Source organism: Pristiophorus japonicus, chromosome 1, assembly GCF_044704955.1.
Source record: "Pristiophorus japonicus isolate sPriJap1 chromosome 1, sPriJap1.hap1, whole genome shotgun sequence".
In the NCBI taxonomy this organism is placed as follows: Eukaryota; Metazoa; Chordata; class Chondrichthyes; family Pristiophoridae; genus Pristiophorus; species Pristiophorus japonicus.
The window spans coordinates 528,366,704-528,510,882 of record NC_091977.1 but is presented as its reverse complement, the minus strand read 5'-3'; the positions used below and the strand labels follow the sequence as shown (position 1 = coordinate 528,510,882).

Sequence of the window (144,179 nt, the reverse complement as noted above, 5' to 3'; positions counted from 1 at the left end):
TAGTGATCCCAAACATATATACATGACAATAACGCTCCTGTGAAGCACCTTGGGATGTTTCACTACGTTAAAGGTGCTATATAAATGCAAGTTGATGTTGTTGTTACAAACGCAAAATACTACGGGTGCTGGAAATCTGAAATAGAAAACAGAAAATGCTGGAAACACTCAGCAGGTCAGGCAGCATCTGTGGAGAGAGAAACAGAGTTAACATAAGAACATAAGAAATAGGAGCAGGAGTAGGCCATATGGCCCCTCGAGCCTGCTCCACCATTTAATACGATCATGGCTGATCTGATCATGGACTCAGCTCCACTTCCCCGCCCGCTCCCCATAACCCCTTATCCCCTTATCGTTTAAGAAACTGTCTATCTCTGTCTTAAATTTATTCAATGACCCAGCTTCCACAGCTCTCTGAGGCAGCGAATTCCACAGATTTACAACTCTCTGCGAGACCTTTCATCAGTTTTTGTTGTGACAGCTTGGCCTCAATATTATCCCCCCGACCCCCCCCGATGGGCGAGAGGGGGTTGGGGTCAGAGGTTAAAAACGGAGAAGGCATCCCCTCCCCGACCGCGGCCATTGCCGTTTTTATGATGGCAGATATCAGGGGCTCCGATTGCCTCCCCCCAGTGGTGAGGTGGAACACTTAATTAAAACATTTTAATCGGGCTCCCACAGTGCAATTGGAAGCCTGATTTAAAATTCACTGCTGCCGGACGAATGTCCCAGGGATTGACATACCTGGCAGTGACAAAAGGAGGCAGGATGTGCCGGCTTCTCCAGGTAAGTGCATCTTCCAGAACTCCTTGTGGGCCGGCAGGAGCAAGAGTCCTTCCTCCACCCCGCCTATCCCCCTTAAAGGAAGCTTTCGGCCTCCCTCCGCACCCTCTCCGCCTACCCTTAAGTATCGGGGTCTCTGTATCTTTTATATTTTAAACTGGCTCAGTGGGTAGCACTCGCGCCTCGGAATCAGAAGGTTGTGGATTCAGGTCCCATTCCAGGGACTTGAGCACAAAAATCTAAGCTGACACTCCCAGTGCAATGCTGAGGGAGTACTGCACTGTCGGAGGTGCCGTCTTTCGGGTGAGACGTTAAACCGAGGCCCCGTCTGCCCTCTCAGGTGGATATGAAAGATTCCATGGCACTATTTCGAAGAAGAGCAAGGGCGTCATTCCTGGTGTCCTGGCAAATGTTTATGATTCAATCAACAACATTAAAACAGATTATCTGGCCATTATCACATTGCTATTTGTGGGAGCTTACTATGCGCTAATGGCTCCCACTTTTCCTACATTGCAACAGGAACTACACTTCAAAAAAAGTACTTCATTGGCTGTAAAGCACTTTGGGACGTCCTGAGGTCATGAAAGGCACTATATAAATGCAAGTCACAAGAACATAAGAAATAGGAGCAGGAGTAGGCCATAAGATTCCTCGAGCCTGCTCCGCCATTTAATACGATCATGGCTGATCCGATCATGGACTCATGTCCACTTCCCCGCCCGCTCCCCATAACCCCTTATTCTCTTATCGGTTAAGAAACTGTCTATCTCTGTCTTAAATTTATTCAATGTCCCAGCTTCCACAGCTCTCTGAGGCAGCGAATTCCACAGATTTACAACCCTCTGAGGGAAGAAATTCCTCCTCATCTCAGTTTTAAATGGGCGGCCCCTTATTCTAAGATTATGCCCCCTAGTTCGAGTCTCCTCTATTAGTGGAAGACAAATCGCAAAAACTAGAAAGGCCATCGTGGTTCCATCTGCAGCTCGGGGAACCAGCACATATCTCAGGACAGCAAATTCCACCTGAATATCAGAACATTTTAAACTGTCCGAAGCCTATTCAGACAGATAGTGTTGCAGCATTTGGAGAAAGTTCATCAGTGCACTGATGGATACAGTGAATGTTGCCAGATCTCAAAAGCTGAAATGGAGAATGTTGTGTATGTATAACATAAGTATACTCCCTGTGTAATGTCCTTACTCAATGGCACAAAACCCACACGAGGCACATTCTATGGACAAGGTCACTCTATGACCTGAACCTTTATTCACAGGACCAAGAAGTGATGACCCTGCGTGGGACCTCCCTTTATATACCTGGATGACCAGGTAAGGACTGTCTCCCACAAGTTTACCCGCTGTGGTCAAGGTGTGCATTGCTTAAGTATATACAGTATTGCAGTGGTGTTACATAGAGGTTACATACATGACATCACCTCTCCCCCCACCCCCCAAAGTCTTATTGGGATCATAGGTTAAGTCTTTCAGGTGGTCTACGCTCCCTCGTGGAGCGGCGCAGTTGGGGCTCTGGTTATTGAGCCTTGGCGTGAGTGTCTGTCACCTGTGGTGATTCCGGCTTGTCCGGGCTGACCGCCGGGACTGTGTATGCTGCTGAATGTTCTTGTTGCTCGTTCACTGGCGGTGGTGTGAGCACCATCTCATGATCTTCCTTGGGTTCCTCAGTGTCCATTACTTGGTCCAAATGCTTACGGCATATCTGCCCATTGTTAAGTTTAACCACGATGACCCTGTTCCCCTCTTTGTCTATTACAGTACCCTCAAGTCATTTGGGCCCCACGGCGTGATTGAGGACAAATACGAGGTCATTTATTTCGATACATCTCCTCCTTGAATTTCGTTTTGGGACTGGCGCTTGCCCTCAACAATGTCGGTCAGAACTGGGTGAATGAGGGACAACCGAGTTTTGAGTGTACGTTTCATAAGTAGCTCAGCGGGCGGGACCCCCATGAGCGAGTGCGGTCGGGACCTATAGGCCAGCAGGAGGCGCGATAGGCGGCATTGAAGGGAGGATCCTTGAATCCTGAGCATGCCTTGTTTAATGATTTGGACCACGCATTCCGCCTGGCCATTGGAGGCCGGCTTGAACGGTGCTGTCCTGACATGGTTGATGCCATAGCCTGACATGAACTCCCGGAATTCATAGCTCATGAAACATGGGCCATTATCGCTAACAAGGATTCCGGCAAGCCATGGGTTGCAAAGACCACATGTAGACTCTCCACAGTGCACTCGATCCATTTCGAGTATGCATCTACCACAATGAGAAACAGTTTTCCCATGAACGGGCCTGCATAGCTGACGTGAATACGTGACCATGGCCTGGTGGGCCAGGGCCATGGGCTGAGCGGGGCCTCCCTGGGGGCATTAACCAGCTGGGCACACGTCATGCACCTGCGAACACAGTGTTCCAGGTCTGAATCAATTCCCGGCCATCAAACATGTGACCGGGCAGTGGCCTTCATCAGCACGAGGCCTGGATGCTCGCTGTGGAGTTCCCTGATGAATACCTCCCTGCCTCTCTGGGGCATGACTACCCGGTTGTCCCATAGTAGGCAGTCAGCTTGGATGGAGAGCTCATCCATCTGCCTGTGAAATGGTCTGACCTCCTCAGGGCATGCTCAGTGTGCGGGCGCCCAATCCCCAGTCAGGACACATTTCTTAATCAGAGATAGGAGGGGATCTCTGTTTGTCCAGATTTTGATCTGGCGGGCTGTGATGGGGGAGCCTGCGATGTCAAAGGCATCAACGGCCATGACCATCTCGGCGCTTTGCTCCGCTGCCCCCTCGGTGGTGGCCAGTGGAAGCCTGCTGAGCGCGTCAGCGCAATTTTCGGTACCGGGCCGGTGCGTGATGGAGTAGTCATAAGCAGCCAGCATGAGAGCCCATCGCTGTATGTGAGCTGACGCGTTGGCATTGACAGCCTTGCTGTCTGACAACAGGGATGTTAACGGCTTGTGGTCTGTTTCTAATTCAAACCTCGTGCCAAAAAGGTACTGATGCATTGCATTTTTTTTACAACCATAGACACATGCGAGTGCCTCCTTCTCAACCATCCCATATCCCCATTCTGCTTGAGAGAGCGACCTGGAAGCATAAGCCACAGGTTGTAGTTGGCCCTCAGCATTACTCTGCTGCAACACACAGCAAACCTCATAGGACGATGCATCACATGTGAGAACCAATTTCTTACAGGGGTCGTACAGGGTCAAGAACTTATTTGAACAAAGTAGGTTCCGCGCCCGATTGAAAGCCCGTTCTTGATAGTCCCCCCAAAACCAATCACAACCCTTACGCAGGAGCATGTGAAGCGGCTCCAACAACGTGCTTAAGTTCGGCAGAAAGTTCCCGAAATAGTGCAAGAGTCCCAGAAATGAACGCAGCTCCGATGTGTTGCCGGGCCTGGGCGCTCGTCGAATCGCCTCTGTTTTGGATTCGGTAAGCCGAATCCCATCTGCAGCAACCCTCCTGCCCAGGAACTCAACCTCAGGAGCCAAAAACACATTTAGACTTCTTGAGTCGCAGGCCTACCCGGTCCAGTCGGCGTAACACCTCCTCCAGGTTGTGGAGGTGTTCCTCGGTGTCCCGACCTGTGATGAGGATGTCGTCCTGAAATACAATTGTTCCAGGAATGGATTTCTTTGAAAAATCGCGGCCGCTGATCGAATGCCAAATGGGCACCTGTTGTAAACGAACAGTCCCTTGTGCATAGTGATGGTGGTCAGTAGTTTAGATTCATCGGCCAGTTCTTGGGTCATGTCGGCTGAAGTGAGATCCAACTTGGTAAACAGCTTGCCGCCTGCCAGCATGGCGAAAAGATCTTCCACTCTTGGGAGCGGGTATTGGTTTTGTAGGGATACCCGATTGATGGTGGTCTTGTAGTCGCCACAGATCCTGACCGAGCCATCCACTTTTAGGACGGGAATGATGGGGCTCGCCCAGTCGCTGAATTCAACGGGCAAGATGATGCCCTCTCTCAGCAAACGGTCCACTTCGCTCTCAATTTTCTCCCACATCACATACGGCACCGTTCTGGCTTTGTGGTGCACTGGTCTGGTGTCCGGGGTGATGCGTATCACTACTTTGGTACCTTTGAACGTCCCGACGCCAGGTTGGAATAATTACTCAAATTGTTGTCGGACTTGTGAGCATGAACTTCGCTCCACAGATGACATTGCGTGCACATCCCCCCATTTTCAGTTCATCTCAGCTAACCAGCTCCTCTCCAACAGTGCGGGACCATTGCCCGGGACAATCCAGAGCAGCAGCCGGTTCACTGATCCATTGTGTGTGACCGCCAACATTGCACTGCCTAGTACTGGAATAATTTATTTCGTATACGTCCGTAGTTGTGTCTCAATGCTTTCTAGTTTGGGTCTACTGGCATTGAGTGGCCATAGCTTTTCGAATTGTTGAACGCTCATGAGTGACTGGCTGGCCCCTGTGTCCAGCTCCATGCATACAGGGATGCCGTTTAATAAAACCTTCATCACCATTGGTGGCGTTTTGGTATATGAGCTGTGAATGTTTGCCACATGAACCCACTGAACTTCAGTGTCCAGTGATTTGCCCAAGAGTCATCCTGCCTCACAGACCCCTCTTCTGGCCCATCCACCTCGTAAATTAGCCTGGTTACAGGCTTCCTGCATATTCGAGCTAAATGGCCACTGAGATTGCGTATTCTGCAGACAAGTTGTTGAAACCTGCAAGTCCTGGCAGAGTGTTTGCCCACACACCTCCAGCATGAGCTGAGATTTTCATTGTTGTGAACAAAGGAGCTATGACATGACATTCCTCGCTGATTGTCCCTTTGACTGCTCTTGAGTACCCTGTTATTGGGTGTCAATGGCCCCATCCCGGACCGCATTGTCCACTGTGATGGCGTAAATGTCAGTTCAGCCTGCCATTGTCTCTGTTGAAAACCTATGCTGGGGTCTATTGCTGCCTGGGGTGTGTCGAACTGCCCTTGCCTGCCTGTGGGGCTCTGAGTCGCGTTTATGATATTGACTCCCTGATCCCCCACCGCGTTGGAGGCAGAATTGCCCGCGTATATTATTTTGGTTTCCTCCTCCCCCATCAATGGCACCGCTTCCAAATTCAAGTCATTGGTCTCAATTGACTTTCAGAAAATCCCCGCATGACTGATGCCCTCAATAAAGAAGTCCCTTAACATCTCCCCGCTTCAGGCGTTTGTGAACTTACAGAGGCTGGCCAAACGCCGGAGGTCCGCAACGAAGTTCGGTATGCTCTGTCCTTCATGATGTCGGTGGGTATGGAATCTGCGTCGGGCCATGTGTATGTTGCTCACCGGTTTGAGGTGCTCACCGATTAGTTTGCTGAGCTCTTCAAAGGTTTTGTCCGCCGGCTTTACGGGTGCGAGTAGGTCCTTCATGAGCGCGTAAGTCTCAGGTCCGCAGCTAGCCAGCAGATGGGCCCTTCGCTTGTCGGCCGCTGCATCTCCCAGCCATTCTTTCGTGACAAAGCTTTGCTGGAGTCTCTCAATGAAATCGTTCCAGTGTTCACCAACACAGTACCGTTCCTCTATGCTACCGGTGGCCATTCTCGAGGATCGTTGATTCCCATTTCTCATCGCCAATAGGTAATGTCCTTACTCAATGGCACAAAACCCACTTGAGGCACATTCTATGGACAAGGTCACTCTATGACCTGAACCTTTATTCATAGGACCATGAAGTGATGACCCTGCATGGGACCTCCCTTTATATACCTGGATGACCAGGTAAGGAGTGTCTCCCACAAGTTCACCCCCTGTGGTCAAGCTGTGCGTTGCTTAAGTATATACAGTATTGCAGTGGTGTTACATAGAGGTTACATATATGACATCCTGTACACTCAATGTACAGTTACATAAGACTATTGGATGTACCTTCACACTGGATAAACTATGCTTGTACCACCACAGGGTGCAACTGGTGGAGACCTAGGGGTCACCTGTACACGACAGGTAACCAGGTATAAAAGGGAGCTCACCATGCTGTACCCTCACTCAGGAGCTGGAATAAATGGACTAAGGTCACCACAGTTCAAGAACAATATCTCACCTCGTGGAGTCATTACTAGAGTGCTTACAGATTAAACGGTGGCACAATTGAGGAACAGTGGAGGACTTTTAAGGAGCTCTTTCATAGTGCTCAACAAAAATATATTCCAGTGAAAAAGGGTGGTAAGAGAAAGGATAACCAGCCGTGGATAACCAAGGAAATAAAGGAGAGTATCAAATTAAAAACCAATGCATATAAGGTGGCCAAGGTTAGTGGGAAACTAGAAGATTGGGAAAATTTTAAACGACAGCAAAGAATGACTAAGAAAGCAATAAAGAAAGGAAAGATAGATTATGAAAGTAAACGTGCGCAAAACATAAAAACAGATAGTAAAAGCTTTTACCGATATATAAAACGGAAAAGAGTGACTAAAGTAAATGTTGGTCCCTTAGAAGATGAGAAGGGGGATTTAATAATGGGAAATGTGGAAATGGCTGAGGCCTTGAACAATTATTTTGCTTCGGTCTTCACAGTGGAAGATACAAAAACCATGCCAGAAATTGCTGATCACGGGAATGTGGGAAGGGAGGACCTTGAGACAATCACTATCACTAGGGAGGTAGTGCTGGACAGGCTAATGGGACTCAAGGTAGACAAGTCCCCTGGTCCTGATGAAATGCATCCCAGGGTATTAAAAGAGATGGCGGTCGTTATAGCAGATGCATTCATTATAATCTACCAAAATTCTCTGGACTCTGGGGAGGTACCAGCGGATTGGAAAGCAGCTAATGTAATGCCTCTGTTTAAAAAAGGGGGCAAACAAAAGGCAGGTAACTATAGGCCGGTTAGTTTAACATCTGTAGTGGGTTAAATGCTTGAAGCTATCATTAAGGAAGAAATAGCGGGACATCTAGATAGGAATAGTGCAATCAAGCAGACGCAACATGGATTCATGAAGGGGAAATCATGTTTAACTAACTTACTGGAATTCTTTGAGGATATAACGAGCATGGTGGATAGAGGTGTACCGATGGATGTGGTGTATTTGGATTTCCAAAAGGCATTCGATAAGGTGCCACACAAAAGGTTACTGCAGAAGATAAAGGTATGCGGAGTCAGAGGAAATGTATTAGCATGGATAGAGAATTGGCTAATGAACAGAAAGCAGAGAGTCGGGATAAATGGGTCCTTTTCAGGTTGGCAATCGGTGGTTAGTGGTGTGCCACAGGGATCGGTGCTGGGACCACAACTGTTTACAATATACATAGATGACCTGGAAGAGGGGACGGAGTGTAGTATAATAAAATTTGCAGATGACACAAAGATTAGTGGGAAAGCGGGTTGTGTAGAGGACACAGAGAGGCTGCAAAGAGATTTAGATAGGTTAAGCGAATGGGCTAAGCTTTGGCAGATGGAATACAATGTCAGAAAATGTGAGGTTATCCACCTTGGAAAAAAACAGTCAAAGGGAATATTATTTGAATGGAGAGAAATTACAACATGCTGCGGTGCAGAGGGACCTGGGGGTCCTTGTGCATGAATCCCAAAAAGTTAGTTTGCAGGTGCAGCAGGTAATCAGGAAGGCGAATGGAATGTTGGCCTTCAATGCGAGAGGGATGGAGTACAAAAGCAGGGAGGTCCTGCTGCAACTGTACAGGGTATTGGTGAGGCCGCACCTGGAGTACTGCGTGCAGTTTTGGTCACCTTACTAAAGGAAGGATATACCAGCTTTGGAGGGGGTACAGAGACGATTCACTAGGCTGATTCCGGAGATGAGGGGGTTACCTTATGAAGATAGATTGAGTAGACTGGGTCTTTACTCGCTGGAGTTCAGAAGGATGAGGGGTGATCTTATAGAAACATTTAAAATAATGAAAGGGATAGACAAGAAAGAGGCAGATAGGTTGTTTCCACTGGTCGGGGAGACTAGAACTAGGGGGCACAGCCTCAAAATACGGGGGAGCTCATTTAAAACCGAGTTGAGAAGGAATTTCTTCTCCCAGAGGGTTGTGAATCTGTGGAATTCTCTGCTCAGCGAAACAGTTGAGGCTAGCTCATTGAATGTATTCAAATCACAGATAGATAGATTTTTAAACAATAAGGGAATTAAGGGTTATGGGGAGCGGGCGGGTAAGTGGAGCTGAGTCCACGGCCAGATCTGCCATGATCTTGTTGAATGGCGGAGCAGACTCGAGGGGCTAGATGGCCTACTCCTGTTCCTAATTCTTATGTTCTTATGTTCTTACGAAGGCTCTGTTCCTCATTGCGAGGAGTATTTGGAATAAGGTGGACAAATTAACTCAGCAGATAGCAGTTAATGGATACGATGTGATTGGCATCACGGAGACATGACTCCAGGGTGATCAAGGCTGATAACTCAACATCCAAGGGTATTCAGCATTTAGGAAGGATAGACAGAAAGGAAAAGGAGGTGGGTGGCGTTGCTGGTTAAAGAGGAAATTAATGCAATTGTAAGGAAGGACATTAGCTTGGATGATGTGGAATCGGTATGGGTGGAGCTACGGAATACCAAAGGGCAGAAAACGCTAGTGGGAGTTGTGTACAGGCCACCAAATAGTCATCGTGAAGTTGGGGACAGCATCAAACAAGAAATAAGGGATGTGTGCAATAGAGGTACAGCAGTAATCATGGGCGACTTTAATCTACATATTGATTGGGCAATGCGGTGGAGGAGGATTTCCTAGAGTGTATTATGGATGGTTTTCTCGACCAATATGTTGAGGAACCAAGCAGAGAGCTGGCCATCCTAGACTGGGTGATGCGTAATGAGAAGGGACTAATTAGCAATCTTGTTGTGGGAGGCCCCTTGGGGAAGAGTGACCATAATATGGTAGAATTCTTTATTAAGATGGAGAGTGACAAAGTTAATTCAGAAACTAAGGTCCTGAACTTAAGGAAAGGTAACTTTGACGGTATGAGGCGCGAATTGGCTAGAATAGACTGGCAAATTATACTTCAAGGGTTGACGGTGGATAGGCAATGGCAAACCTTTAAAGATCATATGGACGAACTTCAACAATTGTACATCCCTGTTGGGAGTAAAAATTAAACGGGGAAGGTTGGCTCAACCGTGGCTAACAAGTGAAATTAAGGATAGTGTTAAATCCAAGGAAGAGGCATACAAATTGGCCAGAAAAAGCAGCAAACCAGAGGACTGGGAGAAATTTAGAATTCAGCAGAGGAAGATGAAGGTTTAATTAAGAGGGGGAAAATAGAGTACGAGAGGAAGCTTGCCAGAAACATAAAAACTGACTGCAAATACTTCTATAGATATGTGAAGAGAAAAAGATTAGTGAAGATAAACGTAGGTCCCTTGCAGTCGGATTAGGGTGAATTTATAATGGGGAACAAAGAAATGGCAGACCAATTGAACAAGTACTTTGGTTCTGTCTTCAGAAAGGAAGACACAAATAACCTTCCAGATGTACTAGGTGACCGAGGGTCTAGTGAGAAGGAGGAACTGAAGGATATTCTTATTAGGCGGGAAACTGTGTTAGGGAAATTGACGGGATTGAAGGCCGATAAATCCCCGGGGCCTGATAGTCGACATCCCAGAGTACTTAAAGAAGTGGCCCTAGAAATAGTGGATGCATTGGCGATCATTTTCCAACAGTCTATCAATTCTGGATCAGTTCCTATGGACTGGAGGGTTGCTAATGTAACACCATTGTTTAATAAAGGAGGGAGAGAGAAAAGGGGTAATTATAGACCGGTTAGCCTGACATCAGTAGTGGGGAAAATGTTAGAATCAATCATTAAGGATGAAATGGCAGCACATTTGGAAAGCAGTCAGCATGGATTTATGAAAGGGAAATCATGCTTGACAAATCTTCTGGAATTTTTTGAGGATGTAACTAGTAGAGTGGACAAGGGAGAACCAGTGGATATAGTGTTTTTGGACTTTCAAAAGGCTTTTGACAAGGTCCCACACAATCAAAGCACTTGGTATTGGGGGTAATGTACTGACGTGGATAGAAAACTGGCTGGCATACAGGAAATAGAGAGTCAGGATAAACGGGTCCTTTTCAGAATGGCAGGCAGTGACTAGTGGAGCCACAGGGCTCGGTGCTGGGACCTCAGATCTTTACAATATATAGTAATGATTTAGATGAAGGAATTGAGTGTAATATCTCCAAGTTTGCAGCTGACACTAAACTGGGTGGCGGTATGAGCTGTGAGGAGGACACTAAGAGGCTGCAGGGTGACTTGGACAGGTTAGGCGAATGGGCAAATACATGGTAGATGCAGTATAATGTGGATAAATGTGAGGTTATCCACTTTGGGGGCAAAAACACGAAGGCAGAATATTATCTGAATGGCGGCAGGTTAGGAAAAGGTGAGGTGCAGCGAGACCTGGGTGTCATGGTTCATCAGTCATTGAAAGTTGGCATGCAGGTACAGCAGGCAGTGAAGAAGGCAAATGGTATGTTGGCCTTCATAGCAAGGGGATTTGAGTATAGGAGCAGGGAAGTCTTACTGCAGTTGTACAGGGCCTTGGTGAGGCCTCACCTGGAATATTGTGTTCAGTTTTGGTCTCCTAATCTGAGGAAGGATGTTCTTGCTATTGAGAGAGTGCAGCAAAGGTTCAACAGACTGCTTCCAAGGATGGCTGGACTGACATATGAGGAGAGACTGGATCGACTGGCCTTTATACACTGGAGTTTAGAAGGATGAGAGGGGATCTCATAGAAACATATAAGATTCTGACGGGACTGGACAGGTTAGATGCGGGAAGAATGTTCCCGATGTTGGGGAAGTCCAGAACTAGGGGACATAGTCTTAGGATAAGGGGTCAGCCATTTAGGACTGAGATGAGGAGAAACTTCTTCATTCAGAGAGTTGTTAACCTGTGGAATTCCCTGCCGCAGAGAGTTGTTGATGCCAGTTCATTGGATATATTCAAGAGGGAGTGAGATATGGCCCTTACGGCTAAAGTGATCAAGGTGTATGGAGAGAAAGCAGGAAAGGGGTACTGAGGGAATGATCAGCCATGATCTTATTGAATGGTGGTGCAGGCTCGAAGGGCCAAATGGCCTACTCCTGCACCTATTTTCTATGTTTCTATGTTTCTATTAGATCGTCACTAATAAATCCATTAGGAGCATTCAGGAGAAACTTCTTCACCCAGAGAGTGGTGAGAATGTGGAAATCGCTATCACAGCGAGTGGTTGGGGGGAATAGTATTGATGCATTCAAGGGAAAGTTAGATAAACACATGAAGAAGAAAAGAATAGGGCGACATGTTGATGGGGTGAGATGAAGAGAGGTGGGAGGAGGCTCGTGTGGAGCATAAACACCGGCACGGACCAGTTGGGCCGAATGGCCTGTTTCCGTGTGCTGTAAATACTTTGTCATACTTGTCATCTGCACATCAATAACCTAATTAACAACAGTCAGCATGAATTCCTCACCTTCTTTAAGGAAGTGACAATGCAATTGTGTTGTAGGAAGCCCTACCACACGGTGCACCTCAACGATTAAAAAAGCTTTTGACAAAGTTCCATACAAAGGTTGAACTTAAAGCTGTGGAAATTCAGAGGAAATATCCTAGCAATGGATACAAAACTGGTTGAAGATCAGGAAAGAACAGGCTGCAGGTTAGAGGAGCTTTGTCAGAGTGCGCCTTTCACGACCACCGGACATCCACGCCGTAGATCTTGATGACTTGGGGGGCAGTGCTGTGCGGCGAGGACAGGCTGGTGGAGGACCTTTGTATTACGGATGGTAAGCGTAAGGCCCATGCTTTCGTATGCCTCGGTGAATACATTGACTATATCCTGGAGTTCAGCCTCAGAATGTGCGCAGACGCAGGCGTCGTCCGCTTATTACAGCTCGACGACAGAGGTTGAGGTGATCTTGGACCTGGCCTGGAGGCGGCGTGGGTTAAGCAGCTTCCCACTGGTTCTGTAGTTTAGTTCCATTCCAGCAGAGAGCTTGTTGACTGTGAGATGGAGCATGGCAGCGAGGAAGATTGAGAAGAGGTTTGGAGCGATGATGCAGCCCTGTTTGTCCCCGGTCCGGATGTGGATTGGGGCTGTAATGGATCCGTTGGTAAGGATCAAGATCCAAGGCATGGCCCTCGATAATGTGGACCACTTCCCAGACCTCAGGAGCCTTTTATCAACAAAGGCAGACATTGATGTGGAGATTCAACATCGCTTCCAGTGTGCCAGTGCAGCCTTTGGCCATCTGAGGAAAAGAGTGTTCGAAGACCAGGCCCTCAAATCTACCACCAAGCTCATGGTCTACAGGGCTGTAGTAATACCCGCCCTCCTGTATGGATCAGAGGCACAGACGATGTACAGAAGACACCTCAAATCGCTGGAGATATATCACCAACGATGTCTCCGCAAGATCCTGCAAATCTCCTTGGAGGACAGGCGCACTAACATCAGTGTCCTCGACCAGGCTAACATCCCCAGTATTGAAGCACTGACCACACTCGATCAGCTTCGCTGGGCAGGCCACATAGTTCGCATACCAGATACGAGACTCCCTAAGCAATTGCTCTATGCGGTGCTCCTTCATGGTAAACGAGCCAAAGGTGGGCAGCGGAAATGTTACAAGGACACCCTCAAAGCCTCCCTGGTAAAGTGCGCCATCACCACTGACACCTGGGAGATCCTGTCGAAGACTGCCCGAGGTGGAGAAAGTGCATCCGGGAGGGCGTTGAGCTCTTCGAATCTCAATGCTGCCAGCGTGAAGAGGTCAGGCACAAGCAGCGGAAGGAACATGTGACAAACCAGTCCTACCCACTCCCTTCCCCCGACGAATGTCTGTCCCACCTGTGACAGGGTCTGTGGCTCTCATATCGGACTGTTCAGCCACCAAAGGACTCACTTTAGGAGTGGAAGCAAGTCTTCCTCAATTCCGATGATGATGACATCCCAAAGTGCTTTACAGCCAATGAGTACTTTTGAAGTGTCACAATGTAGGCACTGCGGCAGCCAATTTGCGCACTGCAAGCACCCACAAACAGCAATATAAAAAATGAAAAGAAAGAATCACATTGATATAGCGCCTTTCTCGACCTCAGATTGCTCACACAAACAACAATGTGATAATGACCAGATAATCTGTTTTTTAGTGATGTTGATTGAGGGAGAAATACTGGCTGAGACACCAGGGATAATCCCCTGCTCTTCTTTGAAATAGTGCCATGGGATCTTTTACATCCACCTGGGAGGGCAGACGGGGCCTCGGTTTAACATCTGATCCGAAGGACATCGCAGCACATCCCTCAGCATTGCACTGGAGTGTCAGCCTAGATTTATGTGCTCAAGTCTCTGGAGTGGGACTTGGACAGGCAGGGGTGACTCACGGGCAGGAGTGTGACCAACTGAACCACAGCTGAATAAGTACGGCATGAACAGCTTCTAAACGCCAAACCCGTCACGCAGACAATGGAGTGGGATGAAAACATTTACTTCAAATGGTGATGTCAATTAGGTTCATTCTGAATCATGCATTAATGGGCATAATGAATGATCCAGCAGACACCACACTGGGATGGAAGACCTGCAACCAATGCAAGCAGTCATTCGAGTTCTCTCTTGTGCCCTTTTCCAACCAAACGGCTGAATCATTCAGTACAGACTTATTAGCATGCCCTCCCTCCCACCCCCCCAAAAAAACATACTATCCTCATCTACAGCTGAACACATGCAATGAATAATTGAACATCTTTTCCCCCCATGGTTACTTATACTCATGGCAACAATTACCAATTTTCTCAGAGTAAACCGACAGAAAAAAATGTCCATGGATGGCAAAACTGTCATCATCATCACAGGCAGTCCCTCGAAATTGAGGAAGACTTGCTTCCACTCTAAAAGTGAGTTCTCAGGTGACTGTACAGTTCAATACAGGAATTAAAGTCTCTGTCACAGGTGGGACAGACAGTGGTTGGAGGAAAGGGTGGGTGGGGAGTCTGGTTTGCCGCACACTCCTTCCGCTGCCTGCGCTTGTTTTCTGCATGCTCTCGGCGATGAGACTCGAGGTGCTCAGCGCCCTCCCGGATGCACTTCCTCAACTTTGGATGGTCTTTGGGCCAGGGACTCCCAGGTGTCGGTGGGAATGTTGCACTTTATCAGGGAGGCTTTGAGGGTGTCCTTGAAACATTTCCTCTGCCCACCTGCGGCTCACTTGCCGTGTAGGAGTTCCGAGTAGAGCGCTTGCTTAGGGAGACTCGTGTCGGACACGCAGACGATGTGGCCCGCCCAACGGAGCTGGTCGCGTGTGGTAGTGCTTCAATGCTGGGGATGTTGGCCTGATCGAGAACACTGACGTTGGTGCATCTGTCCTCCCAGGGGATTTGCAGGATCTTGCGGAGGCAGTGTTGGTGATACTTCTCCAACGATTTGAAATGTCTCCTGTAGGGCTCTCTGAGCAACAAAACCTCCAATTCTGTTCACGGTGTCAAGTGTTTAAGGCTACGACCACTGTGGGTACAATCAAAAAGATCTGAGAAGTCTAACCGAGGCCCCGTCTGCCCTCTCAAGAGAACGTAAAATATCCCATGACACTGTTTCGAAGAAGAGCAGGGGAGTTATTCCCCCTGTCCTGGCCAATATAGCTCCCTCAATCAACATCACTAAAAAAACAGATTATCTGGTCATTATCACATTGCTGTTTGTGGGAGTTTGCTGTGTGCAAATTGGATGCCACGTTTCCCACATTACAACAGTGACTACACTCCAAAAGGACTTCATTGGCTATAAGGCGCCTTGGGATGCCCGGTGGTCGTGAATGGCGCTCTATAAATGCAAGTCTTTCTTTCTTTCCTTTCCCTTATTTTTAATGAAACTATTTTGTGCAGAAAAAATGAATGGAACTTGTTTATTCTACTGTTCAAAACAAAAACACAGCGCTAAGCTTCTTTAATTTCTGGCACCTTACAGTCATTGGGCTGATAATTCCGACCTCGCTGGGTGTGATGTGCATGAAGAAAGACTGGATCGACTAGGCTTATATTCACTGGAATTTAGAAGAATGAGAGGGATCTCATAGAAACATATCAAATTTTGATGGGGCTGGACAGGTGAGATGCAGGAAGAATGTTCCCGATGTTGGGGAAGTCCAGAACCAGGGATCACAGTCTAAGGGTAAGGGGTAAGCATGACTCCAGCATTTCTGTAAGTACGGGGAAGCCATCTCGCTGTACGCTGCGCATCGAATGAAGGCCTCCAACCAGAATCGAAGACGCCTCTGGGACTACCAAGTATTTACGTAAAAAAATTTCGGATCAGAGGCGTTTATCCGAAGGAAGCCTCCGAACGCAATTATCCCCCAATATTTCCTCTTATTTTTCTTTGGGTGCGTGGTTCCTTTAAGAGTCCATTCAGATTTCTGCGCATGCGTGGCCTCTCCCCTATTAAAGCCGATGAGCGGACTGGGCAGGACCTCCAGAATGCTGTCTGGCCACGCAGCTTAACTAGAACATTGCTTACAGTTGTCCGCCTCGACGTTAAAATTTGACATTAAAATTCTCATCCTTGTTTTCAAATCCCTCCATGGCCTCACCCCTCCCTATCTCTGTAATCTTCTCCAGCCTCACAACCCCCTGAGATGTCTGCGCTCCTCTAATTCTGGCCTCTTGCGCAGCCCACGATTTTAATCGCTCCACCACTGGCGGCCTGGTTTTCAGCCGCCTGGGCCCCAGGTTCTGGAATTCCATTCACAAACCTCTCTGCCTCTCTCTCCACCTTTAAGGTGCTCCTTAAAGCCCAAGTGTGAAAATTTTGATGAACCTGTATAAAACACTGGTTCGGCCCCAACTGGAGTACTGCGTCCAATTCTGGGCACCGCACTTTAGGAAGGATGTGAAGGCCTTAGAGAAGGTGCTGAAAAGATTTACGAGAATGGTTCCAGGGATGATGGACTTCAGTTACGTGGATGAACTGGAGAAGCTGAGGTTGTTCGCCTTGGAACAGAGAAGATTGAGAGGAGATTTGATAGAGGTGTTCAAAATCATGAGGGGTCTGGACTGCCTAGACAGAGAGAAACTGTTCCCATTGGCGTAATGGTCGAGAATCAGAGGACACAGAGGTAAGGTGATTGGCAAAAGAACCAGAGCGGAGATGAGGAGATATTTTTTACGCAGCGAGTTGTTACAATCTGGAACGTGCTGCCTGAAAGGGTGGTGGAAGCAGATTCAATAGTAACTTTCAAAGGGGAGTTGGATCAGTATTTAAAGAAAAAGAACATTTCAGGGCTACGGGGAAAGGGCAGGGGGAGTGGGACTAGCTGAGAATCGGCACAGGCTCGATGGGCCGAATGGCCTTCATGTGTGCTGTAACCATCAAGGCAAGGGTTCTACTCGAAACTTCTACATTGCAAGCGAGCCCCAGGTGGGCAGAGGAAACGTTTCAAGGTCACCTTCAAAGCCTCCTTGTTAAAGTGCAACATCCCCCCTGACATGTGGGAGTCCCTGGGCCAAAGACAGCCCTAAGTGAAGAAAGTGCATCCGGGAGGGCGCTGAGCACCTCGAGTCTCGTTGTCGAGAGTGTTATGTATGTAAACATTACCAATGTGTAAGACTTGCCAACAGGAGGAGCGCCTATGGGAGACCCAAGGGTCACCTGCACACCCTGGGCAAGCAGATATAAAAGGCAGCCTACCATGCTGCCTTTGAGCTTAAGATGTACATTCTTGTGGAGTTATTCTAACAATTGGAGACGAGTAACAGATCACGAACTTTCATGCAGTTATGGCTGCCGTTGCTATTCTTGAGAGATTTGTTGAGGGTGATGACTGGGAAGCCTTCATTGAGTGTCTTAACCAGTACTTCATGGCCAACGAGCTGGAAAAGGAAGAAACCGCTGATTCTCCTCACTGTTTGCTAGTCCACGATATATGGCCTCATCAAAAATCGGCTAGCACTGATAAAACCAACGGAGGAGACATATGCAGAGTTGTGCACGCTGGTTCGGGAACACCTCAAGTCGAAGGAGAGCATCTTGATGGCCAGATATCGCTTTTATACGCACCATCGCTCCGAGGGCCAGAACGTGGTGAGCTATGTCGCCAAAGACGCTTTGCGGGACCGTGTGTATTTGCTAGATTTTTGGGGGAAATGTTGCGGGACTTTTTCGTGCTTGGAATCGGCCACGAGGTCAGTCTTCACAAACTGCTGTCTGCCGAATCCCTAGATCTGAGCAAGGCCATCACGATAGCCCAGGCTTTTACGTCCATGAACGATAACAATAAATAGATATCATTGCAGCATCGGAACTCACCGGCAAGTACTATGCATAAAATAACGCCTTCAGCAGGCAGAACTGTGCATGGCGGGGCCTACACGCCCGCAGAGTCTAGACCAAGGATGACTCAAAGCCTGCCGGGGGGTGTGAATGCGAATCCATTAGCACCATGTTGGCACTGTTGGGGTAATCATCGAGCCCATCAATGTCAATTCAAGCAGTACATGTGCAAGGGCTGTGGAGCAATGGGGCACCTCCAGCAAATGTGCAAACGTGCTGCGACTCATCACGTGGCAGAGTCGGCAGAAGATGACCGAACCGGCGCGGATCATGCTGAACGAGTAAGAGAGGCAACTCAACCCGAGGCTGAAGAGGAAGTGTATGGGGTTCACACCTTCACCAGAAAAAGCCCTCTGATAATGTTAAAAGTCAAATAAATGACATTCCAGTTTCCATGGAATTGGACATGGGGGCGAGTCAGTCAATTATGAGCCAGAAGGCTTTTGAGAACCTGTGGGGCAACAAGGCACAAAGTCCAAAACTGTTATGTATGAAGAAAGAGTCAGACTGAACACTGAGCTCAAAGTAAAGTGTGACCTTAGTCTTTTATTGCAGATCTCCAGAGTGTCTCTCCAACCTGTGAGACCTCCTTAAATACCTGTGCTCCCAAGGGATTATGGGATCCCTTGGGACTCCAGGGGGTGAGCCCTCTGGTGGCTGTACAGCGTATATACAAGTTTACATATATAACAAAAACTAAGCCCGATCCACACCAAGCTGCGCATTTACACCAAAGAGCTCATACCAGTCATTGGCAGTGCAGCAGTGAAGGTATCGTACGATAGAGCTGTGCATGATTTACCACTATGGATTGTACCAGACGATGGCCCAATGCTGTTCGGCAGAAGCTAGCTAGGAAAGATCCGATGGAACTTGGACGACATCAAAGTGCTGTCTTCGGAGGACGACGCCTCGTGCGCCCAAATGCTAAACAAATTCCCGTCATTATTCGAGCCAGGCAATGGCAACTTCACAGGTGCCAAGGTGCAGATCCATCTAGTCCCTGATGCACAACCCGTTCATCAGAAGGCCCGAGCGGTTCCATTCATGATGTGAAAGTCGAGATCGAGCTGGATAGACTTCAACGAGAGGGGATCATATCACCAGTCGAGTTCAACGAGTGAGCCAGTCCAATCGTGCCAGTATTGAAGAGCGATGGGATGGTCAGAATCTGCGGGGACTACAAGGTCACGATCAACCGAGTCTCAATACAGGACCAATACCCACTACTCAAAGCAGATGACCTGTTTGCAACACAAGCAGGGGGGAAGTCGTTGACCATGTCATGTATGTAACCTTCAGGTAACTGTAACCTTCATGTAACAACACTGCATACTGTATACACTGAAGAAATGCACACCTTGACCACAGGGGTGAATTGTGGGAGACACTCCTCACCTGGTCATCCAGGTATATAAAGGGAGGTCCCATGCAGGGTCATCACTTCTTGGTCCTGTGAATAAAGGTTCAGGTCGCAGAGTGACCTTGTCTGCAGAATGTGCCTCGTGTGAATTTATAGTAGTGTGTAAGGACATTACATTTGGCGACGAGAAACGGATGGCCGGGAATTGACTCAGACCTGGAACACTGTGTTCGCAGGTGCACGACGTGTGCCCAGCTGGGCAATGCCCCCAGGGAGACCCAACTCAGCCCGTGGCCCTGGCCCACCAGGCCATGGTCACGTATTCATGTAGACTACATGGGCCCATTCATGGGAAAAATGTTGCTCATTGTTGTTGATGCGTACTCGAAATGGATCAAGTGCATCATAATGAATTCGTGCATGACATCCACTACAGTGGAGAGTCTGTGTGCGGTCTTTGCGACCCATGGCTTGCCGGACATCCTGGTTAGCGACAACGGCCCATGTTTCACTAGCTATGAATTCCGGGAGTTCATGTCGGGTAATGGCATCAAACATGTCAGGACAGCACCGTTCAAGCCGGCTTCCAATGGCTAGGCGGAACGTGTGGTCCAAATCATAAAACAGGACATGCTCCGGATTCAAGGACCCTCCCTTCAATGCCGCCTATCGCGCCTCCTGCTGGCCTATAGATCCCGACCGCATTCGCTCACGGGAGTCCCGCCTGTGAAACTACTCATGAAACGTACACTTAAAACTTGGTTGTCCCTCATTCATCCAGTCCTGTCAGACATTGTTGAGGGCAAGCGCCAGTCCCAAAATGAGTGCCATGACCATAACTCAAAGGGGAAATGTATGGAAATCGATGACCCTCTATTCGTTCTTAATCACGCTTTGGGGCCCAAGTGGCTTGAGGGTACTGTAATTGGCAAAGAAGGGAATAGGTTCATAATGGTCAGACTTAACAATGGACAGATATGACGCAAGCATCTGGACCAAGTAAAAAAAAGGTTCAGCGTGGACACTGAAGAACCTGAGGAAGATCATGAGATGTTGCCCACACCACCACCAGTGAACGAGCAACAAGAACTTTCAGCAGCATGCACAGTTCCTGTGGCCAGCCCGGACAAGCCGGAATCACCACAGGTGACAGAGACGCATGCCAGAGCCCCAACTGCGGTGCTCCACGAGAGAGCGTCGACCGCCTGAAAGACTTAATCTTTGACCCCATAAGACGTTGGTGGGGGGAGGTGATGTCATGTATGTAACCTTCATGTAACTGTAACCTTCATGTAACAACACCGAAGAAATGCACACCTTGACCACAGGGGGTGAACTTGTGGGAGACACTCCTCACCTGGTCATCCAGGTATATAAAGGGAGGTCCCACGCAGGGTCATCACTTCTTGGTCCTGTGAATAAAGATTCAGGTCACAGAGTGACCTTGTCTGCAGAATGTGCCTTGTGTGAATTTATAGTAGTGTGTAAGGACATTACAGACCAAGCTGGATCTAACCTCTGCTTACATGACACAGGAGCTGGCTGAACTTCAAAAAAGAATTGGCATGTATCAACATGCACAGAGGATTGTTCATATACCACAGATGCCTCTTTGGGATTCGCTCGTGGCGGCCATCTTCCAGAGGAACATGGAGAGTCTGCTAAAATTGGTCCCGTGCATCGTGGTGTTCCAAGATGACATCTTTATTATTGGCTGCAACACCACCGAACACTTGCACAACCTGGAAAAGGTTCTCAAGCGATTGGACAAAGTGGGACTCAGGCTGAAATGCTCCAAGTGTGTTTTGCTGGCACCAGAGGTCGAATTTCTGGGGAGAAAGATTGTGGCAGGCGGCATCAGATCCACGGACTCCAAGACGGAGGCCATCAAGAATGTACCCAGACCGCAGAATGTGACGGAGCTGCATTCGTTCCTGGGACTCAACTATTTTGCTAACTTTCTACCGGAGTTGAGCACTTTGCTGGAACCATTGCATTTATTACTACACAAGGGTGATGACCGGGTTTAGGGTAAAGCTCAAGAGACAGCCTTTAACAAGGCCATAAACCTGCTCTGTTCCAACAAGTTACTTGTATTGTATGACCCATGTAAATGTTTAGTACTAGCTTGTGATGCATCTTCGTACGGGGTCGGTTGTGTGTTACAGCAAGCCGATGGGTCAGGCAAACTGCAACCGGTTGCATATACGTCCAGAAGCTTATCTAAAGCTGAAACAGCCTACAGTATAGTTGAGAAAGAAGCATTAGCATGCGTATACAGGGTTAAGAAAATGCACCAATACCTATTTGGGCTCCGGTTCGAGCTCAAAACTGACCACATGCCATTCATTTTGCTGTTCTCAGAAAGCAAAGATATTAACACCAATGCTTCGTCCCGCATCCAAAGATGGGCACTAACGTTATCTGCATATGATTATGTAATCTGCCACATACCAGGCACTGAGAACTGCGCAGATGCCCTCAGTCTGCTACCGTTGCCCACCACCGGGGTGGAAATGGCGCAACCCGCAGACTTGCTCCTTGTAATGGATGTTTTTGAGAGTGAGGGGTCACCCGTCATGGCTCGCCAGATCAGGACCTGGACTAGCCAGAACCCTGTGCTATCACTAATAAAAAGCTGCGTCCTCAATGTGAGCTGGTCGGCGGTCCCAGGGGAAATGCTAGACGAAATTAAGTCGTTACACCGATGTAAGGACAAAATATCCATCCAGTCGGACTGCCTCCGATGGGGGAATCGTGTAATTTTGCCCAAAAAAGGCAGGGAAACATTTATATGCGACCTTCACAGTACCCACCCAGGCATAATCATGATGAAGACTATCGCCAGGTCGCACGTTTGGTGGCCCGGTATTGACTCGGAATTGGAGTCATGTGTACACCAATGTAACACTTGCTCACAGTTGAGCAATGCACCAAGGGAGGCCCCACTGAGTCTGTGGTCATGGCTCTCCAAACCGTGGTCCAGGGTCCACATAGATTTCGCTGGCCCCTTTCGAGGAAAGATGTTCCTAGTAGCAGTGGACTCTTACTCTAATTGGATTGAATGTATAATAATGTCGTCATGTATGTCCACTGCCACCATTGAAAGCCTCCGGGCCATGTTCGCCACCCATGGTTTACCCGACGTCCTTGTTAGTGACAATGGACCATGTTTCACCAGCTCAGAATTCAATGAGCTCATGATCCGCAATGGCATCAAGCATGTCAGGTCTATGCTGTTTAAGCCCGCATCCAATGGTCAAGTGGAACGGGCAGTCCAAACCATCAAGCAGATGGTTATCTCGGGTTCTGCTCAGCTACCGCATGCGACCCCACTCGCTTACTGGTGTTCTGCCTGCAGAATTGCTATTGAAGGAAGCACTCAAAACCAGGCTCTCCTTAGTCCACCCGGATCTCAATGATCATGTAGAAACCCGGCTTCGCCAGAATAACATGTACCACGATCGCACGGCTGCATCATGCGACATTGAGGTTAATGACCCTGTGTTTGTTCTTAATTATGGTCATGGTCCCAAATGGATTGCTGGCACCGTTAGCCAAGGAGGGGAATAGAGTTTTGTCAAACTTTTGAATGGACAAATGTGCAGAAAGCATTTGGATCAGACCAAACTGCAGTTCACTGACAACCAAGAACAGTTTGAAGAGGACATTATCATCATTGATCCACCCACACACACCCAACCAACAATCGACCTCGCGGTCAACCATGAGGATGAACCCACCATGCCCGACAGTCCGATCAGACCAGCCACACTGCAGTGCAGCAATAATCCGATCGACTCACCCATGCCAGGACTTCAACTCAGGTGATCAACCCGGGAACGTAGAGCCCCAGATCTCCTCAACTTGTAAATAACTTGTATCTAAGACTTTGGGGGAAATTATGTTATGTATGTAAACATTACCAATGTGTAAGACTTGCCACCAGGGGGCGCACCTATGGGAGAACCAAGGGGCACCTGCAAATCCTGGGCAAGCAGGTATAAAAGGCAGTCTACCATGCTGCTTCCTCACTCTGGAGTTACATTAAAGAGACCAAGGTCACAACAGTTTGTGTCCTGTATTTCACCATCTTGCAATGACTATAAGTATGTAACTGTAACTCATGCATACTGTACCTGTACCCTTGTAATACACACCCTGACCACAGGGAGTGAGCTCCTCACCTGGGCTTCCAGATATGAAAGGGGAGGTCCCACCCAGGATCAACACTCTTCAGTCCTGGAAATAAAGTGAAGGTCACAGAGTGACCGCGTCTGATATATCCATGCCTCGTGTGAGTTTGTAACAAGGTGCAGAGACACTACATCTGGCGATGAGAAATGGGAATTACCGAACCACGAGGATGGCCACTGGCAGCACAGAGGAACGCTACTGTGTGCGTGAGGACTGGGACAACTTTGTGGAAAAACTCCAGCAGAGCTTTGTCACAAAGGACTGACTGGAAGAGGCAGCGGCTGACAAGCGGAGGGCGCATCTACTGACCAGCTGTGGTCCACAGAGGTATGCGCTAATGAAAGACCTGCTCGCACCCCAAAAGCCAGCGGACAAGTCCTTCGAAGAGCTCAGCCAGCTGATCAGTGAGCATCTCAAGCCGGCAAGTAGCATACACATGGCCTGGCACCGGTTCTACTCTCACCGGCGTTGGGAGGGTCAAAACATCTCGGACTTCATGGCAGAACTGCGGCGTTTGGCCAGTCTCTGTAAATTCTCCGATGCCTGCAGGGGGGAGATGTTAAGGGACTTTTTCATCGAGGGCATTATTCATGCCGGCATTTTCAGGAAGCTCATAAAGAGTAAGGATTTGACTTTAGAAGGGGCGGCGTTGATAGCTCAGACCTTTATGGCAGGGAAAGAGACGACCAAGCTAATCTACGCACACAGCCCTGGTTTTAAAGTTGCGTTGAACCAGGGAATCAATGTTATAAAAATGACACAGAACTCCACAGGCAGGCAAGGGCAATTCGACACCGTCCAGGCAGGCAGGCAAGGGCAATTCAACACCACCCAGGTAGCAACAAGCTCCTGGCAACAGGGACAATGGAAAGGGGATCGGCAATTCACGTGAGCCATCACGAGGAACAATGCATCCTGTGATGGGACAATTAACACCCTCCATCAGAAGAATTAGAAACAACCAAATGGGCCATCAGAGAGGAATGTCTGGCAATAGCCCTTTTGTTAACAGCAATCTCAGCTCATGTTGGAGATGTGGGAGCAGACACACTGCAAAAATCTGCAGGTTCCAACTTTACACCTGTAGGATTTGTAATGTCAAGGGACACCTGGCCAGGATGTGCAAAAAGGCAGTAACGAGGCTAGTCTGTGAGACAGACGAACCAGACGAGGGGTCTGAAATGCAGAATGAGGCCTGGGGAACAACAATGGATGCTGAAGTTCAGAGAGTTCATGTGCCTGACGTCCACAGCTCATACACCAAAACGCCACCCATGATGATGAAAGTCTTACTGAATGGCATTCTGGTGCACATGGAGCTGGATACCGGAGCTAGCCAGTCACTCATGAGCGCACAACAATTTGAGAGATTATGGCCACACAGAGCTAGCAGACCCAAACTGGAACGCATTGCGATGCAGCTACGTACGCACACCAAAGAGATCATCCCAGTGCTGGGCAGTGCAAACTTGGTGGTAGCTCATTATGGATCACAGAACCGGCTGCCACTCTGGATTGTTCCGAGAAATGGCCCCGCGCTCTTGGGGAGGAGTTGGCTAGCTGAGATGAATTGGAAATGGGGGGATGTGCATGCCATTTCATCTGTGGAGCGAAGTTCATGCTCGCAGGTATTGCAAAAATTCGAATCACTCTTTCAACCCGGTATCGGAACGTTCAAAGGCACCAAAGTAGTGATACACATCACTCCGGACGCCAGACCAGTGCACCACAAAGCCAGAGCGGTGTCGTACGTGATGCATGAGAAAATTGAAAGTGAACTGGACAGGCTGCTCAGAGAGGGCATAATTTAGCACGTTGAATTCAGTGACTGGGCAAGTCCCATTGTTCCCGTCCTCAACGCAGATGGCTCGGTTAGAATTTGTGGCGACTACAAAGCCACCATCAACTGAGTGTCGCTGCAAGACCAATACCCACTCCCGAGAGGACCTTTTTGCCACGCTGGCAGGTGGTAAGCTGTTCACGAAGCTGGATCTCACTTCGGCCTACATGACTCAGGACCTGGCTGAAGAATCCAAGTTTCTGACCACTATCACGACACACAAAGGATTAATTGTTTACAATTGGTGCCCGTTTGGCATTCGTTCGGCAGCAGCTATCTTTCAGCGAAACATGGAAAGCTTGCTCAAGTCCATGCCTGGAATGTTCCAAGACGACATCCTTATAACGGGTCGAGACACTGAGGAACACCTCCGCAACCTGGAGGAGGTGTTACGCCGATTGGAACGGGTAGGCCTGCGGCTGAAAAAGGCCAAGTGCGTGTTTTTGGCCCCAGAGGTCGAGTTCCTGGGCAGGAAGGTTGCCGCAGATGGGATCCGGCCCACTAAATCAAAAACTGAGGCGATTCGCCAGGCGCCCAGGCCTGGCAACACGTCGACGTTGCGATCATTCCTGGGACTCTTGAACTATTTTGGGAACGTCCTGCCGAACTTAAGCACATTACACATGCTCCTCCGTAAAGGTTGTGGATGGTGTTGGGGGGATTGTCAAGAAAGGGCTTTCAATAAGGTGAGGAACCTGCTGTGTTCCAACAAACTGTTGACTTTGTATGACCCCTGTAAAAAACTGGTTTTAACATGTGATGCGTCATCCTACGGGGTTGGGTGTGTTTTGCAAGGGTAACGATGACGGCTGACTCTAAATGGTGGCTTATGCCTCCAGGTCGCTCTCCCAGGCAGAGCGTGGATAAGGCATGGTCGAGAAAGAGGCACTCGCGTGTGTGTACGGTGTGAAAAAGATGCACCAGTACCTGTCATGTATCTCACACTACTGTACATAACTGTATCATACCATGCTATAAATTACTGTAACTAGAGATGACCTGTAACCACAAGCTTACCTTACCACCAGAGGTGCACTTGCAGGAGACACTGGATACCTGTCCCAGACAGGTATATAAGGACAGGTGTCAGTCAAGTGTGGCACTCGAGAGCTGTGTAATAAAGGTGCATGTCCTGAGTGACCTTGACTTCAGTATGTGCCTCATGTGAATCTGTACTGCAGGGACTGGACTTTACAGTGGCGATGAGTTACGGGATTACAGAATCCACAGAATGGCGACCAACGGCTCAAATGAAAAATACAATGCTGGAGATAATTGGGAGGACTTTATAGAAAGGCTCCAGCAAAGCTTTGTAACCAAAGACTGGCTAGGCGACGATAAGGCAGACAAGAGAAGAACCCATCTCTTGACCAGCTGTGGCTCGAAAACAATCGCCTTAATGAAGGACCTGCTGGCACCCGAGAAACCAGCAAGCAAGTCGTTTGAAGAGTTGAGCACACTGGTAAGAGACCACCTGAAGCCAGCGAGCAGCCTACACATGGCCAGACACAGGTTCTACAACTACAGACGCTGTGTGGGCCAGAGAATACCCGACTTTGTGGCGGAACTTCGGAGGTTGGCTAGTTTATGTGAGTTCTCCGATGAACTAAGGAGAGAAGTACTGAGAGACTTTTTTATTGACGGATTAGGCCACGCAGGCATATTCCGAAAGCTCATAGAGACCAAGAATCTGACGCTAGAGGCAGCAGCACTGGTTGCACAGACATTCCTGGCAGGAGAAGAAGAGACGAGGTTGATCTACACTCCGGGTACGACAACTAACGAAACACCGGAACAAGGGGTTCACAGCATGAAACAAGCCGCTACCTCCACACACAGACAAAGGCAGGAGAGCAGGCCCTCAACAGCAGGCAGTGGCGCCAGAAGCCATCAAGGGCCACATGAAAGGCCATTCACACCTCATCAACCCACAGTGCGAGCAATCAACGACAAACAGAGAGAAGCTCAAGAGAGATCAGCCAGACGCAGTTCATCCTTTGGAAACAATGGAAGTGGTCTATGCTGGTGATGTGGGGGAAGGCACTCATCAAGTGGGTGTCGATTTCAGCATGCTGTTTGCAGAAACTGCGACTATACAGGGCAACTGGCCCGCATGTGCAGAAAACCGCAGATCGGCTGGTATACGATCGGAAGGGTCGGAAAGCGGACCAGAAGATGGTGGGGACAGTACCCAGGACACCGATGTACAGCGGGTCAACACAATCAATGTCCACTGTTCTTACAACAAGATGCTCCAATAATGATGAGGGTCCTACTCAACGGGATACCCATCAACATGGAGCTGGACACGGGAGCGAATCAATCTCTCATAAGCGCTCAACAATTTGAACAGCTGTAGCCGCACAAAAGAGACAGATTAAAACTCACAAGGGTCGATACCAAACTAAGGACCTATACCAAAGAAATTGTCCCAGTCCTCGGCAGCACCATGCTCTCAGTCACACACAAAGGGACAGTGAACCAACTTCCCCTGTGGATTGTCCCCGGAGATCTCCCAGCACTGCTGCGGAGAAGCTGGCTAGCAAAATTAAACTGGAAATGGGACAATGTTCACGCCATGTTGTCAGAGGAACGGACCTCCTGCTCAACAGTTCTAAGTCGATTTGAACATCTCTTTCAGCCAGGTGTGGGCACCTTCAAAAGGGCTAAAGTCAAAATCTACATCACACAGGATGCTAGACTGGCCCATCACAAGACTAGAGCTGTGCCCTATGTGATGAGGGAAAAGATTGACCATGAACTGTACAGGCTTCTGCGGGAAGGCATTATCTCACCCGTGGAATTTAGCGACTGGGCATGTCCCATCGTTCCAGTCATGAAGCCTGATGGATCCGTACGAATCTGTGGTGACTACAAATCTACCATAAACAGAGTCTCCCTACAGGACCAATACCCACTGCCCAGAGTGGAGGACTTATTTGCCACATTGGCTGGAGGAAAACTTTTCTCAAAACTAGATCTCACATCTGCGTATATGACGCAAGAATTGACCGACGAGTCCAAGCTACTCACCATCATCAACACACATCGATGCCTTTTTATGTACAATCGATGCCCATTCGGCATCAGGTCGGCAGCTGCTATATTCCAGCGCAACATGGAGAATCTGCTCAAGTCCATCCCGGGGACGCTTGTATTTCAAGACGACATACTTATCATGGGCAGGGACACCGACTCCCATCTCTGCAATTTGGATGAAGCACTAAAGCGGTTGGATCGGGTAGGCCTAAGAGTTAAGAATTCCAAGTGCCTGTTTCTCGCGCCCGAGGTTGAATTTTTGGGCAGAAGGATTGCCACTGATGGAATCCGCCCAACAGAGTCCAAGACAGAAGCAATTCGCCTGGCACCCAGGCCGCGGAATGTTTCAGAAATGTGCGCCTTTCTCGGGCTACTCAATTACTTTGGGAACTTTATGCAGAACTTAAGCATGCTGCTGGAGCCTCTCCACGTGCTACTCAGAAAGGGGTGCAATTGGTTTTGGGGGGGCCGCCCAGAAATGCGACTTCAATAAGGCACACAACCTTCTGTGTTCCAACAGTGTTTTGGCTTTCTTTGATCCAGGTAAAAAGCTAGTTCTTACATGTGATGCATCAGCGTACGGGGTCGGGTGCGTTTTACAATATGTCAATAGTGCGGGTAAATTACAACCCATAGCTTATGCCTCCAGGTCACTTTCGCGGGCGGAGCGCGGGTATGGAATGGTGGAGAAGGAGGCGCTTGCGTGCGTGTATGGTGTCAAAAAGATGCACCAATACTTTTTCGGGGCCAAGTTTGCGTTAGAAACCGACCCCAAGCCCCTCACGTCCCTACTATCCGAGAGCAAGGCAATAAACGCCAACGCCTCGGCGCGCATTCAACGGTGGCACTCATGCTGGCATATTACGATTACACCATAAGGCACAGACCAGGCACAGACAACTGTGCCGACGTGCTTAGCAGGCTACCCCTGGGGACCACGGAAGGGTCTGTCGAACAGGACTGTGAGATAGTCATGGCAATCAATGCCTTTGAGACCACAGGTTCGCCCATGACGGCTCACCAATTCAGAGCCTGGACGACCAGCGACCACACGTTATCCCTAGTAAAAAGATGTGTCTTAACTGGTGACTGGGCAGAGGCTCGCGATGCCTGCCCCGAGGAGATCAAACCTTTCCATAGGCGCATGCATGAGCTGTCACTACAAGCAGACTGCCTGATGTGGGGCAGCCAAGTAGTTATGCCTCTGCGAGGCAGAGAGGCATTTGTCCGGGAACTCCACCGCGAGCACCCGGGGTTCGTTCTCATGAAGGCCATAGAAAGATCCCACGTCCGGTGGCCTGGCATTGACGCAGACTTGGAGCTCTGTGTCCGACGGTGCACCATTTGTGCCCAACTCAGTAATGCCCCCAGGGAGACCCTGCTGAGCCCCTGGCCCTGGCCCACCAAACCGTGGTCGCGGGTGCACGTAGACTATGCGGGCCCATTCATGGGTAAAATGTTCCTCGTAGATGCAATTTCTAAGTGGATCGAATGCACTATTTTAAACTCGAGCACCACCTCCACCACTGTGGAGAGCTTTGGAACCATGTTCGCAACGCACGGCATTCCTGACATATTGGTCAGTGATAATGGTCTGTGCTTCACCAGCGCAGAATTCCAAGATTTTATAAGTGACCACGGCATAAATCACATGAAGACAGCACCGTTCAAGCCGGCCTCCAATGGCCGGGTGGAGCGAGCAGTGCAGATCATTAAACAAGGCATGCTCAAAATCCAAGGTCCCACGCTGCAGAGCCGCCTGTCGCGACTGCTGCTGGCATACAGATCTCGTCCGCATTCATTGACTGGTGTTCCCCCCGCGCAACTATTAATGAATTGGTGAAACGGACCTTAAAGACAAGGCTCTCATTAATCCTCCCAGACATGCATGAAATCATTGAGGCAAAGCGCCGTAAGCTAACCGAGTACCATGACCGAAATTCGAGGGGGAGGTGGAATGAGATAGGGGACAAAGTGTTTGTGCTAAACTCTGGCAGAGGTCCCAAATGGCTTGCAGGGACAGTAACAGGCAAGGAAGGAAACAGGCTACTGGTGGTACAAATGGACAATGGCCAAACCTGCCGGAGGCATGTAGACCAAGTCAAAAGTAGATTTTCCAACACTGCTGAACCAGAGGCAGACTACAATGTGGAACTCACACCACACCTGGTGGACAGACAGAGGGAACAACCTGAGGAAAGGGCAATCCCAACAGACAGCCCAGGCGACACACCAACAATCATACTGAACGAAACAGACAGCCCAGGCGAGATACCAGCAATCACACTGAAAGAAAAACAGGCACCGAGGCAAACAACTGAACCACAACTAAGACGCACCACGCAAGAGCTTAGACCACCTGAGAGACTGAACCTAGAAAGACAATAAGTCCTTGGGGGAGGGTGATGTCATGTATCTCACACTATTGTACATAACTGTATCTTACCATGCTATACATGACTGTAACTAGAGATGACCTATAACCACAATCTTACCTTACCACCAGGGGTGCACTGCAGGAGACACTGGATACCTGTCCCAGACAGGTATATAAGGACAGGTCTCAGGCAAGTGTGGCATTCGAGAGCTGTGTAATAAAGGTGCAGGTCCTGAGTGACCTTGACTTCAGTATGTGCCTCGTGTGAATCTGTGCTGCAGGGACAGGACTTTACAGTACCTGTTCGGTCGACGGTTCGAGCTAGAGATGGACCACAAGCCGTTAACATCTCTGTTGTCCGACAGCAAGGCTGTCAACGCTAATGCGTCAGCTCGCATACAGCGATGGGCCCTCATGCTGGCTGCGTATGACTACACCATACGGCACCGGCCAGGCACCGAGAATTGCGCTGACGCGCTCGGCAGGCTCTCACTGGCCACCACCAAGGGGGCGTCGGAGCAGAGTGCTGAGATGGTCATGGCCGTTGAGGCTTTTGACACTGCGGGCTCCCCCATCCCAGCCCGCCAGATCAAAATCTGGACCAACAGGGACCCCCTCCTATCCATGATAAAGAAATGTGTCCTGACTGGGGACTTGGCGCCCGCACACAGGGCGTGCCCCGAGGAAGTCAGGCCGTTTCAGAGACAGATGGGTGAACTCTCCGTCCAAGCTGACTGCCTGTTATGGGGCAACCAGGTCGTCATGCCCCAGAAAGGAAGGGAAGCGTTCATCAGGGAACTCCACAGCGAGCACCCTGGCATCGTGTTCATGAAGGCCATTGCCCGGTCACATGTGTGGCGGCCGGGGATTGACTCAGACCTGGAACACTGGGTTCGCAGGTGCACGACGTGTACCCAGCTGGGCAATGCCCCCAGGGAGGCCCCACTCAGCCCGTGGCCCTGGCCCACCAGGCCATGGTCACGTATTCACGTGGACTATGTGGGCCCGTTCATAGGAAAAATGTTCCTGATCGTTATTGATGCATACTCAAAGTGGATCGAGTGCATCATATTGAACTCGTGCATGATATCCATCACTGTGGAGAGTCTGCGTACGGTTTTCGCGACCCACGGCTTGCCGGACATCCTGGTCAGCGATAATGGCCCGTGTTTTACCAGCCATGAATTCCAGGAGTTTATGTCAGGCAATGGGATCAAGCACGTCCGGACAGCGGCGTTCAAGCCGGCCTCCAATGGCCAGGCGGAACGGGCGGTCCAAGTCATAAAGCAGGGCATGCTACGCATCCAAGGACCCTCCCTTCAGTACCGCCTATCGCGCCTCCTGCTGGCCTACAGGTCCCGGCCGCACTCGCTCACGGGAGTCCCGCCAGTGGAACTCCTCATGAAACGCACGCTCAAGACGCGGCTGTCCCTCATTCACCCATCCCTGGCAGACATTGTTGAGGGCAAGCGACAGTCCCAAACCGAGCTCCATGATCGAGGCTCAAGGGGGAGGTGTATAGAAATAGATGACCCGTATTTGTTCTTAACCATGCTTTGGGACCCAAATGGCTTGAGGGCACCGTAATTGGCAAAGAAGGAAACAGGATCATGGTGGTCAGACTAAACAATGACTAAGATATGCCGCAAACACTTGGACCAAGTAAAGACAAGGTTCAGTGCAGACACGGAGGAACCGGAAGAAGAGCATGATGAGATAGCACCCACACCACTGCCAGCGCACAAGCAACAAAGACAGCCCTCAGCATGCACAGTCCCTGCGGCCAGCACGGATAAGCCGGAATCACCTCAAATGATGTCATGTATTTCACCATCTTGCAATGACTATAAGTATGTAACTGTAACTCATGCATGCTGTACCTGTAACCTTGTAATACACACCCTGACCACAGGAAGTGAGCTCCTCACCTGGGCTTCCAGGTATAAAAGGGGAGGTCCCACCCAGGATCAACACTCTTCAGTCCTGGAAATAAAGTGAAGGTCACAGAGTGACCGTGTCTGATATAGCCATGCCTCATGTGAGTTTGTAACAAGATGCAGAGGCACTACAGTTTGAGCTGAAGATGTACAGTCTTGTGGAGTTATTCTAAACGTAACAGAGAGCATGCAGAAATCAAGAGCAGGCAGCGGAAGGAGCATGTGGCAAACCAGACTCCCCACCCACCCTTTCCTTCAACGACTGTCTGTCCCATCTGTGACAGAGACTGTAATTCCTTTATTGGACCGTTCAGTCACCTAAGAACTCACTTTTAGAGTGGAAGCAACTCTTCCTCGATTTCGGGGGTCTGCCTATGATGATGATTCTAAGCTTTTGGCCACATGTCCCAATATCTCCTTATAGAAACATAGAAAATAGGTGCAGGAGTAGGCCATTCGGCCCTTCGAGCCTGCATCACCATTCAATATGATCATGGCTGATCATGCAACTTCAGTACCCCATTCCTGCTTTCTCGCCATACCCCTTGATCCCTTTGTAAGGGCCACATCGAACTCCCTTTGTGACTGGGTGTCATTTTTTTTCTGATCACGTTCTTATGACGTGCCTTGGAACGTTTTACGAGGTGCAAGGCGCTTTATAAATGCAAGTGGTTGGACACAGATAGCGCTGTCGTGAGAGCAGCAGAGCGGTTTCAATGTTTAGTAAGAGCTGTCGGGATGAGATAGAGGCGATTGCATTGCAGCAGAGAGACGGGCAGTGGGTTTTGTGCGGATTGCAGTGTGAAAGGGACACTCCAGATTTTATTATTGTTCGGTTTGCAGGTTGAGACATTGGCAGCGCCCTCTTCTGCCTTCTCCTCACTGATCCCTCTCCAATCCAACCATATAAGTTAAAAAGAAACAAGTTAAATGTTTGGAATCATTCGGATTTTCTGAAGTCACACTATCGCAGAGGATTTTTTTTAAACAAATACAGGATCAGAGCAAAAAAAAGCATTTTTTTTTTGGAAAATAAAAGTCTGAAGGTTTCAAGCAATCTACAGAAAGTAGCTGAAGTTTGTAACATGTGTGTGACAGGACTCTTGTCTTGGCGGAAGAGTGAACAATCCGAGAGAGGGAGAGAGAGACAGGGGGAGAGATGTTGGTGGATCACACGCAGACAGTGAAGGGCTGGGTCTGGGTCTGACCGGGCCAGAAGTTCCAGGCTGCCGGGAATCCTTCTACAGATTTCTAAAAAGAAGTTTGGCAACTTCACGGAAGCAAGTTGCAAAGGTTGAGCCCCTGAAACGCGGCTTCCCCCGCTGGCTTTCGGAGACTTAGTTTGTTGGGGGAGGGAGGCGGCTCCCGGGAGGAGATAAAACCCGGCTATCACTGAACCTGAGAGACATCCCAGCACGGGCAGAGATTGCTGTCCGCACAGAAAGACCCTGCTCCCAGCAGAGACTCCAATCCAAGCACACACAGAGACCCTGCTCCCAGCACACACACAACCTAATCCCAGCACACACACAGCCCCTGCTCCAAGCACACAGACCCTGCTCCCAGCACACACATACATCCTGCTCCCAGCACATACTCAGACCCTGCTCCCAGCACACACACACACCCTAGTCCCAGCACACAAACAGCCCCTAATCCCAGCACACACACAACCCCTGCTCCCAGCACAGAGACCCTAATCCCAGCACACACACAGCCCCTGCTCCCAGCACAGAGACCCTAATCTCAGCACACACACAGACGCTGTCCCCAGCACGCACACACACACCCTGCTCCCAGCACACACACAGACCCTGCTCCCAGCACACACACACACCCTGCTCCCAGCACCCACACAGCCCCTAATCCCAGCACACACACAGCCCCTGCTCCCAGCACAGAGACCCTAATCCCAGCACACACACAGACCCTGTCCCCAGCACACACACAGACCCTGCTCCCAGCACACACACAGCCCCTGCTCCCAGTACACACACAGACCCTGCCCCAGCACACACGCACCCTGCCCCCAGCACACACACACATCCTAATCTCAGTACACACACAGTCCCTGCTCCCAGCACACATACAGCCCCTGCTCCCAGCACAAACACACAGACCATAATCCCTGCACAGACATCCAGCACACAGACTATTCCCACTTGTGGAAGGAGAGACGGGAGAAAAAAACAACTAACCCGACCGATTTGTTGGGCAGGAACTAAAGCTGGTCATCCAGAAAGGAGAGAGAAGTGGGGGAGAGAGAGTGAAGGCAGGAGAAAAAGGCTGAAGAGAGAGAACGTGAGTGAAAGGAGAGACAGCGAGAAAAGGAGATAGAAGGGAGAGAAGGCAAGAGAGAGAGACGGAGAGAGACAGAGAAGGTGAAAGAGCGAGAGGAGGAGGAGGGTTGGATCGGACTGGGAGGAGAGAGAGAGGGGAAGAGGAGGAGAGACAGAGACAGAGAGAAGGAAGGAGAGAGAGAGAGACAGAGACAGAGAGAAAGAGAATGGAGGAAAGAGAGAGAGAGAGAGAGGAGGAGAGAGGGAGAGGAGAGAGAGAGAGTGGAGAGAGGGAGAGAGCCAGCCTGAGAGTGGGAGGAGGAGAGAGCCAGCTTGAGAGTGGGAGGAGGAGAGAGAGAGAGAGAGTGGAGAGAGGGAGAGAGCCAGCCTGAGAGTGGGAGGAGGAGGAGAGAGAGAGAGAGAGTGGAGAGAGGGAGAGAGCCAGCCTGAGAGTGGGAGGAGGAGAGAGAGAGGGAGAGAGACAGAGAGAGAGTGGAGAGAGCCAGCCTGAGAGTGGGAGGAGGAGGAGAGAGAGGGAGAGAGACAGAGAGAGGGGAGAGGGAGAGAGACAGCCAGAGGGTGGGAGGAGGAGAGAGAGAGGGAGAGAGACAGAGAGAAAGAGAGAGAGAGTGGAGAGAGGGAGAGAGCCAGCTAGAGGGAGAGAGGGAGAGAGACAGAGAGAGAGAGAGAGAGTGGAGAGAGGGAGAGAGACAGCCTGAGAGTGGGAGGAGGAGAGAGAGAGAGAGAGAGAGGGAGAGAGACAGCCAGAGGGTGGGAGGAGACGCCGGGCGATGGGGAGCAGCCCTGGGGACCTGGCTGTAAAGTTTGGGACGGGGCTCCGGGCAGATGCAGCGTTGCTGTGTTGTGGAGGAGTTGGTGATCCGGGAGCCGCAGGAGCCGCCAGTCAGCTGTGTGTCTGATGTCCCCCTTCCCTTCCCTCTCCCTCCCCTCCCTCTCCATCGCTCGGATCTCCAGTGCGGGGGCCACCCCCAGCCAGCACAGGCACAGCGGCAGCGGGCTGACCCGAGTGGAGATGTGACATGGCGTTAATCGTGAGCCCCTTGCTGCTCTTGGCTTGTGTCTGGCCGGGGCTGGGCGACAAGGACGTCTACTGGGACCGCAGCGGCTTGTCGGACGAGCAACGGGGCGAGCTTCACCGTTCTCCTCACCCTCTCCTCTACTTCGACCCCCGGGACATCAAGACCCTGCGCCAGAGGTCCCATACCAGCCACACGCCCATCACCCGGGCCATCAGGAACGCGGTGAGGACCATGCTGGCCAAAACCACCTTCTACCTGCCCCCTGCAGACCACCTGACCTTCTCGGCCAAGTGGAACGAGGTCTATGGCAACAACCTGGGGGTGCTGGCCCTCTACTGCCTCCTCTTCCCCGAGGACCATGCCGCCCTGGACTTTGCCCTGGACTACCTGGACAGGATGTCCGCCTACCCCCACTGGCAGGTGCGGGTGGCGCCCAACGACGAGGTGCCGCTGGCCCACTCCCTGACGGGCTTCGCCACCGCCTTCGACTTCCTCTACCCCTTCCTCGACACCCCCAGGAGGAAGGCCTACCTGGGCAAGATCCAGAGCGTGACCGAAGAGCTCTTTGAGTTCTCCAAGTACCGAGCCTGGGGCAAGCACTTCCTGCACAACCACCAGGCCACCAACTTCCTGGCCCTGCTGACGGGGGCCCTGGTGCTAACCCCTCACCAGCCCCAGAGCGCCCTGCTCTGCAAGCAGATCGCTATCGACGTGATGGAGAAGACCCTCTTCCTGCTTGACCACGTCGTGGATGGCTCCCTGGACGAAGGGGTGGCTTACGGCAGCTACACGTCCAAGTCCATCACCCAGTACGTTTTCCTGGCCCTGCGGCACTTCCAGCTGAACCACACCGGCAGCCCCTGGTTGAAGCAGCACTTCTGGTTTTACTATGCCACCCTGTTGCCCGGTTTCCAGAGGAGTGTGGGCATCGCCGACTCCAACTACAACTGGTTCTATGGGCCAGAGAGCCAGCTAGTTTTCTTGGACAGGTTTGTAATAACTTTCCCACCTGCCTCCGAAATTATTTCTTCTTGATGTAAAATGATGCAACTTTAACATATTGGGGTGTTCAGAAAAGTGTTGAGGCTGGGGGGTCATTTGCAAATGTCAGAGAATGTATGAGATTGCTTCCAGGGATGAGGGACTTCGGTTACGTGGATAGACTGGAGAAGCTGGGGTTGTTCTCTTCAGAGCAGAGAAGGTTGAGAGGAGATTTGATCGAGGTGTTCAAAATCATGAGGGGTCTGGACAGAGCAGATAGAGAGAGACTGTCCCCATTGGCGGAAGGGTCGAGAACCCGAGGACACGGATTTAAGGTGATTGGCAGAAGGATATAAGACGTGGGGAAAAACTTTTTTAGGCAGCGAGTGGTTAGGATCTGGAATGCACGGCCTGAAAGCGTGGTGGGGGCAGACTCAATCGTGGCTTTCAAAAGGGAGTTGGATAAGAAAACCATTTACAGGGCTATGGGGAAAGGGCGGGGGAGTGGGACTAGCTGAAGTGCTCATGGAGAGAGCCGGCACGGGCTCGACGGGCCAAATGGCCTCCTTCTGTGCTGTAACCGTTCTATGATTCGAACTGAGATTGATAGATTTCTGTTTGGCAAGGGTATTAAGGGTTACAGAAACAAGGTGGTAGATGGAGTTAAGATACAGATCATTCTAATTGAATGGTGGAACTGGCTCGAGGGGCTGAATAGCCTACTCCTGTTCCTATTCCTTTTAACTTTATCCTTGTTTATTTATGGTCCATTTATTAATACTAGCGATCACCGTGTTTCCAATTGGCCCGGGAAGACCAATATTACTATTGCTGAAATACAAAACCAAAAGTATTCGAAACAAAAATTAGTGAGGTTACAGTTACTGCATCGATATGCAAGGGGAGGTCTGGTCTCTTCTGATTAACTTACACCTTTTTATAGTGTTTGCTGGGAATACATCATTGTAAAAATCACAGTCATTAAGTGATTGGCTGTATCAAGATCATCAAACTTCAAGCTTCAAACAAAACAGCAGGTTGTGTTTGCAGCACATTGGAAAATGTGTTGTCATAGGTCGTAAGATGTGTTGAGGCAGTAAGATGGGTTGGGGTATAGGATAGGTTGGGGTGTAGGATAGGTTGGGGTGTAGGATAGGTTGGGGTGTAGAATGGGTTGGGGTGTAGGATGGGTTGGAGTATAGGATGGGTTAGGGTGTAGGATGGGTTAGGGTGTAGGATGGGTTGGGGTGTAGGAGGGGGTGTAAGTTGAATGGCGGAGCAGGCTCAAGGGGCTAGATGGCCTACTCCTGTTCCTAATTCTTATGTTCTTATGTTCTTATGGTTTGGGATGTAGGATGGGCTGGAGTATAGGATGGGTTAAGGTGTAGGATGGATTGGGGTGTAGGATGGATTGGGGTGTAGGATAGGTTGGGGTGTAGGATGGGTTAAGGTGTAGGATGGGTGGGGGTTTAAGATGGGTTAGGGTGTAGAATGGGTTGGGATGTAAGATGGGTTAGGGTGTAGAATGGGTTGGGGTGTAGGATGTGTTGGGGTGTAGGATGTGTTGGGGTGTAGGATAGATTGGGGTATAGGATGGGCTGGGGTATAGGATGGTATCAAGTGTTTGGTAGCAGGACTGGAATGAGGGAGTGTGCACTCAAGTTCCAAAGTTTAATTCAACGAGGATCAGCAGGTTCATTCGGGCTCAAAATATCAGCAAATTCAAGAGAGAATTGGCTAAGTACCTGAATCAAACATTGGTAGTGAGGCATTGCGTGATATGACATGTGGAATGAGCACTGGGATTGGCCAGAGGAACTACAATATTCTTTCCTAATGCCGTTTATTCCTGTATCATTCTGTCTCTATCCTCTTTGCCATCTCTCGCTCCACATCTTTTTCTAGCTCCCACTTAAGCCCCACATTTGACTGAACGTGCCCGGCCAGAATGAGGCGTGTTCGGGTTGGACGCCCGATTTACACCCCTCTGGATCTTTGGTTCCACTGAAGTGGAAAATTGGGCGGTCTTTAAAACAGGCAACTGAGACCCATTCTCACCGGTTGCATAGGTTACAATCATGGGCGTCTCTGCCTTGCTCTCTAGTCCATCTCACTTTCTGTGCTGTATGTTGACCACGAGCACAAGGAGCACGTTTCTAATGCAGTTTTCAAAGTATAACGTGAGTGATTCCCAAATCACTTTCAGGAGGAGGGATTGTTAGGCACCTGGAGGAGGCAGTTTGACACCACTTAGAAAGCAACTATACTGCCGGACAGACTGGATTTTTGATGTGCTTCAGGGGCTGTACAAGAGCTTCTGGATACTTTCCAAAGATACCAAAATAATAAGTGAAATGTTTTTTGAATGTGAATCCTCTCCTTCTGAAAACCTTTAAAATGTAACTGTCACAGGCAGGGTTGTGCTTTCTTCACAGCTAATAAAATAACTTTGAAATATTACTGTTGTGTTGTGGGAAATGCGGCAGCCAATTTGTGCACAGCAAGGCTCCACAAGCAGCAATGCGATAATGACCAGATAATCTGTTTAAGCGATGTTGATTAAGGGATAAATATTGGCCATATTGGATAGCTCCCCTGCTCTTCTTTGCTATGGTGGCCACAGGATGTTTTACATCCGCCTGAGAGAGCAGACGGGGCCTCGGTTTTAACGTCATATCTAAAAGGGCGGCGCCTCTGACAGTGCAGCACTCCCTCAGTACTGGCACTGGAGTGTCAGCCTGGATTATGTGCTTCATATTTCTGGTGTGGGACTTGAACCCATGAGGCTCTGGCTCAGAGGCGAGAGTGCTACCCACAAAAATAATAGAGAAGCAAATTATAATTTTAAATGGAGAAAAATTGCAAAGTGCATGAAACACAAAAAGTTAGTATGCAGGTACAGCAAGTAATCAGGAAGGCAAATGGAATGTTGCCCTTTATTGCAAAGGGGATAGAGTATAAAAGCAGAGCAGTCCTGCTACAACTGTTCAGGGCATTGGTAAGGCCACACCTCGAATACTGCGTACAGTTTTGGTCTTCGTATTTAAGGAAGGATATTCTTGCATTGGAAGCTGTTCCGAGAAGGTTCACTAGGTTAATTCCGGAGATGAGGGGGTCGACTTATGAGGATCATCATCATCATAGGCAGTCCCTCGTATCGAGGATGACTTGCTACCACGCCAAAAAGGGATGTGTTCACAGGTGTTTCAATGAAGGACCTAACATTCCAGATCCCGAACTACACCGTGAAGGGGGGAAGATGCCTGTGCGTGGATTTTTTTAACGTGTGGTGGCCATTGCACACCAGCCACCGCACGGGCTTGACAGAGCTGGGCCTTGGTCCAGTGGTCTAGGTTGAGTAGGTTGGGCCTATCCACATTGGAGTTCAGGTGATCTTATTGAAACTTATAAGATAATGTGGAGGCTTGACAAGGTGGACGCAGAGAGGATATTTCCACTCATCGGGGAAACTAAAACTATGGGCTACAGTCTCAGAATAAGGGGCCGTTCATTTAAAACTGAGATGAGAAATTTCTTCTCTCAGAGGTTTGTAAATCTATGGAATTCACTGCCCCAGAGAGCTGTGGAGGCTGGGTCATTGAATATATTTAAGGCAGAGATAGACAAATTTTTGAGCGATAAGGGAGTAAAGGGTTATGGGGAGCGGGCAGGGAAGTGGAACTGAGTCCATGATCAGATCAGCCATGATCATATTAAATGGTGGAGCAGGCTCGAGGGGCCGAATGGCATACTCCTGCTCCTATTTCTTATGTTCTTATATTGCTGCCTGCACATAGACACTATAGTCACCAATCTGCGATTTGTTTTGCCAGCAAAACTGCACCCAAAAATACCTGTTATTGGGTTTAATAAGCAGTGAACGCCGTTTCGTTGAATGGAGTTGAGGAAAGTACGAGATGGGTTACAAAGATAGTCTCTGTCTAGCAGTGGAAAATCAGCAGAAAGATTATTTTTTTAAAAAGCAGTTCCAAAATAGAAAGGAATGAGGCAGAAGTCGAATGGAAGAAATTGGCAGGAAAATGGGACGATAACAAATGCCTGAAGTTGCCAAAGTTGAGATGAAAACCAGGATGCCGGGGAGAATGAGCTCAATTATCATAGAACAGTAGAAATTTATGGCACAGAAGGAGCCCATTCGGCCCATCGCATCTGTGCCGATTCATAAGACCATAAGAGCATAAGAAATAGGAGCAGGAGTAGGCCATAAGGCCCCTCGAGCTTGCTCCGCCATTTAATACGATCATGGCTGATCTGATCATGGACTCAGGTCCACTTCCCCGCCCGCTCCCCATAACCACTTATTCCTTTATTGGCTAAGAAACTGTCTATTTCTGTGTTAAATTTATTCAATGTCCCAGCTTCCACAGCTCTCTGAGGCAGCGAATTTCACAGATTTACAATCCTCTGAGAAGAAATTTCTTCTCATCTCAGTTTTAAATGGGTGGCCCCTTATTCTAAGATCATGCCCTCTAGTTCTAGTCTCCCCCATCAGTGGAAACATCCTCTCTGCATCCACCTTGTCAAGCTCCCTCATAATCTTATACGTTTCGATAAGATCACCTCTCATTCTTCTGAATTCCAATGAGTAGAGGCCCAACCTTTCCTCATAGGTCAACCCCCTCATCTCCAGAATCAACCTCGTGAACCTTCTCTGAACAGCCTCCAATGCAAGTATATCCCTTCGTAAATATGGAAACCAATACTTAACGCAGTATTCCAGGTGTGACCTCACCAATACCTGGACAAACTACGAGGCTGGTGACAAAGGAGGGAGCAGAAGTGGGAGGAGTTCAAGCGGTGAGGCCCATGGAAGTTTTAAAAAATTTGTTTCAGGATGTGGGCGTCGCCGGCAAGGCCAGCATTTATTGCCCATCCCTAATTGCCCTTGAGAAGGTGGTGTTGAGCCACCTTCTTGAACAGCTGCAGTCCATGTGGTGAAGGTGCTCCCACAATGGTGTTAGGGAGGGAGTTCCAGGATTTGGACCCAGTGACGATTAAGGAACGGCCAATATATTTCCAAGTCAGGATGGTGCGTGTCTTGGAAGGGAACTTAGAGGTGGTGGTGCTCCCATGCGCTTGCTGCCCTTGTCGTTCTAGGTGGGTGAGGTCGCGTTTGGGAGGTGCTGCCGAAGAAGCCTTGTCAGGATCACATTTTCAGATGCTTGTGAGCCTGCTGTGTATATCCAGTGCCCTGTTTTCATTTCAAATGTCCGATCTGGGCAGTTTTTATCCCAAATTCAGACACTAGAATTAAAGGGGTGGGGGGTGATGGGGAGGGGGAGTGGTGGGGGTGGGATCCAGCACGCAAAAGACACTGTCACCCAAGGCTGTGTACTCAAACATAAAACCGTGCACAATTTAGGGATTAGTGGGATTTGGAATATTTTTGTCAAACTATGCCGTGAGTTTCAAATCTTCTGATACTCACCAGTAAATGATGACACTTGGCACATCTGACATCCATACTTGATGATAAGCAATAAAAGCATAATTTGCCTTGAATTAAAAAAAAACTAGGAAACAGCACAAAAAGGCGGCCATTCAGCCCATCATGCCTCTGCCGGCTCTTTAAACGAGCGATCCAATTAGTCCCACGCTTCCTGCCCTTTCCCCACAGCTCTTAATATTTAACTTAATATGACTCACAACTCGACTCAAAAATTCTAAATACTTAATACAGCTTGAACCTCCCTTATCCAGAACTCACTTATCCAGAACTCCCTTATCCAGAACCGCCCCTGGTCCAGAACCATTCCCGGCCACCGGGTGGCGCATGCGCAAAACTTCGACATGAACAAATTGAAGTCCTTCCTCGCTGCCGCCTCCCACAATCGCTGGCCTGACCCCGCGATCCACTGCCCTCCCTCTGCATGATCTCTCTGCCAAACTCCCAGCCCAAAGCCAGCCCTGATATCCCCTTGGATGGTACAGTACCTGTACCATCCAATTTAACGTGACCACCTCTCGTCCGGAAAAATCCCTTATCCAGAACAGGCCAGGTCCCGAGGTTTCTGGATAACATGTATGTGCGAAATGGATTATAAAATAACTGTCCTTACTCCTGTTTCTCAACTTTATTCTTCTCATTATTTTGCCACTTAATTTCTTTCCACGTCTATTCAGCCTCTTTGTGATCTATACACACACTCTGTCTATCTGAGTACTGAGGGAGTGCTGCCCTGTCACTGTCTTTCGGATGAGACGTTAAACCGAGGCCATGTCTGCCCACTTGGGTGGACGTAAAAGATCCCCATTTCAAAGAAGAGCAGGGAATTCTTCCTGATGTCCTCACCAATATTTATCCCTCAACCAACATCATTAAGAACAGATTATCTGGCCATGTTTGTGGGAGCTTGCTGTGCGTCTCATACCTTACAACAGTGACTGCATTTCAAAAGTACTTAATTGACTGTAAAGCACTTTGGGATGGCCTGAGTTCATGAAAGGCGCTATACAAATGCAAGTATGTCTGTTATTTTTCTTTTTTTCTTCTTCCTAAACTTCACAAAATGTTGACTCAGTTCATTGGGTCAATCTATTGACCCTATGATTTCAACCTTCCATTATCTGGACTTCACACTAGCTCAGAGAATCTTGAGCAAATCTTACGAAAATCCTGGCACACAAGAGACTCAATTCAAGATTCCAAAAGTGAAGCTTTAATTTTTTTTTAACCAGGTGTTTGAAATATTGGCACAGCTATTGGTACAACACAACCCTTCATCTGTGTACTGTGTTTCAAAAGCAATAAGAAGATTAAATTAAAAAATAGATAGTTAATAGACCATGAAAGGAAAAATGAGGAAAGGCAATTTAAATTAAATGGTGCATATTTTAAAGAGGGCTGCAGGGAAAGAGCGACCCGGGGTTGTACGTACACAAATCGATGAAGGTGGCAGAACACGTTGATGCGATTGTTAACAGAGCATACAGGATCCTTGGTTTTATAAATAGAGGCATTGAGTACAAATGCAAGGAAGTTATGGCAAACCTTCTACAAAGCGCTGGCTTCAGTTAAGCGATTGTGTCCAATTCTGGGCAACACACTTCAGAAAGAATGCCACAGCCTTGGAGAGGGTGCAGAGCAGATTTACTGCAATGGTTCCAGGGATGAGGGATTTCTGTTATGTGGAGAGACTGGAGAAGCTGGGGTTGATTTCCTTCGAGCAGAGATGATCAAGAGGAGATTTGATCGAGGTAACTTTCAAAAGGGAATTAGATATATACTTGAAAGGAATACATTTGCAAGGGCTATAGGGAAAGAGCAGGGAAGTGGGATTAATTGGATAGCTCTTTCAAAGAGCCGGGAACCGCACGGTGGGCCGAATCACCACCTTCTAAGCCGCATGAATCTCATTTTTACATATTTGATTGTGATAATTTTTGCTTTTTTCTCTGAGCATAATGTCAACCATATAGCGTCATCACTGCAACCAGCAGGACATCATTTTATTGTGTTGATCAATGAGTTCATTTTAAAGAATCAAAAACATTAATTGTTTTGGTCGGTCCGATTCTCTGGAATTCACTCCCGAACCCTCTCCCCCTCTCTACTTCTCTCTCCTCCTTTAAGATGCTCCTTAAAACATGCCTCTTTGACCTAGCTTTTGATCACCTGTCCTAATATCTCCTTATGTGGCTCATCTCAAATTCGGTTTGATACCGCTCCTTTGAAGCACCTTCTGATGTTTAACTACAGTAAAGGAAGAAAGACTTGCATTTATGTAGCGCCTTTCACGACCATTGGATGTCTCAAAGCACGTTACAGCCAAATTGAGTACTTTTGAAGTGTAGTCACTGTTGTAATGTTGAAACACAGCAGCCAATTTGTGCACAGCAAGCTCCCACAAACAGCATCATCATCATAGGCAGTCCCTCGGATTCGAGGAAGTCTTGCTTCCACTCTTAAAATGAGTTCGCAGGTGGCTGAACAGTCCAATACAAGAGCCACAGTCCCTGTCACAGGTGGGACAGATAGTCGTCGAGGGAAGGGGTGGGTGTTACAGGTTTGCTGCACGCTCTTTCCATTGCCTGCACTTGATTTCTGCATGCTCTCGGCGATGAGGCTCGAGGTGTTCAGCACCCTCCCGGATGCACTTCCTCCACTTCGGGCGGTCTTTGGCCAGGGACTGCCAGGTGTCAGTGGGGATGTTGCACTTTATCAAGCAGGTTTTGAGGGTGTCCTTGTAACGTTTCCTCTGCCCACTTTTGGCTCGTTTGCCGTGAAGGAGTTCCGAGTAGAGCGCTTGCTTTGGGAGTATCGTTCCGGCATGTGAACAATGTGGCCTGCGCAGCGGAGCTGATCAAGTGTGGTCAGTGCTTCAATGTTGGGGATGTTGGCCTGGTCGAGGACGCGAACGTTGGTGCGTCTGTCCTCCCAGGGGATTCGTAGGATCTTGCGGAGACATCGTTGATGGTATTTCTCCAGCGACTTGAGGTGTCTACTATACATGGTCCATGTCTCTGAACCATACAGGAGGATGGGTATTACTACAGCCCTGTCGACCATGAGTTTGGTGGCAGATTTGAGGGCCTGGTCTTCAAACACTCTTTTCCTCAGGTGGCCGAAGGCTGCACTGGCGCACTGGAGGCGGTGTTGAATCTCTTTGTTAATGTCTGCTCTTGTTGATTAGAGGCTCCCAAGGTATGGGAATTGGTCCACATTGTAATGTAGGAAACTCAGCAGCCAATTTGTGCACAGCAAGCTCCCACAAACAGCAATGTGATAATGACCAGATAATCTATTTTGTTTTGTTACGTTGATTGAGGGATAAATATTGGCCAGGACAGTGGGGATAACTCTCCTGCTCTTCTTTGAAATAGTGCCATGGGATCTTGCGAGACCAGACGGGGCCTCAGTTTAACGTCTTGTCCGAAAGACGGCACCTCCAACAATGTAGCTGTCCCTCAGCACTGCACTGGAAGTGTCAGCCTAGATTTATGTGCTCAAGTCCCGGGAGTGGGAGTTGAACCCACAACCCTCTGACTCAGAGGCGGGAGTGTGCGACCCACTCATCGGCGATCCCTCGAACGAGGATGACTTGCTTCCACATGAGGTCACAGATGTTTCAATGAAGGACCCGATGTTCCAGTCCTGAACTCCAACTGAAGGGTTGGAAGATGCCTGTACTTAGACTTTTTTTAACATGTGGTGACCGCTGCACATCAGCCACCACACGGGTTCAACAGAGCTAGGCCTTTGTCCAGTGGCAAGGGTTAACCAGGACGACTGGAGATCCACTCTGCTGCACGGACCTAGTGCGCACACATATTGCAGTGTGGGCTGGCCCGTGCTGCCCCTCGGCCCTCGCGACCCACGGAGCCACAGCTGAAGGCACTATGTAAATGCATGTTGGTGTTGTAAAGTGGTGTTCAATTGTGCCTTTAAGATGCTTGTATACGCTGAGCACTATGTAATAATTGCCCCCCATCATGCCACCGTTAAAGGTACAGATGGAAACTATGAAATGTAGGTGATAAAACACCAATAGTAACAAGTGTTCCAATGCAATAGTCAGTGGAAGGTATGTACCTGCTGCAGATTTTCAACCGATTTGCAGCAGATGTAATAGAGATGCTTTCACTGACTTTATTTCATAGTCGAAACGACCTACTGCCTGGATATTAATCAGACACCAATCTGAGTGGCTCTGCTACACGGAGCCGCATGCAAATGATCTGTCACCTCCCACCGCACAGAGAAAGCCATTTGTCACACAAGTAATTTTAGCCCTGTTGAATTGGGGCAGAGGAGAACCTGAATGCTGGAAGTAAGCCACATTCAGTTCCAAATAATCCAGCCTCGTTATGTCAGTGACGACAGACTCTCCATGGAACAGGTTACTTGGACAGGTTAGGTGAGTGGGCAAATGCATGGCAGGTGCAGTCTAATGTGGATAAATGTGAGGTTATCCACTTTGGTGACAAAAGCAGGAAGGCAGATTAGTAGGAGGGGAGGTGCAACGAGACCTAGGTGTCATGGTACATCAGTCATTAAAAGTAGGCATGCAGGCAGTTCAGAAAGCAAATGGCAATTTGGCCTTCATGGCGAGAGGATTTGAGCAAAGGAGCAGGGAGGTCTTGCTGCAGTTGTACAGGGCCTTGGTGGAATCACACCTTGGGTACTGTGTGCAGTTTTAGTCTCCTAATCTGAGGAAGGACATTCTTGCTATTGAGGGAGTGTAGCAAAGGTTCACCAGACTGATTCCCGGGATGGCAGGACTGACATATGAAGAAAGACTGGATCGACTAGGCTTATACTCACTGGAATTTAGAAGAATGAGAGGGGATCTCATAGAAGCATATAAAATTCTGACGGGATTAGACAGGTTAGATGCAAGAAGAATGTTCCCAATGTTTGGGAAATCCAGAACCAGGGGTCACAGGCTAAGGATAAGGGGTAAGCTATATGGGACCGAGATGAGGAGAAACTTTTCCACCCAGAGAATTGTGAACCTGTGGAATTCTCTACCACAGAAAGTTGTTGAGTCCAGTTCTTTGGATATATTCAAAAGGGAGTTAGATGTGGCCCTTACGGCTAAAGGGATCACGGGTATGGAGAGAAAGCAGGAGTGGGGTACTGAAGTTACATGATCAACCATGATCATATTGAATGGCGGTGCAGGCTCGAAGGGCCGAATGGCCTGCTCCTGCACCTATTTTCTATGTTTCAGAAAGAAATTCCTCCGTGCAGTCGCTTTGATGTCAACTCACTGATTTAGAGGAAAGGTTTCTCTCCATCGGTGCTCGGCAGGTTGGGTCTGTGCGGACCCGACACAGTTGCTGATGAACTTGCATCCACAACAAAAAGCTATCTGTCATTCAGGTAGCAACCAGCAGAAAGTGTCAGCTGTGGCTCGGTGGGTAGCACACTCTCGTCTTTGAGTCAGAAGGTTCCGGGTTCACGTCCCACTCCAGGGACTTGAGCACAAAAAAATCTAAGCTGACACTCCAGTGCAGTGGGAGTGCTGTACTGTCGGAGGTGCCGTCTTTTGGGTGAGACATTAAACTGAGGCTCCATCTGCTCCCTTAAGTGGACGTAAAAGATCCCATGGCACTATTTAGGAGAAGAACAGGGGTGTTATCCCCACTGTTCTGGCCAATATTTATCCCTCAATCAAAAAAACTAATTGTCTGGTCATTATCACATTGTTTTTGTGGGAGCTTGCTGTGCACAAATTGGCTGCCGCGTTTCCCACATTACAACATTGACGACACACCAAAAGTACTTAATAGGCTGACAAGCGCTTTGAGATGTCTGGAGATCGTGAAAGGCGCTAAATAAAGGATGTGTTTATTTGTACTAATAAAATGGCCACCGGGCCATTGATTGGCTGTGTCTCTGATTGGCTCTCCATTATCACATGACCTATTGCTGATTGGTTCTCTTGGAGGATAAGCTGCACCCTGAAGTTTCTCTGGAATGTGTAACTGGAACCGCCCAGCCCAAGTTCTGAGTGACTTTGCAAATTGTAATTTGATCCATTCTGACTTCAGAAGCCACAGAGGACAGATCTCAAACAATCCAGCAAAAGCCACCAAGTTCCAGCCAAAGTCCCTTACCCCAGTGCAAGTGCTGCCTCCCCAGCCGAAGTGCCTTACCCCAGCGCAAGTACATGACCTTACCCAGCCTCCTCCCATCATAGAAGTGGCATTGTGTGTGGGTCACGGACTGTTAGCAGGATTATTGGGTATGAAGTGAATAGTGACAGTATCGTGACTTCTGGCTTTCAGCCATTCCAACGATGTCCCTGACACACCGAACTTTCCGAGAAACGTGATCTGAGTTCCCTATCCCCCCTCTCTCTCCACCCCGCCCCCGCCCATGTCTCTCTTCCCCTCCCCCTCCCCCCACCACCGTATCTCTCTCTCCCTGCCGCCGGCCGCCTCTCTCTCACAACGTGGCCCCACTTCTACATCCAGTTTCGGGTGGGAGATGTCGGGGGCGGGGCCCAGAGGAGACAGGCACAGAAGGAAGAGAAAAGCGTGAGTACAAACAGTCACTGCGTTAAATAAATCCAAGTCTTTCTGTAGTCGACGTGTTTACAATCAAACAGTGTAGTCGTATCCAAACGCAAAATACTGCGGATGCTGGGAATCTGAAATAACAACAGAGAATGCTGGAAATCTCGGCGGGTCAGGCAGCATCTGTGGAGCGAGAAACTGAGTCGATGACCCTTCGTCAGAACTGGAGAGTGTTTGAAAAGAACAGATTGCCAAGAAGCACTGAACGGGGGAGGTGACTGTTCACGACGTTGGCATCCTATTTGGCCCCAAGATGTGCTGCTGACCACATATCCGCAGCATAACTAAGACCGCCAATTTCCACCTCCGTAACATTGCCCGTCTCTGCCCCTGCCTCAACTCATTTGCTGCTGATACACTCATCCGTGCCTTTGTTACCTCTGGACTTGACTATTCCAACGCTCCCCTGGCCGGCCTCTCACATTCTACCCTCTTAAACTTGAGGTAATCTTAAACTTGGCTGTCCATATCCTAACTCGCATCAAGTCCTGCTCACCCATCATTCCCGATTTTCTTCACTGTACCATTGGTAGCCTTCAGCTGCCAAGGCCCTAAACTCTGGAATTCCCAGTTCTGTCGAAGGGTCGTCGACCTGAAACGTTAACTCTGTTTTTCTCTCCACAGATGCTGCCTGACCCGCTGAGAGTTCCAGCATTTTGCTGTTTTTATTTTCGATTCCAGCATCCGCAGTATTTTGCTTTTGTATTTGTGAACAGTCTGGTTCAGCCTATCACAGTGGCAAAGGAGAGAGATGGAGTCGGTGGGTAGGGAACAGAATTCATGGCGGAGACCAAAGATAATGGTTTTGGTCTTCTGAATATTTAGTTGGAGGAAATTTCTGCTCATCCAGTACTATCTTATATATATGGCCTATAGTTTTGGTCTCCCCTAGAAGTGTTCTCTATGTCTACTCTATCAAACTCCATCATCATTTTAAAGACCTCTATCCTTTCCCTTGGGGGAGGTAGGACTAGTAAAAACTGGACGGTCTGCACCTGGGCAGGACCGGAACCAATGTCCTAGGGGGAGTGTTTGCTACTGCTGTTGGGGAAGGGTTAAACTAATATGGCAGGGGGATGGGAATCTATGCAGGGAGACAGAGGGAAGTGAAATGGTGGCAGAAGCAAAAGATAGAAAGAAGAAAAGTAAAAGTGAAGGGCAGAGCAATCCAAGGCAAAAATCAAAAAGGGCCACATTACAACAAAATTCTAAAGGGACAAAATGTGTTAAAAAGACAAGCCTGAAGGCTCTGTGTCTCACTGCAAGGAGTATTCGTAATAAGGTGGATGAATTAATTGCGCAGGCAACTATTAACGAATATGATATAATTGGGATTATGGAGATATGGCTCCAGGGTGACCAAGGCTGGGAACTCAACATCCAGGGGTATTCAACATTCAGGAAGGATAGACAGAAAGGAAAAGGATAGCGTTGCTGGTTAAAGAGGGAATTAATACAATAGTAAAGAAGGACATTAGCTTGGATGATGTGGAATCTGTATGGATAGAGCTGCGGAACACCAAAGGGCAGAAAACACTTGTGGGAGTTGTGTACAGACCACCAAACAGTAGTCGTGAGGTTGGTAATGGCATCAAACAAGAAATTAGGGATGCGTGCAATAAAGGTACAGCAGTTTTCATGCGCGACTTTAATCTACATATAGATTGGGCTAACCAAACTGGTAGCAATAGGGAAATTGATGGGATTGAAGGCTGATAAATCCCCAGGGCCTGATAGGCTGCATCCCAGAGTACTTAAGGAACTGGCCCTAGAAATAGTGGATGTATTGGTGATCATTTTCCAACATTCTGTTGACTCTGGATCAGTTCCTTTGGACTGGAGGGCAGCTAATGTAACACCACTTTTTAAAAAAGGAGGGAGAGGGGAAACAGGGAATTATAGCCTGACATCAGTGGTGGGGAAAATGTTGAAATCAATTAGTAAAAATGAAATAGAAGCACATTTAGAAAGCAGTGACAGGATTGGTCCAAGTCAGTATGGATTTATGAAAGGGAAATCATGCTTGACAAATCTTCTAGAATTTTTTGAGGATGTAACTAGTAGAGTGGACAAGGGAGAACCAGTGGATGTGGTGTTTTGGGGCTTTTGACAAGGTCCCACACAATGATTAGTGTGCAAAATTAAAGCACATGGTATTGGGGGTAATGTATTGAAGTGGATAGAGAACTGGTTGGCAGACAAGAAACAGAGTCAGAATAAATGGGTCCTTTTCAGAATGGCAGGCAGTGACTAGTGGGGTTTCTTTTGATCATCGGTCCCAATATCTCCTTATGTGGTTCAGTGTTATGTTTATTTTGATAGCGCTCCTGTGAAGCACCTTGGGACATTTTAGTGTGTTAAAGACGCTTTATAAATGAAAGTTGTTGTTGTTTTGAAATGCTGTTCATCAGTGTCAGCTGCAGCACACTCGCCTCTGAGTCAGAGAGTTGTGGGTTCAAGTCCCGCTCCAGGTACTTGAGCACATAAATCTTAGCTGGCATTCCAGTGTAGTGCTGAGGGAACGATGCACTGTTGGAGTTACCATCTTGAGGGGAGATTTAATTGAAATGTATAAAATTATGAGGGACTGAGATAGAGCGGATAGGAAGGACTTATTTCCCTTAGCAGAGGGGTCAACAACCAGGGGGCAACAGATTTATAATAATTGGTAGAAAGATTAGAGGGGAGTTGAAGAGAGCGTTTTTCACCCAGAGGGTGGTGGGGGTCTGGAACTCACTGACTGAAAGGGTGGTAGAGGCAGAAGCCCTCATCGCATTTAAGAAGTACTCGGATAACCTAAAGGGCTACAGACCAAGAGCTGGAATGTACGATTAGGCTGGATAGCTCTTTTCTGGCCGGTGCAGACACGATGGGCTGAATGGCCTCCTTCTGTGCCATAAATTTCAATCATTCTATGAGACGTTAAACCGAGGCCCCGTCTGCCCTCTCAGGTGGACGTAATAGATCACATGGCACTATTTCGAAGAAGAGCAGAGGAGTTATCCCCGGTGTCCTGGAGCCAATATTAATTCCTCGATCAACAGAACAAAAACAGATTATCTGGTCATTATCACATTGCTGTTTGTGGGAGCTTGCTGTGCGCAAATTGGCTGCCGCGTTTCCCAAATTACAACAGTGACTACACTCCAACGGTGTTCATTGGTTTTAAAGCGCTTTGAGATGTCTGGTGGGCGTGAAACTTGCTATAGAAATGTAAGGGCTGGAAATTCATCAGTTTTTGCCGTTTTTCCGCTGAAAAAATAATTTACCACTGAAATACCGTCAATCTAATAATTTACTGCGCAGACGGTAAATTCATCAGTGATTATCTGCTGACGGTAAAAAATACCGTGGGCCTAATTTTTCACCGTTTTTATGACGTCAATCGGTGTGCAGCGCTGAAATACCGCCGAAAATTACCGCCGGAGATAATTTCGTCAATACCACCATTTTTACCACTGGCCTAAAATACTGCCGTGAAACCTGTAGTCTTACCTGCTCGGAACCAGCGGTAACGATGTCATTTTGAAACACGGAGCCGAAGTTCATTGCATGAAAGGATTTTGAGAGAAGGCTGAGTTTTACACAATGAGCTTTATGAGAGCTTTATGTGAGTTCAGAGTTCAATTTTAAGGCTATTTGTGGCTATTTGAGACTATTTGAGGACATTTAAAAAGATGGGGCCTATAATAAATTGGGGCAGAAATTCCAATCAGGGCTTCCCACGGGTAAATCCAGAAAGAATAGAAATAAAATGCGCAGTTACCTGGAGCCGCTGCGCCCGCTGGAATTCCCGATCCACAGGCTTCCTTTCCCTGCGACACGCAGCGCGTGCATGTCGGGACGTGCGCAGGAGTCACGTGTGCCTGGACACCGAATCACAGGTAAGTATTTTCTCATTCATTGCAATAGGAGATTCGTAAGTTCCGAAACTCCTATTACAATGAATGAGAAAAACCTCAAAACGTACAAACACTACATAAAACATTTAAAAAACACCTCACACAATAAACTAATAGAAATTAAAAACGTTACACATATTTTTTAAAGAAAAAAACATTCCCGATTTAAAAAAACATTTAGGGTTAGGGTTTAAAATAACATTATCTGCATGGGCAAGCTTTTAACATAAACGTGTTTTTAAAATTTTTATTTTAATATGTTTTTTCTAAGTTTTTAAACTCGTACACCTGTAACAATAGGCTAGACGCCTGCTTTTTCAAGCGCAGTAGTTTTGAGGGCATTTGCCGTGCAAGATATGGGTAACTACTGCAATGGCCTACTCCTGCACCTATTTTTTATGTTTCTCTATGTTTCTTGCCCGTGCAAATATCCACGCTCCCGAGATGCGGATCATCTGTCAAGCTCCAGTGCATGCGCATTGTGCGCTGAAAACCGGTTTTTCCGATGCCTTCCTGGGTCCGTAGACACTCCGTATAGACCCGGGACGTCGGAAATTCTGGGCCAATATCTCTACCAATAATGCTGGCTACTTATTCTATGCAGAATAGAGCTGGAAGAAGGTCATAGGCAATCCCTCGAAATCGAGGAATACTTGCTTCCACTCTAAAAGTGAGTTCTCAGGTGACTGTACAGTCCAATACGGGAATTACAGTCTCTGTCACAGGTGAAACAGACAGTTGTTGGAGGAAAGGGTGGGTGGGGAGTCTGTTTTGCCGCACGTTCCTTCCGCTGCCTGCGCTTCTTTTCTGCATGCTCTCGGCGATGAGACTCGAGGTGCTCAGCATTATTCAAGAGCATTATGAGCCTAATCAAAGAGCTCGCAGACTTACCCACAACGAGTTTCCAGGTAGAAGCGCTCATACCTGCACCTGTCTGAGGCACAGTGCATTAGAAGGCTGCACTTCCGAAAAGAGGTGGTCATAGAGCTATGCCAGCTCATAAAGGCAGACCTGTAGCCCACCAGCACCAACAGGACTGCACTGTCCGTCGAGGTGAAGGTGACTGACTGTGGCACTTGCCTTCTATGCCTCCGACTCCTTTCAGGCATCAGCGGGGGTCATATGCTCCATCTCGCAGCATGCTACACATCGCTGCGTTCGCCAGGTGACCACTGCACTGTACGCACGCAGGATGGACTTTATAAAGTTCCCAATGACCAAGGAGGCTCAGAATGAGAGGGCTGTGGGTTTTGCATGAATTGCTGGCTTCCCCAAGGTTCAGGTGACCATTGACTGTACGCACATTGCCCTGCGAGCATCTTTAGAGGAGCCATGGGCTTACCGAAACCGAAAGGGATTCCACTCCCTGAACGTACAGATCGTCTGCGACGATACTCAGTGCATCATGGCAGTCAGTGCCCAATATCCAGGGAGCATCCATGATGCTATCATCTTGCGTGAGAGCACTGTCTCTGACCTTTTTAAGCATCAGCCACAAGGCCAGAGCTGAATGCTCGGGGACAAAGGTTACAGCCTCGACACCTGGCTCATGACCTCCTCCACTTCGGAACCCTCAGACCGAGGCCGAGCATCGCTATAATGAGAGCCATGCATCCACACGTAACATCGTCGAACAGACAATTGGAGTGCTCAAGCAGCACTTCCGATGCCTGGACCACTCTGGAGGCTGCCTGCAATACTACTCTCAGCAGGTCTCTGAGTTCATTGTGGTGTGCTGCATGCTACACAACTTAGCCATCATGAGGTGACAGGAACTGCCAATGGGGATTGCAGGACCACCTCAGGAGAGAGGGGAGGAGGAGGAGGAGGAGCCTGGCGATGAACCCATGCCAACCCACCACCACAGGGGAGGCCTCGTAGAGCTTTCGCCGCTGTAAAAGTCTTACATCAGCAGCTCGGAATTCAGCGCTTTGCTTGAACAGTGAGAGTTACGTTTCACCCTTGCCTGCCCACTCTATCCCACCATGTTAACTATTACCCCTCTTACTCTAAGTGAGACAGTGTACAAGAATGGTTAAGTGGAACAAAATAAAAAATGATACATTTTTGAAACATTGAAAACTGAAAAAAAAATGTTCTCTTCAAATAATTTGTCAATTTGTACATGTGTACATTGTTTGTGAAAGAACAATAATAAGAATAACGATATAACAGCACAACAGCAACAGCCACCACTCCCCTCCCCCTCCCCCGCACCTATTTTAACTGCGGCCACCTCTCCCACTGCCTCTCTCCCCCCCCCGCCCCCGACCTTAACCCCTCCCTTTCTTCCTCCTGCTCCCCCTGCCTGCGTTGGGACCAGGAAGTCGTGCAACAAAGCGTCCAGAGTGCTGCTGTTGTCGGGGGTGGGGGGCGGGCGGGGGGGATAGACGATGGCGACGCCACGTGTGGATCCCCTGGAGAAGCTCAGGGTGTGGAAGGCCCGGCTTCTGAGTGGGAAGGCTGCTGTTCTGCCTCCCCACCCTCGGGTGCTGTCGGCCTGGGTGATATGACACCGCGGGCTGCAGTGCCAAACGTCGAGGGCCATCAATTGCCGCAAGGCGTTGACAGCCTCGGTGTTCTCCCGCGCCGCCGCAAACATCTGCGACGTGTCCGCAGCTTGACTGGCAGATTGTGCGGCGATGTTGCCCGGAAATGCCACCCAGGGCCAGGAGGAGCTCGCAACCCAGTTCGATGCTCTCCCTCGACAGTTCCACCATGTCCAGGTGTGCGTCTGCCTGTCTGTCAGCAGACCGGCTTTGCCGACTCGCCCTCCGTAGAGGCGGCATGTGGGGTTGTACCCTGGGGGGCGCGTTGCTGCGCACCACTTGGTCCTCCTGCCTCGGAGGCGGGAATCCCTTGAAACGTGGATCCCTCCGAGGGAGTTGTGGCCGCAGCTAAAATAGGTGCTGACTCGTCCAAACCCACATCCCCCTCCACCCCCACGGAAACTAACGACGACCTCCCGGCCTCCTGCCCCCGCAATAGCTGTTTCCTCCATTGGGTCATCTGGGCACCCCTCATCCGCCTCTTCCTCTGCCTCCTCATCCTCCTCGAAGGTATGACCTGGAGGTGGAGGCTTCCATGGTGGGATCATCATCATAGGCAGTCCCTCGGAATCAAGGAAGACTTGCTTCCACTCTTAAAATGAGTCCTTAGGTGGCTGAATACGGGAATTACAATCCCTGTCACAGGTGGGACAGATAGTCGAGGGTAAGGGAGGGTGGGACAGGTTTGCCGCACCCTCTTTCCGCTGCCTGCGCTTGATTTCTGCATGCTGTCTGCATGGTGGGTTGCGGCACATGCGACTACTCATCTGGAAATAGAAAACAACAGACGAGTGGTTAGCAGCAGGGGAGGGGGCAGGGAGACGTGAGGAAGGTCACATCACACAGGCCCATTTGAAGGACCACCACTACTGCATTACATGTCGTCGAGAGACACTGCATGAAATCACCCAAACCTGAGTCCACAGATATTACATGACATTGCATTGCATGACCCCAACACAGCCCGGGGATTCTGCAGTACTTGCCCTCATAGGAAGTCATAGGATCAGCACCCGCACGGGTAGTCGATCGGTTGTGGGCACCCACCAGAGCTGCCACATGTTCCTCCATCCCTGATAAGGGCTGGATGTTGGGTGGATCACCCCCTGCGCGGCGCTGCTCACTTCGATTGTGAGCCAGTTTCTTCTGCAAAAATGACAATAGCAATGCTTAACCGAATTGCCCTTCTGCTCTTGTGGCACACGCAGATAGCCATCAAAGCATTTATAACATACTGTGTGCATTTAATACAGTACCATTGTTTAATAAGAACATAAGAAGTAAGAGCAGGATTAGGCCACCCAGCTCCTCGAGCCTGCTCCGCCATTCAATGGACTCAGCTCCACTTCCCTGCCCACTCCCCATAACCCTTTATTCCCTTATCGCTCAAAAATCTGTCTATCTCCGCTTTAAATATATTCAATGAACCAGCCTCCACAGCTCTCTGGGGCAGAGAATTCCACAGATTTACAACCCTCTGAGTGAAGAAATTTCTCCTCAACTCAGTTTTAAATGGGCGGCCCCTTATTCTAAGACTATGTCCCCTAGTTCTAGTCTCCCCCATCAGTGGAAACATCCTCTCTGTATCCACCTTGTCGAGTTCCCTCATTATCTTATAAGATCACCTCCCATTCTTCTGAACTCCAATGAGTATAGGCTCAACCTACTCAACCTATCTTCATAAGTCAAACGCCTCATCTCTGGAATCAACCTAGTGTCAATTAAGCTGCATGTAGTTCATGAGGAAGACACTGAATTATATAAAGATTATTCATGGAAAATAATCACTAAACACTAAGCCTACCTACGTCAGAATTACATCGTAGGTAATCAAGGGGTGCATGAATAAAAATACGACTTACTCTCGTGGATGGGCAGAGGTCATATCACCTTTTCCTGCACTACTGGGGGCCCTGGTGGATGTCATCTGTTGAGGACACCTCCTCGGCAATAGCAGTCCATATTCTTCTGCCTGCAGCTGAGATGGGTTTTGCTTGTCCACCCCGAAACAATTGTCCCCACCTGGCCTTCACCACTGCCAACATTGCCTCTTGGGCACCTAGGCTGAATTTTCATGTCGTCTGCCTCTCTACTTCTGTGTGCTGCATTTTTCTCCGATTATCTCTCTCTCCTGTTATCTTTCCTATTATCTCCTACCGACTATCTCTCTCTCTCCTTTCCGATTACCTCCTATTATCACTCTCTTGCTCTCCCTCCGAAATGGATGACTGCTGGGCGCATGCGCGGCGAACCCTGACACCTGACCAGAATCGCGGGGCAAAAAAAAAATCAGGGAAAAAAAGAATGCGCATGCGCAGAAGATCCATTTCGTTTCAGGCACCAAAAACCCGAGTCATGCAAGACTGGAAATACTGTTACCGTTACCACCGGTCAACTTTTGACCAAACTAGCGACATTCAGTCATAGCGGTATTTCGGCGGTTAAAAAAAAAAACCCGATCCGCAAATACCGCCGAGGAAACGGTGGTCATGATTTTTGATGAATTTCCAGCCCTAAGTCTTTCTTTTTTTCCTTTACTATCTTCCAGTTCTGATTAACAGATTACACCATAAATGTCAAAATAATCTGTTCCCTGCATGGATACCGCCTGACTTGCTGACTGTGTCCAGCATTTCCTTCAGGGGACTTTGAGTGAAGGCAGGTGGAATTGAGCATAGTTATGAAGTAGATCGGTACACACTTTTATCGAAGTGAGAAACAGGAACATAATGGATGGGTGCGTCTTAAAAGGGGAGAACAGGAAAGAAATTGTTTTTGTTGTTCGTTTAGTCATCCAACGTATGCAAGGGTCTGCTTTCACTGCTAATCAAGGCTCAGTATCCATCTGTAGGGCAGTTGGTTGTAAGTTGAAAAATATTTATTTATGGTATTTTTAACGTATTGGTAAAGTTGCATTTGGAATATCGTATGTAATTTCGCTCAGCGAGCTTTCAGACAAACGTTGGATTCTCCATAGTTTGAGAACGACCTGGGGGTACTTGTGCATGCAACGCCAAAGGACAGAATGCAGTTACAGCAAGTGATCGGGAAGGCCAATGGAATCTTGCCCTTTTTTGCAAAGGGAAAGGAGTATAAAAGCAGGAAAGTCTTGCTACAGTTATACAGGGTATTGGTGAGGCCACACCTGGAATACTGCGTGCAGTTTTGGTTTCCATATTTACGAAAGGATATATTTGCTTTGGCGGCAGTTCAGAGAAGGTTCACTAGGTTGATTCTGGAGATGAGGGGGTTGATTTATGAGGAAAGGTTGAGTAGGTTGGGCCTTTAATTTGAATTCAGAAGAATGAGAGGTTATCTTATCGAAACGTATAAGATTATGAGGGGGCTTGACAAGGTGGATGTAAAGAGGATGTTTCCGCTGATAGGGAAGACTAGAACTAGGAGGTATAATCTTAGAATAAGGGGCCGCCCATTTAAAACAGATGAGGAGAAATTTCTTCTTTCAGAGGGTTATGAATTTGTGGAATTCGCTGTCTCAGAGAGCTGCAAAAGCTGGGTCATTGAATAAATTTAAGACAGAGATCGACAGTTTCTTAACCGATAAGGGAATAAGGGGTTATGGGGAGTGGACAGGGAAGTGGAGCTGAGTCCATGATCGGATCAGCCATGACTGTATTAAATGGCGGAGCAGGCTCGAGGGGCCGTATGGCCTACTCCTGTTTCTATTTCTTATGTTCTTTCATATGTTCTAAGAGCTGTCCATTCTGATTTTTTTTAGAAAAGGAGTACGATTCTACAGATTGGCTATTGAAGGGTATGCTCTGGGGTTGGCACCAGCCTTAATCATAACTAATTAAATTATGTTGTGAAGTGACATCCTATAACAAATCCTATGGGATTAGCTTTTGGGTAACATGTCCCAAATAGAACAATAATTATTCATTTGAACTTCTCTTATAGACATGCTATTACAACAATATCCACAACTTTTATTATATAGCAACTTTAACGGAGTAAAATGTCCCAAGGCGCTTTACATGAGTGGCATAAGACAAAACAATGTTGACACCGAGCCATATAAGGAGAAATTAGGTCAAAGAGGTAGGTTTTAAGGAGCATCTTAAAGGAGGAAAGAGAGGTGGAAAAGTTTAGGGAGGGAGTTCCAGAGCTTGGGGCCCAGGCAGCTGAAGGCACGGGCACCAATAGTGGAGCGATTAAAATCAAGGATGCTCAAGAGGCCAGAATTAGAGGAGTGCAGATACCTCGGAGGGTTGTAGGGCTGGAGAATGGGGCGGGGAGAGACCACGGCGGGATTTGAGAGCAAGGATGAGAATTTTAAAATCGAGGCGTTGCTTAACCGGGAGCCAGTGTAGGTCAGCGAGCACAGCTATAAAATTGTATTGATTTTACTCGACCTGTAAAACAATCCATGTTTCAGATTCCACAGTCTATGCTGAGCTAGCTGATCTCCGCCAGGACAAGAGTTGACCATTACACTTGCTTTCTAATGTGTCTCTGGTCTTGATGATGGTCAAAATCCTGATCTTGTATGCCTGGCCGCCATCTAGTCACCCTTGTTCGAAAATATGGGTGTTCGAAAATGTTGATAGAGATGGAGGAGACAAAAATAAGAAGGTGGGGATATGGGGTTGGATATGCTTATGCGAAAGATGGTGTTTCTGGCTGTCTGTGTTATTTTCCTTCTTCCCCACATCCTCCCCCCCACCCCCGCCGTGCTCCCTAGTCTTAGTTAATATTAAAAAAAGAAAGACTTGCATTTCTATAGCGCCTTTCACTGCCTTACGACATCCCAAAGTGCTTTACAGCCAATGAAGCACTTTCAAAGTGTAGTCATTGTTGTAATGTAGGAAACGCGGCAGCCGATCTGTGCACAGTAAGCTCCCACAAATAGCAACGGGATAATGACCAGATAATGTGTTTCAGTGTACAGTATGATACAATAAATTGTCACGGGTCATTTCACTAATGGACAGTCTTTTTAAAAGAATGATGGACTATTACAAGTTTAAGGTCTGCATCAATATTCTCTGGGATAGAGTACTGCTGGACATTCTAAGCATCCTGCGTTTGAGGGTGTACCTGTACTGCCTAATATTTAACTTGACGACGGAGTAACAATCTGAACTGAATATTGCATCTATCACATGTACCCTTTTGTTCGTCTCAATGATGGCAGTCTTGCCTCTGAGTCAGAAGGTTGTGCATTCAAGACTAACTTCAGAGATTTGAGCCCATAATCTAAACTGATCCTCCAATGCGATACTGAGAAAGACCGAATTTGCGGTTAGGTGAGTGGGCAAATGCATGGCAGATGCAGTATAATGTAGATAAATGTGAGGTTATCCATTTTGGTGGCAAAAACAGGAAGGCAAAATATTATCTGAATGGTGACAGATTAGGAAAAGGGGAGGTGCAACGAGACCTGGGTGTCATGGTACATCAGTCATTGAAAGTTGGTATGCAGATATAGCAGGTGGTGAAGAAGGCAATTGGCATGTTGGCCTTCATAGTGAGAGGATTTGAGTATAGGAACAGGGAGGTCTTACTGCAGTTGTACAGGGCCTTGGTGAGGCCACACCTTGAATATTGTGTAGTTTTGGTCTCCGAATCTGAGGAAGGACATTTTTGCTATTGAGGGAGTGCAGCGAAGGTTCACCAGACTGACATATGAAGAAAGATTGGATCAACTAGGCTTATATTCACTGGAATGTAGAAGAATGAGAGGGTATCTCATAGAAACATATAAAATCCTGATGGGATTGGACAGGTTAAATGCAGGAAGAATGTTCTTCATGTTGGGGAAGTCCAGGACCAGGGGTCACAGTCTAAGGATAAGGGGTAAGCCATTTAGGACCGAGATGAGGAGAAACTTCTTCACTCAGAGAATTGTGAACATGTGGAATTCTCGACCATAGAAAGTTGTTGAGGCCAGTTCGTTAGGTATATTCAAAAGGAAATTAGATGCGACCCTTACGGCTAAAGGGATCAAGGGGTATGGAGAGAAAGCAGGAATGGGGTGCTGAAGTTGCATGATCAGCCATGATCATATTGAGTGGTGGTGCAGGCTCGAAGGGCCAAATGGCCTGCTCCTGCAACTATGTTTTCTATGTTTCTATGTTTCTATGTGACACCTTGCACTACATCGGGACTACACAAAGTGCTTAACTTTTTGGAGAACAATCAAACTATTTTTTGGTGATGTTGATTGAGGGATAAAAGTGGGCCAGGACACCGGGTGTAACTCCCCTGCTCTTCTTCAAAATAGTTCCAGAGATTTTTAAAGTCTACAGGAGAGAACGGACGCAACCTCATTTTTTTTCATCTGCTCTCTCAGCGGGACGTAAAAGATCCCATGGCACTATTTCGAAGAAGAGCAGGGGGAGTTATCCCCGATGTCTTGGCCAATATTCATCCCTCAACCAACATCACTAAAATATGTTAATTTATCTCATTGCTGTTTGTGGGAGCTTGCTGTGCGCAAATTGGCTGCCGCGTTTCCCACATTACAACAGTGACGGTTAAAAAGTATTTCATTGGCTGTAAAGCACTTTGGGACGTCCTGAGGTCATGAAAGGTGCTATAATGGGGCGGGAAAATTGCGGTTGGCGACTTCCTTCGGACGAATGCCTCCGACCCGGAAAAAATCTAGGAAATGACCTGCTGGTCCCGGAGGAACCTCAGATTGTAGTGGCAGGCCTCCATTCGCAGTCCAGCGTACAGGTACGTATTCTTACCCTGGAATCACATGGGCCTGGACCACCAATCACCGTGCAGTGTTTTCATTGATAATAATGGGAGCTCTATTTGTACGGACTCCCATTACTATCAATGAGAATAACCCTCGAATACACTGAAACACAGCACATTTAAAAAACACCTCACATACTTAAAATTAATTGAAATTGAATGTTTTAGAAAAACATTTTTTTTTAAATTTGTTTTAGAAATGTGTTTTAATAGGGTTAAAAATAAACGTACCTTAATGGACAGGGTTGTTAATATAAAAATGAGTGATTAAATTACATTTTTCTATGTTTTAAAACTCTTACGGGTCCTTTTCAGAATGGCAAGCAGTGACTAGTGGGGTGCCGCAGGGCTCAGCTATTTACAATATACATCAATGATTTAGATGAAGGAATTGAGTGTAATATCTCCAAGTTTGCAGATGACACTGAGCTGGGTGGCTGTGTGAGCTGTGAGGAGGATGCTAAGAGGCTGAAGGGTGACTTGGACAGGTTAGGTGAGTGGGCAAATGCATGGCAGATGCAGTATAATGTGGATAAATGTGAGATTATCCACTTTCGTGGCAAAAATACGAAGGCAGAATATTATCTGAATGGCAGCAGATTAGGAAAAGGGGAGGTGCAACGGGACCTGGGTGTCATGGTACATCAGTCATTGAAAGTTGGCATGCAGATACAGCAGGCGGTGAAGAAGGCAAATGGCATGTTGGCCTTCATAGCTAGGGGATTTGAATATAGGAGCAGGGATGTCTTACTGCAGTTGTACAGGGCATTGTTGAGGCCTCACCTGGAATATTGTGTGCAGTTTTGGTCTCCTAATCTGAGGAAGGACGTTCTTGCTATTGAGGGAGTGCAGCGAAGGTTCACCAGACTGATTCCCGGGATGGCAAGTCTGACATATGAGGAGAGACTGGATCGACTGGGCCTGTATTCACTGGAGTTTAGAAGAATGAGAGGGGATCTCATAGAAACATATAAAATACTGACGGGACTGGACAGGTTAGATGCAGGAAGAATGTTCCCGATGTTGGGGAAGCCCAGAACCAGGGGTCACAGTCTAAGGATAAGGGGTAAGCCATCTAGGATCGAGATGAGGAGATCTTCTTCACTCAGAGAGTTGTTAACCTGTGGAATTCTCTACCACAGAAAGTTGTTGATGCCAGTTCATTAGATATATTCAAAAGGGAGTTAGATGTGACCCTTACGGCTAAAGGGATCAAGGGGTATGGAGAGAAAGCAGGAATGGGGTACTGAGGTGAATGATCAGCCATGATCATATTGAATGGTGGTGCAGGCTCGAAGGGTCGAATGGCCTGCTCCTGCATCTATTTTCTATGTTTCTATATAAATAGCCCACATTCTCCCGTGCGGAAGGCCTTCCTAAGGGGATGCGGAGGATGTGTTTTTGAGACATTTTGTGAGATCTCGCCGGGTGCATGCGCACTTTGTATGGATCTGGTGAGGCCGGAATTTTCTGCCCATTGTGTCGGCCGTGGCTCAATGGGTAGCACTCTTGCCTCTGAGTCAGAAGATTGTGGATTCAAGTCCCACTCCAGGGACTTGAGCACAAAAATCTAGGCTGGCACTGTCGGATGAGATGTTAAAACCGAGGCCCCGTCTACCCTCTCAGGTGGATGTAAAATATCCCATGGCACTATTTCGAAGAAGAGTAGGGGAGTTATCCCCAGTGTCCTGTGGCCAATATTTATCCCTCAATCAGTGTAATTAAAACAGATTATCTGGTCATTTTTACATTGCTGTTTGTGGGAGCTTGCTGTGCGCAAATTGACTGCCGCATTTCACACATTACAACAGTGACTACCCTCCAAAAGTACGTCATTGGCTGTAAAGTGCTTTGAGATGTCCTGAGGTTGTGAAAAGCGCTATAGAAATGCAAGTCTTTCTTTCACTACAGACTTGCGACTCCTGCAGCCAACGGAAGCATCGATGTTGTGGGTCACGGTGACCTTGAGAAACATTGAAACATAGAAATTAGGTGCAGGAGCAAGCCATTCGGCCCTTCGAGCCTGCACCGCCATTCAATAAGATCATGGCTGATCATTCAACCTCAGTACCCCTTTCCTGCTTTCTCTCCATACCCCTTGATTCCTTTGGCCGTAAGGGCCACATCTGACTCCCTTTTGAATATATCTAACGAATTGGCCTCAACAACTTTCTGCGGTAGAAAACTATGCTGATCGCCCAGTTACTGACTCCTGCTCAAGCTGGGCCTCCGAATGCACTCCTTGCCCTGTCAGTCAGCCCCAGGTGGCTGGGTTGGTTCAGCCGATGGATAGTGTCACAGTGAGTCCAGTGCCACCTTCCATCTCTCTCAACCGTTTCCTCCTCCCCTGCTGATTGCCGCCAAGTCAAGTGTCAAAGAATCAACGATTGCCGTCCTCATTGTGATGGGCATACAAAGCAAGGTTGTGGGTGGAAACTCCGAAAAAGTCGCAGGTTCGATGCACCAGCCCCACACGAGAAAGTCCACCCGCCTTGCAGAGCCGGTGTTACACGGGCGGCAGGAACAGACCAGACTTGGAGTGCAGAAGCTTCGCTACTTGTGTGTGCTCACCCATCGCCCCTGTGCTCGCCGATCGACATCGGCTCCCGATTAAACAACGCCTCGATTTCAAAATTCTCATCCTTATTTTCAAATCCCTCCATGGGCCTCGCCCCTCCCTATCTCTGTAATCTCCTCCAACCCCACAATCCCCCGAGATGTCTGCGCTCCTCTAATTCTGCCCTCCTGAGCATCCCTGATTATAATCACTTAACCATCGGCGGCCGTGCCTTCAGCTGCCTGGGCCCCAAGCTCTGGAACTCCCTCCCTAAACCTCTCCGCCTCTCTACCTCTCTTTCCTCCTTTAAGAAGATCCTTAAAACCTACCTCTTTGACCAAGACCTGCCTTAATTTCTTCTTCATGGCTCGGTGTCATATGCATTTGTTGTGACTTGTGAAGCACCTTGGGACGTTTCACTACGTTAAAGGCGCTATATAAATGCAAGTTGTTGTTGTTGTTGAGCCCCAGTTGAACCCCAGATACGTCAGCACCAATCGCTTGACTACGCCCATACCCAGAAGCCTCCTTCATGGCCAACTGCGTGGAACAGGGCGTAGACTGACCGAAAACACGTTCACTGCTGATTGATCTGCCCCGCTGACCTGAAATTACAGTTGCCTTTAGGCTCTGTGCTGACACTAACTTCTGAATTATGGGTGCTTTTAACTCGAACTGAATCGTCGTAATGTACTTCATGCAACAGTGCCCCTGCCAATTCAGGTTAAAGGATTGATAGAATGGACCTTTCATCTTGTCCTTTTCTCGCTATTGATCCAATGCTTAATTTAAACAGGCTGCTTTCACATTCATTCAGGACAATTAGCACTGAGCCCAGGAAAGCACTCGGCAAATGAGCATCCATCATCATAGGCAATACCTTGAAATCGAGAAAGACATGCTTCCAAAAGTGAGTTCTCAGGTGACTAAACAGTCCAATACGGGAATTACAGTCTCTATTACAGGTGGGACAGACAGTGGTTGAGGGAAAGGGTGGGTGGGGAGTCTGGTTTGCCTCACGCTCCTTCCGCTGCCTGCGCTTGTTTTCTGCACGCTCTCGGCGACGAGACTCGAGGTGCTCAGCGCCCTCCCGGATGCTCTTCCACCACTTAGGGCGGTCTTTGGCCAGGGATTCCCAGGTGCTAGTGGGGATGTTGCACTTTATCAAGGAGGCTTTGAGGGTGTCCTTGAAATGTTTCCTCTGCCCACCTGGGGCTCGCTTGCCGTGTAGGAGTTCCGAGTAGAGCACTTGCTTTGGGAGTCTTGTGTCCGGCATGCGGACAATGTGGCCCGCCCAACACAGCTGGTTGAGTGTGATCAGTGCTTCGATACTGGGGATGTTGGCCTGATCGAGAATGCTAACGTTGGTGCGTCTGTCCTCCCAGGGGATTTGCAGGATATTGCGGAGATAGCGTTGGTGTTATTTCTCCAGAGATTTGAGCTGTCTACTGCACATGGTCCATGTCTCTGAGCCATATAGGAGGGTGGGTAGCCCTGTTGACCGAAAACATCCATCTTGCTTGTGAAACCACTTGAACTTAATCAATAATGCTTTGACCACTCTCTTGCCCTTTGATCTTATTGTATTGTAACTAACAGCCCGTCATTGGAATGTCACCTCTACCCAGGAGAAAATTGTGTCATCACAGAGGTTGCTGGCATGTGGCAATAATTCCTCCACCATCCTACCTTATCGTCTCTTTGCATGTTAGATGTTTCAGCCAATGTGATATTTCAATCGAATGTGCCTCTTCATTTCACGAGCATTTATCCAGCAGGCTTTCAATCAGTCTACTTTATACTGCATTAGTGCTGTGAATTCATGTCTGAAACCCACCACAGTCTTTTACTGGTGTTGACTGATTTGATTATCACCGAAATAAAATTCAAACAAACCTCTTCTCAAAAATATGGAATTAATTTGTTGCCTGAGAGTGAGTGCAACGAAGGTTCACCAGACTGATTCCTGGGATGTGGGGGAGGGGGGGGCGGGGGGCCGGTGGTTTTCCTATAAGGAGAGATTGAGTAGACTAGGCCTATATTCTCTAGCGTTTAGAAGAATGAGAGTGATCTCATTGAAACATATAAAATTCTTAAGGGGATTGACAGGGTGGATGCTGGGAGGATGTTTCCTCTGTCTGAAGAGTCTAGAACCAGAGGTCACAGTCTCAGAATAAGGGGTTGGCCATTTAGCGCGGTGCTAATCATTCTCTCCTCCGAACTACACGTGGAAGGGTGGAAGACGCCTGTGCGTGGATTTTTTTAATGTGGGGTGACCGTTGCACACCAGCCACCACACGGGCTTGACAGAGCTAGGTCTTGGTCCAGTGGCAAGGATTAACCAAGGTGACTGGAGACCTGCTCTGCTTCACAGACCTTGTGCATACACATATCGCAGTGTGGGCAGGCTCGTGCTGCCCCTGGGCCCACGTCTCTTCTGGCCCCGAACTTGCGCCGCTCCTGGGCCCCGATCATGTCGCTCTGCGATCTCTCGCCGCTCCTGCGCCCCGAGCTCGCCGCTCCTGCTGTACCTGCCCCACGCTCCAGTCACCGACCTGAGTTATGGTGACGTCTAATCCAGTCGCCTTCCTCCAAGACGTCGCTCTCCTGCACCAGCTCGCACTGCTCCCATGAAGTGGTATGCCACCACGCTGGTTCCAGGGCCGCCCGTCGCCCGCTTTTTATGGCCCCGACCTGCCACTGGTGTTCTCACGCAGGTCGGGGCCACCATGCTGCCCCCGGGGCTGCCTGCCATTTATGGCCCCGACCTGCGTGAAAACACCGGCGGCAGGTGGGGGCCATAAAAGGTGAGCGGCGATCGGCCCCCGGAGCAGCGTGGCGGGCCCTGATCTGCGACTGCCCTTACAGCCCCGAACACTCTCACAAAGCGGAGGGCTTGGACATCTTGCACATCGTGCACCAGTGAAACATTGAAAAACTTTGCGCAGGGAACCAAACTGGTGCAAATAATAAAGTTTGCGCTAGCTGAAAACCATTGCCTTCAATTGCCGCTCCCCAAGCGGCCAGCCGTGTTCACAGCGCCTCCTGTTGCTGGCGTTGTCGGTGCGAGGAGATACAGCAGTGGGGGGCGAGAGTCAGTTTTATATCCGGGGTAATAACTGGGCACTGAGCACTTTATTCTGTCACGATCTGCGAGGCGCTAGAGGCCCAGGCGGTCGATGGTAGAGTCAGCACTAAACCAGCACTGAAGTCCGCAGGTGTCACTACATTCACCGTGCCTGGTTGCTAACCCCTTTCTGCCCCGTTAGCGTTCCATAGCAACCATTTTTATCAATTTCTAAAAACTCAGTAGCCAGCTTGCATAATCTTAGGGTGGAAAGTTTACATAGGAAAAATCCATCATAAATGTAGCTAAAGGAAGCTATAATAAAGCGGAAAGGGGGGGTTAACACAGTGTAACAATAGGAAGTGCATCCTAATGTAAAATTTAATATATCATTGAATAGTACAGCACAGAAGGAGGCCATTTGGCCCACGAGTCTGCGCCGGCTCTTTCGAAGAGCAATACAGTTAGTCCCACTCTCCTGCTCCTCCCCCATATCCCTGCCATTTTTTTCGCTCAGTGTTATAAATCTATCTAAATACATTGTTAAACATCTTGTGTCTGACATGCAGTTCCTCTCCACAAACTTCATTCTCATTTTCATGTCCAGATTTATAATGGGAAAAATTTGATGTAAAAAGGCTGTCATCATCATCATCATAGGCAGTCCCTCGGAATCGAGGAAGATTTGCTTCCACTCCTGAAGTGAGTTCTTTGGTGGCTGAACAGTCCAATATGAGAGCCACAGACCCTGTTACAGGTGGGACAGACATTCGTCGAGGGAAGGGGTGGGTGGGGCTGGTTTGCCGACTGCTCCTTCCGCTGCCTGCACTTGACCTCTTCACACTCTCGGCGTTGAGATTCGAAGAGCTCAACGCCCTCCCAGATGCACTTTCTCCATCTCGGGCGGTCTTCGACTAGGGACTTCCAGGTGTCAGTGGTGATGTCGCACTTTATCAGGGAGGCTTTGAGGGTGTCCTTATAACGTTTCTGCTGCCTACCTTTGGCTCGTTTGCCGTGAAGGAGCTCTGCACAAAGCATTTGCTTAGGCAGGCGAACCGTGTGGCCTGCCCAGCAAAGTTGATCAAGTGTGGTCAGTGCTTCAATGCTAGGGATGTTGGCCTGAACGAGGACACAAATGTTGGTGCGCCTGTCCTCCCAGGGACTTTGCAGGATCTTGTGGAGACATTGTTGGTAATTTATCTCCAGCAACTTGAGGTGTCTTCTGTACATCGTCCATGCCTCTGATCCATACAGGAGGGTGGGTATTACTACAGCTCTGTAGACCATGAACATGGTTGTAGATTTGAAGGCCTGGTCTTCGAACACTCTTTTCCTCAGGTGGCCGAAGGCTGCACTGGCGCACTGGAGGTGGTGTTGAATCTCCACATCAATGTCTGCTTTTGTTGACAAGAGGTTCCCGAGGTATGGGAAATGGTCCATGTTATCGAGGGCCACACTGTGAATCTTGATGATTGGGGGGCAGTGCTGTGCGGCGAGGACAGGCTGGTGGAGGACATTTGTCTTATGGATGTTAAGTGTAAGGCCCATGCTTTCATATGCCTCGGTGAATACATCGACTATATCCTGGAGTTCAGCCTCAGAATGCTCGCAGACGCAGGCGTCGTCCGCGTACAGTAGCTCAACGACAGAGGTTGGGGTGATCTTAGACCTGACCTGGAGGTGGCATAGGTTAAACAGCTTCCCACTGGTTCAGTAGTTTATTTCCACTCCAGCGGGGAGCTTGTTAACTGTGAAGTGGAGCATGGCAGTGAGGAAGATTGAGAAGAGGGTTGGAGCGATGATGCAGCCCTGTTTGAGCCCGGTCCGGACTGCATTGGGTCTGTAATGGATCCTTTGGTAAGGACCATGGCCTGCATGTTGTCGTGGAGCAGGCGAAGGATGTTGACAAACTTTTGAGGGCATCCATCACTCAACTACTTTTTGAGAGAAAAAAATTTGGCCACTTTTTTTTCTCAGTAACTGATATTTCTAATGTCCAAAATAATGCTTTAAACAAAATGTAAAAAAAAATGCATGAAAATAAACATTGATGACCCATCAATAACAACAACGTGTATTTATATAGCACCGTTAACATAATAAAATGTCCCAAGGTGCATCACAGGTGTATTACAAGAAAAAAACGTTGACACCGAGCGAAATTAGCGCAGGCGTCAAAGAGGTATGTTTTAAGGAGCGCCTTAAAGGAAGAAATAGAGGTAGAGAGGCAGAGAGGTTCAGGCAGGGAGTTTCAGAGCTTGTGTCCGAGGCAGCTGAAGGCACGTCCACCAATGGTTGAGCGATTATAATCAGGGATGCTCAAGAGGGCAGAATTAGAGGAGCGCAGACTTCTTGGGGGGTTGTGGGGTTGGAAGAGATTACAGAGATAGGGAGCGGCGAGGCCATGGAAAGATTTGAAAACAAGGATGAGAATTTTGAAATCAAGGTGTTGCATAACCAGTAGCCAGTGTAGATCAGCGAGCACAGGGGTGATGGGAGAACGGGACTTGGTGCGAGTTAGGACACGGGCTGCCGAGCTTTGGATGACCTCAACTTTACATAGGGTGGGAAGCCACCATGAGAGCTTTGGAATAGTCAAGTCTAGATGTATAACATCAGCATGGATGAGGGTTTCAGCAGCATCACCGATTGGTCAACCAGAAAATCATGTTTTCCTACTCACTTCATCAAAGCTTCATAATTTACAAAAAAACTCTTTAAATCTCCACTTGGCCTTCTTGGCTCCAGTGGAAATAGGCCCAGTGTCTCAAGTCTCAATTCGTAACTATAGTTTCCGATCCCTGACATATCCTGATAAATCTCATCATCATCATAGACAGTTCCTCGAAATCGAGGAAGACTTGCTTCCACTCTAAAAGTTAGTTCTGATGTGACTGAACAGTCCAATATGGGAATTACAGTCTCTGTCGCAAGTGGGACAGACAGTGTTTGAAGGAAAGGGTGGGTGCGACTTGTTTGCTGCACGCTCCTTCCGCTGTCTGTGCTTGATTTCTGCATGCTCTCGGCAACGAGACTCGAGGCGCTCAGCGCCCTCCCGGATGCTCTTCCTCCGCTTAGGGCTGTCTTTGGTCAAGGACTCCCAGGTGTCAGTGGGGATGTTGCACTTTATCAAGGCTCAATGCTGTCTCACTTCAATGTATTGTCTGTAGTGGAGTACCCAAATCCCCATTCAGGCCCCTAACTGAGACCGAGCCAGTGTTTTATATAAGTTCATCAATATGCCTTTACTCTTGGACACTACCCCGATTTATAAAACCTAAAATTCGATCATCCTTTGATGGTTTTATCTCCCTTCATTTACACTTTCCGGGAATTGTGAACCCCATGGTCTCTATGTTCATCCACATCATTTAATGTCCTCTTTCAATTCAGTGTGTATTCCTATTCCTTGCCTTTTGTCCCCACATGTATTATCTCACACTTGCCCATATTAACACATTTGCCTGTTCCACTAACCTGTTTATCTTCCTGAGGTCTTTTTACAATTCTCCTCGCTGCTTTCCCCAATGTCCCACGTTTTTGCCACCATCAAGTTTTGAGATTGTGTACATAAGAACATAGGAGCAGGACTGGGCCATTCGGCCCCTCGAGCTCACTCCACCATTCAATTAGATCATGGCTGATCTTCTACCTCAACTCCATTTTCCTGCACTATCCCCATATCCCTTAATATCCAAAAATCTATCCATCTCTGACTTGAATATACTCAACGACTGAGCCTTCACAGCCCTCTGCGGTCGAGAATTCCAAAGATTCACCATCCTCTGAATGAATAAATTATGGATAGAGGATTGGCTAATGAATAGAAAACAGAGAGTTGGAATAAATGGGTCATTTTCCGGTTGGCAAACAGTGACGCAGGGATCGGCGCTGGGTCCTCAACTATTTACAATCTATATTAATGAGTTGGATGAAGGGACTGAGTGTAATGCAGCGAAGTTTGCTGATGATACAAAGATGGGTGGGAAAGCAAATTGTGAGGAGGACACAAAAAATCTGCAAAGGCATATAGACAGGCTAAATGAGTGGGCAAACATTTGGCAGATGGAGTATAATGTGGGAAAATGTGAGGTTATCCACTTTGGCAGAAATAATAGAAAAGCAAATTATAATTTAAATGGAGAAAAATTGCAAAGTGCTGCAGTACAGAGGGACCTGGGGGTCCTTGTGCATGAAACACAGACAGTTAGTATACAGGTACAGCAAGTAATCAGGAAGACAATTGGAATGTTGGCCTTTATTGAAGGGGGGTAGAGTATAAAATCAGAGAAGTCCTGCTACAACTGTACAGGGTATTGGTGAGGCCACACCTGGAGTACTGCGTACAGTTTTGGTCTCCGTATTTAAGGAAGGATATACTTGCATTGGAAGCTGCTCAGAAAAGGTTCACTAGGTTGATTCCAGAGATGAGGGGATTGACTTATGAGGATAGGTTGAGTAGGTTGGGCCTATACTTATTGGAGTTCAGAAGAATGAGAGGTGATCTTATTGAAAATTATAAGATAATGAAGGGGCTCGACGGTGGATGCAGAGAGGATATTTCCACTCATAGGGGAAACTAAAACTAAGGGGCATAGTCCAAAAATAAGGTGCCACCCATTTAAAACTGAGATGAGGAGAAATTTATTCTCTCAGAGGGTTGTAAATCTATGGAATTCTCTGCCCCAGAGAGCTGTGGAGGCTGGGTCATTGAATATATTTAAGATGAAGGTAGATTTTTGAGCGATAAGGGAGTCAAGGGTTATGGGAAGCGGGCAGCGAGCTGAGGCCATGATCAGATCAGCCATGATCTTATTGAATGGCGGAGCAGGCTCGAGGGGTCAAATGGCCTATTTCTTATGTTCTTATGTAATCCCAAATGGCCGACCCTTCACCGTGAGACTGTGACCCCTGGCTCTAGACTCCCCAATGTGGGTACCCAATAGGTACATATATATACCGTGAATCATCATAGGCAGTCCCTCGAAATCGAGGAAGACTTGCTTCCACGCCAAAAGTGAGTTCTTAGGTGACTGAACCGTCCAATATGGAAATTACAGTCTCTGTCACAGGTGGGACAGACAGGCGAGCCCAAGGTTGGCAGAGAAAACGTTTCAAGGACACCCTCAATGCCTCCCAGAAGTTAGTGCTGAGTTCACTTCTACATTCCACGGTGCGGCCCTGGACAACGTGGACCACTTTCCATACCTCGGGAGCCTATTATCATCAAGGGCAGACATTGATGACGAGATTCAACACCGCCTCCAGTGTGCCAGCGCAGCCTTCGGCAGCCTGAGGAAAAGAGTGTTTGAAGATCAGGCCCTCAAATCTGCCACCAAGCTCATGGTCTACAGGGCTGTAGTGATAGCCGCCCTCCTGTATGGCTCAGAGACATGGACCACGTACAGCAGACACCTCAAATCACTGGAGAAATACCATCAACGATGTCTCTGCAAGATCCTGCAAATCCCCTGGGAGGACAGACGCACCAACGTTAGTGTCCTCGATCAGGCCAACATCCCATTGATGATAATCGGCTCCCGAGCTATGGAAAGTGGTCGACGTTGTCCAGGAATGTAGAAGTGAACTCAGCATTAACTTCTAGGCCTCATCACTTTCAACCCTTCTCTCATCTTTGAAGCACCCTAACTTTAACCCAACTCTTTTTTCCCTGTCTATCAACCCACTTTCTATCCACGCTGCTCTTGTACTTTCCTCTTGTACTCCTGAATTTTTCTAATATGCCTGTTGTGAGACACCTTATTATCAAACACCTTCCGAGAATCCGCCCAGGCTGCATCTATTGCATTCCCTTTATCCATCCATTTGGTTACATTTCCACAAAATCCCTTAAATTCATGAACTGTAACAATTCCATGCTCTCCCTTTGAGCCGTTCGTATCTAAATGATTGCAAGTTTTATCTCGCATTAATAGCGCTACCATGAGCTGAATGTTTTCTGAATCAAGCCTTCTGTAATTGCCTGTGTGGTGTGATCAATTAGTGCCATCATTTGTGGTGTATGTTGGAGAAAATAAGAAATGATTAAATTGGTAACAATGTGTTGCACATCATGTAGTAATTAGGGCCAGAAGAGTGGTGTCTGAAATTGTTAAAATAGCTTGCAGTTACATTCAATCTTGACACTCCAGTACAGTGCTGAGGGGGTGCTACACTGTTGGATGAGCTGCCTTTCAGATGAAATGTTAAATCAAGGCCACGTCTGCTCTCTAGACGTAAAAGATCCCACAGAATTATATTTCGAAGAAGAGTAGAGGAGTTCTCCTGGCCTTGACCAATATTTATCCCTCCAGCAACGTCACTAAAACAGATTATCCGGTCATTGTCACATTGCTGTGTGTAGGAGCTTGCTGTGTGCCGATTGGCACATTTCAACAGTGACTTCCAAATGTACTGAATAGTCTGTAAATCACTTTGGGAACACCTTGGGAAAGTGTAAAGCTCCGCTGGGCAGGGCCGCATTGTTCGCATTCCAGACACAAGACTCCCAAAGCAAGTGCTCTACTTGGAACTCCTTCACGGCAAACGAGCCAAAGATGGGCAGAGGAAACGATAAAAGGACACCCTCAAAGCCTCCCTGATAAAGTGCAACATCCCCACCGGCAACTGGGAGTCCCTGGCCAAAGACCGCCCTAAAGTGGAGGAAGTGCATCCGGGAGGGCACTGAGCACCTCGAGTCTCAACGCCGAGAGCATGCAGAAATCAAGCGCAGGCAGCGGAAGGAGCGTGCGGCAAACCAGTCCCACCCACCCCTTCCCTCAACGACTATCTGTCCCACCTGTGACAGGGACTGTGGCTCTCATATTGGACTGTTCAGCCACCTAAGGACTCATTTTAAGAGTGGAAGCAAGTCTTCCTCGATTCCGAGGGACTACCTATGACGATGAATTGTTCGTTATATCATGCCAGTATGTGATCAGTGTGATCACTAAGATTGCAGTGAAATGATACGGTGAGCGCATGGGAATTAAAAAAAAAAATACTGGCTCCAAAACTGTAGATTTTCTTGGTCCAAACATGTCTGATCAAGGAGATAAGCTAGCTGCTGTATGAATGGTTTTGCAAATCCGCAATCTCCTTGTTCAAACACGACTGGCTTGTCAGTTTTCTGAACCCATGGCCAGCGTAATGCACTGCACATGATTTTCGGCAGTTGTGGTAGCAAGTGGATTAGTGAAATAAAAATTAAATGGATCCTGGAGCAATAATGATGGAGAATGCAGCCTAGGATTTCCAAGCAGGCTGCTTCATCCATGTAACTTTGAATGGGTTGTGACGTGGGTTGACTTAAAAGCGTTATTGGATTCTGCACATTCTTGCTACGAGAACGAGAAACTGTGTTGTACAGAATGTCATTATCGGTGGAGATTATTAAGTGAACATATAAATTACTAGTAATCCCTTGGCCATATGTCGGGCACTGCTGCCCTGTACGATACAAAGAGACACATGGTAAAGCACAAACAATAGTCTATTAGGATGAACAACAATATTCGACAGGACAATTGACAATGGAACTGAGCCATCAGGTTGAATTTAATAGCTGATTTAGTCAGCAAATAAAGCAGGTTTAACAATTTGTAGAAAAAAATTCATTCACGGGATGTGGGCGTCGCTGTCAAGGCCGGCATTTATTGCCCATCCCTAGTTGCCCTTGAACAGATGGTTATAATTCTACCGTGTGGTACTGATTTCAACGAGTAATTATAATAGATTCGTGATTAGTTCCTATATTATGAAAGTGTCTGCATTTCAAAAGCACATCATTGGTTGTAAAGTGCTTTGAGGTGTCAGTCAGTGACTCAGTGGGTAGCACTCTCATCTCTGAGTCAGAAGGTTGTGGGTTCAAGTCCCACTCCAGGGCAGTATCGAAGGAGTGCTGCACTGTCTGGAGGTGCTGTCTTTCGAATGAGTCGTTAAACCGAGGCCCTGTCTGCCCTCTCAGGTGGCCGAAAAAGATCCCGTGACACCATTTTGAAAGAAGAGCAGGGGAGTTATCCCCAGTGTCCTGGCCAATATTAATCCCTCAATCAACATCACTAAAAATAGATTATCTGGTCATCAACACATTGCTGTTTGTGGGAGCTTGCTGTGCGCAAATTGGCTGCCGCGTTTCCTACATTACAACAGTGACCAGTGACTACACTCCAAAAGTACTTCATTGGCTGTAAAGTGCTTTGGGTGCTTGTGAAAGATAACATCAACAGAGACAAAATCCAGTGTAAACCCTGGGGTAATTAAAACATATATTTTGGAAGAGATGAGCTCTCATGTTTTCCATTATATCACAAGGGAAGGCCAAATGACACTAGTATCTCCATGGTTTTCCAGAGGAAGGATTAGCTGACCATTATCCTCGTCTGATAAGATGGGTTCCTTTGCAAAGTATTGCTTAGTCCAGAGTCCTCACAGGTACGAGCGGGCAGGGTGGGGAGGTGAAAGTTGAAAGAATGTGAACCCTGCATCCAACCCGCCCGCTTTCACCTTTCACCCTGGCGGGATGGGGAGTGGGAGGGGGGGCGGCGGAGGAGTGAGGCAGCTGCCAATCCACTGCCAGGAGGTGGGTTGGCAATTTAAATATTATAATGAGGACTGAAGCCACAGCTTTAACCTGATTTGCAGGTTTTATTGCAGGCGGCCGAGGATCCCGGGGCTGGGGATTCCCGGTGGCTGAAACGAGGCGGCCTCAGCCTCAGGGAGCAGCCCATGTGGGCCGGGAGGGACAGGAGTGATACCTGCCCCGCCCCCACACGCTCCCCCACCAGCAACCTGGACTCCCCCCCCACCCTCCCGGGGTCGATGATCCGACTTCACCCCCCCCACACCCTGACTTGGAACCTGCCCCCCTCTCCCCCCACCCTGGGCCCAACTCCTACCTGGTCTCCTGCAGCCTCCTTGTCCCCCGCCCCTGCATGGCTGTAAGCCAGCCTGTCACACTGCTTTCCCTCGCATGCAATCTTGTAGCGTTAAAACTCCGCGCGCGGTATGCGAGGAAACCCCAAGTTTCCTGCTTTCGCGCCTTCTCCCGGGTCAATCCCCCGCCCCGCGACCCTGTGCAGAAGGGATCCGAGAAAATCCAGCCCGTGGAAGTAGAGAAACAGGCCATTCGGCCCTGCTGGTCTGTGCCGGTGTTTATGCTCCACACGAGCCTCCTCCCACCCCCCGCCTTCATCTCACCCCATCAACATATCCTTCTATTCCTTTCTCCCTCATGTGCTTCCCCTTGAATGCATCGATACTATTCACCTCAACTACTCCCTGGGGTGGTGTTTTCCACATTCCCAACACTCTCTGGGTAAAGATGTTTCTCCTGTAATCACAATTGGGTTTATTACTATCTTATATTTATGGCCCGTATTTCTGGCCTCATCTGCAAATGGAAATATCTTCTCTAAATCCACCTTTCCTAATCTTAAAGACACCTATCAAGTCACCCCTCAGTCTTTGCCTTTCTGGAAAAAAGAGCGCCTGCCTAAGAGGTGTAACCTCTCAATTCTGGATTAATTCCAGTAAATATTTATATATATTTGTTCCGGGATGTGGGCGTTGCTCGCAAGGCCGGCATTTATTGCCCATCCCTAATCGCCCTGGAGAAGGTGGTGGTGAGCCGCCTTCTTGAACTGCTGCTGTTGTGTCCTTACACTCTACAGCAAATCAACACGAGGCACACACTGGAGACAAGGTCACTCTGTGACCTGTATCTTTATTCACAGGACCAAGAAGTGATGACCCTGCGTGGGACCTCCCTTTATATACCTGGATGACCAGGTGAGGCGTGTCTCCCACAAGTTCACCCCCTGTATGCGAGCTGACGTATTGGCATTGACAGCTTTGCTGTCGGACAACAGGGATGTTAACGGCTTGTGGTCCATTTCTAACTCGAACCTTCTGCCAAAAAGGTACTGATGCATCTTTTTCACCCCGTAGCCACATGCGAGTGCTTCCTTTTCAACCATTCCATATCCCCGTTCATCCTGGGAGTGCGACCTGGAGGCATAAGCCCCAGGTTGGAGTTGGGCCTCATCTTTACTCTGCTGCAACACGCACCCAACCCCCATCGGATGATGCATCGCATGTCAAAACCAATTTCTTACAGGGGTCGTACAGGGTCAATAACTTATTAGAACAAAGCAGGTTCCTCGCCCGATTGAAAGCCTGTTCCTGACAGTCCCCCCAAAACCAATCGCAACCCTTACGCAGGAGCACGTGTAGCGGCTCCAGCAATGTACTTAAGTTCAGGAGAAAGTTTCCGGAATAGTTCAATAGTCCCAGAAATGAACGCAACTCTGATGTGTTGCCGGGCCTGGGCGCGCGACAGATCGCCTCCATTTTGGATTCGGTGGGCCGGATCCCGTTTGCGACAACCCTCCTGCCCAAAAACTCAACGTCTGGGGCCAAAAACACACACTTGGGACTTCTTTAGTCGCAGGCCTACCTGGTCCAGTCGGCGTAGCACCTCCTCCAGGTTGTGGAGGTGTTCCTCAGTGTCTCGACCTGTGATAAGGATGTCGTCCTGAAATACGATTGTTCTGGGGATGGATTTTAGCAGGCTTTCCATGTTTGTCTGAAAGATAACAGCTACTGAACGAATGCCAAACAGCTCCTTGTGCGTGGTGATGGTGGTCAGTAGCTTGGATTCGTCGGCCAGTTCCTGGGTCATGTAGGCCGAAGTGAGGTCCAACTTGGTGAACAGCTTGCCGCCTGCCAGCGTGGCACAAAGATCCTCCGCTCTCGGAAGCGGGTATTGGTCCTGAAAGGACACTCGGTTGATGGTGGTCTTGTAGTCGTCACAGATCTTGACCAAGCCATTGTTTTTAGAACAGGGTGGCAGTGTGAGCTGCGATGAGGATGCTATGAGGCTGCAGAGTGACTTGGATAGGTTAGGTGAGTGGGCAAATGCATGGCAGATGAAGTATAATGTGGATAAATGTGAGGTTATCCACTTTGGTGGTAAAAACAGAGAGACAGACTATTATCTGAATGGTGACAGATTGGGAAAAGGGGAGGTGCAACGAGACCTGGGTGCCATGGTGCATCAGTCATTGAAGGTTGGCATGCAGGTACAGCAGGCGGTTAAGAAAGCAAATGGCATGTTGGCCTTCATAGCGAGGGGATTTGAGTACAGGAGCAGGGAGGTGTTACTACAGTTGTACAGGGCCTTGGTGAGGCCACACCTGGAGTATTGTGTACAGTTTTGGTCTCCTAACTTGAGGAAGGACATTCTTGCTATTGAGGGAGTGCAGCGAAGGTTCACCAGACTGATTCCCGGGATGGCGGGACTGACATATCAAGAAAGACTGGATCAACTGGGCTTGTATTCACTGGAGTTCAGAAGAATGAGAGGGGATCTCATAGAAACGTTTAAAATTCTGACGGGTTTATACAGGTTAGATGCAGGAAGAATGTTCCCAATGTTGGGGAAGTCCAGAACCAGGGGTCACAGTCTAAGGATAAGGGGTAAGCCATTTAGGACCGAGATGAGGAGAAACTTCTTCACCCAAAGAGTGGTAAACCTGTGGAATTCTCTACCACAGAAAGTTGTTGAGGCCAATTCACTAAATATATTCAAAAAGGAGTTAGATGTAGTCCTTACTACTAGGGGGATCAAGGGGTATGGCGAGAAAGCAGGAATGGGGTACTGAAGTTGCATGTTCAGTCATGAACTCATTGAATGGCGGTGCAGGCTCGAAGGGCCGAATGGCCTACTCCTGCATCTATTTTCTATGTTTCTATGTTTCTATGCCCTCAATGAAGAAATCCCATAACATCTTCCCCCTGCAGGCGTCTGTTAACTTACAGAGGCTGGCCAAGTGCTGAAGGTCCGCAACGAAGTCCGGTATGCTTTGCCCTTCCCGACGTCGGTGCGTATAGAACCGGTGTCGGGCCATTTGTATACTACTCACCGGTTTGAGGTACTCACCGTTCAGTTTGGTGAGCTTCTCGAAGGTTTTGTCCGCCGGCTTCTCGGGTGCAAGCAGGATTTTCATCAGCGCGTAAGTCTTAGGTGCACAGCTGGTCAGTAGGTGCGCCCTTCGCTTGTCAGCCGCTGCCGCTCCCAGCCAGTCCTTCGTGACAGAACTCTGCTGGAGCCTCTCAACGAAATCGTCCCAGTCCTCACCAATACTGTATCGTTCCTCCAAGATACCGGTGGCCATTCTCTTGAGTCATTGATTCCCGTTTCTCGTCGCCAAATGTTGTGTCCTTACACACTACAGCAAATCAACACGAGGCACATACTGGAGACAAGGTCACTCTGTGACCTGTACCTTTATTCACAGGACCAAGGAGTTATGACCCTGCGTGGGACCTCCCTTTATATACCTGGATGACCAGGTGAGGAGTGTCTCCCACAAGTAAACCCCCTGTGGTCAAGGTGTGCATTTCTCAGGTGTATACAGTGTACAGTGTTGTTACATAAAGGTTACAGTTATGTGAGGTTACAAACATGACATCTGCAGTCTGTGTGGTGAAGGTGCTCCCACAGTGCTGTTAGGGAGGGAGTTCCATGAATTTGACCCAGCGACAATGAAGGAACGGCGATATATTTCCAAGGCAGGATGATGTGTGACTTGGAGAGGAACTTGCAAGTTATGGTGCTCCCATGTAACCTGCTGCCCTTGCCCTTCTATGTGGTAGAGATTGTGGGTTTGGGAAGCGCTGCCGAAGAAGCCTTGGCGAGTTGTTGCAGTGCATCTTGTAGATGGTACACACTGCAGCCACGGTGCGCCGGTGGTAGAGGAAGTGAATGTTTAAAGTGGTGGATGGGGTGCCGATCAAATGGGCTGCTTTGTCCTGGATGATGTTGAGCTTCTTGAGTGTTGTTGGGGCTGCGCTCATCCAGGCAAGTGGAGAGTTTAAGCACCACACTCCTGACTTGTGCCTTGTCGATGGTGGAAAGGCTTTGGGGAGTCAGGAGATGAGACACTCGCCACAGAATACCCAGCCTCTGACCCGCTCTTGTGTCCACAGTATTTATGTGGCTGGTCCAGTTAAGTTTCTGGTCAATGGTGACTCCCAGGATGTTGATGGTGGAGGATTCGGCGATGGTAATGCCTTTGAATATCAAGGGGTGGTGCTTAGACTCTCACTTGTTGGAGATGATCATTGTCTGGCACTTGTGTGGCATGAATGTTACTTGCCACTTATCAGCCCAAACCTGGATGTTGTCCAGGTCTTGCTGCATGCGGGCATGGACTGCTCCAATATCTGAGGAGTTGCGAATGGCACTGACACTGTGCAATCAGTGAACATCCCCACTTCTGACCTTATGATGGAGGGAAGGTCATTGATGAAGCAGCTGAAGATGGTTGGGCCAAGGACACTGCCCTGAGGAACTCCTGCAGCGATGTCCTGGGGCTGGGATGATTGACCTCCAACCACCACAACCATCTCTCTTTGTGCTAGGTATGACTCCAGCCAGTGGAGAGTTTACCCCCTGATTCCCATTGACTTCAATTTTACTCGGGTTCCTTGATGCCACATTTGGTCAAATGCTGCCTTGATATGAAGAGCAGTCACTCTCGTCTCACCTCTAGAATTCAGCTCTTTTGTCCATGTTTGGACCAATGCTGTAATGAGGTCTGGAGCCGAGTGGTCCTGACAGAACCCAAACTGAGTATCGGTGAGCAGGTTATTGGTGAGCAAGTCTGCTTGATAGCACTGTCGACGACACCTTCCATCACTTTGCCGATGGTTGAGAGTGGACTGATGGGGCAGTAATTGGCCGGATTGGATTTGTCCTGCTTTTTGTGGACAGGACATACTTGGGCAGTTTTCCACATTGTCGGATAGATGCCAGTGTTGCAGCTGCACTGGAACAGCTTGGCCAGAGATACGGCTATTTCTGAAGCACAAGTCTTCAGCACAACAGCCGGGATGTTGTCAGGGCCCATAGCCATTGCTGTATCCAGTGCGCTCAGCCGTTTCTTGATATCACGTGGAGTGAATCGAATTGGCTGAAGACTGGCTTCTGTGATGGTGGGGACCACAGGAGTAGGCCGCTATGAATCATCCACTCGGCACTTCTGGCTGAAGATGGTTGCAAACGCTCCAGCCTTGTCCTTTGCACTTGCAGGCTGGGCTCTGCCATCATTGCGGATGGGGATATTCATGAAGCCTCCTCCTCCCGTTAGTTATTTAATTGCCCACCACCATTCATGAATTGATGCAGCAGGACTGCAGAGCTTTGATCTGATCCGTTGCTTGTGGGATCGCTTAGCTCTGTTTATAGCACGCTGCTTCCGCTGCTCAGCATGCATGTAGTCCTCTGTTGCGGCTTCCCCAGGAACCTCATTTTTGCACCTTCACCATTGACCTCTATGTACTTTTTATGATATGGAGACCAGAACTGCGCGCAGTACTCCAAGTGTGGTCCAACCAAGGTTCCATACAAGTTTAGCAGAACTTTTCAAAGCTAGAAATGCTTCAATAAATGGTACAACTCAGTATGCATCAGTTGGACTGAGAGCACGTAAAGTATTGCTACAGCTTTGAAACTGCCACAACTCCATAATACTTTTAAAATACATCTCGCGTACTCGTTTAAAAAGGACGCACTTAGAGAACAAAGTTGCAAACTGTCTTCTCATCAGCCAATTTTTTTTAAATCACCATTTTTCATCATTGCTCAATTTGCCCATTATAACGAACTGCCTAATTTTATGTCTATCCAATATAATGTTCGGTACTCACTGTACTCAATATTGAACACCACATAAATTAAATATCGAACCATGGAACTACTAAATAAAAGTTAGATTGGAAGAGAATTTTATAAATGTGTATTTGGGTTTCAAACCATTGCGCACAGCAATGTTCTTATGTTCCTCCTTCCATTTCCCCACTGTTACTGAGCCTTCCACTAACTGGGAAAAGGGTATGCAGGGAATAGCTTCCCGGGCCTCTGCGTAGGCTTCTGCAAGCAAGCCACAAACAACACAATTTTCATTTATATAGCACGTTTAATCAAGTAACACGTCCCAAGGAGCTTCACAGGAGCGTTATCAAACAAAATTTGATACTGGGCCACATAAGGAGATAATAGGACAGGTGACCAAATGCTTAGTCAAAGAGGAACCTATTAAGGAGTGTCTCAAAGAAGGAAAGAGAAGTAGAGAGGGGGAGAGGTTTAGGGAGGGAGGTCCAGAGCTTAGGACCGAGGCAGCTGAAGGCACAGTCGCCAATGGTGGGGTGATGACATTCGGGGAAGTGCAGAGATCTCGGAGGGATGTAGGGCTGGAGGAGGTTACAATGATAGGAAGCGCTGAGGCCACGAAGGGATTTGGCAGGTACAGCAGGCGGTGAAAAAGGCAAATGGCATGTTGGCCTTCATAGTGAGAGGATTTGAATATAGGAGCAGGGAGTCTTACTACAGTTGAACAGGGCCTTGGTGAGGCCACATCTTGACGATTGACTAGTTTTGGTCTCCTAATCTGAGGAAGGACATTCTTGCGATTGAGGGAGTGCAGCGAAGGTTCACCAGACTGATTCCCGGGATGGCTGGCTGACATATGAAGAAAGACTGGATCGACTAGGCTTATATTCACTGGAATTTAGAAGAATGAGAGGGGATCTCATAGAAACATATAAAATTCTGATGGGATTGGACAGATTAGATGCAGGAAGAATGTTCCCGATGTTGGGGAAGTCCAGAACCAGGGGTCACAGTCTAAGGATAATGGGTAAGCCATTTAGTACCGAGATGAGGAGAAACTTCTTCACTCAGAGAATTGTGAACCTATGGAATTCTCTACCACAGAGAGTTGTTGAGACCAGTTCGTTAGATATATTCAGGGTCATCACTTCCCCTATTGTCGCCGAGAGCATGCAGAAATCAAGCGCAGGCAGCAGAAGGAGCGTGCGGCAAACAAGGCTCCCTGCCAACCCTTTCCCTCAACGATTATCTGTCCCACCTGTGACAGAAACTGTGGTTCTCATATTGGACAGTACAGCCACCTAAGAAACATAGAAACATAGAAAATAGGTGCAGTAGTAGACCATTCGGCCATTCGAGCCTGCACCACCATTCAATATGATCATGGCTGATCATTCACCTCAGTACCCCTTTCCCGCTTTCTCTCCATACCCCTTGATCCCTTTAGCCGTAAGGGCCACATCTAACTCCCTCTTGAATATATCCAATGAACTGGCATCAACGGTTCTCTGCGGCAGGGAATTCCACAGGTTAACAACTCTCTGAGTGAAGAAGTTTCTCCTCATCTCAGTCCTAAATGCCTATCCCTTATCCTAAGACTGTGTCCCCTGGTTCTGGACTTCCCCAATGAACATTCTTCCCGCATCTAACCTGTCCCATCCTGTCAGAATCTTATATGTTTCTATGAGATCCCCTCTCATCCTTCTAAACTCCAGTGTATAAAGGCTCAGTTGATCCAATCTCTCCTCATGTTAGTCCAGCCATCCCTGGAATCAGTCTGGTGAACCTTCGCTGCACTCCCTCAATAGCAAGAATGTCCTTCCTCAGATTAGGAGACCAAAACTGAACACAATATTCCAGTTGAGGCCGCACCAAGGCCCTGTACAATTGCAGTAATACCTCGCTGCTCCTATACTCAAATCCCTAGCTATGAAGGCCAACATGCCATTTGCCTTCTTCACCGCCTACTGTACCTGCATGTCACCTTTCAATGTCTGATGAACCATGACACCCAGGTCTCGTTGCACCTCCCCTTTTCCTAATCTGCCGCCAGACAGATAATATTCTACCTTCGTACTTTTGCCATCAAAGTGGATAACCTCACATTTATCCACATTATACTGCATCTGCCATGCATTTGCCCACTCTCCTAACCAGACAATCAGACACTATCCATAATTTCCCTTGTTAGCCACGGTTGAGCCACCTTCCCTGTTTTATTTTTACTCCAGACAGGTATGTACAACTGTTGAAGTTCATCCATGTGATCTATAAATGTTTGCTATTGCCTATAAACCATCAACCCTTTAAGTATCATTTGCCAGTCTATTCTAGCCAGTTCACGCCTCATGCCATCGAAGTTAGCTTTCCTTAAGTTTAGGACCCAAGTTTCTGAATTAACTGTGTCACTCGCAATCTTAATAAAGAATTCTACCATATTAGGGTCAATTTTCCCCAAGGTGCCTCGCACAACAAGTTTTCTAATTAGTCCCTTCTCATTACACATCACCCAGTCTAGAATGGCCAGCCCTCTAGTTGGTTCCTGAACATATTGGTCCAGAAAACCATCCCTAATACATTCCAGGAAATCCTCCTCCACCGCATTGCTACCAGTTTGGTTAGCCCAATCAATATGTAGATTAAAGTCGCCCATGATAACTGCTGTACCTTTATTGCACACATCCCTTATTTCTTGTTTTATGCTTTCCCCAACCTCATTACTACTGTTTAGTGGCCTGTACACAACTCCCACCAGCGTTTTCTGCCCTTTTGTATTCCGCAGCTCCACCCAGACCGATTCCACATCATCCAAGCCAATGTCCTTCCTTACTATTGCATTAATTTCTTCTTTAACCAGCAACGCCACCCCGCCTCCTTTTCCTCTCTGCCTATCCTTCCTAAATGCTGAATACCCCTGGATGTTGAGTTCCCAGCCTTGGTCACCCTGGAGCCTTGTCTCTGTGATGCCAATTGCATCGTATCCATTAACTGCTATCTGTGCAGTTAATTCATCCACCTTATTCCGAATACTCCTCGCATTGAGGCACAGAGCCTTCAGGCTTGTCCCTTTAACACAACTTGCCGCTTTAGAACTCATGCTAAGAGTGGAAGCAAGTCTTCCTCGATCTCGAGGGACTGCCTATGATGACATATATTCAAAAGAGAGTTAAATGTGGCCCTTACAGCTGAAGGGATCAAGGGATATGGAGAGAAAGTAGGAATGGGGTGTGGAAGTTGCATGATCAGCCATGATCATATTGAATGGTGGTGCAGGCTCGAAGGGCCGAATGGCCTACTCCTGCACCTATTTTCTATGTTTCTATGTTTCTAAAACAAGGATGAGAATTTTTAAAATCGAGGCCTCTTGCGACCGGGACTCGGATATCTGTGTTTTTCTTACACTTGTGCCTCTTCGACCTCTCCGGAGGCAGACTGCGTTTGACGGGGTGAGGGGAAGCCTGGTCTGAATCATTAAGGTGCTTTATTCCATAGCAAGGTGAAAGATACAGAGCAATCAGTTCAAGTGTACTGAGTGCGAAAAGCTGCCGAGTTGTGTCTTTCCCATGGGGGAGAAGATGGTGGGGTAGGTCATGCAATTGGCAGGTTTCTGTGATTAGGAATTTGGCTACGTGGGAAGGCTTGCCAGCAATGCCTTGCATTCAACTCTCAATGGCCTTCTGAGAAAATTGGATAGTTTCTGCTCATGACATAAGGAAGAAAGAGACAACGCGCACTAATTTTGGAGAGAGAGAATTAACAGGAATATAAATTGGTAACATCTCCTCGGGGGCTTGACAGGGTAGCTGCAGAGAGGATGTTCTCCCTCGGGGGGGGAATCTCGAACTAGGGGGGCATAGTTTCAGAATAAGAGGTCGCCCATTTAAGACGGAAATGAGGAAGAATTTCTTCTCTCAGAGAGTTGTGAATCTTTGGAATTCTCTACCCCAGAGAGCTGAGGAGGCTGGGTCATTGAATATATTCAAGGCAGAGATAGACACATTCTTGCAAATAGGGGAGTCAAGGGTGATGGGGAACAAGCAGGAAATTGAAGTTGAGGCCAAGATCACATCAGCTAATGAATGGCGGACCAGGCCCAAGAAGCCGTATGGCAAACTGCTGCTCCTATTTCTTATGTTCTTATCTGAAGAAACCATTAAATAAAGACTGGATCGACTTATCGGGCCCAAATTTCAGGTGGATTTGCTCCAATTTTCTTGGAGCAACTAGTTTAGTTTGGAGTATCTTAGAAATCACAATTCTCGGCACTTAGTTTGCTCCAGATCTAGTGAGTTAGTTTAGATTTGTTTTAGTTCAGGTATTTTATTTCAAAAGGGGGTGTGTCCAGCCACTTAGGCCTGTTTTGCAAGTTTCGGCAGCGAAAACTTACTCCAAACTAACTTAGAATGGAGTAAGTGTCCACTTTTGTAAGTTCTGAAAAACTTCCCGAGAGTTAAGTTTCGTGCAGGCACAGCCAGAGACGAGGGGTGGGAAGCATTAAACACAAAGGACACATTAACATCATAACGGGGGACGGGTGGGGGCACAGAAGGGAAGGGAAGTTAGAGGATTTTCCAAAGCACTAATCACCTTCACAACAACATTTAAGAAGCATAAGTACATTTAAAGCAGGAAGTACTAAACAAAGCGCAAAAAGTAATAAGCAATTAATTAATAAAAAATAGAAGGAACCCTGTGCCTAAAGCACCAAGACCAAAGTAATAAGCAACCAATCAATAACAAATGAAAACTAGAAGACTTACCTTTATGTGAAGGGAAGGTGTTTCTTTCAGCCTCTCTCTGTGTCTCTGTCCGTGCCTCTGTCAGATTCTCTGTCAGTGTCGCTCTCTCTGTCTCTCTGTTTCTGACAGTGAGGGTTTGGCCGGGGGGAGGGGGTGGAGGGAAGAGGGGGTGGGGTGGAAGGAGGGAGGAGGTGGAGGGGGGAGGGGCTGAACAGGAGTCAGGGGGAGGCTGAACGAAGGCTGAACACGGGCGGGAGGCGGTGAGGCTGGACAGAGGCTGAACAAATGATTACCGTAATATGCAATAACGCCGGACCCTCGCTCCTCCGGCCCCCCAATTGGTATCGGCACCCCTGCTCTCTCCTCCAGCCCTCCGATCATTTCGAGTGCCCCCCAACCCACGCTCCTCCATCCCTTCCCATGCTTTTTCCCCCACCGATCACCTCCCCAGTCCCCACACCATTCAAAGACAGACTGGGGGAAAAACAATAATGCAAAACTGATTACTAGGACTCAATACTACACTGCATGCACAGAAACCAGTGAAAATACATTCACCAGTGAAAGGATGCTTCCATAAAAGGAGTAGCCATCATTTTCAAAAGAAAACCACTCCCATGAAAAAATGCCCTGCTGAGCCATTGCGCGTGCGCGCACGCTGTAACGCGCATGCGCCAGGGTGCCGACCATGAAAAACACGCAGGGCCTTAGTACCCGTGCCCCTGCAGGCTGGGATCGACTTGCTCCGCCCCAGGGAGACTCCGCAGCTCCACACCACACTCCAGGACGACCGGAGAATTCCCCGGTAGGATTTCAGTGCGCTTTTTATCCCAGACAGCCAGACAGGTCACGTAAATCTCGGAGGTGCGCTGGTTTCTCCAGCATCGGAAACTTGGACCCATAGTCACTGGAATTTAGAAGAATGAGAGGGGATCTCATAGAAACATATAAAATTCTGACGGGATTGGACAGGTTAGATGCAGGAAGAATGTTCCCGTTGTTGGGGAAGTCCAGAACCAGGGGTCACAGTCTAAGGATAAGGGGTAAGCTATTTAGGACCGAGATGAAGAGAAACTTCTTCACTCAGTGAATTGTGGACCTGTGGAATTCTCGACCACAGAAAGTTGTTGAGGCCAGTTTGTTAGATATATTCAAAAGGGAGTTAGATGTGGCCCTTACGGCTAAAGTGATCAAGGGGTATGGCGAGAAAGCAGAAATGGGGTACTGAAGTTGCATGATCAGCCATGATCATATTGAATGGTGGTGCAGGCTCGAAGGGCCGAATGGCCTACTCCTGCACCTATTTTCTATGTTGAGAAAATGAGAGTGGGTGCAGAGGAGACTTACAAGAATGGTACCAGGGATGAGGGGCTTCAGTGAATGTGGAGAGATTGGAGAAGCTGGGGTTGTTCTCCTCAGAGCAGAGAAGGTTAAAGGGAGATTTAATAGAGATGTTCAAGTTAAAGAGGGAGAAACTGGTTCCTCTGGAAAATGGGTCAATCAGTAGAGGTCACAGATTTAACATAATTGGCAAATCAAGTGGAAGGAAAATGAGGAGAAATTTCTTCACAGAGGGTTGTTGTGATCTGGAACACACTTCCTGAAATCAGATTCCAGAGGAACTTTAAAAAGGCAATTGGACATATATTCGAAGATAACTAATTTGCAGGGTTATGGGGAAAAAGCTGGGGTGCGGGACTAAATCAGGCACAGGCACGAAGGGCGGAATGGCCTCCTCCTGCGCTGTAGGAGTCTGTGGCCTAGAAATTCGGTGCATTTGCGCCTCCCGTTCGCACCCCTGGGGGTGAGTTTGTGACCTGGCGCGCCGCTATTAGCGACTCCCACCATATTGTGCTTGAGTCAAGCTGCGGCGTCATGGTGTTGCGCCCCCCCCGCGCGCATCGCCGCCAAATCGGGTTTCGCCCCCTGCGGCTGCGCCGGACGACAACAGCGACAGCTTCGGGGGACGTGCGTCGTGCGGCCGGCCGCTACCGGTGAGCGAAAATTAAAGGCGGATTGGCCGAGTGCGGAAAAGAAAACCCAGTGCCTTTCCGTTGCCTACTCCGGACGACGGTTTCGTCGCGAGGTCGTGGCCGCGATCGTTGAGCCCAGCACTCTGCTGATCGCCCGGCACACCCCCGCCGCCCCCCCTCCCCGCTCACTGGTGGTCCAGCCAAGTACCTTTTGTTTTTTGGCAGAGTCGGCAGCGTGGGCACCTATCTAGGGCAGCCGCCCCGTTACCGCCCGAGGAACAAAGTGCATCGCTTCATTTGTGCTCCGCTTCCCTCCGGGATGGGGGGGGCGGGGAAGCGGGGGGGCGGTTACCCGACATTCTCGAGAGGGGCGGTACTTCTGCACCTGGCGTTACGTCTCGCGCCTCCTGGGTGTTACCGCTCTCAAACGGGACATATAAACATAGAAAATAGGAGCGGTAGTAGACCATTTGGCCCTTCGAGCCTGCACCGCCATTCAGTATGATCATGGCTGATCCTCTATCTCAACACCATATTCCCGCTTTTTCCGATAATTAATTCTCCGCGCCGCCCCCCCCCACCACCCGCCCTCGAGAATTCTTCAGTTTATTTGTTTGCTGGTGGGAGCCTGGAAAAGAGCGGGTTGTTTTATGAGCAGATGGTGAACTTTATTGGCTCCCGTTCACACGGATCCTGGTGCATGACAGAGTGATTTGGCAACTGTGCCCCACAATTCTGCCCATTTCCTGTGAATATTTTCCCCTGTTTAGCAATCAGGCCGAGATTTTTACACGCGATATGGTGCAACGGATCAACAAACATTCTTGCTGCTGCCACGAGACATCTAAACTAATTGTAGCAGGCTGAATGTTACCACGTCTTTTTTACTGTTTGGCCACTCAGTGGGGCGGATAGACTGGAGAAGCTGGGGTTGTTCTCCTTAGAGAAAGAAAGACTTGCATTTCTATAGCGCCTTTCACAACCACCGGATTAAGTACTTTTGGAGTGTAGTCACTGTTGTAATATGGGAAACGCGGCAGACAATGTGCGCACAGCAAGCTCCCACAAACAGCAATGTAATAATGAACAGATAATCTGTTTTTGTTATGTTGATTGAGGAATAAATATTGGCCAGGACAATAGAGCAGAGAAATTTGAGAGGAGATTTGATAAAAGTGTTCAAAATCATGAGGGGTCTGGACAGAGTGGATAGAGAGAAACTGCTCCCATTGGCGGAAGGGTCAAGAACCAGAGGACACAGATTCAAGGTCATTGGCAGAAGAACCAAAGGCGACATGAGCAAAAATCTTTTTTACGCAGCGAGTGGTTAGGATCTGGAAAGCACTGCCTGAAAGGGTGGTGGAGGCAGACTCAATCATGACTTTCAAAAGGGAGTTGGATAAGTAGCTGAAGAAAAAAAATTTGCAGGGCTACGGGGAAAAGGCGGGGCAGTGGGACTGGCTGTGGTGCTCTTACAGAGAGTCAGCACGGGCTCGTCAGGCCGAATGGCCTCCTTCTGCGCTGTAACCATTCTATGATTCTACCAAGGTCTGACTAAGGTCCGTGTCTGAAATAAAAACAGAAAATGCTGGAAATCTCAGCGGGTCAGGCAGCAGCTGTGGAGAGGAAGCAGATTTAAAGTTTTGGATCGATGACCCTTCGTTAGAACTGGAGAGTGTTCGGAAAGAACAGATTCTCAACAAGCACTGAAAGTGGGAGAGGAGGAAAGAACACAAGGGAAGGTCTGTGATAGGGTGGAAGACAGGAGAGATTAGAGAGATAAAAGGGATGATGGCCGACTCGAGATAGTAAAGGCAAAAGTTAGAAAAAGATTAGTTTACATGGGGTGCGAATGGCAGAAAATTACCATAGGGTTGACTTATGAGGAAAGGTTGAGTAGGTTGGGCCTCTACTCACTGGAATTCAGAGGTGATCTTATCGAAACGTTTAAAATTATGAGGGGGCTTGACAAGGTGGATGCAGAGAGGATATTTCCACTGATAGGGGAGACTAGAAACATAGAAACATAGAAACATAGAAAATAGGTGCAGGAGTAGGCCATCCGGCCCTTCGAGCCTGCACCACCATTCAATAAGATCATGGCTGATCATTCCTTCAGTACCCCGTTCCTGCTTTCTCTCCATACCCCTTGATCCCTTTAGCCACAAGGGCCATATCTAACTCCCTCTTGAATATATCCAATGAACTGGCATCAACAACTCTCTGCGGTAGGGAATTCCATAGGTTAACAACTCTCTCACTGAAGAAGTTCCTCCTCATCTCAGTCCTAAATGGCTTACCCCTTATCCTACGACTATGTCCCTTGGTTCTGGACTTCCCCAACATCGGGAACATTCTTCCTGCATCTAACCTGTCCAGTCCCCTCAGAATTTTATATGTTTCTATGAGATCCCCTCTCATCCTTCTAAACTTCAGTGATTGCAGGCCCAGTCGATCCAGTCTCTCCTCATATGTCAGTCCTGCCATCCCAGGAATCAGTCTGGTGAACCTCCGCTGCACTCCCTCAGTAGCAAGAACGTCCTTCCTCAGATTCGGGGACCAAAACTGAACACAATATTCCAGGTGGGGCCTCACCAAGGCCCTGCACAACTGCAGTAAGACTTCCCTGCTCCTATACTCAAATCCCCTAGCTATGAAGGCCAACATACCATTTGCCTTCTTTACCGCCTGCTGTACCTGCATGCCAACCTTCAGTGACTGATGAATCATGACACCCAGGTCTCGCTGCACCTCCCCTTTTCCTAATCTGCCGCCATTCAGATAATATTCTGCCTTCGTGTTTTTGCCCCCAAAGTGGATAACCTCACATTTATCCACATTATGCTGCATCTGCCATGTATTTGCCCACTCACCTAACCTGTCCAAAGCACCCTGCAGCCTCTTAGTGTCCTCCTCACAACTCACACCGCCACCCAGTTTAGTGTCATCTGCAAACTTGGAGCTATTACACTCAATTCCATCATCCAGATCATTAATATATATTGTAAAGAGCTGGGGTCCCAGCACTGAGCCCTGCGGCACTCCACTAGTCACTGCCTGCCATTCTGAAAAGGACCCGTTAATCCCGACTCTCTGCTTCCTGTCTGCCAACCAGTTCTCTATCCACGTCCGTACATTACCCCCAATACCATGTGCTTTGATTTTGCACAGCAATCTCTTGTGTGGGACCTTGTCAAAAGGGGGGATAATCTTAGAATAACGGGCCGCCCATTTAAAACTGAGATGAGGAAGAATTTTTTCACTGAGCGTTGTAAATCTGTGAAATTCATTGCCTCAGAGAACTGTGGAAACTTGGACATTGAATAAATTTAAGACAGAAATAGACAGTTTCTTAAATGATAAGGGAATAAGGGGTTATAGGGAGCGGGCAGGGAAGCGGAGCTGAGTCCATGATCGGATCAGCCATGATCGTATTAAATGGCGGAGCAGGTTCGAGGGTCTGTATGGCCTACTCCTGTTCCTATTTCTTATGTTCTTACATGACATGGGAAACAAAGAGAACATCAGAGCAAAATATGGTCAGAGGTTCAGGTCTGAAATTGTTGAACGCAATGTTGAGTCCCATCATCATAGGCAGTCCCTCGGAATCGAGGAAGACTAGCTTCCACTCTTAAAGTGAGTCCTTAGGTGGCTGAACAGTCCAATACGAGAACCACAGACTCTGTCACAGGCGGGACAGTCGTTGAGGGTAAGGGAGGGTGAGACAGGTTTGCCTCACGCTCTTTCCGCTGTCTGCGCTTGATTTCTGCATGCTCTTGGTGATGAGACTCGAGGTGCTCAGTGCCCTCCCGGATGCACTTCCTCCACTTAGGGCAGTCTTTGGCCAGGGACTCCCAGGTGTCAGTGGGTATAGAAACATAGAAACATAGAAATTTACAGAGCAGAAAGAGGCCATTCCGCTCCATCGTGTCTGCGCCGGCCGACAAAGAGCCACATGGCCCTAGGTCAGTAGCCCTCAAGGTTACATATAAACCTATGAACAATGAACAATGACTGAAAGGCAAAGAGCACCCAGCCCAACCAATCTGCCCCACACAACTGCGACACGCCTTATACTGAAAACATCTACACTCCACCCCAACCGGAGCCATGTGATCTCCTGAGAGAGGCAAAAACCAGATAAAAACACAGGCCAATTTAGGGAGAAAAAAATCTGGGAAAATTCCTCCCCGACATTCGTCCTGGCCGTATTCTATTCCCTGCAGCACTTACCATTATATCTGTGCCGTCGAATAAAAGGTCATCCAGTCTAATCCCTATTACCATCTCTAGGTCCATAGAAACATAGAAAATAGGTGCAGGAGTAGGCCATTCGGCCCTTCGAGCCTGCAACACCATTCAATAAGATTGTGACTGATCATTCACCTCCGCACCCCTTTCCCGTTTTCTCTCCATACCCCTTGATCCCTTTAGCTGTAAGGGCCATATCTAACTCCCTCTTGAATATATCCAATGAACTGGCATCAACAACTCTCTGCGATAGGGAATTCCATAGGTTAACAACTCTCTGACTGAAGAAGTTTCTCCTCATCTCAGTCCGAAATGGCTTACCCCTTATCCTTAGACTATGTCCCCTGGTTCTGGACTTCCCCAACATCGGGAACATTCTTCCTGCATCTAACCTGTCCAGACCCGTCAGAACTTTATATATTTCTATGAGATCCCCTCTCATTCTTCTAAACTCCAGTGACTACAGGCCCAGTCGATCCAGTCTCTCCTCATATTTCAGTCCTGCCATCCCCGGAATCAGTCTGGTGAACCTTTGCTGAGAGTAAGCTTGCTGGGAACATAAAAACCGACTGCCAAAGCTTCTATAGATATGTGAAGAGAAAAAGATTAGTGAAGACAAACATAGGTCTCTTGCAGTCAGAATTAGGTGAATTTATAATGGGAAACAAAGAAATGGCAGATCAACTGAAAAAATACTTTGCTTCTGTCTTCACAAAGGAAGACACAAATAACCTTCCAGAAATATTAGGGGACTAAGGGTCTAGCAAGAAGGAGGAACTGAAGGAAATCCTTATTAGTCAGGAAATGGTTTTCGGGAAATTGATGGGATTGAAGGCATTAAACCCTTTGGCCTCCTCTGCTGATTTCTAAATTTCTCCCAGTACTAAGGTTTGCTGCTTTTTCTGGCCAATTTTTATGCCCCTTCTTTGGATTTAACATTATCCTTAATATCTCTTGTCAACCACGGTTGAGCCACCTTCCCCGTTTTATTTTTACTCCAGACAGGGATGTACAATTGTTGAAGTTCATCCATGTGATCTTTAAATGTTTGCCATTGCCTCTCCACCATCAACTCTTTAAGTATCATTCACCAGTCAATTCTAGCCAATTCACGTCTCATACCATCGAAATTACCTTTCCTTAAGTTCAGGACCCTAGTCTCTGAGTTAACTGTGTCACTTTCTATCTTAATAAAGAATTCTACCATAATAAAGAATTCTACCATATTATGGTCACTCTTCCCCAAGGGGCCTCACACAACAAGTGCTAATTAGTTCTTTCTCATTAAACATCCCCCAGTCTAAGATGGCCAGCCCTCTAGTTGGTGCCTCGACATATTGTTCTTGAAAACCATCCCTAATACACTCCAGGAAATCCTTCTCCACCATATTGCTCCCAGTTTGGTTAGCCCAATCTATATGTAGATTAAATTCGCCCAAGATAACTGCTGTACCTTTATTGCACGCATCCCTAATTTCTTGTTTGATGCTGTCCTCAACCTCACTACTACTGTTTGGTGGTCTGTACACAACTCCCACTAGCGTTTTCTGTCCTTTGGTATTCCGCAGCTCTACCCATACAGATTCCACATCATCCAAGCTAATGTCCTTCTTTACTATTGCGTTAATTTCCTCTTTACGCTACCTCACTTCCTTTTCCTTTCTGTCTATCCTTTCTGAATGTTGAATACCCCGGAATGTTGAGTTCCCAGCATTGATCACCCTGGAGCCATGTCTCTGTAATCCCAATTATATAATATTCGTTAATAGCTGCCAGCTCAGTTAATTTGTCCACCTTATTATGAATACTCCTCGCATTGAGGCAGAGAGCCTTCAGGGCTGTCTTTTTAACACACTTTGTTCCTTTCGAATTTTGCTGTAATGTTGCCCTTTTTGATTTTTGCCTTGGGTTTGTCTGCCCTCCACTTTTACTTTTCCTCCTTCTATCTTTTTCTTCTGCCCCCATTCTACTTTCCTCTATCTCCCTGCATAGGTTCCCATCCCCCTGCCATATTAGTTTAACCCCTCCCCAACAGCACTGGCAAACACTCCCCCGAGGACATTGGTTCCGGTCCTGCCCAGGTGCAGACTGTCCGGTTTGTACTGGTCCCACCTCTCCCAGAACTGGTTCCAATGTCCCAGGAATTTGAATCCCTCCCTGCTGCACCACTCCTCAAACCACGTATTCCTCTTAGCTATCCTGAAATTTCTACTCTGACTAGCATGTGGCACTGGTAGCAATCCTGAGATTACTACCTTTAAGGTCCTGCTTTTTAATTTAACACCTATGCTCCCTAAATTCAGCTTGTAGGACCTCATCCTGTTTTTTACCTATATCGTTGGTACCTATATGCACCACGACAGCTGGCTGTTCACCCTCTTCCTCTTAAATATCCTGCAGCCGCTTCAAGACATCCTTGACCCTTGCACCAAGGAGGCAACATACCATCCTGGAGTCTTGATTCCGGGAGTACAGGTTACTGCACTTTAAGTGCCCATCCAACCATCTCTTAAAAATGGTGAGGGTTTCTGCATCCACCACTCTTCCAGGCAGCGAGTTCCAGATCCCCACAATCCTCTGCATAAAGAAGCCCCCCGTCAAATCCCCTCTAAACCTTCCACCAACTGCCTTAAAGCTATGCCCCTCATAATAGACCCTCCACCAATGGTAATATAACCTTACTATCCACTATGTCCAGGCCCCTCAATATTTTGTACTCCTCGATGAGGTCTCCTCTCAACCTCCTTTGTTCCAATGAGAACAAACCCAGCCTATCCAATCTGTCCTCATAACTAAGATTCTCCATTCCAGGCAGCATCCTAGTAAATCTCCTTTGCACCCTCTCCAGTGCAATCACGTACTTCCTATAATACAGCGACCAGAACTGCACACAGTACTCCAGCTGTGGCCTAACCAAAGTACTATACAATTTAAGCATAACCTCCCTGCTCTTATATTCTATGCCTCGGCCAATAAAGGCAAGCATTCCATATGCTTTCTTAACCACCTTATCCACCTGGCCTGCTACTTTCAGGGATCTGTGGACAAGCACTCCAAGGTCCCTTTGTTCATCTACACTATTAAATGACCTACCGACTATTGTGAATGCCTTTTCCTTATTAGCCCTCCCAATGTGCATCACCTCACACTTCTCTGAATTAAATTCCATTTGCCACTGCTCTGCCCAGCTGACCAGTAGATTGATATCCTCCTGCAGCCCAAGACTTTCCTCTTCATTATCAACCAAACAGCCAATTTTACTGTCGTCTGCAAACTTCTTAATCATTCTCCATATTTTCAAATCAAAATCGTTGATATATACCACAAAAAGCAAGGGACCCAGTACTGAGCCCTGCGGAACCCCACTGGAAACATCCTTCCAGTCACAAAAACATCCATCAATCATTACCCTTTGCTTCCTATCTCCAAGCCAATTTTGGATCCAACTTGCCACTTTGCCCTGTATCCCATGGGTTTTAACCTTCATGACCAGTCTACCATGTGGGACCTTATCAACAGCCTTACTAAAGTCTATATATACTACATCGTACGCATTACGCTCATCGACCCTCTTAGCTACCTCCTCAAAAAATGTTGCACTTTACCAGGGAGGATTTGAGGGTGTCCTTGAAATGTTTCCTCTGCCCACCTTTAGCTCGTTTGCCGTGAAGGAGTTCTGAATAGAGCGCTTGCTTTGGGAGTCTCGTGTCTGGCATGCGGACAATGTGGCCTGCCCAGCGGAGCTGATCAAGTGTGGTCGGTGCTTCGATGTTGGGGATGTTGGCCTGGTCGAGTCCAGAAGACTGTAAACATAGAAAGATAGAAACATAGGAAATAGGTACAGGGTAAGACATTCGGCCATTCGAGCCTGCACCACCTTCCAATATGATCATGGCTGATCATGCAACTTCTCTCCATACCTCTTGATCCCTTTAGCCATAAGGGCCACATCTAACTCCCTTTTGAATATATCTAATGAAAGATGCGAGGCTGATCCTTGAGCTTGCCTTGAGCTTTCTTGGAGCAGCGCAGGAGTGCAAGGGCAGAGTGGCCGGAGTGGGAGTGGGAGCGGAGAATTAAAATGTCTGTTCCCTGTGTTTCAGATTCGTGATGAGGAACGGCAGTGGCAACTGGCTGGCCAAGCAGATCCGGAAACACCGGCCCAAAGACGGGCCGATGGAGGCTTCGAGCGCCCAGCGTTGGTGCACTCTCCACACCGAGTACATCTGGTACGACCCCGAGCTGGCTGCCCAGCCTCCCGCGGGGTACGGCACCCCGAGGCTGCATGTCTTCTCCAACTGGGGAGTGGTCACCTACGGGGGCGGGCTGCCCAACGGCCCGGGCAACACGTTCGTCTCCTTCAAGTCAGGGAAGCTGGGCGGGCGGGCGGTGTACGAGATCGTCCAGGAGAACCCCTACTCGTGGATCGATGGCTGGAGGAGCTTCAACCCAGGCCACGAGCACCCGGACCAGAACTCCTTCACCTTCGCCCCCAACGGGCAGGTCTTCGTCTCCGAGGCTCTGTACGGGCCCAAGCACAGTTACTTGAACAATGTCTTGGTCTTTGGCCCGTCGCCCACCAGCCAGTGCAACCAGCCCTGGGAGGGCCAGCTGGGCGAGTGCGGGCAGTGGCTCAACTGGATGGCGGACGAGGCCGGGCGCTCGGCGGGCGAGCTGGTGACAGCGACGCAGCACGGCGGGATGCTGTTCACCAGCGGCCAGGCGGCTGGGGCCTACTCCTCCGCCATGGGGCTGAGCTCCGTCTACCGCGCCCTGCTGCTGCTCAACCCCCAGGTGCTGCTGGTGGTGGACCACGTGGAGCGGCGGCCCAGCTCGCCCGTGACCCTGGCCAGCGCCTTCTTCCACAACCTGGACATCGACTTCAAGTATGTGCCCTACCAGTCGGCGGACCGGCTCAACGGGGCCATGATGGACGTGTGGGACGCCCAATACAAGATGCTGTGGTTCGACCACCGGGGTAACAGCCCCCCGCCCCGCATCCAGGAGGCCGAGCAGGCGGCCGAGTTCAAGAAACGCTGGACTCAGTTCGTCAACGTGACCTTCGCCCTGGGCAGGTCGGTCACCCGCATCGCCTACATCTTCCATGGGCCCTACGTCAAGATCGCCGGCTGCCGCTTCGTGGACAACGGCCGGCGGGGGCTGAAGGTGGGGCTGAGCGTCAACGGCACGGAGACCGTGGTGTCGGTGGTGACCGACTACGCCGACCCCGCCGCCCGCTTCGGCTACCTGGGCTTCGGCGGCTACGCCAAGGTGGAGGACGCCAACCAAGTCACGCGGTTCGGCCTGGGGACCAGCGCCCTGCGGCGGCCCCCCAAGCTGGCCACCGACTTCTTCCGCTTCGGCCTCACGGTGAAGGCGCTGATGGCCGTGGCACTGTGCGTGGGCCTGGCGCTGCTGACCGCCCACTGGAAGCTCTACATCTCCTTCGGCAAGCTGATGCGGCTGGCCCTGCTGATGGTCATCACCCTGTGGTTTGCCGAGCTGCTGGCCCTTTGGAGCACCTGCACCCGGCCCCTGTGCGGCATGAACTGGAACGGCGGTGACGCCGACGGTGACGCCGGCGACGCAGGCCTGAGCCAGTGGGATGCCGGCCTGGGCAAGATGTCGCCGGTGGTGGTGGCCTCGTTGCCGGGCTCGGGGGCGGAGATCCTCAAGCACCTCTTCGCCAACAGCTCTGACTTCCTCTACCTGCGGCTTCCCACCGAGCACCTGGACGTGCCCGAGATGGAGTTCGAGTTCGACGCCTTCGTCGACGCTTGCGAGTGGACGCTGGCGGACGCCCGCTCCGGGCGCTACCGCCGGATCCAGGGCTGGCTGCAGTCGCTGGCCCGGGACACCAAGCTCCACCTGCAGAACATCCAGCTGCACCCGGGGGGCCGGGGGGCAGCGCCAGCGGCGGCGGAGAAGGCCAACGGAGGCCGGGACAAGCGGAGGAAGTACAGGCGCCGGGCTCCCTTCGCCGACCAGGCCGCCAGGTACAAGGAGAGCTCGGAGATGGATGTGGAGTACATCAAGGGGCTGAGGCGGCACTTGGCCTCCCACCCCAATGCGCGGGTGGTGCTCGGCCTCAGCAGCGGGAGTTGGACACTGAAGCTGCCGTTTGTGCTGGGGGCCATCGGGCCTTCCACCCGGGCCCTGCACGTGGTGAGAGACCCCCGCGCCTGGATCTACTCGCTGCTGTACAACAGCAAGCCCAGCCTCTACTCCCTGAGGAACGTGCCCCAGCACCTCTCCATGCTGTTCAAGGAAGGCAACGACAAGGAGAGGTGCGACCTGCACACGGGTTACGCCTTCGAATACGAGCTGCTGCGGAGGCAGTTCTCCGCGCCGGCCAGGAACACGGTGTCCCTCCTGGCCCACCTGTGGCTGGCCAACACCAGGGCGGCCTTGCGGATCAACAAGAAGCTGCCGCCCGCCAACTACCAGCTCCTGAAATTCGAAGACCTCGTTGGCTTTCCTCAGGAGACGGCCGAGAAAATCTACGCCTTCCTGGGCTTTCCCCTCCCCCCCACCGTGCTAAACCGGATACTTTTTGCCACCTCCACAAACCTGTTCCACCTTCCATTCGAAGGCGAGGTTTCACCCGGCAATCTCCACCTCTGGAGGGACAAAATGCCCGAGAAGGACATCAGGGTAATCGAGGACATCTGCTGGTCAGTGATGAGTCAGTTAGGGTATTCCAGGCTCGCCAGTTGAAAGCTGTTTCGCTTGGAGTTTTAAAAGACAAAATTGTTTGCACAATAAAAGTTGAACGGGTCTGGGAGCTTGTGGTGAAGACATTTCATTTCTACGCGGATAAGGTAGCATAGTGGTTCTGTTCCTGGTCGAGTAATCCAGAGGCCTTGTCAAATGATCTGGAGATGTGAGTTCTAAATCCCACCATGGCAATTTGTGAATTGAATTCCGTGAATTAAATAAACCTGGAACAAAATGCTTATGATGATGGTGACCATGAAATTGTTGTAAAAGCCCATCTGGCTCACAATGTCCTTTCGGGAGGGAAGTCTGCCGTCCTTACCCAGTCCAGGCCTACACATGACTCCTGACCCTGAGCAATGTGGTTGAATCTTAACTGCCCCACTGAAACGGCCCAGCGAGCCCCTGAAGCAGCTCAACGCAACCTTCTGGGGGCAGGGAAATGGAGCTGAGCCCAAGATCAGAGCAGCCATGATCTTATTCGATGGCGGAGCAGGCTCGAGGGGCCAAATGGCCTACTCCTGCTCCTATTTCTTATGTTTTTTAGGACATTTGGGGGGATGGGCAATAAGTGCCGGCCTGGCCAGCAACGCCCGCATTCCATGAACAAATAACGAAAAATAAAATGAATTTGAAGAAATTTAGGTCAAAAGAGACAGAATGGCCTGGAAATTCGTCTTGGGCAGTGACGCAAAGCGGGCGGCATCAGATCGGCCGGCCACTACATGCTGCGCCTGATATTCAGTCCCTTGACTCCAATAGAAAAATTTGGAATAAAAAGCTAGTATCAGCGATGATGACCATGAAACTACCGGATTGTCATAAAAGCCCAACTGGTTCACTAATGTCCCTTTAGGGAAGGAAATCTGCCGTCCTTACTAGGTCTGGCCTATCTGTGACTTCAGACCCACAGCAAATGTGATTGACTCTTAATAAGAACATAAGAACATAAGACATAGGAACAGGAGTAGGCCATACGGCCCCTCGAGCTTGCTCCGCCATTCGATACGATCATGTCTGATCCGATCATGGACTCAACTACACTTCCTCGCCTGCTCCCCATAACCCCTTATTCCCTTATCATTGAAGAAACTGTCTATTTCTGTCTTAAATTTATTCAATGTCCCAGCTTCCACAGCTCTCTGAGGCAGCAAATTCCACAGATTTACAAGCCTCTGAGAGAAGAAATTTCCTCTCTTTTAAATGGGCAGCCCCTTATTCTAAGATCATGCCCTCTAGTTCTAGCCTTCCCTATCAGTGGAAACATCCTCTCTGCATCCACCTTGACAAGCCCCCTCATAATCTTATACATTTCGCTAAGATCACCTCTCATTCTTCTGAATTCCAGTGAGTAGAGGCCCAACCTACTCAAACTTTCCTCATAAGTCAACTCCCTCATCCCCAGAATCAACCTAGTGAAACTTCTCTGAACTACCTCCAAAGCAAGTATATCCTTTCGTAAATATGGAAACCAAAACTGCACGCAGTATTCCAGGTGTGGCCTCATCAATACCTTATATAGCTATAGCAAGACTTCCCTGTTTTTATACTCCATCCCCTTTGCAATAAAGGCCAAGATACCATTGACCTTCCTGATCACTTGCTGTACCTGCATACTATCCTTTTGTGTTTCATGCACAAGTACCCCCAGGTCCCGCTGTACTGTGGCACTTTGCAATCTTTCTCCATTTAAATAATAACTTGCTCTTTGATTTTTTTCTGACAAAGTGCATGACCTCACACTTTCCAACATTATACTCCATCTGCCAAATTTTTGCCCACTCACTTAGCCTGTCTATGTCCTTTTGCAGATTTTTTTGTGTCCTCCTCACACATTGATTTTCCTCCCATCTTTGAATCGTCAGCAAACTTGGCTTCGTTACACTCAGTCCCTTCTTCCCAAGTCATTAATATAGATTATTATTAGTTGGGGTCCCAGCACTGATCCCTGCGGCACCCCACTAGTTACTGGTCGCCAACCAGAGAATGAACCATTTATCTCTGCTCTTTGTTAGTTAGCCAATCCTCTATCCATGCTAATATATTAACCCCAACCCTGGGAACTTTTATCTTGTGCAGTAACCTTTTATGTGGCACCTTGTCAAGTGCCTTCTGGAAAGGAAATCTGCTGCCTTTACCTGATCTGGCATATATGTGACTCCAAACCCACAGCAAATGTAGTTGACTCTTAACTGCCCCTCTAAAATGGCCTAGTGAGACACTCAGTTTTACAAGGCCACTCACCACCACCACCTGAAAGACTGTTGGGGGTGGGCAATAAATGCTGGCGATGCCCACATCCCGTGAATGAATCAATAAAACGTTTTTTAAAAACGCCTGTTTTGTGCCACTGCCCGAGACATATTTCTGAGCCAATGGGTTTCCGGTCTCCGAGATATAACTCCTGCAATAACGGTTCCCAGGAGTCCCACATATGCAGGAGGGAGACATTCAAAATGAAGTACAGTGATGAGGTGGGGCACTGTGGGGAATTTTCCAACGAGCATGAAAGACATGGTCCTGCCTCTCTTCCGTGGTTACATCTGAGCCAGGGTGTCCCTGGAGGTGGAGCACGCGGTGTCCACTGGTACGCTCGGGCCTTCCACGAGAGGTGGGCGCCGGAGGAACTGGAGTGCATCATCACCCCCGCCAACCAAATTTAACTTGATCATTTAAGTTTAAAGTTTAATTTGTTTAATTTGCCGGTTTTAGTGCCCCCCCCCACTCCCCTTTTAGCCAGGGGGCACTTGTATAATTTGTGTATTGGTGCCCTAAAAATCCCCGCCCCCCCCCAAAAAAAAAAGAGCACTGGAAAAAATGTATTTTGAAATGTGACCCTCCTTGCAGGGGGCATTTGTTTAAACTAAAACAACTAAAAATAGTTGAAAGACATGGTTTGAGGATGTATTGGGGGTTGCGGGGGGCGCGGGGGGGGTTAGAAATAAAAGTAATCTTGGCGCGCCCCGCTAATGATGTGCTGCTCCTTAGCATTTATGATTCCAGTCGGCACATTCAGCAACACGTTGCTCAGCTCAGACCATTAAGTGATAATTAGCCACAGATGCCGATCTTTTTCTCTGTGGTTGATTATCACGCTCCTGGGCTGCGGAGTTATTGCAAACTGGCTCGCAAAGGAGACCAGCCCTCAGCCAGCTCCTGAAGAGAGACAGATATACGACCAGAGAAACAATATCTGACTTGCGCGGGAACATTTACTGTCATCCGCAGTGCTTAAAATTTATCACTTGTAAGAACGCCACATAAAAAAAAATGCACCGCGGGGAATGCTCCGCAAAATTTATGGCACCTATAAATTGCCGTTTCCGAACTGAATTAAAACATCTGCCAATTTTATGAGTCTTCTCCTGAACTGTAACGGAGGGACAGGCAACTTTGGTCAAGTACCTTGTCATGTAGACGTTTCAGATGTGATGTACAGCGCAAATATTATTCACTAACGTCTATGCGATGTGGACTGCTTTCTGGAATTGGGAAATATTTGGGTGTGTACTGTTTTTCGTGCAGTGCTGTCAAATTGCAAAGTCGTTTGCTTTTCAGCTTGAGGGCCACGCTTTAAGGCGAATGGCTCCAGCTAGAAAATTGGACAAGAATAATTATTTTTCTTTCCCCAGCCCCCGCAACCCCCTCACAAAGGGAAGGGATGAACAGGAAATGGAGCTTTGAGGTAAAGGCAGTGATTGATGATCCAAAAGCTCGCTGCCCGTGTCCTAATATAGAAACATAGAAAATAGGGGCAGGAGTAGGCCATTCGGCCCTTCGAGCCGGCACCACCATTCAATATGATCATGGCTGATCATGCAACTTCAGTATCCCATTCCTGCTTTCTCTCCATACCGCTTGATCCCTTTAGCCGCAAGGGCCACATCTAACTCCCTTTTGAATATATCTAACGAACTGGCCTCAACAACTTTCTGTGGTAGAGAATTCCAAGGTTCACAATTCTCTGAGTGAAGAAGTTTCTCCTCGTCTCGGTCTTAAATGGCTTACCCCTTATCCTTCGACTGTGACCTCTGGTTCTGGACTTCCCCAACATCGGGAACATTCTTCCTGCATCTAACCTGTCCAATACCATTAGAATTTTATATGTTTCTATGAGATACCCTCTCATTCTTCTAAATTCCAGTGAATATAAGCTTAGTCGATCCAGCCTTTCTTCATATTTCAGTCCTGCTATCCCGGGAATCAGTTTGGTGAACCTTCGCTGCACTCCCTCAATAGCAAGAATGACTTTCCTCAGATTAGGAGACCAAAACTGTACACAATATTCAAGGTGTGGCCTCACCAAGGCCCTGTACAACTGCAGTAAGACCTCCCTGCTCCGATCCTCAAATCCTCTCGCTATGAAGGCCAACATGCCATTTGCCTTCTTCACCGCCTGCTGTACCTGCATGCCAACTTTCAATGATTGATGTACCATGACATCCAAATCTTGTTGCACCTCCCCTTTGTCACCATTCAGATAATATTCTGCCTTCCTGTTTTTGCCACCAAAGTGGATAACATCACAGTTATCTACATTGTATTGCATCTGCCATGCATTTGCCCACTCACCTAACCTGTCCAAGTCACCCTGCAGCCTCTTAGTATCCTCCTCACAGCTCACACTCCACCCCAGCTTCGTGTCATCTGGAAACTTGGAGATATTACATTCAATGCCTTCATCTAAATCATTAATGTATATTGTAAATAGCTGGGGTCCTAGCACTGAACCTTGCGGTACCCCACTAGTCACTGCCTGCCATTTTGAAAAAGACCTGTTGATTCCTACACTTTGCTTCCTGTCTGCCGACCAGTTCTCTATCCACGTCAAAACATTACCCCCAATACCATGTGCTTTAATTTTGCACATTAATCTCTTGTCTGAGACCTTGTCAAAAATCTTTTGAAAGTCCAAATACACCACATCCACTGGTTCTCCTTTGTCCACTCTACTAGTTACATCCTCAAAAAATTCTAGAAGATTTGTCAAGCATAATTTCCCTTTCATTAATCCATGCTGACTTGGACCGATCCTGTCACTGCTTTCCAAATGCTCTGCTATTATATCTTTAATAATTGATTCCAACATTTTCCCCACTACCGATGTCAGGCTAACTGGTCTATAATTCCCTGTTTTCTTTCTCCCTCTTTTAAAAAGTGGGGTTACATTAGCTACCCTCCAATCCATAGGAACTGATCCAGAGTCTATAGAATGTTGGAAAATGACCACCTATGCATCCACTATTTCTAGGGCCACTTCCTTAACTACTCTGGGATGCAGACTATCAGGCCCTGGTGATTTATCGGCCTTCAATCCCATCAATTTCCTGAACACCATTTCCTGACTAATAAGGATTTCCTTCAGTTCGTCCTTCTCGCTAGACCCTCGGTCCCCTAGTATTTCTGGAAGATTATTTGTGTCTTCCTTAGTAAAGACAGAACCAAAGTATTTGTTCAATTGGTCTGCCATTTCTTTGTTCCCCTTTATAAATTTATCTGATTCTGACTGCAAGGGACCTACATTTGTCTTCACTAATCGATTTTGCTTCACATACCTATAGAAGCTTTTGCAGTCAATTTTTAATGTCCCTGCAAGCTTACTCTCATACTCTATTTTCCCCCTCCTAATTAAACCCATTGTCCGCCTGTGCTGAATTCTAAATTTTTCCCAGTCCTTAGGTTTGCTGCTTTTTCTGGCCAATTTATATGCCTCTTCCTTGGATTTAACACTATCCCTCATTTCCCTTGTTAGCCACGGTTGAGTCACCTTCCCCGTTTTATTTTTACGCCAGACAAGAATGTACAACTGTTGAAGTTCATCCATGTGATCTTTAAATGTCTGCCATTGCCTATCCACCGTCAACCCTTTAAGTATCATTCGCCAGTCTATCCTAGCCAATTCACGTCTCATAACATCGAAGTTACCTTTCTTTAAGTTCAGGAACCTAGTCTCTGAATTAACTGTCACTTTCCATCTTAATGAAGAATTCTACCATATTATGGTCACTCTTCCCCAAGGGGCCTCGCACAACAAGATTGCTAATTAATCCTCTCTCATTACACAACACCAGGGAGGCAACATACTAGGATGGCCAGCTCTCGAGTTGATTCCTCGACATATTGGTCTAGAAAACCAGCCTTTATACAGTCCAGGAAATCCTCCTCCACCATATTGCTACCAGTTTGGCGAGCCCAATCTATATGTAGATTAAAGTCACCCAGGATAATTGCTGTACCTTTATTGCATGCATCCCTAATTTCCTTTTTGATACCATCCCCAACCTCAATACTGCTGTTTGGTGGTCTGTACACAACTCCCACTAGTGTTTTCTGCCCTTTGGTGTTCCGCAGCTCTACCCATACAGATTTCACATCATACACGCCAATGTCCTTTCTTACGATTGCGTTAATCTACTCTTTAACAAGCAACGCTACTCCACCTCCTTTTCCTTTCTGTCTATCCTTCCTGAATATTGAACACCCCTGGATGTTGAGTTCCCCGTCTTGGTCACCCTGGAGACATGTCTCCGTAATCCCAATTACATCTTATCTGTTAACAGCTATCTGTGCAGTTAATTCATCCACCTTATTACGAATGCTCCTTGCATTGAGACACAGAGCCTTCAGGCTTGTTTTTTTAACACTCTTTGTCCTTTTAGAATTATGTTGTAATGTGGCCCTTTTTGATTTTTGCTTTTGATTTCTCTGCCCTCCACTTTTCCTTATTTCCTTTCTACCTTTTTGCTTCTGCCCCCATTTTACTTCCCTCTGTCTCCCTGCATAGATTCCCATCCCCCTACCATATTAGTTTAAACCCTCCCCAACAGACCCTCCCACCTCCCCAGAACCAGTTCCAATGTCCCAGGAATTTGAATCCCTCCCTCTTGCACCACTACTCAAGCCATGTATTTATTCTAACTATCCTGCTCCCTCTACTCTGATTAGCACGTGGCACTGGTAGCAATCCAGAGATTACTACCTTTGAGGTCCTACTTTTTGATTTAACTCCTAGCTCCCTAAATTCAGCTTGTAGGACCTCATCTCATGTTTTATCTATATTGTTGGTACCTATATGCACCACAACAACTGTTTGTTTACCCTCTCCCTCCAGAATGCGCTGCAGCCACTCCAAGACATCCTTGACCCTTGCAACAGGGAGGCAACGTACTCGAGTCTTGATTGCAGCCGCAGAAATGCCTATCTATTCCCCTTACAATAGAATCCCCTACCACTATAGCTCTCCCACTCTTTTTCCTGCCCTCCTGTGCAGCAGAGCCACCCATGGTGCCATGAACTTGGCTGCTGCTGCCTTCCCCTGATGAGCCATCTCCCCCAACAGTATCCAAAGCGGTGTATCTGTTTTGGAGGGAGATGACCGTGGGGGACTCCTGCACTATGTTCCTACTCCTGCTCTGCCTGATGGTCCAGAGTGAACCAATGCGCAGCTCCAGTGCCGTCATGCGGTCTGTCAGGAGTTGCAGCTGGATACACTTCCCGCACACATAGTAGTCAGGAACACTGGAAGTGTCACTGATTTCCCACATAGCACAGGAGGAGCATGACATGGGTCTGGGCTCTCCTGCCATGACTTAACCCTTAAATTAACTTAATTTGGCAAAAATGCCAACTATTTCTTACTGATAAGAAAAAGAAAAACAGATAAAGAAAAAAGAAAAACTACTCACCAATCAACCAATTACCCTCTTGGCTGTGACATCACTATTCAATTTCTTTTTACTTCTTTCTTTTACTTTTGACGCTGCTGCCGCGCTTCCCTCACAGGTCTGGCCGCTACCATTGCGGCTCCCGACTAGCACCAAGTCCCGCTCACCCATCACCCCTGTGCTCACTGACCTACATTGGCTCCCGGTTAAGCAACGCCTCAATTTCAAAATTCTCATCCTAATTTGTTAGGCCCTTAAAGGGACCGCGCACCCCCAAAGAAATTAAGGCAAACATTGGCAACAACAGATAACTGGAAAATGCTCGAACTAGAGGGGCACAAAAAAGCTGGGAAGAGGGAATAAATGGAACGTCCATCTAGTTATCTGACCAGCACAGGCATGGTAGGCTGAATGCTTGTTACAGTTTCTATGAATCTATCTAACTTTAATACAGTCAAAATGAAAATGGAATATCGGTAAAATTTAATGATGGTTAATCGTGAGGTGGATCTATTAATTAAGGGCCATGCAATTCGTATTGTGAAATTAAAATGTGTTTACAGTTATTTCAGCCCATGGATATGATCCATCACATTTTGTCAAAAGATAAAAGAAAGTGTGTGAAGGGGAATGTACATTCCGATCCTTGTTCTCAATTCGCTCCATGGCCTCGCCCCTCCCTAGCTCTGTAACCTCCTCCATCCCTGCAACCCTCCACGATCTCGGCGCTCCTCCAATTCTGGCCTCATGTGCACCCCCGATTTTAACCGCTCCCCCATTGGTGGCCGTGCCTTCAGCTACCTGGGCCTCAAGCTTTGGAACTCTCTCCATAAACCTCTCCACCTCTCCACCTCCCACCTTTACAATCCTCCTTAAAACCTACCTCTTTGACCCAGCTTTTGGTCACCTGTCCTAATACCTCCTCCTGTGGCTCGGTGTCAGATTTTGTTGGTAACATTCCTGTGAAGCACGTTAGGATGTTATAGGAGCTATAAAAATGCAATTTGTAGTTGTACAGAAAGCTGAAATTAATCCAAATCCCCAGAAGATAAAGGCCAAATGTTTTTTTTTATTTGTTCCTGGGATGTAGGCATTGCTGGCAAGGCCAGCATTTATTGCCCATCCTTAATTGCCCTTGAAAAGGTGGTGATGAGCTGCCTTCTTGAACCGCTGCAGTCTGTGTGGTGAAGGTATTCCCACAGCATTGTGAGAGAGGGAGTTCCAGGATTTTGACTCAGCGACGATGAAGGAACAGCTGATATATTTCCACGTCAGGATGGTGTGCGACTTGGAAGGTAGTCAACCCAGTGTTGATTGTGTCAGTGCATTTACAGTGAGATGCAAACGTACAAACACATAATGCATGGTCTGAAATTCCTTCCTCTGTCCTTTGAGTGACAATACTCATGAAAATAAATGGGCTAATGCAGTCACTAAAATAGCAGAGCAAGGACTGTCAAGCATACGCATTGAACATTCATCTGTTGTTGTCCCACAGGACAAATTCAAGGTTCTATTTACTACTAATACTTTGTATGGCTGATGTTGATGTTGAGTAACAACTATAATATTACATTCAGGCTTTTAAGTCGGATAATTGCGGTCAGGAGTAGTGGAGTGTGTCGCTATGATGCCTCCCTTGTATTCGTGAATGGGGCATTGAGCCATTACATGTTCCATGGTCTGTTCTGGGTGACCACAGTCACACACACGCAAGTAACATAGGCTCAACCACATTACAACTTCCTGCTGCTGAATTCTCAATTGTAAGAAAAGTTTTATTGAGTAACAACCAGGTCTTTATTTTCTAGTTCATTAATTTAATAAGTCAATGTTACTGTAGTGTTTTTCAATTTTCCATTTATAAGAGCATAAGAAATGGGACTCTCCCTCAGTGCTGCCCCTCCGATAGTGCAGCACTCCCTCTCTACTGCACTGGGAGTGTCAGCCTAGATTTCTGTGCTCAAGTCTCTGGAGTGCGACTCAAACCCATTTGGCTCCTCGAGCCTGCTCCGCCATTCATTAAGATCATGGCTGATCTTATCCCGGCCTCAGCTCCACTTCCCTGTCGCTCCCCATAATCCTTTACTCCCTTATCATTCAGAAATCTGTCTTATCTCTGCCTTAAATATATTCAATGACCCAGCTTCCACAGCTCTCTGGGGTAGAGAATTCCACAGATTTACAACTCTCTGAGAGAAGAAATTCCTCCTCATCTCCGTTTTAAATGGGCGGCCCCCTATTCTGAACGTATGCCCCCTAGTTCTAGATTCCCCCACCAAGGGGTGTTTGTGCATCAAGTATCAGCATTGCCCATGGTTAGTGAGGATGCGGTTCAGGATTGCCTGTGAGCTTCGCGGGGAAGGTCGAAGCCGGGGATCTTCCACGGGCTGTTGGCGACTTTTGGTCAACTCCATTCGACTTTCTGAGCAGCGTCAGGGTTGAAGTCGCGATGTCGAAGGTTAAGCACGTGGGCCCAAAAGGCCCTGCGAAACCTCAAGCGGCGGTGAGGGACATTGTTGATATCCCGGGGGGGGGATGGGGAGAGGTTGGTTTTCCACGATTCTCTGGACTTCCCGGAGGGTTGCGGCATGGCTGCGAATGGACGGGGGAGTGATGTCCGCCAGCATGGGCAGCCAAAGGTCCCATTAGCTGTCAATCCGTCAGGATGTGGCAACAAAGGCCTCTGCCTAATTTTTTTTCAAAATTGTACATTGATTACTTAGCGAAACTCATCATCATCATCATAGGCGGTCCCTCGAAACGAGGATGACTTGCTTCCACGTGAAAAAAAGGATGAGTTCACAGGCAAAAACAGGAAGGCAGAATATTTTCACATTATTTGACTGCTAACAATCTCACTCAGAGGTTTTATCCTTTTTTTTAATCCTCTGTCAATGCAGTGCAGTTCTGGTCACCACATTACAGGAAAGATGTGATTGCACCGGAGAGGGTACAGAGGAGATTTCCGAGGATGTTGCCTGGACTGGAGAATTTCAGCTACGAGGAAACATTGGGGTTGTTTTCTTTGAAACAGAGGAGGCTGAGGGGAGATTTAATTGAGGTGCATAAAACCATGAAGGGCCCCAACTGGAGTGGATAGGAAGGACCTGTTTCTCTTAGCAGATGGGTCAACAACCAGGGGACATAGATTTAAAGTAATTGGTAGGAGGTTTAGAGGGGATTTGAGGAGAGGATTTTTTCACCCGGAGGGTGGTGGGGGTCTGGAACTCACTGCCTGAAAGGATGGAAGATGCAGAAATCCTCATCGTATTTAAAAAGTACTTGGGTATGGACTTGAAGTGCCGTAACCTACGGGGCTACGGACAAAGAGCTGGAAAGTGGGATTAGGCTGGATAACGAGATTAGGCTGGATAGCTCTTTGTTGGCCGACACGATGGGCCGAAATGGCCTCCTTCTGCGCTGTAAATTTCTATGATTGTATGATACAGACTGATCTTGCTTTGTTTTGCAACTAGCAAATTGTGAATTCATATCCAGATTGAATTATTGCTCCCGCAGAGCATGCTTCACCAGTTTTGACTTGGATATTGGGTAATAAAATGAGGTATTCTGTCTTTTGGCGGGGTAGGGACAGAAATCCTGCTGCCACAGGAGCATACTGTACGTCAACTGATTGGCTTGGGATTAAAGAAAAACGGTTGGGCTGCCAGTTATGGTGGGATGTATTCCTGGAGGTCTTATCACATGACCAACTGACCCTAACCATCCCGCCCCCATACTCCCACAATTGGTCGCCCGACATGTCCATCCTTATGGTGCCCCGCCTTCCTACAGCCAATCAGAAAGCAAATAAACCCTTCGTTACTTGATTCGATGATTCTTGGCTGTGAGTCCAAGAGCCTTTTTTTGTGTCCTCCGTCTCCAATATTTTTATAACTAATAAACAAAAGTGTTCAAAGAGAGACCACGATTCGTTTTATTTCCTCGATGATTTTTCTCCCGGGCAATTGCTCACAGCAGTGTTCTGGAAGTTAGTCTTCCATTCCTGAAGACTCCGGGACAACTCTACAGATTGACAACCCAAGTCGATGGCCCAGAGTGTCCCACTTCTCGGACCTCTGAAGGTAGAAGGCACCTGTGGACTATACCCAAAAGGGAATCAGTTGGAGTTCCAATCCAGGCCTTATTATTCAATCGCCCTAATCATTAGGCTATATCAGGAAGCTGCGTTTGCCTGAAGTGGAACAATTATATATAGAGCCACCTCCAGTTCCCACCTCCCGCCATTGCTGCTGTTGCTGGAGGGTGTAATGTTTGGATCACAGATTACCCAAAAGGTTTTTAACAACACAAGAATTAGGAGCAGGAGTAGGCCATATGTCCCCTCGAGCCTTCTCCGCCATTCAATAAGATCATGGCTGATCATCGACCTCGACACTTTCCCGCCCGATCTCCATATCCCTTGATTCCCCTAGATCCCAATAAACTATCTATCTCAGCCTTGAATACATTCAGAGACTCAGCATCCACAGCTCTCTGGGGCAGAGAATTCCAAAGATTCACAACCCTCTGAGTGAAGAAATTCCTCCTCATCTCTGTCTTGCATGGCCGACCCCTTATCCTGAGACTATGCTCCCTAGTTCTAGACACTTCCTCCAGGCAAACAACCTCTCAACATCTACCCTGTCAATCCCCTTCAGAATGTTATATGTTTCCATGCGATCACTTCTCATTCTTCTAAACTCCAGAGAGTATAGGCCCATTCTACACAATCTCTCATCATAAGACATCCCTCTCATCCCAGGAATCAACCTCGTCAACCTTCATTGCACCGCCTCCAAGGCAAATATATCCTTCCTTAGATAAGCAGGTCTTAGGAGTCATATATCATTTTAAGAAGCAGTAGTTCATTTATAATCAAACACTACTCACAATCAGGATCGACATAGTAGACATACGACCGAGAAAAGCAGCTGGTAGTGAGAGAGAAGGTATTGGGGGGTTTGGCAGCTTTGAAAGTGGATCAGTCCCCAGGCCCAGATGAAATGCATGCCAGGCTGTTGAGCGAAGCAAAAGAGGAAATAGCAGAGGCTTTGACCATCATTTTCCAGTCCTCTTTGGATTCAGGCATGGTGCCAGAGGACTGCTAATGTGGTACCCTTGTTTAAGAAGGGAGAAAGGGATAGGCTGAGTAATTAGAGGCCTGTCAGCCTAATCTCAGTGGTGGGAAAATTATTGGAAAAAATCCAAAACGACAGCACAAATCTACATTTAGAAAGGCAAGGATTAATTAGGGACAGTCAGCATGGATTTGTTAATGGATAATTGTATGACTAACCTGATGGAATTTTTCGAGGAGGTAACCAAGAGGATCGATGAGGGTAGTGCGTATCATGTAGTGTATATGGACTTTAGTAAGGTTTTTGATAAGGTCCCACATGGTAGACTGGTCACAAAGGTAAAAGCCCATGGGATCCAGAGCAAAGTGGCAAGTTGGATTCAAAATTGGCTTAGAGGTAGGAAGCACAAGGGTAATGAGTGATGGGTGTTTTTGTGACTGGGAGGATGTTTCCACAGAGCTCAGTACTGGGTCCCTTGATTTTTGTGGTATACATCAATGATCTAGATTTGAATATAGGGGGTATGATTAAAAAGTTTGCAGATGACGTTAAAATTGGCTGTGGTTAATAATGAAGAGGAAAATCATGGACTGCAGGAGGATATCAATCCACTGGTTAGGTGGGTAGAAAAGTGAAAAATGGAATTTCATTTGGAGAAGTGTGAGGTAATGAACTTGGGGAGGGCTAATAAGGAAAGGGTATACACATTAAGTGGTAGGCCACTTAGAAGTGTAGATAAACAAAGGGACCTTGGAGTGTTTGTCCACAGATCCCTGAAAGTAGCAGGCCAGGTGGATAAGGTGGTTAAGAAGGCATACGGAATGCTTGCCTTTATTGGCCGAGGCATAGAATAAAAGAGCAGGGAGGTTATGCTTAAATTGCATAAAACTTTGGTTAGGCCACAGCTGGAGTACTGCGTGTAGTTCTGGTCGCCGCATTATAGGAAGGATGTGATTGCACAAGAGAGGGTGCAGAGAAGATTTACTCGGATGCTGCCTGAATGGAGAATCTTAGTTATGAGGACAGATTGGATAGGCTGGGTTTGTTCTCATTGGAACAGAGGAGGTTGAGAGGAGACCTCATCGAGGTGTACAAAATATTGAGGGGCCTGGACATAGTGGATAGTAAGGGTCTATTTCCATTGGTGGAGGGGTCAATTATGAGGGGCCATACGTTTAACATGGTTGGTGGAAGGTTTAGAGGGGATTTGAGAGGAGGCTTCTTCACGCAGAGGGTTGTGGGGGTCTGAAACTCGCTGCCTGGAGAGTGGTGGATGCAGAAACTCTCACCACATTTAAAAGGTGCTTGGATAGACACTTGAATTGCTGTAACCTGATGGGGTACGGACCAAGAGCTGGTAAATGGGATTAGACCGGATAACTTCTTGTTGGCTGGTGCAGACACGATGGTAAGTATATCATGGAATCTAATACGGCCAGAATGATCTCCTGGACTAGTTTCGATTGCGTGACTGGGTCGGAGAGAATTTTCCCAGATTTTTTTCCCCAATTAGCATGGGTTTTCATCTGTTTTTTTGCCTCTCCCAGAAGATCACATGGCTCTGGGTGGGGTGCAGAGTAAAATGTCGGGATACATGGGGTACTGCAGTTGTGTGGGGCGGACTGGTTGGGCCGGATACTCTTTACCTGTCCACCATTGTTCATTGTTCATAGGTTTATATTTAACCTTCAGGGCTGCTGACCGAGGGCCGTGCAGCTCTTTGTCGGTGTGGACACGATGGCCCGAAATGGTCTCCTTCTGCACTGTACGATTTCTATGTTTCAATGTTTTTATGTATCGGTCCCGATCAGACAGATGGCTTAGTGCATGAATAGCTCTTCTCTGCAGCGTCTGTGCAGAAAAGCCCTTTAGATATCTCTTTCATTCTCTTTTTAGGGGTGTGTCTGGGGTAGACAATGGATAGGACTATCTAACCAATAAAGGTTCTTCCAAAACTAAGGTACCCAATGGTGTCTCGAGTTCTTTGTCTCAACTTTCAGATGAAAACCCTCCCCCATCCCATGAGATCATACTTTTGCTTATCTCATAAGAAATCGGAGCAGGAGTAGGCCACCCGCCCCATCGAGCCTGCTCCGCCATTCAATAAGATCGCTCAAAAATGTGTCTCTCTCTGCCTTAAATATATTCAATGACCCAGACTCCACAGCTCTCTGAGGCAGAGAATTCCATAGATTTACAACCCTCTGAGAGAAGAAATTCCTCCTCATCTGTTTGAAATCGGCGCTCCCTTATTCTGAGACTATGTCCCCTAGTTTTAGTTTCCCCTATGAGTGGAAATATCCTCTCTACATCCTCCTTGTTGAGCCCCCTCATTATCTTAATATGTTTTGACAAGATCACCTCTCATTCTTCTGAACTCCAATGAGTATAGGCCCAACCTACTCAACCTATCTTCATAAGTCAACCCCCTCATCTCCGGAATCAACTTAGTGAACCTTCTCTGAACAGCCTCCAATGAAAGTATATCCTTCCTTAAATACGGAGACGAAAACTGTACACTGTACTCCAGGTGTGGCCTCACCAATACCCTGTACAGTTGTAGCACGACTTCTCTGCTATTATACTCTAACCCCTTGCAATAAAGGCCAACATTCCATTTGCCATCTCTTCTTTTGACCTCTGATTACCATCTCTTGGACAGTTTGTTTAGCAAGGCTCCTTGATCGACCTCTTATGAAGGCCTATTATTGGAAAAAAATATTGGAAAAGGAGCAGGGAGATCTTACTGCAGTTGTACAGGGCCTTGGTAAGGCCTCACCTGGAATATTGTGTTCAGTTTTGGTCTCCTAATCTGAGGAAGGACATTCTTGCTATTGAGGGAGTGCAGCAAAGGTTCACCAGACTGATTCCCAGGATGGCAGGACTGACATATGAGGAGAGACTGGATCGACTGGGCCTGTATTCACTGGAGTTGAGAAGAATGAGAGGGGATCTCATAGAAACATATACAATTTTGACGGAACTGGACAGGTTAGATGCAGGAAGAATGTTTCCGATGTTGGGGAAGTCCAGAACCAGGGGTCACAGTCTAAGGATAAGGGGTAAGCCATGTAGGACCGAGATGAGGACAAACTTCTTCACTCAGAGAGTTGTTAACCTGTGGAATTCCCTACCGCAGAGAGTTGTTGATGCCAGTTCGTTAGATATATTCAAAAGGGAGTTAGATATGGCCCTTATGGCTAAGGGGATCAAGGGGTATGGAGAGAAAGCAGGAAAGGGGTACTCAGGTGAATGATCAGCCATGATCATATTGAATGGTGGTGCAGGCTCGAAGGGCCGAATGGCCTACTCCTGCACCTATTTTCTATGTTTTTATGTTTCTATTCATGCGTGCATGGGAGTTAGAACATAAGAACATAAGAAATAGGAGCAGGAGTAGGCCATACGGCCCCTTGAGCCTGCTCCGCCATTTAATACGATCATGGCTGATCCGATCATGGACTCAGGTCCACTTCTCTGCCCACTCCCCCGAGTTCTCCCCGGTGCCCTGGCCAATATTTATCCCTCAATCAACATAACAAAAACAGATTATCTGGTTATTATCACATTGCTGTAGTTGGTAGCTTACTGTGCGCAAAATGGTTGCCGCGTTTCCTACATTACAACAGTGACTACACTCCAAAACTACTTCATTGGCTGTAAAGCGCTTTGGAAGATCGGGAAAGGCGCTTTATAAATGCAAGTCGTTTTCATTTCACCATGATTACGGTACACATTGTTTGAATATTGAACAATGTGGGGTAGGGGTGGGGGGGTGGGGAATGATTCATATTAATAATAGCCTGCAACACCTTCACTAAAAATATATAAGAAAATCTGCAACTTTTACGGCAATCTTCTGTTTGAAAGATCTGTAACTTGAATCTCAAACTTATGGCTACTTGCACTTTGACCAGAACTGCCTGTCACAGGATGGTATCTGCGCTGTCAGCGTTTCGAAACGGTTGTTCACCTTGTGATTATTTTCCATGTGTGAAGTTTCTGTATCATTGTTAAAAGCACATGGTACGTTGTCCTTTATTACAAGAGGATTTGAGTACAAAAGTAAAGTACTGCAATGACCACACCTGGAGTATTGTGTACAGTTTTGGTCTCCTTACCTAAGGAAGGATATACTTGCCATAGAGGGAGTGCAACGAAGGTTCACCAGACTGATTCCTGTGATGGGGGGATTGTCCTATGAGGGGAGATTGAGTAGACTAGGCATAGACTCGCATCAAGTCCCATTCACCCATCACCCCTGTGCTCGCTGACCTACATTGGCTCCCGGTAAGCAACGTCTCGATTTCAAAATTCTCATCCTTGTTTACAAATCCCTCCATGGGCTCACTGCTCCCCATCTCCGTAATCTCTTTCAGCCTCACCACCCCCCGAGATTGTCTGCGGACCTCAAATTCTGCCCTCTTGAGCATCCCTGATTATAATCGCTCAACCATCAGTGGCCGTGCCTTCAGCAGCCTGGGCCCTAAGCTCTGGAACTCCCTCCCGAAACCTCTCCGCCTCTCTACCTCTCTTTCCTCCTTCAAGATGTTCCTTAAAACCTACCTCTTTGACAAAGCTTTTGGTCATCTGCTGTAATTTCTTCTTATGTGTCTCGGTGTGAAATGTATTTGTTTTGACAGCATCATCATAGGCAGTCCCTCGGAATCAAGGAAGACTTGCTTCCACTCCTGACGTAAGTTCTTTGGTGGCTGAACAGTCGAGAGCCACAGATTCTGTCACAGGTGGGACAAATAGTCGTTGAGGTAAGGGCTGGGTGGGACTGGTTTGCCGCACGCTCTTTCCGCTGCCTGCGCTTAATTTCTGCATGCTCTCGGCTTGAGACTCGAGGTGCTCAGAGCCCTCCCGGATGCACTTCCTCCACTTAGGGTGGTCTTGGGCCAGGGACTCCCAGGTGTCAGTGGGGATGTCGTACTTTATCAGGGAGGCTTTGAGGGTGTACTTGTAGTGTTTCCGCTGCTCACCTTTGGCTCGTTTGCTGTGAAGGTGCTCCGAGTAGAGCACTTGCTTTGGGAGTCTCATGTCTGGCATGCGAACAATGTGGCCTGCCCAACGGAGCTGATCGAGTGTGGTCAGTGCTTCAATGCTGAGGATGTTAGCCTGGATGAGGACGCTGATGTTGGTGCGCCTGTCCTCCCAGGGGATTTGTAGGATCTTGCGGAGGCATCGTTGGTGATATATCTCCAGCGACTTGAGGTGTCTGCTGAACAAGGTCCATGTCTCTGAGCCATACAGGAGGGTGGATATTACTATTTAATCCATTAATAATCCAAATCACTAATCCTCCCTAACAAGTGGCGGGGAGGGGGGGGGAACAGAAAGAGAGACCGTTGATAAATCTCCGACTTTTGAGTGCTAATGTGTTAATACAAACTATGGGCTCAATTTTCCCCGGTCATTTGCGCCGTTATTTTGGCGCGCGTCGTTTTTTTTTTGCCGTATTTATTTTTTTCAATGTTTCCCCCTGCAATCTGACTTAGTTACGATTTTTCTGGGCCAGTTTTTTTCTACATCATAGAGGGCGTTTCCTCAAGTCTGCGCCGTTTTTTAATAATTTTTCACAGTTTGGCCAACATTTATTTCTCTTAGGTCGGTGTATCTGGCCTCTCCCAAAAAACCTTCTGGGCACTTAAGAAAACCAGTGCACATTGACAAATCGGCGCTGAAAGACGCCATTGTTTTTAATCGAAGATTTTGTAGAGAGTCAAGGACACTGTCAAAATCAATAATAAAGTTCAACTCTTTTTATCTGTCAATGTAATAAATGGAAGTTTATTAGATTTCAGAAGGTTTCTTTTTTTTTACTCACTCACACACCACCACCGAATGTCTTGAAGCAGGGCTGGAGTGGCGTAGCTTTGGCCGGCAGAATCGGCCCCGCGCCCGGACACAGGGGCTTTAAATTCAGTTCATGAAATAAATCTGGAATAAAAAGCTAATCTCAGTAATGGTGACCATGTATCTCCTGGATTGTTGTTAAAACCCATCTAGTTCACTGATGTCCTTTAGGGAAAGAAATCCACTGTCCTTACCGCACGATGTCAGGCTGACCGATGTCTACACCTCCCGGTTTTCTCTCTCCCTCCTTTTTGAAAAAGTGGTGTTACATTAGCTACCCTCCAGTCCATAGGAACTGATCCAGAATCTATAGAATGTTGGAAAATGACTACCAATGCATCCACTATTTCTAGGGCCACTTCCTTAAGTACTCTGGGATGCAGACTATCAGGCCCTGGGGATTTATCGGCCTTCAATCCCATCAATTTCCCTAACACCATTTCCTGACTAATAAGGATTTCCTTCAGTTCCTCCTTCTCGCTAGACCCTCGAACCCCTAGTATTTCTGGAAGGTTATTTGTGTCTTCCTTAGTGAAGACAGAACCAAAGTATTTGTTCAATTGGTCTGCCATTTCTTTGTTCCCCATTATAAATTCACCTGATTCTGACTATAAGGGACCTACATTTATTCTCACTAATCTTTTTCTCTTCACATATCTATAGAAGCTTTTGCAGTCAGTTTTTATGTTCCCTTCAAGCTTACTCTCATACTTTATTTTCCCCCTCCTAATTAAACCCTTTGTCTATATGTGACCCACAGCATTGCGATTGACTCTTAAAATGCCCAGCAAGCCACTCAGGGGAATTAGGGATGGTGTCATGTATGTACATTCTGTTTGTAGCCACCAGATGGCGTCAGTGTTGGAGGCCACTGAGCAGCATGCACATGGTACTGCTCAGGTATAAAAGGCCAGCCATTTTGAGAGTCAGGCACTTTGGGCCTAAATAAAGCAGAGCCAAGGTTGTACCTTGCTGAGTTAAACAGTGCTCAGTTTGAACCTTTATGGCATACATAACAATTGGGTAATAAATGCTGGCCATGCCAGCGATGCCCACATCCCGTGAATGAATTAAAAAAAAAAATTTGAACAGAGAAATCTGTATCTAATTGGTGAGATGTGTCCTATTAAGCTGCATGTTGCATCTGCAATTTCAAAGGGGACTGGATGCTCGACTCAAAATGACCTTCTGGCACCGCTCTTCATTGTGTCAATAATACACTGCGAAACATTGCTCAGTATCAGGTTTCCAACAGTTTCAGATTAATCTTGCAAGAAACACGACGGAATGGTCAATTAAAGTTCAGCTAGGGTGGAAAACTAGTGGTGATGGATGTTATACACACCCCCCAACGTACCTTTTTATTAAATTCAGGAAAGGAAACAAGAAAGATGGGCATTTCTGGAGCGCCTTTCACAATCTCAGGATGTCCCAAAGGCACTTTACAGCCAATGAAGTACATTTTGTAGTGTAGATACTGCTGTAATGTAGGTAAAGCTGCAGCCAATTTGAGTACAGCAAGCTCCCACAAACAGCAATGTGATAATGACCAGATAATCTGTTTTTTGTAGTGGTATTGATTGAGGGATAAATATTGGCCCAGGACACCGGGGAGAACTCCCCTGCTCTTCACAGTTGCAACTGTGCAGAGGTGAGTTTTCCACGCCCTCCGCTCTGCGTTCCCACTCTCAATTTGCCTCCTCCAAACACCTAAAGCGTCAAAGAATGGCTGTTTCAGAACACCGGCGGCAGGTCAGGGCCATAAAAGGAGCGGCGTGGAGGCATACTGCTCCAGGGGACAGCACGAGCTGGTGCAGGAGGGCAACGGCAGCGAAGAGTGATGTCATCACGGTCCAGGTCGGTGAATGCAGTTTGGGCAGGTACAGCAGGAGCGGCGAGAGACTGCGGAGGGACGTGATCGGGGCCCAGGGGAGGCGTGAGTTTGGGGCCAGGGGCACAGGGGCAGCACGGGCGGGTCAGCGCACACTGCAAAAGTGCACGTTTATTTGAAAAAGAGTTGACCTCGACCGATCTATAACTCGGTGGATGCTGAGCCACAAGGAAACAGAAAGATCCCAGGGTTAACGGTGGTCCCAGCATTGCGCTGAGCGGCAGGAGCGCTGTGATTGGTCATGGTGTCCCCAGTTAGAGAGGAGGAAGAACAATATTATCCCGTATTCTCACTGTTGCACAAACTAACTAGGCATCCACCACGCCTTTCTGGACAGTATGCGTGTGTGTCTGTAGGAGACCAGCGAGGGCAAATAGGATTGAGCTGAATGGTGACAGATTAGGAAAAGGCGAAGTGCAACGAGACCTGGGTGTCATGGTACATCAGTCATTGAAGGTTGGCATGCAGCAGCAGCAGGCGGTGAAGAAAGCAAATGGCATGTTGGTCTTCATAGCGAGGGGATTTGAGTATAGGAGCAGGGAGGTCTTACTGCACTTGTACAGGGCCGTGGTGGGACCACACCTTGAGTATTGTGTGCAGTTTTGGTCTCCTAATCTGAGGAAGGACATTCTTGCTATTGAGGGAAACATAGAAACATAGAAACATAGAAAATAGTTGCAGTAGTAGGCCATTCGGCCCTTCGAGCCTGCACCACCATTCAATAAGATCATGGCTGATCATTCCCTCAGTACCCCTTTCCTGCTTTCTCTCCATACCCCTTGATCCCTTTAGCCGTGTGGGCTAAATCTAACTCCCTCTTGAATATATCCAATGAACTGGCATCAACAACTCTCTGCGGCAGGGAATTCCACAGGTTCACAACTCTCTGAGTGAAGAAGTTTCTCCTCATCTCAGTCCTAAATGGCCTACCCCTTATCCTAAGATTGTGACCCCTGGTTTTGGACTTCCCCAACATCGGGAACCTTCTCCCCGTATCTAACCTGTCCAATCCCATCAGAATCTTATATGTTTCGATGAGATCCCCTCTCATTCTTCTGAACTCCAATGTATAAAGGCCCAGTTGATGCAGTCTCTCCTCATATGTCAGTCCTGCTATCCCTGGAATCAGTCTGGTGAACCTTCGCTGCACTTCCTCAATAGCAAGAACATCCTTCCTCAGATTAGGAGACCAAAATTGAACACAATATTCCAGGCCCTGTACAACTGCAGTAAGACCTCCCTGCTCCTATTCTCAAATCCCCTAGCTATGAAGGCTAACATACCATTTGCCTTCTTCACTGCCTGCTGTACCTGCATGCCAACTTTCAATGACTGATGAACCATGACACCCAGGTCTCATTGCACCTCCCCTTTTCCTAATCTGCCACCATTCAGATAATATTCTGTCTTCGCATTTTTGCCCCCAAAGTGAATAACCTCACATTTATCCACATTATACAGCATCTGCCATACATTTGCCCACTCACCTAACCTGTCCATGTCACCCTGCAGCCTCTTAGCATCCTTCTCACAGCTCACACCGCCACCCAGTTTAGTGTCATCTGCAAACTTGGAGATATTACACTCAATTCCTTCATCTAAATCGTTAATGTATATTGTAAAGAGCTGGGGTCCCAGAGAGGATGTTTCCGCTTATATGGGAGACTAGAATTAGGGGGCATAATCTTAGAATAAGGGGCCGCCAATTTAAAACAGAGATGAGGAGGAATTGCTTCTCTCAGAGATTTGAAAATCTGTGGAATTCGCTGCCTCAGAGAGCTGTGGAAGGTGGTCATTGAATAAATTTAAGACAGAAATAGACAGTTTCTTAACCGATAAGGGGATAAGGGGTATTGGGGAGCGAGCAGGGAGGTGGACCTGAGTCCATGATCAGATCAGCCATGATCATATTAAATGGCGGAGCAGGCTCGAGGGTCTGTATGGGCTGCTCCTGCTCCTATTTCTTATGTTCTTCTGTTCTTTGGTGTGGTGGTGCGATGTTTGCAAGCACGGGCAGCCACGGTGTCGTTGTCGATAAAAGAATACTGGTGATAATTCTCATAGTCAAATTCAGCTGGACATCAACAGATTTGACACACGGACTTGATAGCCATGTCGAAAGGCAGTACTCCGCTGAAAGGTCCGTGAGTGGAGTGCGCAGGACCTCGAGACCACCGCGCAGCTTAGGAACGTTACTGCCACCATTCAACGTCTAACGTCAACAGTGGGAACATTCTTCTTGCATCTAACCTGTCCAATCCCGTCAGAATTTTATGTTTCGATGAGATCCCGTCTCATTCTTCTAAATCCCAGTGAATATAAGCCTAGTCGATCCAGTCTTTCTTCATATGTCAGTCCTGCCATCCCGGGAATCAGTCTGGTGAATCTTTGTTGCACTTCCTCAATAGCAAGAATGTCCTTCCTCAGATTAAGAGACCATAACTGAACATAATATTCCAGGTGAGGCCTCTCCAAGGCCCTGTACAGCTGCAGCAAGACCTCCCTGCTCCTATACTCAAATCCCCTAGCTATGAAGGCCAACATGCCATTTGCCTTCGTCACCGCCTGCTGTACCTGCATGCCTACCTTCAAGGACTTATGTACCACGTCACCCAAGTATCGTTGCACCTCCCCTTTTCTTAATCTGCAACCATTCAAATAATATTCTGCCTTCATGTTTTTGCCACCAAAGTGGACAACCTCACATTTATCCACATTATACTGCATCTGCCATGCATTTGCCCACTCACCTAACCTGTCCAAGGCACCCTGCAGCCTCTTAGCATCCTCCTCACAGCTCTCACCGCCACCCAGTTTAGTGTCATCTGCAAACTTGGAGATATTTCTCTCAATTCCTTCATCTAAATCACTGATGTATATTGTAAATAGCTGGGGTCCCAGCACTGAGCCCTGTGGCACCCCACTAGTCACTGCCTGCCATTCTGAAAAGGACCCGTTTATCCCGACGTTCTGCTTCCTATCTCCCAACCAGTTCTCTATCCACATCAGTAGATTACCCCCAATACCATGTGCTTTAATTTTGCACACCAATCACTTGTGTGGGACCTTGTCAAAAGCCTTTTGAAAGTCCAAATACACCACATCCACTGGTTCTCCCTTGTCCACTCTGCTAGTTACATCCTCAAAATATTCTCGAAGATTTGTCAAGCGTGATTTCTCTTTCATAAATCCATGCTGATTTGGACCGATCCAGTCACTGCTTTCCAAATGTGCTGCTATTTCATCTTTAATAATTGATTCCAACATTTTCCCCACTACTGATGTCAGGCTAGCCAGTCTATAATTACCCGTTTACTCTCTCCCTCCTTTTTTTAAAAGTGGTGTTACATTAGCTATGCTCCAGTCCATAGAAACTGATCCAAAGTCGATAGACTGTTGGAAAATGATCACCAATGCATCCACTATTTCTCGGGCCACTTCCTTAAGTACTCTGGGATGCAGACTATCAGGCCCTGGGGGTGAGTTCACAGATGTTTCAATGAAGGACCCGATGTTCCAGTCCTGAACACCAGGGGTGGAAGATGCCTGTGCGTGGATTTTTTTAATGTGTGGTGGCCGTTGCACATCAGTCACCACACAGGCTTGACAGAGCTAGGACTTTATCCAGTGGCAAGGGTTAATCACGACGACTGGAGACCTGCTCTGATGCACAGAATTAGTGCGCACACATATCGCTGTGTGGGCTGGCCCGTGCTGCCCCACAGCTCTTCTGGAACCCATACTGTCATGTATTTAACTGTCATTGTAATCCATGTACAAATTGACCTAAGTTGTACACTGTGAGGACATTGACCACTAGGTGGTAAACTTGTGGGAATCACTCCTAACCTGGACTTTCAGGTGTAAAAGGGGAAGCTCCACCCAGCTTCATCACTTCAGTGTTGGCTAATAAAGGACTGGTCACAGAGTGACCTTCTCTCAAGTATGGGCCTCATATGTATTTATACTGTATAGTAAGGACATATTATTGGCGACAAGAAACTGGGATTTAAATCACGCAAGCATGGCCACTAGCAGCACAGATGAGAGATACTGTGTTGGTGATGATTGGGATGATTTTATTGAGAGACTACAGCAAAGTTTTGTCACTAAGGAATGGCTGGGACAGGATTTGGCCGACAAACGCAGGGCTCATCTCCTGACGGTTTGGGGATCCAAGACGTACTCCCTGATGAAGGACCTTCTAGCACCAGAGAAGCCGGCGGACAAGACTTTTGAAGAGCTCAATAAGTTGATCAGGGAACACTTTAAACCGGTGAGCAGCATGCACATGGCGAGACACCATGGCGAATTCAGTGACTGGGCGAGCCCGATTGTGCCGGTGCTCAAGGCGGATGGGTTGGTCAGGATATGTTGCAATTACAAGGCCACCATCAATCGAGTGTCACTCCAAGACCAGTACCCGCTACCGAGAGCTGGTTTTACACGCCCGGCAGCGAGATGGGCAAAGCATTCCAGACTTCGTGGCAGACCTCCGGCGACTGGCGAGCCTATGTAAGTTCCCAGATGCATGCAGAGCGGAGATGCTGCAAAACTTTTTTATTGAGGGCATCGGGCATGCTGGGGTTTTCAGGAAACTGATTGAGACCAAAGACTTGACCCTGGAAATGGTGGCATTGATGCCCCAGACATTTATCTCAGGGGAGAAGAGACCAGAATGATGTTTGACAAAAATCTTGGTTTAAATGCAGCAAATGGACACAGAGTCAACATTGTTAAAGCAGTACACAGTTCTAAAGGCAGACAGGGGCAATTGCACATGCCCGAGCATGTAGTTGAACCCAAAGGGGGAATTCAACAGAGACAATGGCTAGCTGAACGGCAATTCATGCCATCGCAAGGGACAATGCGGCCAGTAATGGGGCCATCAACACCTGTCAATGGTGCGCTTAAGGACAGCTACAGAGACAGTCAGAGACAATCGACTGGTAATGGACCTTTTGTTTCCAACAATGGCTCATGTTGGAGGTGTGGAGGCAAACACACAGCCAGAGCTTGCAGGTATCAGCAATATACCTGCAGAAATTGCAATTTCAGCGGTCACTTGGTGCGTATGTGCAGGAAGCCTGCGGCCAGGCTGATGTACGAGGAGGACGGGCCCGATGTAAGCCCTACGAGGCCAAATGGACACTGGGGGAAATCGCTGGAAGCTGAAGTTCAGCGAGTTCATGTGGAGCACATATACAGTTCATACGCCAGGACGCCACCGATAATGATGAAAGTGCACCTCAATGGCCTCCCAGTATCAATGGAACTAGACACAGCGGCCAGCCAGTCCCTGATGAGTATCAAACAGTTCGACAAGTTGTGGGCGTCCAAGGCCAGGAGACCAAAATTAATGCCAATTGACACACAGCTACGTACATATACAAAGGAGATCATTCCGGTGCTAGGCAGTACCACGGTAGTCATGACCAAAAAGATTCGGAGAACAGGTTGCCACTCTGGATTGTCCCGGGGGATACCCCCGCATTGCTGGGGAGTAGTTGGCTGGCTGTCATGAACTGGAAATGCAATTTCTTCTGTGGAGCGAATATCATGCTCACAGGTCCTGGACAAATTTGACTCACTATTTCAACCCGGTATTGGCACTTTCATGGGGACCAAGGTAGTGATTCACATAAACCCGGACGCCAGGTCAGTACTCCACTAGGCCAGAGCGGTGCCGTACATGATGCGGGAAAAGATAGAAGGCGAATTGGACCATCTGCTGAGGGAAGGCATCATCTCGCCAGTCAAATTCAGTGACTGGGCAAGCCCGATCATGTCGGTGCTCAAGGCAGATGGGTCAGTCAGGATATGTGGCGATTACAAGGCCACCATCAATCGGGTGTCACTCCAAGATCAGTACCCGCTACCGAGAGCGGAGGACCTCTTTGCGACGCTATCCGGTGGCAAACATTTTTCAAAATTGGACCTGACCTCAGCTTACATGACCCAGGAGCTGGCGAGTGAGTTGAAGAAGCTGACCACCATCACGACACACAAGGGGTTGTTTGAGTACAACGGATGTCCGTTTGGGATTCGCTCGGCCGCCACGATCTTTCATCGAAACATGGAAAGCCTCCTCAAGTCGATTTCAAGGACAGTGGTTTTCCAAGACGTTGTGATACTGAAGAACACCTCCGCAACCTGGACCGGGTAGGTCTGTGCCTGAAAATGGCGAAGTGTTTCTTCCTAGCTCCAGAGGTAGAATTCCTGGGGATGAGGGGAGCAGCAGATGGGATCAGACCTACTGCGTCCAAAACAGAAGCGATCCAGAGAACACCCAGACCCCGTAACACGACGGAGCTGCGTTCATTGCTGGGGCTCCTGAACTATTTTGGTAACTTTCTTCCCAAATTGAGCACGCTGTTAGAGCCGCGACACGTGCTCGTACACAAAGGTCGCGATTGGGTCTGGGGGGACAGCCAGGAAAGAGCTTTTGATAAAGAGCATGAAATTTGTTATGCTCCAACAAACTGTTAACACTATATGACCCATGTAAGAAACTCGTTTTAACATGCGACGTGTCATTCTATGGTGTCGGGTGTGTATTGCAGCATGTCAATGCCAAGGGTCAGTTACAGCCGGTAGCTTATGCTTCCAGAGGTCTGTCCCAGGCAGAACGGGGCTACGGGATGGTAGAAAAGGAAGCACTTGCATGTGTATATGCTGTTAAAAAAATGCACCAGTACCTGTTTGGCAGGAAATTTGAGCTGGAGACAGATCACAAACCCCTAACGTCCCTTTTGGCTGACAACAAGGCCACAAATGCAAATGCATCAGCCCGCATACAGAGGTGGGCACTCACATTAGCCGTCTATGACTATACAATTCAGCACAGACCGGGCACTGAAAACTGCGCCGATCCACTCAGCAGGCTCCCACTAGCCACCACCGAGGGGGCAACCGAGCATGCTGCTGAGATGGTCATGGCTGTTGAAGCTTTCGAAAGTGAAGGCTCACCAGTGATAGCCCATCAGATTAAAGTCTGGACAAATAGAGACCCGTATCTGTCTTTATTCAAGAAATGTGTCCTGAATGGGGACTGGGCAGCCACGTACGGGGCATGCCCTGAGGAATTCAAACCATTTCACAGGCGCAAGGATGAACTCTCGATTCAGGCCGATTGCCTACTATGGGGAAACCGAGTAATCATGCCCCAGATGGGTAAAGAGATGTTCATCAGAGAACTCCACAATGAGCACCCGGGCATTGTTATGATGAAACCAATTGCCAGGTCACACGTTTGGTGGCCAGGGATAGATGCAGACTTGGAACTTTGTGTTCGCAGGTGCAAAACGTGTGCCCAGCTGGGCAATGCACCCAGGGAAGCACCCCTTAGCCCCTGGTCCTGGCCCGCCAAGCCATGGTCACGCATCCATGTGGACTACGCAGGTCCTTTCATGGGAAAAATGTTTTTGGTTGTAGTAGACGCCGACTCCAAATGGATCGAGTGTGACATTCTCAATTCAAGCACATCCTCTGCCAAGGTAGAAAGTCTACAGGCAATGTTCGCCACCCATGGTCTACCGGACGTCTTGGTCAGCGACAATGGCCCATGCTTTACAAGCATTGAATTCCAGGACTTCATGGCAGTAAATGGTATCAACCATGTTAGAACGGCACCATTCAAGCTGGACTCAAATGGACAGGCGGAACAAACAGTGCAGATAATCAAACAGGGGATGCTCAGAATCCAAAGGGGTTCCCTACAAACCCGCTTATCACGCCTCCTATTGGCCAATAGATCCTGACCACACTCGCTCACAGGGGTCCCACCTGCAGAGCTGCTAATGAAAAGGACGCTCAAAACCAGGTTATCCCTTATACACCCCACCATGAAAGAAATTGTTGAGAGCAGGCCAATCACAGTGTGACTACCATGACGGGAATGCGAGGGAGCGATGTATTGATGTAAATGACCCTGTCTTTGTCGTCAACTATGCTGCAGGTCCAAAATGGCTCACAGGCATTGTGATTGCCAAAGAGGGGAATAGTTAAACTTACCAATGGACAAATCTGCCGCAAACACGTGGATCAAACAAAAAGGAGGTTCAGCAACCCCATAGAAGAAGCAGAGGAAGAACACGATGTAGAGTTCACTCCTGCACAGGTGACTGAACACCGGAACCAAGTGGAGGAGAGCCCAGTCACTGTGTGCAGTCCGGACAGGCCTGAGGCACCGCAAACAGCAGACACTCAGGCCAGCGCCCAACAACCGGAGACCCAACTCCGGCACTCTACAAGGGAGCGTAAACCACCAGAGAGACTTAACCTGTGATCTCAATAAGACTTTGCGGGGGAGGTGATGTCATATATTTAACTGTCATTGTAATCCATGTATAAACTGACCTAAGTTGTACACGTGTGAACACTGACCACTAGGTGGTGAAATTGTGGGAGACACTCCTAGCCTGGACTTTCAGGTATAAAAGAGGAAGCTCCACCCACCTTCATCACTTCAGTGCTAGCTAATAAAGCACTGGTCACAGAGTGACCTTCTCTCAAGTATGGGCCTCATGTGCATTTATACTGTATAGTAAGGACATATTACGTATCCTCATTCGCCGTACCTCCACCACAATCTCTCACCGCTCCTCTGCCACGATCTCTCACCACTCGTCCACCACAAAACATTTGCCGCACCTCTGCCATGTTCTCTCAACGCACCAAACATTCACCGCTCCTCCGCCACGATCTCTCAGCGCTCGTGCACCACAAAACATTCACCGTACCTCCGCCACGATCTCTCGCCGCTGCTCCACACAAAATATTCGCCGCTCCTCCGCCACAATCTCTCGCCGCTGCTCCACACCAAACATTCGCGACTCCTCCGCCACGATCTCTCACCGCTCGTGCACCACAAAACATTCACCGCACCTAGAAACATAGAAACATAGAAAATAGGTGCAGGAGTAGGCCATTCGGCCCTTCTAGCCTGCACCACCATTCAATGAGTTCATGGCTGAACATTCAACTTCAGTACCCCATTCCTGCTTTCTCGACATACCCCTTGATCCCCCTAGTAGTAAGGACCTCATCTAACTCCTTTTTGAATATATTTAGTGAATTGGCCTCAACAACTTTCTGTGGTAGAGAATTCCACAGGTTCACCACTCTCTGGGTGAAGAAGTTCCTCCGCATCTCGGTCCTAAATGGCTTACCCCTTATCCTTAGACTGTGACCTCTGGTTCTGGACTTCCCCAACATTGGGAACATTCTTCCTGCATCTAACCTGTCTAACCCCGTCAGAATTTTAAATGTTTCTATGAGGTCCCCTCTCATTCTTCTGAACTCCAGTGAATACAAGCCCAGTTGATCCAGTCTTTCTTGATAGGTCAGTCCCGCCATCCCGGGAATCAGTCTGGTGAACCTTCGCTGCACTCCCTCAATAGCAAGAATGTCCTTCCTCAGGTTAGGAGACCAAAACTGTACACAATACTCCAGGTGTGGCCTCACCAATGCCCTGTACAACTGTAGCAACACCTCCCTGCCCCTGTACTCAAATCCCCTTGCTATGAAGGCCAACATGCCATTTGCTTTCTTAACCGCCTGCTGCACCTGCATGCCAACCTTCAATGACTGATGTACCATGACACCCAGGTCTCTTTGCACCTCCCCTTTTCCTAATCTGTCACCATTCAGATAATAGTCTGTCTCTCTGTTTTTACCACCAAAGTGGATAACCTCACATTTATCCACATTATACTTCATCTGCCATGCATTTGCCTACTCACCTAACCTATCCAAGTCACTCTGCAGCCTCACAGCATCCTCCTCGCAGCTTACACTGCCACCCAACTTAGTGTCATCCGCAAATTTGGAGATACTACATTTAATCCCCTCATCTAAATCATTAATGTACAGTGTAAACAGCTGGGGCCCCAGCACAGAACCTTGCGGTACCCCACTAGTCACTGCCTGCCATTCTGAAAAGTACCCATTTACTCCTACTCTTTGCTTCCTGTCTGACAACCAGTTCTCAATCCATGTCAGTACACTACCCTCAATCCCATGTGCTTTAACTTTGCACATCAATCTCTTGTGTGGGACCTTGTCAAACGCCTTCTGAAAGTCCAAATATACCACATCAACTGGTTCTCCCTTATCCACTCTACTGGAAACATCCTCAAAAAATTCCAGAAGATTTGTCAAGCATGATTTCCCTTTCACAAATCCATGCTGACTTGGACCTATCATGTCACCTCTTTCCAAATGCGCTGCTATGACATCCTTAATAATTGATTCCATCATTTTACCCACTACCGATGTCAGGCTGACCGGTCTATAATTCCCTGTTTTCTCTCTCCCTCCTTTTTTAAAAAGTGGGGTTACATTGGCTACCCTCCACTCCATAGGAACTGATCCAGAGTCAATGGAATGTTGGAAAATGACTGTCAATGCATCCACTATTTCCAAGGCCACCTCCTTAAGTACTCTGGGATGCAGTCCATCAGGCCCTGGGGATTTATCGGCCTTCAATCCCATCAATTTCCCCAACACAATTTCCCGGCTAATAAGGATTTCCCTCAGTTCCTCCTCCTTACTAGACCCCCCGACCCCTTTTATAACCGGAAGGTTGTTCGTGTCCTCCTTCGTGAATACCGAACCAAAGTACTTGTTCAATTGGTCCGCCATTTCTTTGTTCCCCGTTATGACTTCCCCTGATTCTGACTGCAGGGGACCTACGTTTGTCTTTACTAACCTTTTTCTCTTTACATATCTATAGAAACTTTTGCAATCCATCTTAATGTTCCCTGCAAGCTTCTTCTCATACTCCATTTTCCCTGCCCTAATCAAACCCTTTGTCCTCCTCTCTCCGCCACGATCTCTCGCCGCTGCTCCACACCAAACATTCGCCGCTCCTCCGCCAGGATCTCTCGCCGCTCTTCTGCCACAAATCATTCGCTGCATTCCGCCACGATCACTCGCCGAATCTCAGCCACGATCTGTGCCACGATCTCTCGCCACACCACCGCCTCAATTATTCGCCGCACCTCCGCCACGATCTCTCGCCGCTCCTCCCCCACAAATCATTTGCCACACCTCTGCCACGATCTCTCACCAAATATCCGCCACGATCTCTCGCGCTCATCCGCCCCGACCTTCCCGCTTCAGAGTGGGTGTCGGCAGCCATGATACCAGCACTCTGTTCAGAAGAGTTGTAAAAGACGAACCTGCCTGGAATCAGATATATCTTGCTGTGTCGCTACTCATTCTTACCTTCTTGTTAATACAGAAAGCCAGACCATTGATTAATAGCCCAATACCAAACAAACCCAAATACATGCTAACAAGTACCAGCAAGATCAATAGACTACAATCAGCCCTTCACGCTAGACTGGAGATTGCCTGGAATTAATGGTGCTCAGAGAGACAACAAATGCAGCCAGCTGGCCATGTAACACTCTGCTTATTTTCTAATTCATTCACACAAGCCGCAAAATAATGAAATCCAGTACACTGAGGAACCAAGTAGCAAACGGATCTGATTAAACAGCAGTCTTGAAGCAGACAGATATCAAAGAGCTGCACTGTTATCATTACATAACAGTGATCACAATCGGTTGTAATGAACTATATCAGTAACTAGGTTGGTCACATATAATACTGGATACCTTGCTCCTTAGGATTTACGTAGGGTTAATTAAATGGTACAATTTTAAAGGGGCTGCAGGAACAGAAAGACCTGGGCGTTTATTGTGCACAAATCTTTGAAGGTGTCAGGACAAGTTGCGATGGCTGTTAAAAATGCATATGGGACCCTTGGATTTATTAATAGAGTACAAAAGCAAGGAAGTTATGCTAATCCTTTATAAAACACTGGTTAGTGCTGAGAGGGAGTATCATGACTAGTTCTGAGCACCACGCTTTCGGAAGGAGGTCAAGGCCTTGGAGAGGCTGTGGAGAAGATTTACAGAAGTGGTTCCAGGGATGAAGGCCTTCAGTTATGTGGAGAGACTGGAGAAGCTGTGCTTGTTCTGCTTGGAGTAGAGAAGACTAAGGAAAGATTTAATCGAGGCGTTCAAAATCATGAAGAGTAAATCTTCACCATCGGCAGTCCCTCGGAATCGAGGAAGACTTGCTCCCACTCTTAAAATGGGTCCTTAGGTGGCTGAACAGTCCAATACGAGAGACACAGTCCCTGTCACAGGTGGGACAGACTGTCGTTGAGGATAAGGGTGGGTGGGACAGGTTTGCCGCACACTCCTTCCGCTGCCTGCGCTTGATTTCTGCACGCTCTCGGCGACGAGACTCGAGGTGCTCAGCACCCTCCCGGATGCACTTCCTCCACTTAGGGCGGTCTTTGGCCAGGGACTCCCAGGTGTCGGTGGGGATGTTGCACTTTATCAGGGAGGCTTTGAGGATGTCCTTGTATTATTTCCTCTGCCCATCTTTGGCTCGTTTGCCGTGAAGGAGTTCCGATTAGAGCACTTGCTTTGGGAGTCTCGTGTCTGGCATGCGGACTATGTGGCCTGCCCAGCGGAGCTGGTCAAGTTGAAATTGTTTTCGGTAGCAGAAGAAGGCTCGCTAACCAGAGGCCACAGATTTAAGGCGATTGGGAAAAGAACCAGAGGCGACCTGAGGAAGCATTTTTTCACGCAGCGAGTTGATGTGATCCGAAACGCCCTGCCTGAAAGGACGGTGGAAGCAGATTCAAAATCGTGATATTCAAAAGGGAATTGGATCAACACTTGAAAGAAAAATATTTACAGGGCTGTGGGGGAAGAGCGGGGGAGCGGGACTAATTGGATCGCTCTTTCAAAAAGCCGGCACAGGCACGATGGGCCGAATGGCCTCCTTCCGTGCTGTGTGATTCTATGATTCTAGTTGTTTGCGGGATGTTTTTATGAGCCTTGAAATTTATTCGTGGAATGTTTAACATATGAATGGCCCTGGTGAGCGGTCTCTAAACACTGGCGGGGGGAGACTTTGGCCTTCATTTTTGGCGGTTTTCTCAGCGGTACATCTGTTTTTGTGAAAAGAAAAACGCCCGGTGAAAGTTTCCCCCCTTACCCTTTGAATGGTACGACTCAAATCTCGAAACGCCCGCCGTGAACAAACCGCTGGCGTGCACCGCCAAGAAAATCACCAGGGCGTAAGTTTGGCCTCAACGGAAGCCCGTTCCGATCGCCGGATTCGGGACGCTCAACCTGTATCGGTTAAAATATTGCCAAGCTTTTTGATCAACACCTTTTGGTAATATAGACCATAATGGCAGATTGCTTCATCTGCAACAAGGTACAGCCTTCTGGGCCCAAGTTTCCCCAAGAGTTTTATTTGGAGCAACTAGATTTTTTGGAGTAACTTAAAAACCACAATTCTCCCCGTTTAATTTGCTGCAGTGTAAGTGAGTTAGTTAGGTTTTTTTTTCCGTTTAATTTGTGAACGCTGCTCAAACAGGTGAGCACTCTGCAAAGAAAGGTAAGTTAAAGGTTCTTTATTTATTTATTTTTTAATTGTTAAATGGCGATTAGGTTTGCAATTATCTTGGGAATGTTTTTCAACTTTTTATTTAGTGAAAATTTTTAATTCTCCCCCGTCCCGAGGCCCAACCGCAGCCTCAGAGTAAATTAGAAAAAACATTTTAAGAACCGCCCGTTTCACCTATTTTCGCCTTGAACCGCCGAGAAACCGCCGAGAATACTGGTGCAAGACCCATTTTCTCGCCGGGCGATTATTTTTATCTTAATTATGGAAATTCTCTCGCCAGCGTCAGCTGCAAAACTTTAGTGTTTTTTCTGGGCGGCAGTCGGGCGTTGAGGGGCTCTCGGGAAAGTCTGGCCCTGGGTGATATCCAGCGGGCTACCGGTGTCTAATCAGAGTGGAGTGATGGCCCTTCACCCCCTCCCCCCCCCCCCCCCACCCCACACCCCACCCAAACACGTCCAGCTCTTTCTCCTGTTGGGGACGTTACGAGTTTGGCTCATGGCTTGACCATCTAAAAAGAGATATCGTTACGGAAACGACCCAGCCCATGATCGACTGGGTGTGAGGCAATGGAAGAATTGAATGAGTTCCCCTTAATGTGTCAGGACTGCTCCAAGCTCGGGCTATCGGTTAAAATGGCAGATCAAGGTGCCGATAATGGGATTTGTGTGGCCCGACCTGCAGAGTTAAGGGGTGTCCTCGCCGCTTGCCGTTTAACATGGCAGTCGGACAGATCGGGCGGGAAAGGAGTGGGTGTCTCCCTCGCTCCATTTTAGCTATCATTCCACCCCCACCCCCGTAGCTCCCCACCTCCCCCCGCCCCCCCCCCCGCCCCCCGCCCCGCCAACCCTAGCACCCAACCCCAGGCCTAGTTTCCACCAGACAGCGGGAGCCAAAATCGAGGCATGAGCCATTTATGATATTTATGAGGAAAACTTGATAAACACTCGAAGAAAAATAGTGAAGGGTGTCAGGAAAGTGCCAGGAGATAAAATGGGACTGGATAGATGTGATGGTGGAGCTTGCACAGGCACAACATGCCAAACGGTCTTCTTCTGTACCAAGCGTTCTACGAGTCCTTAAGGTATAAGATGGTCAGGTCAATATTAAGACATTTCCCAGCAGCAACCTGGATTCTTGATCATTCTGGTTTTGTCTGCGCACAGAAAATGCTGAATCATTTCAGGATGAATAGGAACATTTTCGTAATTTATGCAATTAATGGACAGCAGTGCCAGCTGTGACTCAGTGGGTAGCACTCTCGCCTCGGAGTCAGAAGGTTGTGGGTTCAATCCTACCCCAGAGACTTGAGCACAAAAATCTAGGCTGACGCTTCAGTGCAGTGCCGAGAGCGCTGTAGTGTCGGAGGTGCCGTCTTTCAGATGGGGCGTGAAACCGAAGCCTTGTTTCCTCTCTCAGGTGGACGTAAAAGATCCCAAGGCATTACTGCGATGAAGAGCAAGGGGAGCTGTCCCCGTTGTCCTGACCAATATTTATCCCTCAATTCACATCGTTAAACAAACAGATGATCTGGTCATTATCATGTTGCTGTTTGTGGGAGCTTGCTTTGTGCAAATTGGCTGCCGCGTGTCCTACATTACAACAGTGACTGTACTTCAAAAAGTATTTCATTGGCTGTCAAGCGTTTTGGGATGTCCTGAGGTTGTGAAGGGCGCTATAGGAATGAAAGTCTTTCTTTTTTTTGCATGCCCATGCTTCCCCCATGTTCTATTTTCAGTCCAACTCACAAACACACAGCCTAAGATGACAGAACACTCGGGAACTCTGGGTGACCTGTTCCCTCTTTATTTGTACACACCACTGGCTGCAGTGCCACAATAGTCCACAGGTGGCGCTGTATATATATATTACACTCCAAATGTGCCGACAGCAGAAGAGACCATTAGCATGAACGTGGAAAATCGGCCCCACTGATTGACAGTTTGCATTGTTTTTTCAGTGTGCGACGTTGGCACTTGATTGTCTGTCGAGGTCATACTTTTGTAAACAGAGTTTATATGCAAATGAAGAAAGGTAACCGCTCCCGCCCTTTCAGTACCCGCCACTGTTTCAAAATGTTTAGATTTCCATGTCAGGTTTGCGTCTCTCGAAAGGGACTTGACTCAGTTCCTCCTGACAGACACTTGCTAATTATCCATGGTCGTTCCTGCCCAGAGGGTTCTCATTAAACTTGTGTGGCTCTGCTTTGTGCCTCGGTTCCCAAGAGGGGATGGATGGTGTGACATTACCCGGGCATTTGCACACTTCCAGGCATTGTTCCAGTCTTCGTGAAGCAAGCTCATGGTCGACAGGTCTGTAGTGATACCCGCCCTCCTGTATGGCTCAGAGGCGTGGACCATATACAGTAGACGCCTCAAATTGCTGGAGAAATGCCGCCAATGATGTCTCCGCAAGGTCCTGCAAATCCCCTGGGACGACTAACACACCAAAGTCAGTGTTCTTGATCAGGCCAACATCCCCAGCATCGAAGCACTGACCACACTCGACCAGCTCTGCTGGCATTGTTTGCACGCCTGACACAAGACTCCCAAAGCAAGCGCTCTACTCGGAACTCCTACATGGCAAGCGAGCCCAAGGTGGGCAGAAGAAACATTTCAAGGACACCCTCAAAGTCTCCTTGATAAAATTCAACATCCCCACCGATACCTGGGAGTCCCTGGCCAAAGACCGCCCTAAGTGGAGGAAGAGCATCCGGGAGGGCACTGAGCACCTCAAGTCTCATCGCCGAGAGCATGCAGAAAACAAGCGCAGGTAGCGAAAGGAGCGTGCTGCAAACCAGTCCCACCCACCCTTTCCTTCAACCACTGTCTGTCCCACCTGTGACAGGAACTGTGGCTCTCGTATTGAACTGTTCAGTCACCGAAGAACTCCTTTTTAGAGTAGAAGCAATCTTCCTCAATTTTGAGGGACTCCAATGATGATGTTTTGCCCACTTCAAGGCATTGTTCCAGTCTTCGTGAAGCATTTCAGACATGGCCTTTATTTTCTCCCTAACACAAGCAATAAGTGACTCAAAATGAGATTTTTTTAAATTTAAGTTTCACATATTTAAGGAAGTTGTTGGAAGGAAGTTATGCAAAACCTTTATGAATCACCGGTTGGGCTCCAGCTGGAGTACTTGACGCACTTCTGGGAACCACCATTGAGGAAGGATGTCAAGGCCTTGGAGAGGGTGCGGAGGAGATTTACCAGGGATGAGGAACCTCAGTCATGTGAAGAGGCTGGGGAAGCTGAGATTATTTCTCTTAAAGCAGAGAAGATTAAGGGGAGATTTAGAAACATAGGGGTCAAGTTTCGGCCTGAGTTGCTCCTGTTTTTTTGAAGCAGCTGGTTTGGAATGGAGTATCTTAGAAATTGCAATTCTCGGCATTTAGTTTGCTCCAGTTCTAGTCAGTTAGAACAGTTTCACTTTGGAACAGATTTTTTTTTTCAAAAGGGGGCGTGTCCAGCCACTTACGCCTGTTTTGAAAGTTTAGGCAGCGAAAACTTACTCCAAACTAACTTAGAATGGAGTAAATGCAGATTTTTGTACACTCAGAAAAACCTTGCCTTCATTTTACAAATCAGGCGTAGGGAACGACGGGGAGGGAAGGGAAGTAAGTAAATTCTACCAGCATTCAACAGTCTTACTTATACAAATAAAGAGCCATCCTGAATAAAAAATTATAAACAAAGCAAAGACAAAATATTGAATATTCCTACCTGTGTGAAGCAGCAGCAGCCTTCGAGCTGCGATGCTTCAGGCAGGCCTTCCTTCCATCTAGGAGACAGGGGCGGCATCAGTGGCTCCACGGCAGCCGAAGACACAGCAAGCAAGCGGCCTTCGAGCTGCGAGAGGGACTGAGGCCATTCGGCCACGCGATAGGGGCGGCGGCAGTGGCTCGACTTTTCTTCAAGTCCCTTTAAAAATGGCCGAGTGCCAATGTTTATGCGCTACTGCGCGAGCGCGCGCGCTCCAACGCGCACGCGCAAGGCTGCCGGCACGACGTTGTCTCATTTAAATTAGCCCTGCCCCCCCCCACCACTTCTAGAATCAGCGCAACTCTCTTGCTCCGCACCCCCCCCCCGCTGCTCTGTGCACACCGCGCCAAGCTCCAAAGGACCTGCAGGGAGCTGGAGAATCTGAAGGTATTTTTTTGACGCACTTTCGGGCGCGAAAAACGGGCGTCCAGGTCGGGGCTGCGCCGTTCTAGGCGCGGCCCAAAACTTCACCCCATAGAAACATGGCTCAATTCGGGCCATGACTTGCTCCAATTTCTTTGGAGTAAGTTGGTTTTTCTGGCGTAAGTTAAAAAACGCCACTTTCCCCAATAAACTTGTTCCAAAGTAAATCAGTTAGGTACGATTTTTTTTTTAGTTGAGTTTTTTTTTCAAAAGGGAGTGTTCCCAGACACCTATGCCAGTTTTGGTCATTTAAGGCACTTTGGCCAGCTAAAACTTACTCCAAATCCACTTAGGTCAGCGTATGTGGCCAGCTCTGTGAAACCTTGCAGGCAGTTAGGAATTTGGCGCAGGTGAGTACATCGGCGGACATTAGGCCAGGGATAGGGGAGGGAAGGGAACCGGAAAGGACCTGAAACTAAACAACCAAGCACCAAACATTGCTAGGAAAAGCTCAAACAAGTAACATGCTAATAGAAATCAAGTAAATCCTACCTTAATCTTTATAGTCTGCCCGGGGAGGCAAGACGCTCACCGGGAGTCCAGTCGTCCAGGGCTAGAAACATAGACATAGAAACATAGAAAATAGGCCATTCGGCCCTTCGAGCCTGCACCAACATTCAATATGATCATGGCTGATCATGCAACTTCAGTACTCCATTCCTGCTTTCTCTCCACATCTCTCCATACCTCAGCCGTAAGGGCCACATCTAACTCCATTTTGAATATATCCAATGAACTGGCCTCAACAACTTTCTGTGGTAGAGAATTCCACAGGTTCACAATTCTCTGAGTGAAGAAGTTTCTCCTCATCTCGGTCCTAAGTGGCTTACCGCTTAACCTTAGACTGTGACCCAACATCGAGAACATTCTTCCTGCATCTAACCTGTCCAATCCCGTCAGAATTTTATATGCTTCTATGAGATCCCCTCTCATTCTTCTAAATTCCAGTGAATCTAAGCCTAGTCGATCCAGTCTTTCTTCATATGTCAGTCCTGCCATCCCGGGGATCAGTCTGGTGAACCTTCGCTGCACTCCTTCAATGGCAAGAATGTCCTTCCTCAGATTAGGAGATCAAAACTGTCCACAATATTCAAGGTGTGGTCTTACCAAGGCCCTGTACAACTGCAGTAAGACCTCCCTGCTCCTATCCTCAAATCCTCTCGCTAAGAAGGCCAACATGCAATTTGCATTCTTCACCGCCTGATGTACCTGCATGCCAACTTTCAATGACTGATGTACCATGAAACCCAGGTCTCATTGCACCTCCCTTTTTCCTAATCTGTCACCATTCAGATAATATTCTGCCTTCCTGTTTTTGCCACCAAAATGAATAACCTCGCATTTACCTATATTATACTGCATCTGCCATGCATTTGCCCACTCACCGAACCTATCCAAGTCACCCTGCAGCCTCTTAGCATCCTCTTCACTGCTCACACTGCCACCCAGTTTAGTGTCATCTACAAACTTGGAGATATTACATTCAATTCCTTTGTCTAAGTTATTGATGTACATTGTAAATAGCTGGGGTCCCAGAACTGAACCTTGTGGTACCCCACTATTCACTGCCTGTCATTCTGAGAAGGACCCGCTAGGGGCGGCTGCAAATGAACGAGGGGGGATGCAGAAACAGAGTGACCGAATTCAGCATCGGTGGGGGCGGGGGGAGAGAGAGCGTGAGATGCTGGCCTCGATATCAACGGGGGGGGGGGGGGGGGCGCGGGCAAAGCAGAGCGACCGTAGGGGCATCGGGGTCGGGGGGGGGGAGAAAGAGATGCTGCCCGAGTGCCAAGTTTCGTCGCTACTGAGCATGCGCGCATATCGGACCCGGCACCACTGCGCATGCGGGCAGCTGCCGGCACTGTTTTTGGCGCAGGGCTGTAGTTCCATCCCCCACTGCACTACATACGCCGCGCCAGGGCACGGGACACTCGGCAGAGTGGCCAGGATGGGGGCACATTTTTTCCACACCGTTTCCAGCGCACAAAGTCGGCGCATCTAGGTGAAGTACGCCGAAAAAAAGGGTTGGGGAAAATTGAACCCATAGAAATTTACAGCGCAGAAGGAGGCCATTTCGGCCCATCATGTCCGCGCCGGCCGACAAAGAGCCGCACGGCCCTTGGTCAGCAGCCCTGAAGGTTAAATAGAAACCTATGGACAATGAACAATGGCAGAAAGGTAAGAAACATAGAAACATAGAAACATAGAAAATAGGTGCAGGAGTAGGCCATTCAGCCCTTCGAGCCTGCACCGCCATTCAATGAGTTCATGGCTGAACATTCAACTTCAGTACCCCATTCCTGCTTTCTCGCCATACCCCTTGATCCCCCTAGTAGTAAGGACTACATCTAACTCCTTTTTGAATATATTTAGTGAATTGGCCTCAATAACTTTCTGTGGCAGAGAATTCCACAGGTTCACCACTCTCTGGGTGAGGAAGTTTCTCCTCATCTTGGTCCTAAATGGCTTACCCCTTATCCTTAGACTGTGACCCCTGGTTCTGGACTTCCCCAACATTGGGAACATTCTTCCTGCATCTAACCTGTCTAAACCTGTCAGAATTTTAAACGTTTCTATGAGATCCCCTCTCATTCTTCTGAACTCCAGTGAATACAAGCCCAGTTGATCCAATCTTTCTTGATATGTCAGTCCCGCCATCCCGGGAATCAGTCTGGTGAACCTTCGCTGCACTCTCTCAATAGCAAGAAAGTCCTTCCTCAAGTTAGGAGACCAAAACTGTACACAATACTCCAGGTGTGGCCTCACCAAGGCCCTGTACAACTGTTGCAACACCTCCCTGCCCCTATACTCAAATCCCCTCGCTATGAAGGACAACATGCCATTTGCTTTCTTAACCGCCTGCTGTACCTGCATGCCAACCTTCAATGACTGATGTACCATGACACCCAGGTCTCGTTGCACCTCCCCTGTTCCTAATCTGTCGCCATTCAGATAATAGTCTGTCTCTCTGCAGCCAGCCCAACCAGTCCGGCCCACATAACTGCAACACCCCTTATACTGAAACATTCTACACTCCACCCCAACCGGAGCCATGCGATCTCCTGGGAGAGGCAAAATCCAGATAAAAACCCAGGTCAATTTAGGGAGAAAAAAATCTGGGAAAATTCCTCTCCGACCCATCCAGGCAATCGAAACAAGTCCAGGAGATCACCCTGGCCGTATTCGATTTCCTGCAGTACTTACCATTTGGTTGAGGAGTTCAAAATCACGAAGGATTTTGACCGAGTAAATGAGGAGAAACAGTTTCCGGTGGCAGGAGGCTGGGTAACCAGAGGGCACAGATTTAAGATCATTGGCAAAAGAACAGGTTGGTGAGGTGGCGAAGATTTTTTACACAGCGAGTTGTTGTGATCGGGAAAGCACTGCCTGACAGGCTGCTGGAAGCAGATTCAATAGTAACTTTCAAAAGACAATTGGATAAATACTTGAAGGGACAAATTTGCAGGACTGTGGGGAAAGAGCGGGGAGGGAGTGGGAGCAATCGGATCGCTCTTTCAAAGAGCCGGCACAGGCACGATGGGACGAATGGCCTCCTTCTGTGCTGTATGATTCTATAATCCTGTGTGTTGATAATAAAATAACCAGAAATACTAAACCCAAGCATCATGATTGTATACATTTCCAATAAAGGACGAGAGAGAGATGTGTTTTAACCTGTGAGAGAACAGCAGCACAGCTTGATAGAAGACTACAGCACCACGGGAGAAGATGCTTTTGGAGTTATCACTGCTGAAACTGTGGTAATTGTGACCCAGGTAAGTTCCAGCATGAAATACCCACAGTACACGTCTGTTAATCCTGATGTTGTTTAGCTGTTTCTGATGAACACATGCTCTGTGGCACTTTCGAATCATGCCATGCAGAATTGAACATGAATGAGCACTGTAGTGTCCCTGCACCTTACTACAAACTCACACGAGGCATGGATATATCAGACATGGTCACTCTGTGACCTTCACCTTTATTGCCAGGACCAAGGAGTGTGGACCCTGGGTGGGACCTCCCCTTTTATACCTGGAAACCCAGGTGAGGAGTGTCTCCTGCAAGTTCACCCCCCTGTGGTCAGGGTGTGCATTGCTAGGGTACAGGTACAGTGTACATGAGTTACATGACTATGTCATTGCAAGATGGTTTAATACACGACAAGCACATTTAAAATATCTTCAGAGCAGAGGCTTTTTTCATGTCCGCCACCATCTTTTTTTAAACTGCAATTGAAGGCCAAACAGATTGAACTCAAAAGCGATTCTGGCAGCCATGGTTAACCGTAACAAAGATTTGTACGTTTCCAAATGATCATGGATTGATAAGCCATCAAGAAAGTTCTGATCAACCTTTATAAAACACTGGTCCGGCCTCAGCTGGAGTACTGTGTCCAATTCTGGGCACCGCACTTTAGGAAGGATGTGAAGGCCTTAGAGAGGGTTTGGAAAAGATTTACGAGAACGATTCCAGGGATGAGGGAGTTCAGATTTGTGGATAGACTGGAGAAGCTGGGGTTGTTCTCCTGGGAGCAGAGAAGAGTGAGAGGAGATTTGGCAGAGGTGTTCAAAATCATAATGGGTCTGCACAGAGTAGATAGAGAGAAACTGTTCCCATTGGCAGAAGGGACGAGAACCAACCAGTGGACGCAGGTTTAAGTTGATTGGCAAAAGACCCAAAGGCGATATGAGGAAAAACCTTTTTACGCAGCGAGTGGTTGGGATCTGGAATGCACTGCCTGAAATTGCGGTGGAGGCAGATTCAATCATGGCTTTCAAAAGGGCAGAGGACATTTGCTGGGCAAGATATGCGTAAGTATCACAAACGTGCACACACAAATGTCCTCGCTCCGGCTTGACAGATCGGAAAGGCCGGTTTTCAGCGCGTGTGCATTGTGCGCTGAAAACTGGCTTTTCCGATGCCTTCCCGGGTCCGTAGAATTTTCGTACGGGCCCGGGTACATCAGAATTTCTACCCCATTACTTTCCAATCTTGGATTCTGTTTCTGGAAACTACCGCAGATGAAGTAAATGTTGGTGTTGTACCCGTGACGATGAGATCAGGTGGGGTTTGATCTACTGTTATACCACTGCAAGGTACAGCACCCTCTAGCTAGGAGGTATCGAGCTGGAGCATCGGGCCCTGGAACATCGTGGGTGAAGGTGCGGCAAATGAGGGTACAGGGCCCAGAAAAGGCGAGGGCCCAGGGGCAGCACGGACCAGCCCACACTGCGATATGTGTGCGCACTAGGTCCGTGCAGCAGAGCAGGTCTCCAGTCGTCCTGGTTAATCCTTGCCACTGGATAAAGGCCTAGCTCTGTCAAGACCATGTGGTGGCTGATGTGCAACGGTCACCACATGTTAAAAAAATCCACGCACAGGCATCTTCCACCCCCTCAATTGGAGTTCAGGACTGGAACATCGGGTCTTTCATTGAAACATCTGTGAAGTCTTGTGGAAGCAAGTCATCCTCGTTCGAGGGATCGCCTATGATGGTGGGATAAGTACCTGAAAGAAAAACATTTGCAGGGCTACAAGGAAAGGGCGGGGAATGAGACTGGCTGAAGTGCTCTTGCAGAGAGCCGGCACGGGCTCGATGGGCCGAATGGCCTCCTTCTGTGCTGTAACCGTTCTATGATTCTATGATCACATTTTAATGTTTTTGAAAAGAATATAGATGTTTTAAATATGCTTCATTACACCAGCGAAATTC

The 144,179-nt window shown here is 48.1% G+C and overlaps 1 protein-coding gene across 1 annotated transcript; it reads left to right on the top strand.

The window, feature by feature from the left end:
* The first annotated feature begins 34,557 nt into the window (after positions 1 to 34,557).
* LOC139277901 (dermatan-sulfate epimerase-like protein) lies at positions 34,558 to 100,701 on the top strand. Its single transcript, XM_070896553.1, has 2 exons — positions 34,558 to 37,148; positions 97,730 to 100,701. Exons 1-2 carry the CDS (start codon positions 36,160 to 36,162, stop codon positions 100,341 to 100,343), a joined length of 3,603 nt encoding a protein of 1,200 aa, XP_070752654.1. The 5' UTR covers positions 34,558 to 36,159; the 3' UTR covers positions 100,344 to 100,701.
* Positions 100,702 to 144,179: the final 43,478 nt, after the last annotated feature.

Coding starts and splice junctions, on each gene's coding strand:
- LOC139277901 (XM_070896553.1), top strand. CDS start 36,160: ATGGCGTTAATCGTGAGCCCCTTGCTGCTCTTGGCTTGTGTCTGGCCG. Junction 37,149..97,729: donor CAGCTAGTTTTCTTGGACAG/GTTTGTAATAAC, acceptor CCTGTGTTTCAG/ATTCGTGATGAGGAACGGCA.